The sequence below is a fragment of the Tursiops truncatus genome, chromosome 4, assembly GCF_011762595.2.
Source record: "Tursiops truncatus isolate mTurTru1 chromosome 4, mTurTru1.mat.Y, whole genome shotgun sequence".
In the NCBI taxonomy this organism is placed as follows: domain Eukaryota; kingdom Metazoa; phylum Chordata; class Mammalia; order Artiodactyla; family Delphinidae; genus Tursiops; species Tursiops truncatus.
In genome coordinates, this window is record NC_047037.1 from 62,657,283 (window position 1) to 62,779,178 (window position 121,896).

General features: G+C 42.8%; 2 protein-coding genes across 5 annotated transcripts in view; one reads left to right on the plus strand and one right to left on the minus strand.

Moving 5' to 3' along the window:
* The window catches only part of LOC101329414 (nmrA-like family domain-containing protein 1), a 23,494-nt gene extending 22,325 nt beyond the window's left edge, over window positions 1–1,169 (plus strand). Inside the window, exon 5 of the mRNA XM_073804640.1 lies at window positions 990–1,169. Within this exon, the coding sequence (XP_073660741.1) occupies window positions 990–1,169 (180 nt within the window). The remainder of the gene's footprint in view (window positions 1–989) is intronic.
* A 59,577-nt stretch (window positions 1,170–60,746) lies between these two features.
* ETV5 (ETS variant transcription factor 5) lies at window positions 60,747–117,273 on the minus strand. 4 transcript variants are annotated; one of them, XM_033855605.2, is made up of 13 exons: window positions 117,116–117,273; window positions 113,882–114,000; window positions 113,659–113,746; window positions 113,479–113,526; window positions 113,335–113,385; window positions 89,751–89,880; window positions 88,569–88,856; window positions 77,481–77,740; window positions 75,368–75,427; window positions 71,237–71,305; window positions 70,919–71,088; window positions 66,150–66,251; window positions 60,747–63,236 (listed from the first exon to the last, which is right to left on the minus strand). In XM_033855605.2, exons 2-13 carry the CDS (start codon window positions 113,924–113,926, stop codon window positions 63,015–63,017), a joined length of 1,533 nt encoding a protein of 510 aa, XP_033711496.1. In that variant the 5' UTR covers window positions 113,927–114,000; window positions 117,116–117,273; the 3' UTR covers window positions 60,747–63,014. The 4 variants fall into 4 exon arrangements, with proteins under 4 accessions (XP_033711496.1, XP_073660089.1, XP_073660090.1 ...); XM_073803988.1 differs by lacking the exon at window positions 117,116–117,273 and adding an exon at window positions 116,947–117,106; XM_073803989.1 differs by lacking the exon at window positions 117,116–117,273 and adding an exon at window positions 116,841–116,865.
* Between the last annotated feature and the right edge of the window lie 4,623 nt (window positions 117,274–121,896).

Below are 121,896 nucleotides of genomic sequence, written 5' to 3' on the forward strand. Positions count from 1 at the left end.
GGAATAGCGAGATTAGAGTTTATCTCTGGGGGCTAAAGAGAGATTATACTGGATCCAATAGTTAGAAATGGTCTTAGCAGGAATTCCCTGACTGTCCAGTGGTTAGGGCTCTGCGCTTCCACTGTGGGGGGCATGGGTTCGATCCCTTTGGGGAACTAAGATCCTGCATGCCACGTGGTACAGCCAAAAAAAAAAAAAAGAAATGGTCTTAGCTGATTGATTCAGGCAGCAGAACTATTGCTCTATTTAGTGTCAGAAGGGACTCAAGGGGTGGGTTTTGTGGAGGGTGATAGAAGGTGGGTGTGTGATGGGCAGCATTTGTTGTGTCCGGCCCTGGCCGAGGCTGGGATGGCTGAAGTCGAGATGCTCATTTCCAATCAAGGCAGGGAGTGGTGATGGAAGGGACATGGGTCAGGAGGGAAGGATGGAGAGCCCGGTGCTTTGATGCTGCATGCAGGGCCGGATGGGTAGAAGATCTCAGAGGGCTGCTGAGGGAATCCCAGGAGAAAATGTATATGAAAGCTGGTCGGATGAAGGGGCTACAGATCCATAATACCTTATCCCAAGTGCTTGGGGTCAGAAACAATTCCACTTTCAGAATCTTTCAGCTTTTAGATAGGTTATATCTATGTATATTATGCAACATCAACATCAGGGGCTGGGGCAGGACCCTATAATCAAACACATCAATATCTCTGCAGACAAAGACATGACTATTTCCACTAAATGGGATAATTAAAGACCAAAAATAACTTCCCATAAGTTCAGATCAGGTTTTGCCACCCAATCAGTTCAGAAAAGTCAGTATGTTGCCAAACTGCTTATGAAAAAACTTCCGTGTTTCTTGGGACTTGGCGTTAGGCTAAAGAACTGTGGACCTGTATCATCATGGAAGTGAATAATTTCTTCTCAAACTGTTTTAAATGAGGGCAATGACATTTCCCGTTTTTTCTTTTCTTCTTTTTTTTTTTTTTACTTGTTCTTAAAAGATCACCCTGGAAGCTTACGAGAAGCTAGAATTTCCTGCAGCGAAGGAAATGACCAAGATGTGTCATTTCTATCAAATGAAGCCAGACTGTGATAGCAAGCTCACCCACCGACTGAACCCCAAAGTCAAAAGCTTCAGCCAGTTCATCTCAAAGAACCAGTCAGCCTTGAAGGGCACTTAAGCTGTTCACACAGGCCCCTGAGCAAACAATGTCCTTCCTCCCAGATCCTGGTCCTCTTTATAGCACAACATCTATGTTTACAGAACAGATAGGTTAGAATACAATGGTTTACACCCCCAAAGGCTTCCCTGGCGGGGAACACTGCAGAGCTGATCTGACATAGTAATTTGACCCACATATAACTTTCCAGCTACTTATAAGCATGGTACACCTGTTAGGTTAAATGAGAAGCCCACAGTCTGTCACCTTTTGTAGCTCTCTCCCCAACAGCCCATTGCCTCAGAAGGCTCTGGCCTGAGGAACTTGGAGCTTCTTCCCTAACATGAATCAGTGGGGATGGGGGCACTCAGCTTTCTCCTGCATAAGTGATCCTGAGGCCTGTCTCTGGAACTGCCCTAGGCAACTCCTAGGACTTGTTCAAATGCATTGTCACATTCTCAGTGAAGTTTTAAGTGATTTTAATTTCTTAACATAAAAATCTTTGCAGAGTTTTCTGGGGAACATGGTGTTCAATGAACTGCACGAGTGTTGGAAACTGACATTCAGTTTTGCTTCAAAGTTAGAAGCTCATTTCTGATTCATTCATTAAATCATCATTCAATCACTCATCTTTTCATTCACCTACCCCTCATTTATCCATTTCACAAACTTTCTTTTAGCACCTCTGCTTCTGTGTGTTTTCTTATTGGCGTGGTCCACCCTCCAAAGGCTGCCATGGCTCCTTCTCAGTTTTTGTTCGGCTTTGTGTCACGCCAGGGCAAGAGGGGCTATTGCGCTACTTAGCTACGAGTGAAGCCGAGAGGCTCTGCAGTGGGTAAAGGCCAGGAGCTTGAGGCAGTGTCTGGGGAACAGTAGGGAAGTGGAAAGAGAAGGTGATGGAAGGGCTCCCATAGTATCTTTGTATATCTCTGGCTTAGCATTTTCTACCCCGTACTGTAATTGCCTTGTTTACTTATTTTCCTCTTGGCTGTGAGAGACTTGCCCCCCTCTTTATCCCAGTGCCTGGCACATGATAGGTGATCAATAAATGTTGATTGACTAAATGAGTGAATAAAGTTATTGATCATACCGTTTCAAGAAGAGGGAAATAAACAGGTGCATGGGTTGGAGAGTGGTGAGAACCACCAATTGATACTGAAAGGGCAAGAGGCTGTCCACTTTCGGGAGAGGGGGTGAGTCCCTACTACTCTGGGGCAGGCAGCGGATGGGGCTGGCCGTGGCTGAGCAACGACAGGGTGGCAGAGCCTGTGTGAGAGGACACAGTGGCCTGGGACCTGGCTCAGAGGGGAGGCTCAGCAATGCCAAACATCAGCCTTTTTGTCTCTTAAGGTATCAAGTGGTATTTGTTGAATGAATGATGTTGAGGTAATTGCAGACAAATTTGGTCCTTGAGGGGAAATTACTGTCAGTTTGAGGACCACACTCCTTTCCAAAAGGCACTCTCCTCATCCCCCGACTCTATCTGGCTCAAGCTCTCAACCCTGGGAAACGGGTCTGGATAAATTTCTAAAACGGGAAAAGAAAAACAAAACCCTAAACTAAAAATAGGTGGTTTATTACCCTTCTGGGTGGGCCAGGCAGGAAGAATGGCTGCTGTTTCCTAAATAAACCTCAGCATCCCCTAAATGGGCCTGCCTGTAGGCCTGCGCAATCCCCTGGCCCCCTTGTATGTTCACTGGGTGGCAGGTTGGTTCTTTCAGCCTTTGGGACAAGGCTGGGGTAGCCCTGGGACAGCCCCACTATTGTTCCTGGAAAGCACAAGAAACCCTTCCTGGGTTTAGAAGCAAACTTTAGAACCAGCCGATCTGAAATGAGTGCATTTTAGGGGCCTAGTTTGCATCTCCATCTCACACAACCAATAAGGGGAAAAGAGCTGTTAAAGTTGGTCTAAAACATTTTAACATTTTTAAAGAAAAGACGGGGGACTCCACCACTGCCCTTTCTTTTCTCCCCCTACAATCTCCAGGCCTAGGGAGAGAAAAGCTTCCCTTCCGAGTTGCTCAGGGTAGAGACCTGGGGACCCACAAGAAGCACAGCAGGTGGAAATGGGCTGTGCGCCACAGGGAATGCAATCACCCTCTGTGGTCCAGGGAATGGGTTGGGTGGGGGTGAGGGTGGAGGTGACAGAACAGAAGGGATGCAGAAGGAGGTATCTCTCTCTGATTCTAGAAATGTTCCTAGAAACGTTAGCTATGAAGTCAGAGGATGCTGAATTTGATTCCTGTCTGTGCCACTGACTAGTTGTGTGAATTTGGGCAAGTGTCTTGACTTCTCTGGATTTCAGTTTCCCCATCCTCGCAAGGTGTGCTGGGAGGGCTACAAGAGTAAAAGTGTAAAAAGCACTTTGGACAGTCTTTAGCAGATAAAAAGTACTCAATAAACAGTAGCTATAATTATTATTGAGAATAACTCCTGCCTTCGCCTCCTTCGTATATCACCCTGAGTTCTGAGGTGCTCACAAGATGCTCTGGGTCTCCCCCTGACCTGCCACCCGCCCGTGGCTTCCTGGACGGCAGGTTCATCTCGCCCTCTGCCAGGGGTCTGGTCCCTGCCATCTCCCTTTGCCCACCACTAGATGGCAGGACGAGCCTAGCATCTAGCATGAGAAAGGGTCGCTGCAACCTCATCCACCGGGATTTCTCCAGAGGCCTTTTTTTTTTTTTTTTGAGGCAAGGAATAACAACCTTATTCAGAAAGCCGGCAGACCGAGAAGATGGCAGACTAAAGTCTCCAAAAAACCATCTTTCCAGGGGCCTTCTTTGGGAACAAGTCTCCAGGAGACAGTTATATGGTGCATATTACAGCCCTTCAGCCTTTCTCAGGATCTCTCGGTCACCCTCCACCGTCATTTCAACAAACAAGTGCTGGGCACCTTTCCTGAGCCTGGCATTGTGGGATTAAGGGCCTTCTCTGTGCCTGATGTGGGATTAACAAAAGGAAAGGAAGAGCCAACGTATTATCCAGAGGCTCCAGCGCTGGGACCACAAAGGGTCCCCTCAGGCCGAGGGTGAGTCTTCTATGGAAAGGGGGCCCCAGGTCCCCAGCCCAGGAGCACAGAGCTCTGCTTCGGACTGGTAGCGAGGGGGCGGAGCCTGGGGACAGCGCTCCCGCCCCCGGCTTCTCCACCTGCCTCCTTTCTCCCGCCCAGGGGACACTTCAGACTCTGATGTCCCACCAAACTGCACAAAGAGCAGAGACAATTCCCCAAAAGGAATTCAGGGCCTGCTGGGCCAAACACTGTGCACTCTCCAAGCAGCTGTTCCGCGGCAACCGAGCCAACTCCTGGACTCCTCGCAGAAGTGAACAGGAAGGCAAGAGCATAAACTTTAAAACACCCCAGAATATGAGTTAGAGTATTTCTGAAGGGCTACTCAGCTAACTGTTGCAAGAGGACTAAAAACGTGCACACCCTTTAACTTGGCAGTACTTCTAGGAAGCTATTTTAAGTAAATAAACACAAATATTGATAAAAATAAAATTGCCAGGATTTTATATGGAAGTGTTGCTACTCATGAGAGTAAAAAAATGGAAATAAACTAAATGTTCAGCATTAAAGGAATGGATAACGAAATTACTGAATCGTTTTAAAGTTCCCTTAAATTTTAAATTCTTTAAAACTAGAATTTGTAAGTAATTTTACTGAAAAAAGCTTATTATGTTTCAAGTGAAAAATGTTGGATGTAAAATAACATTGTATCTAGGTTAATTAAAATTGTGTAAAGTACACAAGTACATAGGAAAATATTGAGAGGAAAACCACCAAGATGTTAAAAGTGGTTTTCATTGAATGGTGAGATTTTGGTTGGCTTCTACTTTCTCCTTTTATGTTTCCCCTTTCCTCCAGGTTTCCATAATAAAAATGTTAATTAGATATTGAAATTTTATGTAAAGAAATTACTTTTAAAGTTTAACGAATACCATAGATGATCTTAACTCTTCCTCATGTTTTGGCAACTATAATAATTGTTATTTACTACGTGCCAGCCACTATGATAGGAGCTCTATGTACATACTTTCACTAAATCTTTGTACCAACACTCTAAACAAGATTATCTTCTTATTTGACAGATAAAGGAACATACTTCAGAGGGTTTAGGTAATTTGCCCAAAGTCACACTATTACTAGGTGGCAGAGCCAGGATTTAAATTCAAGTCTGTGTGTCTGCAAAGTCTGTGAGCTTTCCACCATATCAGAACTTTGATCAATGCAATTCTCAACTTATGAAAGGACTGGGTCATCAAATTCATTCAGAGTTCAGTTGTTTGGAATTTGGGACATATTTTTCTCTTAGAAACTCTGTAGAAATGCTAACCTGCAACACTGTGTAAAGATCAATCCTCCAACACTGGTGAAACTACATCTACTCATATGCTGTGAAGCCACAACTTCCAATAAGGTGTTTCTTGCTAACCCTTTCTCCCAGGTGTACACCCGAGAGAATATCGAAACTAATATCAGAGTGAGGACAAGGCAGTACTTGGGGAAGTCATGAAAAGGGTATCTCAAAAGTGGGCTTCCCTGGTGACGCAGTGTTTGAGAGTCCGCCTGCCGATGCAGGGGACACGGGTTCGTGCCCCGGTCCGGGAAGATCCCACGTGCCGCGGAGTGGCTGGGCCTGTGAGCCATGGCCGCTGAGCCTGCGCGTCTGGAGCCTGTGCTCCGCAACGGGAGAGGCCACAACAGTGAGAGGCCCGCGTACCGCAAAAAAAAAAGAAAAAAAAAAAAGTGTATGTGTGCAGGGGATTCCCTGGCAGTCCAGTGGTTAGGACTCTGTGCTTCCACTGCAGGGGCACAGATTTGATCCCCGGTCAGGGAACTATATGATCCTGCATGGCACACGGCGTGTCCAAAAAAAAAACACGGCATGTCCAAAAAAAAAAAAAGTGTATGTGTGCAGAAAGAGAAAGCAGAGTCAAGGTATGACCTGGGGTACAGGCAAAAGCCATGAGGTCTGAATGGCTGACTGTGTGAAGGCATCCAGGATAGGTTTGGTGGGCTTGAGTATGGAAGCCCAGCATGGAAACCTAGGGAGCCCCCAGGAGGTCTTGTGGGCATCAAATCCAAATGTTTCCAAGAGCCAGGCAGGTAAATTTATGAAGCAGCCGGATGTACCACAATACAGGATGGTGGAAACCATGGCAGTGAGAGCCTGCATGACTCAACTACAGGCATTAAGAATAGAATTCAGCAGAAACACAGTGCCACCGAACATCAGTTGCCTCAGCTGTTCCTAACATGATGGTTTTCTGACTTTAGGGTTTAACAGTTGAATCTTCCCATTTTGTGGAAGGAGACGTACCAGGTGAGGCTGTAAGGACAGCAGGTAGAGGGCTTGATCATGAGAGGAAGGGGCAAGAACAAGACTCCGGGGTCCCCTGCTTTGGCAATGGGGAAAATGTCAGGCGAGGGCTGCGGGGGTCAGGGAGCTTCTTGGCAGCAGCTGGTCCTATTTGTGTGTCATTACAAATGAATCATTCCCTTATTGCTTCCAGCAAAAGTTTGGCCGTGGGGGAAGAGAAAGAAGAAAGGAATCAACGTTTGTTGAGAGCCACACTGTTTCATAATCATCATCTCATTTAAGCCTTATTATCTCCCTGAAAAGTTGGTGTACGTGGCAAAGACTTGCTAGATGTTTATCAAACCTGTCTCCTCATCTTCCTGGGCACAAGTGTTCTTTGTAATTCATTGCAGCCATGTGATATAGACTGTGATATAGACACTAGCCCGTGAGTGGAAGTGATGTGGGACATTTCTAGGCCCAGCAGAAAACTCTTCCACTTGCCACTGTCCTACATCATCTCCCTCCTACCTTTGGATTGACATCTACAAGCCTGGTGACCTTGAAAGCCATGTTTAGAAAATGGTGAAGTTGGACAAAGAAAGGACCCAGTCACCTATCTCCCCTCTTGGAGGAGAGCAGCCCACAGATCAAGGAACATCTGTTCTAGGCGCATCAGAAATAAACTTCCATAACGTTAGAGCCAATTAACTCTGTGTGTGTGTTTATCACAGCTGCTAGCATTGCTTTAACCAATATGGCATTTTTAATGCCCGTTTTATAGAGAAGCAAACCTAAGCTCAGAGAAGTAATTTGCCCAAGGTCACACAACTGAAAATGAAAGAAATTGAACCCAGGTTTATCCAGTTCCCAAGCCCAGGCTCTTTTTATAACAACATATTGCTTCCAAGGGAACCAATAAACAGCGTAGTCCTAATTTGTGATTTCATATCTTATTTTAACCAGGCCGCCCACCCCCAAATCTGATGGGTGCCTCCAAAATGAAAGCAAGTGGGATGAAAGAGAGTAATGAATGACTCACCAGAATCTTGTTCTAACATCAAGTTGCAGGCAGGGGAAAGGCACAGGCAGCTCCCAGGTCTTTCTCCCGAGAGCCAGGTGGGGCTGCTGGCAGAGCAGCGTGGGGCCTGACAATTCTGGGGAAGTTTTTCCATTCCCAGTAGCACTCTTGCTTGGTCCCCTTGTTCATTAACATCTGTGTCCCTCCAATTTGGGCCCTGGCTTGAACTCTGTGAACTGCTCAAAGAGGCTCTTGCTACCTCTTTGTTCAAACAGACAATGGTTGCAGTGACAAAGAGGAAAATCAGATGCAGGTGAAAGTTTATTTTTAACATTTCCGAGGCCAAATGGGGATTTAACATGAAAATCAGAGCCCTCACTTCCGCCAGCTCTCTCCCAAAGTGGCTTGGGTGCTTTTGGCTGGCCAGGACTCCAACATGCTTGGATATTTTCCAAGCAAGTGCACCATTGATGAGGTAGACAGTTCAGTCTTTTCTGGGGCCTTCGTTTGGCCAGAAATAGACATTTGTTTGGAGATGGTGTTCAACTTGGGCTGACAGAATGTGATAAGCCTAGGAAGGAAGGCATGCCGCTCTGGCCACCCAAATATGTGAGGTTTCTTTACATTTTAGTCAAGTCAGGCTGAAGCCTGAAAAAATGTGTAATAAAGTGAAAATTCTTGGAAATCCCTAGGTGTAAAGCTCCCTTGGGGACTTCCCTGGTGGCGCAGTGGTTAAGAATCTGCCTGCCAATGCAAGGGACACGGGTTCGAGCCCTGGTCCTGGTCCCACGTGCCGCGGAGCAACTAAGTCCGTGCACCACAACTACTGAGCCTGTGCTCTAGAGCTCACGAGCCACAACTACTGAAGCCCGCGAGCCACAACTACTGAGCCCGCGAGCCACAACTACTGAAGCCTGCACTCCTAGAGCCTGTGCTCCGCAACAAGAGAAGCCACCACAATGAGAAGCCCGCGCACCACAATGAAGAGTAGCCCCCACTCGCCGCAACTAGAGAAAGCCCACGTGCAGCAACAGAGACCCAATGCAGCTATAAATAAATAAATATATTGAAAAAAAAAGTCAGACCTTTGCCCTTCAGTGCCCCTCAAGAATGAGGAGCAGTAGCAAGGAAAGGGGGGATTTTATTGCCAGAGCTTCTCCAGGTCTTTGCTCAAAAAAAAAAAAAGAAAAGCTCTTTTGGGAGTGGGCCCCTAGTTCATCCCTCCTCTGTGGATCCCCTAGAGACCTGCAGATAGCAGAGGCTGGGAGGTTCCTGTGAGAAACATCGAGGACCACCAGGAGTAGGTCTTCAGGGAGCACCTACATGGAGCAAAGTACTTGACTATGTTACCTCCTCATCATATCATCTTGGGAGGTTAGAGTCATTATCAGCTGTGGGGTTTTTTTTTTTTGCGGTACGCGGGCCTTTCGCTGTTGTGGCCTCTCCCGTTGTGGAGCACAGGCTCCGGACGCGCAGGCTCAGCGGCCATGGCTCGCGGGCCCAGCCGCTCCGCGGCATGTGGGATCTTCCCAGACCGGGGCACGAACCTGTGTCCCCTGCATTGGCAGGCGGACTCTCAACCACTGTGACACCAGGGAAGCCCTATTAGCTGTATTTGATCAATGAGGGGACCAGCTCTGTGAGGTAATGAGTCGGCCAGTAGTTACAGAGCACACCCAAGATTATTTGACTCCAGACTCACTCACCTTTGGTCAATTAATCTACAAGGAAGGAGGCAAGAACATACAATGACTGAAAAGACAGTCTCTTCAGCAAGTGGTGTTGGGAAAGCTGGACAGCTATGTGTAAATCAATGAAATTAGAACACACCCTCATACGATCTACAGAAATACACTCAAGATGGTTTAAAGACCGAAATACAAGACATGACACCATAAAACTCCTAGGAGAGAATATAGGTAAAACATTCTCTGACATAAATCTTAGCAATATTTCCTTAGATGGGTCTCCCAAGGCAAAAGAAATAAAAGTAAAAATAAACAAATGGGACCTCCTCAAACTTAAAAGCTTTTGCATGGCAAAGGAAATCATTAATAAAACGAAAAGACAATGTACAGAATGGGAGAAAATATTTGCAAATGATGCAACCAACAAGGGGTTAATATCCAAAATATACAAATAGCTCATACACCTTAATATCAAAAAAAAAAAACAAACCAAACAACCCAATCAAAAAATGGGCAGAAGACCTAAATAGACATTTCTCCAAAGAAGACATACAGATGGCCAAGAGGCACATGAAAAGCTGCTCAACATCACTAATTATTAGAGAAATGCAAATCAAAACTACAATGAGCTATCACCTCACACCAATCAGAATGGCTATCATCAAAAAGTGTACAAATAATAAATGCTGGAGAGGGTGTGGAGGAAAGGGAACCCTCCTACACTACTGGTGGGAATGTAAATTGGTGCAGCCACTGTGGAGAACAGTGTGGAGCTTCCTTAAAAAAATAAAAAAAGAATTAGCATATGATCCAGTAATCCCACTCCTGGGTATATAGCCAGGAAAAATGAAAACACTAATTCAAAAAGATACATGCATCCCCATGTTCATAACAGCACTATTTACCATAGCCAAGACATGAAAACAACCCAAGTGCACATCAACAGCTGATGGGCTTAAGAAGATATGGCATATGTATACAATGGAATATCACTCAGCCATTAAAAAAAGAATGAAATATTTCCATTTGCAGCAACATGGATAGACTTAGAGGATATCACACTAAGTGAAGTAAGTCAGACAGAGAAAGACAAATATTATTTGATATCACTCATGTGGAATCTAAAAAATAATACAAATGGGGCTTCCGTGGTGGCGCAGTGGTTGAGAGTCCGCCTGCCGATGCAGGGGACACGGGTTCGTGCCCCGGTCTGGGAAGATCCCACATGCCGCGGAGCGGCTGGGCCTGTGAGCCATGGCCGCTGAGCCTGCGCGTCCGGAGCCTGTGCTCCGCACCGGGAGAGGCCACAACAGTGAGAGGCCTGCGTACAGCAAAAGAAAAAAAAAAATAATAATAATACAAATGAATCTATACACAAAACAGAAACAGACTCACAGCCATAGGAAAAAAACTTATGGTTACCAAAGGGGAAACGGAGGGAGTGGAGGGATAAATTAGGAGTATGGGATTAACATGTACAAACTACTATGCATAAAATAGGTAAGCGACAAGAATTTATTGTATAGCACAGGGAACTATAATCAATATATTATAATAACCTATAATGGAAAGTAATCTGAAAAAAATTATTATAACTGAATCTCTTTGCCGTACACCTGAAACTAACACAATATTGTAAAACAACTACACTTCAATATAAAAAAGATTATTTGACTCCAAAGTAGATTTTCCCCATTGTCCCATAGTGAGACGAGCATTAGTTTTCTTTTCCCTGATTATCTACCTACCGGGGGAGGCAGAAACATGCAGAAATGGCTCTGTGCTTTCACTCTCTTGAGCCCCAGCAGCTGCAGTTTTCCTGCAGAAGTGAAGAAATGAGAAGTTGTGGGTTCGCAGTAGCCATGACTGTAATAAAATGTTTCAAGAAAACAAAACAAAAATGAAATGGTTGTTCTTTTCGTGCTTCACTTTAAGCTAAGTTGGCTTTCTGATATGAAATGGCCTTCCTTTCTGATGTCATTCTTCCATTGGCAGGTCTTGGGCAAAGTACGGATTGAGGAAGAAAGGAAGAGGGGAGTAAGTGCTCCCCAAGAGCTAAGAGCTGCCTTTCTGTTCTTAGGACACTTGGCGAATGTGCCGTCTTCTTGCTTGTATTTTGTTTATGTTTTCCTTTGTGAAGCAGGGAAAAGGTGGAATGACCACCCAAGGGAAGGGAAGAGCAAGGATGGGCAGTGTGAGGAGGTAGGGTGGAGGTCAGTGTCGGAGCAGGGCCACGGGTTGGCTGAAAGCCAGCTCCATCAGGTGGATGGGGTGCCTGAGGCGAAACTGACAGGCTGGGAACGACATTACATCCAAGCGCCTTATTGCCATCTACCTGTTTCCTCTCTGCTCTAAGCCTCCTCTGACTATCCATCCCGCCTGCCTCCTGGTGCTCTCTCCTTTCCCAGGGAAGAGGCACTCATTGAGGGTTACCAAACGGGTTCTTCCCAAATTCCCATCTCCAGCCAGTCCCTCTCACAATAGTACTGTATTACTCCATTTTCCTCACCAACAACTTTTTCTTTTTTTTTTTTTTTTTGGCTGCCTCGGGTTTTTGTTGCTGCGTGCGGGCTTTCTCTAGTTGCGGCGAGCGGGGGCTACTCTTCATTGTGGTGTGCGGGCTTCTCACTGCGGTGGCTTCTCTTGTTGCAGAGCATGGGCTCTAGGCACGCGGGCTTCAGTAGTTGTGGCGCAGGGGCTTAGCTGCTCCGTGGCATGTGGGATCTTCCCGGACCAGGGCTCGAACCGGCGTCTCCTGCATTGGCAGGTGGATTCTTAACCACTGCACCACCAGGGAAATCCTCACCAGCAACTTTTATGAAGTTCAGCAAGGGCAAAGTCACTGCCAAATCTTCTCTTACAAGCCAGTTTCTCCTTTCTTTCTTCCCATTTCTAAAGGGCCGTTGCCAGTGTCCGGGAGTCCAGGATTGGGGTCAATATTGACCCTTCCTTTCCCATAAACTCCCATAGTCTGTCATTCACAAAGTCCTATCTGTCCTTTTTCCCACTTGCCTCTTGCATTTCTTACTCCCTCTGCCTCTATCCTAAGACAGCATCTTGCATCTGACTCTTGAATCTGCCATTGGCTGGTCTCCCCTAGACTCTTTCCTCTTCAAACTATCATCCCACATTCATTTATTATTCACTCATCAGAAAAGTATTTATTGAGCACCCACTAAGTGCCAGACAATGTATTGGACACAAGATCTACCAGTGAGTAAGACAGGTGTGGTCCCTTTGAGGAGGCAAGTAATTGTCAGGCAATTACAGTGCCTTGGGGTGAGTGTGGTGATGGACAGGTTGCTAGAGAAGTCCTCAGAGGGGTTCCTAGTCCAGATGGGGAAAGGTGTCAGGGAGGCCTGTGCACTCCTGCCAGACTCATCCTCCTAAAACAACACTTTTTACCCTGTTTTAACTACAACTGGCCTCCTATTACTTTTGCTCCTTCAGGAGCATTTTGCATTGGGCTGAATATGTCCCCCCCAAATTCATATGTGGAAACCCTAACCCTCAATGTGATATTATTAGGAGGTGGGGCCTTTGGGAGGTGATTAGGTCATGAGGGTGGAGTCCTCAGGAATGGGATTATTGCCTTTGTAAAAGAGACCTCAGAAAGCTCTCTTGCCCTATTTCTGTTATGTGAGGACGCAACGAGAAGACAGCAGTCTACAACCCAGAAGAGGGCTCTCACCAAAGCCTGACCCTGCTGGCACCCTGATCTCAGACTTCTAGCCTCCGGAACTGTGAGAAATAAATTTCTGTTGTTTATAAGCCATCCAGGCTACAGTACTTTGTTGTAGCAGCCTGAAAAAACAAGGTTCAAACTCTGCACCTTGAGATCCTAAGCCCTCCCTCTTCAGCGCAGCCTTATCCCCAGAACTCTCTGACGGCAGAAGTAGTAACGGTAGCAATCATTAGCACAATAGCAAAACTTCATTATGATTCTGTATGCCTCAGGCCCTCTTCTGAGTGCTTCTCCCGTGTCCACTTTCACAGCGTTTTCCATGAGGGAGGCGCTATTACTATCACCGCTTACAGATAAGGAAACTGAGGCATGGGTGGCCTAAATGGCAGAATCTGGGTTCAAATCCCAGTGGTGTGGCTCCAGGCCTGACACATGACCACACCACCACTGCGTGTCAGTGTAACTCTGTGGATCTTGGACTTTCTACCTCACGCCCTAAATTCTCCCTTGGGGCTTTCCCCCTGGTCCTCTCTCTCCTGGGAATGCCCTTCTCTTTCTTATCAAACCCCTTATCTTTTACAGAGCCTCCCTCTATGGAAAAAGAGCTGAGCCTCTACTCAGTTCTGTGTTCAAGTCCCAGCTCCCAGCTGTGAACCCCCTTCTTCTCCCTGACACTTGGTTCCCTCTTCTCTACAATGGGAATATTACTGTCCTTCTCCCAGGGCCTTTCTGAATATGACGTGAGAACACTGTATGTGAGTGTGCTTTGCAAACTCTAGAATCCTATGCAAATGTAAAGGAACTGACATCATTTTTCCTCGTGTTTCCCAAAGTAAGAATATTTCTATACAGCCTGCACTTCATTATAACAACATTTGCTTTTATATTCCCTTGGGCACATGACTTCATCTTTCTAAACCTCAGCTCTCTCATCTGTGAATGGGCACAATACCATCAGCCTTATTGGACGACTGTGGGGATTAAATGCAATAGTGCTTTAAAAGGATTAGACACACAAGAATGTGCATTGCCTGTCTCCCAAACCTTGACTTTTCTCCAGCTGCTGGGGCTAAATGGTTTTTGTCTCTCACTAGAAGAAGGCCGTCCAAAATCGTGCCTTCTCTCTCCCCCTACTTTTTAATAAATGAAAGGCAGCTGTCTTCTTGGAGCTTCGGATTTAATCAGCATCAACAGTGGAATATTTATTTACCAAAGAAAAATACTTTTCATGCTCCTTTTGACCATGTCGCCCACATGCACCGCCACCAGCTGCCCAAAGCCCGTTCTGAAGCAGCAGAGCGTTTTGCGAGCACAGCAGCGCTCTGTGACCCTCCGAGTGCTTGTTCAGCTGAAATTACTTGTGCCTGGCACAGACCTTCTCTTTTGATTTTGGCAGAACTTCAGGGAGCGAAAAAGCTGGGTTAGTGTTAGGGCTGGGTTTAGAATTTGAGACTCAACAGATATACTGTTAACACTTCTCCTCTTTGCTAACTTTACGAAGTTCGAGAAAAGCTTTCTGGGGAATGACACAAGTTTATTTGCCAAAAGCTGAGATGGGCCAAGGAAGATGTAGTCAGCATTTGGAATCTCCTTGCCTTAGAATCTAACAGCCAAGGAGGGAAGAAGGATGCTGGGAAGCTGGGAGTGGGGGTCTGAGGGGGTAGGTGTGTAGAAAGGATTTGGAAGGATTCAGGATGCTGAACGGGCCTGGCTCCTTGTGATTCCACCCCCATGACATCTCTTAAACCATCCCTTCCTCTCCTTCTCTAGCACAGCCCCTGTCCTCGTCCTCGTCATCCTTACCAACAACAGCGATACCTTCTAATACGCCTCCTTGTCCCTCTTGTTCACTCTAAACACAGCTGCCAGTTTCTAGTCCTCTGCTTAAAAACAGTCAAGACCCCCCAGTGCTTATCAAACAAAAGCCTCACCTTTAGGTGAGTGCTCAAGGCCCCCCTCCTTCCCCCAAGCAGGCCCCAAACCACCCCCTGTCCTCATCTCATCCCTCATCCTCCACGGAGCCTCTACCTACACCAGCCAGGTACATATGTGCTATCCCACCGACTTGCCAGTACCGTACCTTCCAGCCTTCCAGCCTTCCAGCCTTTTGCCTGGGCTGGCGCCTCTGCCTGGATGGCTCTACCCTAGTTCCCACCTTTGCCTGGATTCCCCCCTCAGCCTCCAGGACCCAGTTCAAAGACGCCTCCTTCTGCAAAGCCTTTCTCAGCTCCTCCAGGCAGAGCTGACGTCACCTCACCTCTGCTGTGTACTGCAGACCTGTGTACTGCTCTTGTTCGTGTGTGCCACTAGGTGACCTTGGGACTGGACTAAGCCTTGTTTATGTCTCCCACACCCCCACCTAGTGCCTTGTTCAGCGTATGCTACTTTATTTGAATTTTTGAAAGCTGATGGGACAAACTCCCATGATGCCAGGGAGGAGCCAGAGCAGTAGACTGAGTTTTTGGCTGTGTCAGGCTCACATCGCCAGAACAGTGCTGTTTACTGGGTAAATGCCTTCTCGTTTACCCTGGGTTAGTGCTCACTGAGAATGTGTCTGTCTCTAAGACAGTGTCCCAGCTGGCAGGTACTCCAGCCCAGTTAAGCTCCTGGAACTGATCCCCATTATGTTGCAAACCCTGTGTTGGACTCAGGGCACACGCACATGACTGTGACTCTGTCCCTGCCATGGGGGTCCTCAGGGATAGTGGGGGAGAGACACACACATAATTTCAAGACCAGGCAGAAGCTTGATGGGGCGCTCAGTCAAGCCTTAGAGCATCAGGATAGGCTTCTTAAAGGAGGTGATACCTGGACTGAACATTAAAGAATGTATTGGAGTTAGGCAAAGACTGTGAGTCTAAATAACACAGCCTCAAGCTACCATGAGCATTCAGGACTACAGATTACTGGTAGGGTGGGGAAAGGGGTCAGATGAAGAGAGAGAGAGAGATTGACAGAGAAGATGAAGGCATTTGAGGTGGACTTTGAAAGATGAGAGTTTTGGATGCATAGAGATCTGAATAGGATAGAGGTTGGAGGACAATCTGGGCAGAGGAACAGCATGAGGAAAGGCATGGAACAGTGATGCAACTTGCTTTAAGTGGTCAACTCCAAGAAGGTTATCACTGGAAAAGATGAAAGCTCTAATTCGAAAAGATACATGCACCCCAATGTTCATAGCAGCACTATGAACACTATTGTAATAGCCAAAACATGGAAGCAACCTAAGTGTCCATTGACAGATGAGTGGATAAAGAAGATGTGGTATATATATATATATATATATATATATATATATATATACAATGGAATATTACTCAGCCATAGAAAGAATGAAATAATGCCAACATGGATGGACCTAGAGATTATCATACTAACTGAAGTAAGTCAGACAAAGACAAATATTACATGATATCACTTATATGTGGAATCTAAAAAATAGTACAAATGAACTGATTTACAAAACAGAAACAGTCTCACAGACATAGAGAACAAATTTATGCTTACCAAAGCGGGGGGGAGGGGATAAATTAGGAGTATGAGATTAACAGATGCATGCTACCATATATAAAATAAACAACAAGGATTTACTGTTACAGCACAGGGAACTATATTCAATATCTTACAATGAACGAATTATAAGAAAAGAATTGAAAAAAAAGAATATATGTGTATAAACAAATCACTTTGCTGTGTACCTGAAACTAACACAATACTGTAAATCAATTATACTTTAATGAAAAAAAGAAAAGTGTCACTAGAGTATGGACCATGGGGTCATAGGGAGAGATGGGGCTGAAGAGAGAAAAGGGTCCAGGTCACAGAGGGTCTAAATGGTGAGACTTGTATATTCTGATCATCTCCTGCTAACAGTGGGATCTGCAGAAGTGGGACACAGGGGCCCTGGGGTTCAATCAGCTGTAATACCAACCAGCAAAAGTGCCGCAGGTTCATCACTTCTGTTCTCATCTTCTCAATTACCATATTGGTATGATCAAGGTGACCCATCTCCTAGCAGCAAAGGCAGGAATTAAAGCAACCCAGGGCCCCACAGTGCTAAGATGCTGAGGACAAAGCTTGCTGTTCTGCTCTCTCAAGAATAGTCACCTAAACGTCCCTCCCGGAAAGAAGAGGCTGAGCTCTTCCTTCCAGGCTAGTGTGTTTTTAGAAAGTTAAGTTCTTCGGGTGTTGTGCATTTCAGATGGGTCATGGAGATGTTGGAAATTGAGAGGCCCTTAGCCTCTTGCAAACAGACTGGGAGAGTCTTAGGTCAGAGCCCAAAGGAGAGGGCTGTGAGATTGTTCATTGATATCCAAGAGAGATCAAGCTTGTTCCAATAATTCTCTCTGCTCTTAGCTCCAGGCTCTGCCAGAATGCAGGTCTGTTGGAAAGTGGGAATCCTGACAGGTTCTGGGAAACAACAGGAGTCTGGCTTAAATGGAAGAAACTACCTTTTTTTTAGGTACATGGCAGTCCTGGGGTCCTTGAGCTCAGGTTCAACATTCGGCCCTCATGCAAAATATATAAGCAGCGCCTCTTGCTTAGCTGCAAAATAAACAGCTCTTGTGTAAAGCTCTGCATTTCAGGGTCTACTTTGGGTGGGAGTGGAGCAATGAGATGGGTGAAACTGGCCTCTACTGTTCCAACTGGAGCCTCCAAGTTGACCACGCAGTCATAACCCACACTGTAGCTTCCCTTGTGACTAAAACCTGTGCATCTCTGTCGATGACTCAGGAAGGGTCCTAGCCTTGCATTAGTACCTGCCCAGGGAAGGGAAAAAGGCTCTTCTAGTTACTCTGAGCCTGGGATTCTATTAGAAATGTCTTGTGAAGGCAGCCTCAAGCCCATCCAAGAAACTCTCCTTCAGTACCTGCTGTGTGTCTCGCACTAATACGGCTGCCAGGAACACAACTGCAGATAAGATCCAGTCTCTGCTCTCACACGATCTAATTGCAGCTGGAGGAGTGGGGAAGAGGATTTATCAGTTAGGACACTTTTGTTTGTAAGTGATGAAAATGCTGCTTCCATCTGACTTAAGCAAAGAGAAAGAGTAGGCACAACAGGGGTGAGGGGCTCAGGGTCCAGTTTTTCTCTTTCTGGGTTGACTCCCTTCTCAGACAGCCTTTACCCTTATGGTCGCAAGATGGTTCCTAGCAGCTACTGGGGCTAGCTATCTGGCTCATGTCTAATGGAAAATAGGGGAAAATTTCCTTACCAGGATTCCTAGCAAAAGCCTCATAATGCATCACTGGCTATAAACAGGAAACACGCCCATTTCTCTACCCATTGAAGGTCAGGGAGAAGAGATGGCGTGCTGATGAGCTTCTGTCTAGGTTACATGCTCCATCTTTGAGCCAAAGGTAGGACCCCAGCTAAAGCCATAGGCTTGCAAGTTGGAGAGGGGAATAGGGCTATGGTTACCTAGAGGGTGAATGGAAACTGGTGACAAAAAATGAGATACTCCAAGGTAGACTTAGATAATAGTGATCTGATTGGAATGAACAGCAACCCAAGGCAAATAAAGCAAAAAACAAAAACAAACCTAATAATAAGTGGAAGTCTACTGGGGTAGGGGTCACAGGATCAAAGGAAGAGTTGAACAATAAATTTTCTAGAAGGAGAGCTCCTGGGTTCTGTGGAGATCTTTGTGAATGACTCCATGACATAGCTTGAGGCTGTGCTGGCTGTACTCACTGCTTTTGCCTGTCTAACTTTACATTACATTCTTTAATCTTCTACCCCCATGATTAATCTATGCCAATGATAATATCCAAGTAGTAAGAGCAGAGTGATGGAAAAAACCCAGGTTTTGGTGAAATTGTTCTGTGCCTGGATCAGCCAGTCCTAGAGCCCACCTTATATTAGGTTATATGAGACAATTAATTTTCTTAATTTTGATATTTATTTTGTTCATGGTTTGAGTTCAATGTCTACCACTTTCAGCTAAAAGTGTCCAAATTAGTATAGGCTCAGACAAACACCTTTGGGACTCTGTATTTCATCTGGGTTTCTTTCCAATGCTGGCTATACTCCACTGTAGGAAGGCTCCACACATACATCTAAATGGTTCTATGTTTGAAAAATCATGGTGGAGGGTTCTGATTGGTCTGGCATGAGCAGCTGGTTTGCCCTTTGGACCAATTCTGTTCCCAGGGGCATGATATAGTCTGAAGGGCACAGCTTGTGTGAATTGTCTCTAGTCTTGGATTAATCAGTCTGGGGCAGGGGTTGAGTTAGGAATAGAATAGGCAACGCTCCTGGAGGTGGGGATGCTATTACATCTGCATCTACTCCTACAAGGTTTCTCAAAGTGTGGTCCCCAGACTAGCAGTATGCGCATCCCAGGGAAATTGTCAGAAATGCAAAGTCTTAGACTTCACACAGATCTCCTGAATCAGAAACTCTGGGGGTGAGGCCCAGCAATGACCAGCAGGTGTTTTGATGCACATACAAGTTTGAGAACTACTGGGCCACAATCATACAACGACTAAAACCAAACACCATGGTGGTTCAAAGAAGAAACAATAATGTTTGATCAGAAGATGAGGAAAGCCTTTAGAAAAGAGGAGGTCTTTGAGATGAATCTTGAAGATTGGTTAGATTGGTTGAAATGAATATAAGTTCACAAATCATACTGTAATTACAATAAAGAATTTAAAAAATCCTTCACCCAAACAAATCAACTGTTTGCTTTTACCTATGGTCTTTTTCATTCTTGGTTCATGAGAAAGCATACATATTCTTTTTTTTGTACTAACACAAAAATTTTCTATTTTGCTTTTCTCACTTAGCAGTTTTATTCCTAGTACACTATGGTTTCTATTATATAAACATTTTGACCATTTACAATAGCTTTGAGGAAATGCATTTAAAAAAACTTTAGAAGTCATCCATGGATTCGCCACCCTAACCCAATCATTATGATCATTTTCTTCTAGTATTTTTTCCTGTGGAAATTATTTACATAATTGGGATAAGAGCAGATATATTTTATACATATATACTTTACATTATAGCACAAGCATTCATCTTCATTACTGAACAGTTTCATTATGTACAAGAGGTCAACAAAGAAATTTATCATAACTTATTTAACTAATCTCCTGTTATTAGACATTTTGGTTCTTTCCAGTTTCTGCTGTGGTAAACATCTCTGCGTATGAAGCGCTTTCTCCCACATTTTGAGTTATTTCCTTGGAACAGATTTCCAGAAGTGGACTTACAGGATCACAGGATACAAACTCTTTTATGGTCCTTGATGCATTTTGCCAAATTTCTTTTAAAAGGCTTGTACCAATTTATACGGCCACCAGTAATGTGGAAGAGTGCCAGTTTCCCCACATCCTTGGCAGCTTTGGGCATTTTAATTAAAAAAAATTTTTTTTGCCAGTTTAATAGGGGAAGAACTTTACGTTGTTTTAATTTGCATTTTTTTAAACTTTACCTAACATTACTTAATAAATGTTTCCCATGTTTCTTCAACGTTCTTAATAAGCTCTTTTATGGTCGCAAAGCCTTTTTATGGTTGAGATTTGATTACTGAATATAAGTGTAGGGCATTTCAGTTTAGTGACCACCAGGAGCCATAGCAGAGGGTCAGGAAATCTCCCACACAGGCTGTCAGGAGCTGAACTCATTGTTTTCAACACCCTCCTCCTTCTGGGCTTCCCATCTTAGTGAATAGCACCACCAGCCATCAGGTCATTCAAGCCAAAGCCTGAGTGTCATTTTTGACTTCTCTCTGTGTTACGGAACCAAACTTGGGTCTGCTCGCCTGTGCGCAGTAAAGCCCGTCTACTGACCCCGGGTTGCGGTAAAGGAAAGTGCAGCGTTTATTGCAGGGCACCAAGCAAGGAGTCCAGGGCAGCTAGTGCTCAAAACGCTCAAACTCTCTGATGGGTTTTAGCAAAGCATGTTTAAAGGCAAGATGAGGGAGGGAAGTCCCAGGGTATGTGATCAGCTTGTGCACAATTCTCTGATTGGTAACAGGGCGGTGTCACAGGGGTTAACATTATCAATCCTCAGGTTCCCATAGGCCTGGGAGCTAAGTGTTCATGGTCATCAAGTAGTTTACGTCTTCCTTTTGGTGGGAGTTTTCGCAGCTGTAAAACAACTCAGGAAATGTGTATCAGATACTATTATTTAGGTACTTCAGAGAAGAGCTAAAGAAGACAATCTGGGGAGGGGTCTGCCCTGGGAAGGCCCCATGACGTCCTGCTCAGTTACACCTGCCCTTCATCACCTACATTCAATCAATAACCAAGTCCCTAAATTGCTCTTGAAACCCTACTGCTATTACCTGAGTTCAGGTCATATCAACTCTTCCCGAAACGACCGCAGAAGCCTTCTAATCGGTTTTGTTTCCCTCTAAACCATGCTCCACATTGCAGGCAAAACTATCTTTCTTATACCCAAATATGACTCGAGTGTGTTAGCTTCCCATTACTTTTGTGATGAAATCCCCAGATTCCTTAGTCCATTTTGGAAGCCTGCCATGACCTGAACCCTGCCCTACTCTGTCCCAGGTGGTGCAATCAGAAGGTTGTGTACTTGTCTTTCCCCCTGAGGTGTACAGAGACCATGACTCAGACCTTTGAGGACCATAACCACATTCTCAAAGTGGCTGACTGGGGCTGGGATTAAAAGATGGGGAGCAGTACCTGGTTCACATGAGCAGCCTTACTGACATGCCCTGTATCCGGCAACACTTGCATGGTGATTTACTCTGGAGCTCCTCAAAGTAGCTCCAAGACGTGTCCATGAAATATTTGTTACTGGCTCATGATGGGGTGAGTACAGGAATAGAAAGTAGGCATTTAGAAACTGTTATAGAAATTTGATAGACTGATTTTATGTTTAGCATCTAATAATAAAAAAGTTTGTATTTTGTGAGTCAAAAATTTCTCTTGTCTATTAATTGAATTTTATTGTATTTTAAAATTACTGGTCTACAATGTGCTGAATTGGAAATTTAAAAATAAAAGCCCTTTGACCACAGGTAGTGTGACTCGAATTCTCTTGGAAAAGTTCAGTCTGAAACAATCTTCCCATGAGTTTGTAAATGCGTTTTCTGGAGTAAAGAGATACTTGAATGCCCAGCTGGGAAGAGTGTGTTTCAAAAATTGAAGAAAGTTACAAAGAGAAAGAAATCACAACTTTATATCTTAACTTCATTATTTTCGTAGAGAAACTGGTTAAAATAGAAAGTTCTGGCTTCTACCATCAAGTCAAGATATAACAGTCCTGGATATACTGAACAGGATGGTAACTTGGAACACTTAAGAGGGGGAATTGGTTTCAAGCAATTCCTCATTTTCCTGGTCTGTAAGATGAGGGGGTGGGATGAAAAAAACTTCTCATATTTCTTTCAGCTCTAAGACCATGTGCTTTCACAATTCTATGCTTGACTATTGAGTTTAAAACTTTGCTAATAAAGGTAACTGCTGGTATGTGACAAGAAGGCTTGAAAAAAGAAGCAGATGGGTAATTATTATTCAATCATCATTGTACTTTGTTCAAATTCAACAACTTTTTTAAAAATTTTATTTTTTTAATTTTGCGGTACGCGGGCCTCTCACTGTTGTGGTCTCTCCCGCTGCGGAGCACAGGCTCCGGACGCGCAGGCTCAGCGGCCATGGCTCACGGGCCCAGCCGCTCCGCGGCATGTGGGATCTTCCCGGACCGGGGCACGAACCCGTGTCCCCTGCATCGGCAGGCAGACTCTCAACCACTGCGCCACCAGGGAAGCCCTCAACAACTTTTTAATGGAAGAAACTGCCAAACCATGAATCATTTAACAGAGACCTGGGTTCTCTACCACTAACTAGCTGTGTGACTGAGGACAGGTGGCGTCACTTATTTGTGCCCTCTGCTTTGTAACGAGGAGACTGGACTGTTGCCAGCACCCCTAAAGTGTTAAGCGGCCCCCCAAGGGTACAGGGGAGAAGGGTAGGGAATAAAAGTAACCAAGCAGGTTGGCTCTTTCTTGGGGTTTTCCCCACCCTCAGCCAGAACAGCCCCTGTTTTAGAGATCAGGTCTTTGTGTAAGACTTTGTTAGAAAAAATACTTCACTACTATAAAAAGTTTGGAAAAACAATCAGGCTATACGATTGTTAGTGTCCCTTTCAGCTTTATGTCTACCTAAAAGCATTGTACCATTTTGTGGCCGATGCCTGACTTGCAGTCATAATATCTAAATGGAGGGATTGAAAAATGAAATGCACAGGAGACGGGTAAGCTATGTAAATGAAAGAAGGAGGCTGGGTGTCAGCCCAATAGGGAGCTGTGGGGACTATGGTGCACTAGAAAGTGCCTTGTCTGAAGGGAACCTCAGAAATTCAGCTCCTTCCCATTGTTGCCTGTGGGGATGTGGGCACTTCTCTAGGGCCTATGCACCCAATATGTATTCTGGGACCCGAATGTGACTCATCTGCCTCCAAACTGTGGCTCACCTGAATTTCCTAGACTTTTTTTTATGCTAAAGAGTGGCACACATGAACTATCAGTCTGGTAGGCCTAATCATCTTCCCAATTGCTTGGCACCGTATTTGGCACATGGTAACCAGACTACAGATGTTAGCTATCATTATTATCAACATCATCATTATTACTTAATAATGATGTGGCAGACTTGGATCTGTTAGTAATTGCAATTGAATTCTAACATAATTATACAATTTTGTGCTATTCAAGTTTAATTCCTTTAAAAGCCATATCATAAAACTGGAGCATTTTGGAGAATTACTGACAAGAGGAAAAAGGAAATAAATGATGCCTCTCTATGAACTTGAGTCATGTCCAAGGTCTGTCCTACAGTACTCTGCCAAGCTTGGCCCTTCAGCCTCATCAAGGCTCACAGTGAAGTGTGTTGGCGTCCAGCACTACTGCACACTTAGATGTACGTGCTCTGTGTGCGTCTTAAAGTCAGGCCTATTCCAGTGATGATACAACTACAGTCACACTCAGATAGGTGCCCAGATCGCTGACGTCTTTCTCAGTCGCATGATCACTGTAGCTTTAAAGAAGTTATCATCTCTACAGAAATAGGCCCCTTCCTTACTTTTTATCAGAAGTGTCTTGGCTTGTTTATCAACTTATCTTTCCAGACAAGCTTGCTTGCTCATATGGGACGTAAATGTCTAGAGCCTGATTTCAGATAGCACCGTGAAACCCCGCCCAGGAAATTGGGGTTCTGTCATTTAAAAAAAAAGTTGTAAAACAAAATATAAAAGAAAAAAAATTTAAATGCTCAGTTCCACCAGCCTAACAAAATGATTGTCGTTTCTCTGCCTTCTCTCTCATACACGTGTGTACATTGTTAAGTAGATTAGACAATCATGACTTTATTGAATTTGTTGGTGGCTGGTGAAGGGGTAGGTGGTTACAAAAACGACTAGGATATAGTTTTTACCCTCAAAGGGAAGGAGACAGAGAGGTAAAAAAGAATCTTAAAATGGAATAAAGCAAGCAGGGGATGACAAGAGTGGGAGGTGGCTAAGGAAGAAAGAAGCATAAAAGAGAAGGGCTCATTAACTCTGACTATGGGGTAATCTATCTGAAAGTTTCCTCAACCATTTTGAAACCTGTTTTAGCTAAGGGTTTTTGATGCTGGAGTCTAGCTGGATCTGGAGGCTGGAGTTATATTTATTATTATATACAGTGTTGTGTTTTCCTTTTATTAAATTTTATATCAAGAAGTAAACCATTTCTCATGTTACTACAGAGCCTTTATCATTATTTTGTGTACTCTACTAAAACAGTCCCCTTACATTAGGTATGTATGTTATAACCAGTTTATCCCTAAGGTAAATAACAGTGACAATAATATGTAATAACGCTACAAGTAACAGTGACAAACATCTTTATACATATAGTTTTTTCCTTCATTACAATTATTTTCTTAGGATAAATTCTGTGGAATTGAGAGCCTTGGTTTTAAAAATATAGTTATTATTTTGACTTGTGTCATATTGCCCAACTGTCTTCCAAGAGGTTTGTATACATTTGCATTGCTACTGGATTAAATGAAGTCTCAATCTTTCTGTAGACTTCTAAGAATTGGACTTTATACATTTTTGTTTTAGTTTTTGTGTCTCTGAAGACTAATAAAATAGAGGATCTTTTCAAACTGCTTGTTCATTACTTTTGTTATTATTGTTGTGTTAATTGCCTATTTTTGTCCGTTCCCATTTGTCTAATGTGGTTGAGGTGATGTTCTTATATATATTTTACCCACTTTTATATAGTATAAAAAATAGCCCTTTGATAATCACTTTTACAAACAGCTATACTGGCCAGGTGTTTTCCTTTTTAAATCTTAGTTTAACTGAGTGTGTGCAAAATTCACCCTGAGCTTCTGTGTACTTTCTTTCTATCTCATTCTGGTACCTACCAGGTTGCGCTGCAATTACTGGTTTACATGTCTCTCTCTCCTATTAAACTGCGAGCTCCTTTCTATATGCCCAACACCTTAGATAGAATCTGTTACATAATATTTGCTCAAAATTGCTTGTTGAGGTTTGGAAGAAAAAGAATGTTTGAGTGAAAGAATTGAGGGAATACTCCATAGCCTTTTTGAATTTCTAGAACCAGAGGGAGTCCCGACTTTTCCTCCTTCAGTCAGGAAGGCAGAAGGCAAACCTCTGGCTGACCCTTGGGGAGGCCTATCTGTGGGAGCGTGGGTCTCCCTCTCTCCCCTGGGGCCTCACCCAAGACTCAGGTCCTATGTGGAGAGTCCCTGGGGGTCTGGTTGGGGAGATGATTTCCTTTGGCGCCACTTTCTGGGCAAAAAGTTCCAGTGTTTGGATTTTATTAGCCAATAAAATTAAAGGAAAAATGCTGGGAAAAAAAAATCACAGCGCACTGTTGTTACTCTTGTGAATGAATCACATAACTTGCAGCTCCACTATTAATGTCTAAATGGATTTTCTGTGCTCCAAGCCAAAACATGTTTCATAAAGTTACCCAGAGGTGGATGGTATCCCAGTTAATAAAAACAGTTGTGGGTGAAGGGTGCATGGTCTGACGGAAGGGGAGGTGATTGATGCTAGGTTGCTGGGATTTAACTGTGATTTTATTTATTTTTAAAGAAAAATAAAACATTTTATTAAATAGTTGAACTTCAGTGTTATTACCAAACCCTAACTCAAAACAGGGAATTTATTGAGTGTTTGGAGATACAAATATGCAGATGGAATTTTATGAGGTGTCTTGAATAATTTTCCACATTGTATTATCAACCAGTTTAATCCAATCCTAGTTTGTGTCTAGTCAGGGTAGGGATATTTCTTTTTAATTTACATTTATTTGTCGGAGTAATATCCCTCCCAGAATTCAGGCACAGTCCTAGAAGTTTAGTCGATACTTGAAAACAAAAATAAACAGCTCTACAGATTCTGACAGCTGTAGATACCTTAGCTCAAAGAATTATTTCTGTGATCCTCTCCCTCCACAATATTTTGTGATGATATATTTCAGAGTTTAATTTCTTTAGAGCCTCCATCATAGTCAGCCAGAGAAGAAAAGAAAGAATGCAAGTCACTGTACTGAAAGCTTAAAAAACCCAGGACTTTGATCTGAAAAAGCTAACTTTTCACTCCAAGAAGTCTTCCCCATCCCAACAGATCTCATTAGCGGTGATCGGTGGCTGGTGGCTGGTGGCTGGATATCACCTGAAATTGCAACCACCTCTTCCAACAAGGCTATTTGTAACAACGGCTAGGAAATACGTGGCATGGGTCACAGACTGCTTGGCCAAAGTAGTTAGATCCTATATGTAACAAATATCGTTTTCCTTTTCTCACAAGTGTAGCACAGATACAATGTAGAAAAGTGATAAAATATGAAAAATAAATTTGATGTATATGTGGAAACATACCAAATGTTAACAGTGGGTTACTTCTGGGTCATGGAATTAGGAGTGATTTATTTATTGTTTGCTTGGTTGTATTTTTTTTTGCTGCAATAAGCCTGCACTTTTTAATAGCAGGAAAAAAGGAGCTTCTTTTCCCTTTATTATTTTTTTAATTTTGGAAAATTTTAAACAAATATAAAAATAGCAAGACTAGATTAGTATACCTAGGCCATCACCTAGACTTGTGCACTGGGTTTCAGGCTTGCTTGGGACCCGTGAGCCCCTTTTTCCCTTCCTCTTTCTCCTTTTAGACTGGGAATATCCATCCCATGCCTGACCCACCGTTGTATTTTGGAAGGACATAACTTGTTTTCTGGTTTCACAAGTCCACAGATAGAGAGGAATTTTGTTCCAGGAGGTACCATATTCCAAATCTCACCCATAAGTGATTTAGATGATGAAATTTTTGACTTTTTGAATTGATGATATTTAGATGAGATATTGGACTTAGATGCTGGAATGACTTATAACTTTTGGGGATGTTGGGATCAGGTGAATATATTTTGTACATGGGACAGATGTGAATTTGGAGAGGCCAGAGGGCAGACTATATTGGATTGGCTAACGTCTGCCGAAATTCATGTCTTTCCTAGAACCTCAGAATTTGACCTTATTTGGAAATAGGGTTGTTGCAGATGTAGTTAAGATATAAGTTAAGGGACTTCCCTGGTGGCGCAGTGGTTAAGAATCCTCCTGCCAAGGGAACACTCTTGCACTGTTGGTGAGAATGTAAATTGATACAGCCACTATGGAGAACAGTATGGAGGTTCCTTAAAAAACTACAAATAGAACTACCATACGACCCAGCAATCCCACTACTGGGCATATACCCTGAGAAAACCATAATTCAAAAAGAGTCATGTACCAGAATGTTCATTGCAGCTCTATTTACAATAGCCAGGACATGGAAGCAACCTAAGTGTCCATCAACAGATGAATGGATAAAGAAGATGTGGCACATATATGCAATGGAATATTACTCAGCCATAAAAAGAAATGAAATCGAGTTATTTGTAGTGAGGTGGATGGACCTAGAGTCTGTCATACAGAATGAAGTAAGTCAGAAGGAGAAAAACAAATACCGTATGCTAACACATATATATGGAATCTAAGGGAAAAAAATGTCATGAAGAACATAGGGGTAAGACAGGAATAAAGACACAGACCTACTAGAGAATGGACTTGAGGATATGGGGAGGGGGAAGGGTAAGCTGTGACAAAGTGAGAGAGTGGCATGGACATATATACACTACCAAACGTAAAATAGATAGCTAGTGGGAAGCAGCCGCATAGCACAGGGAGATCAGCTAGGTGATCCCACCTAGAGGGCTGGGATAGGGAGGGTGGGAGGGAGATGCAAGAGAGAGGGGATATGGGGATATATGTATGCATATAGCTGATTCATTTTGTTATAAAGCAGAAAATAACACACCATTGTAAAGCAATTATACTCCAATAAAGATGTTAAAAAAAAAAAAAAAGAATCCGCCTGCCAATGCAGGCGACACGGGTTTGAGCCCTGGTCCGGAAAGATCCCACATGCCACAGAGCAACTAAGCCTGTGAGCCACAACTACTGAGCCTGCGCTCTAGAGCCCGAGTGCCACAACTACTGAAGCCTAGAGTTCACACTCCACAACAAATAGAAGCCACTGCAATGAGAAGCCCGCGCTCCACAACAAAGAGTAGCCCCCGCTCGCTGCAACTAGAGAAAGCCTGCGTGCAGCAACGAAAGACCCAACGCAGCCAAATAAATAAATAAATACATTTATTTAAAAAAAAAAAAAGATGTAAGTTAAGCTAAGCTCATGTAGGAGTAGAGTGGGCCCATAATCCAATATGACTGGTGTCCTTATAAGAGAAGATACAGAGAGAGACACACACAAGGAAAAGGTCATGTGACAAAGGAGGCAGAGATTGGAGGTATGCGTCTAGAAGCCGAAAACCACCAAAGAGGAGACACCAGAGGCAAAGAGAAAAGGCATAGAATGGGTTCTCCCCTCCAGCCTTTAAAGACAGCATGGCCCTGCCCATGCCTTGACTTCACACTTCCAGCATTCAGAACTGTGAGTCAATAAATTTCTGTTGTTTTAAGCTATGCAATTTGTGGTACTTTGTTACAGCAGCTCCAATAAACGAATACAACTTGGATATGTGCTACTGTATTGGTATATTATGCACATTATAAAACATATATAGAAATAGATATTGAAAATGGGTAAAAATGAAAAAAACTAATATTTGAAAACAATTTTATCTTGTTTCCTGCATGCAAAACGTTTGAGAGCAATAAGACTGAATATTTGCTGTTTTAAAATTAACTTGTTTTGGAATATGTTTACATTTTCAGAAAAATTGCAAAGATAGTACAGCGAGCTCTCCAGAGCCCCTCCTGGTGTGGACCGGGTGGGTGGGAGAGCACAGTGCCTCCCAGGTCAACAGGCAGCTTGACACCCCCGAGCACTGACCTTGGAGTAGGAGACCAACGTGAATGTCTAACGCAGCTGCCCACCGTCTTCCTACCTCTGTTTCCTCATCTGAAAACAGGGATGATAATACCTCCCTCATAGAGTCGTTGTGCAGATGAAGTAAATCCTAGCTTATCCGGTGCTAAACGACCCTGGAGAAGACATCTGACTCTTTAAGGCACTGTTTCCTCCTCTGTAAAGTGGGGAGAGTCACACCTTCCCTATAAGTTTTTAAGGGCGTGCGAAGTTGTTTAACTCTAGGCCACCGGGTCTTCCCGTTCTTTATCCCTCAGACATGTTTTCTAGGCTTTTCCTTAAACAGAGTACTTGGTTGCGGTGGCAAAAATGCCAAAAGGCAGATCAAATATCTACATGGTATGTTAGGATGCACCAGGAAAACTTGCTGTGAGACATACAGCTTGTGGCACTAACAGTATTGACATGTGTGCATGTCGGGGCGGGGGCGGGGGTGGGAGAGGGAGAATGGCGCCCCCTTAAGGACCTTCCAGTCTTGATATTCTTCGTACCTACCAAGATAAGCCAAATCCAGGCTTGATGCTTTTATGCTGGGAGTAGTCCTCAGCTCTGTCTGGAAAATTCCAGGAGGAGGCTTCTTCAGTATATATGTCTGAGAAAAGCTGATTTGTTCTAAAACGAGCAAATGCGTGGGCTGGTACGCACCACTGCTCCTCGGCTCCGCCCCACCCCCACTTCTGCCAGCGCCAGTCTTGCTTTCAGCTGAGGAACCTCTGCCACCCCCGCTCCTTTTCCCCCCCGGACTCCCTCAGGGGGAGGGGAGACACTCCCAGGGTCTGGACTTCAGCCCTTTTCTCCTCCTTTTTCCATGACGACTAAGATCACAGAACACTCATTTTAGAGCAGGTTGTTCTTAGATCGTTTAGTCAACGTTTCTCAATCCTGGTTATACTTTGGAGTCTCTTGGTGGAGCTTTTAAAGCATACACACTCCTGGGTCCCACCGTCGGAGATGCTGGGGAGAAGCCAAGGCATTGGCATTAAAAAAAAAAACTCCCCAGGTGATTCTAAAGTCCAGCCAGGATTGAGGACCAGCCCAGGGTTTCAGGCCACCTCTTGCTGAAGGCAGAGGTCTTGTCTCTCTTGTTTACCACTGTATCCCCTAGCAACACAAATATTTGTTGAACGAATGATCAAACTTACTCCTTGGAGCCGTGGGCAGTCCCTTGGATGCTGTGGCCGGTTGGGGAGATGAGGGCCAATTTACTGGGCTCCAGGCCCTCATTTTTATCTGTTAATTTTTAAATATATACTTCCAGGTAGGATATGGAAACTTGTCATTTACTATTAAGTCTGGTTGTTGTAGACAAAAAAAACTGGAAAATTTCTCCTGATGCAGCAAGATGGCCTAAGAACAAGCGTTCTCATGATAGAACTCCAACACATGTTGATTAATAAGTATAATTTAAGTTTAAGAATAATTTAATTACACATTTATGGAATTTAATACAACACTATAGCCATTTTTCCTACTAGACTTTATTTTTTAGAACAGTTTTAGATTTACATGAAAGTTGTTAAGAGAGTACAGAGTTCCCACATACCTTGTACCCAGTTTTCCCCTACTATTAATTTTTTACATGAGTAAGGTATATTTATTATAATTAATGAACCAGTATTGATACATTATCATTAACTAAAGTTCATATTTTATTCAGATTTCCTTATTTTTTACCTAATGTCCTTTTTCTGTTTCAGGATCCCATCCATGACACACTACATTAGTTGTCATGTAGCCTTAACACTCTTCAATGTTGTGATATTTTCTCAAATTTTCCTTCTTTTGAAGGCTTTGACCACTTTTGAGGAGTACGGGTCAGATTTTTATAGGATTCCCCTCTATTGGTATTTGTCTGTTTTTCTCATGGTTAGGTTGGGGTTATGAGTCTGGGGGAGGAAAGCCACAGAGGTAAAGTGTCATTCTCATCACATCATATCAAGGGTATGTACTATCAACATGACTTATCACTGTTAATGTTGACCGAGATCAACTGGCTGAAGTAGTGTTTGTTACATTCCTCCACTGTATGGTTACTCTTTCCATCCCTGCCCTTTTCCTACTGTATTCTTTGGAAAGGAATTGCTATGTGCAGCCCACCCTTAAGGGATGGGTAGTTAGGTAACTTTGCTTGAGGGAGTGTTATCTACATAAATTATTTGGAATTCTTCTACTTGGAAGATTTCTCTCTCTTTTCTTTGTTCTTTCTTTCCTTCCTCCCTTCCTCCCTTTCTTTCTTCCTCTCTCCCTCCCTCCCTCCCTCCCTTCCTTCCTTTCTACTTATTCAATCATTTATTTATATCAATATGGACTCTGGATATATATTTTATACCTTAGGTTATAATCCAACACTTCTTTATTTATTTTTTTTACTCAAATTGTTCCAGCTTTGGCCATTGGGAGCTTTTCCTGTCGGCTCTGATAGATGACCATCTTTTTTTTTAGTACTTCTTTACTCTCTGGCATAACAACATGCTACAGGCTCATCATGCATATTTCCTGCCAGATTGTAGCCATTTAAAGTGTATTTGAATTGTTCTTGTGTACTCCTTAATTTCAGGTTAATGTATATTTTTCTCAGAATAATTAAAAACTTTAAAAAGTATTACAGGGAAAAAAAAATATTACAGGGAGATTGGTTCAAGATTGCGGAGTAGAAGGATGTGTGTTCACTCCCTCTTGTGAGAGCACCGAAATCACAACTAAGTGCTGAACAATCATTGACAGGAAGACACTGGAACTCACCAAAAGTTTTTTTGTCTTTGTCCAAAGACAAAGGAGAAGCTGCAAAGAGACAGTAGGAGGGGCACAATCACAATAAAATCAAATCTCATAACTGCTGGGTGGGTGACTCACAAACTAGAGAAAATTATACCACAGAAGCCCACCCACTGGAGTGAAGGTTCTGAGCCCCACGTCAGACTTCCCAACCTGGGGGGTCTGGCAATGGGAGGAAGAATTCCTAGAGAATCAGACTTTGAAGGCTAGTGAGATTTGATTGCAGGACTTCGACAGGACTGGGGGAAACAGAGACTCCACTATTGGAGGGCACACGCAAAATAGTGTGCATATCGGGACCCAGGGGAAGGAGCAGTGACCCCATAGGAGACTGAACCAGACCTAACTGCTAGTGTTGAAGGATCTCCTGCAGAGGTGGGGGGGTGGCTTTGGCTCACCATGGGGACAAGGACACTGGCAGCAGAGATTCTGGGAAGTACTGCTTGGCGTGAGCCCTCCCAGAGTCTGCCATTAGCCTCACCAAAGAGCTGGGTAGGCTCCAGTGTTGGGTTGCCTCAGGCCAAACAACCAACAGGGAGGGAACCCAGCCCCACCCATTAGGAGACAAGCAGATTAAAGTTTTTACTGAGCTCTGCCCACCAGAGCAACACCCAGCTCTACCCACCACCAGTCCCTCCCATCAGGAAGCTTGCACAAGCCTCTTAGATAACCTCATCCACCAGAGGGCAGACAGCAGAAGCAAGAAGAACTACAGTTCTGCAGCCTGTGGAAGGAAAACCACATTCACAGAACGATAGACAAAATGAAAAGGCAGAGGACTTTGTACCAGATGAAGGAACAAGATTAAACCCCAGAAAAACAACTAAAGGAAGTGGAGATAGGCAACCTTCCAGAAAAATAATTCAGAATAATAACAGTGAAGATGATTCAGGACCTCAGAAAAAGAATGGAGGCAAAGATGGAGAAGATGCAAGAAATGTTTAACAGAGGCCTAGAAGAATTAAGGAACAAACACCTGGAAGAATTAAAGAACAAACAAACAGAGATGAACAATACAATAAATGAAATGAAAAATACACTAGAAGGAATCAATAGCAGAATAACTGAGGGAGAAGAACGGATAAGTGATCTGGAAGACAGAATGGTGGAAATCACTGCCACAGAACAGAATAAAGAAAAAAGAATGAAAAGAAATGAAGACAGCCTAAGAGACCTCTGGGACAACATTAAATGCAACAATATTCGCATTATAGGGGTCCCAGAAGGAAAAGAGAGAGAGAAAGGACCCAAGAAAATATTTGAAGAGATTATAGTCGAAAACTTCCCTAACATGGGAAAGGAAATAGCCACCCAAGTCCAGGAAGCACAGAGAGTCCCAGGCAGGATAAACCCAAGGAGAAACATGCCAAGACACATAGTAATCAAATTGACAAAAATTAAAGACAAAGAAAAATTATTGAAAGCAGCAAGGGAAAAATGACAAAAAACATACAAGGCAACCCCCATAAGGTTAACAGCTGATTTCTCAGCAGAAACTCTACAGTCAGAAGGGAGTGGCATGATATATTTAAAGTGATGAAAGGGAAGAACCTACAACCAAGATGACTCTACCCAGCAAGGATCTCATTCAGATTCGATGGAGAAATCAAAAGCTTTACAGACAAGCAAAAGCTAAGAGAATTCAGCACTACCACACCAGCCCTACAACAAATGCTAAAGGAACTTCTTTAAGTGGGAGACACAAGAGAAGAAAAGGACCTACAAAAAACAAATCCATAACAATTAAGAAAATGCTAATAGGAACATATATATCGATAATTACCTTAAACGTGAATGGATTAAATGCTCCACCCAAAAGACACAGGCTCACTGAATGGATACAAAAACAAGACCCATATATATGCTGTCTACAAGAGACCCACTTCAGACCTAGGGACACATACAGACTGAAAGTGAAGGGATGGAAAAAGATATTACATGCAAATGGAAAGCAAAAGAAAGCTGGAGTAGCAATACTCATATGAGATAAAATAGACTTTAAAATAAAGAATGTTACAAGAGACAAGGAAGGATACTATATAATGATCAAAGGATCAATCCAAGAAGAAGATATAACAATTATAAATATATATGCACCCAACTTAGGAGCACCTCAATACATAAGGCAACTGCTAACATCTATAAAAGAGGAAATTGATGGTAACACAATAATAATGGGGTACTTTAACACCTCACTTACACCAATGGACAGATCATCCAGACAGAAAATTAATAAGGAAACACAAGCTTTAAATGACACAGTAGACCAGATAGATTTTATTGATATTTATAGGACATTCCATCCAAAAACACTTTCTTCTCAAGTGCACATGGAACATTCTCCAGAATAGATCACATCTTGGGTCACAAATGAAGCCTCAGTAAATTTAAGAAAATTGAAATCATATCAAGCATCTTTTCTGACCACAATGTTATGAGATTAGAAATGAATTACAGGGGAAAAAAAGTAAAAAACACAAACACATGGAGGCTAAATAATATGCTACTAAATAACCAAGATATCACTGAAGAAATCAAAAAAAAAACCTTGGGACAAATGACAATGAAAACACGACGACCCAAAATCTATGGGAGGCAGCAAAAACTGTTCTAAGAGGGAAGTTTATAGCAATACAATCCTACCGCAAGAAACAAGAAAAATCTCAAATAAACAATCTAATCTTACACCTAAAGGAACTAGAGAAAGAAGAACAAACAAAACCCAAAGTTAGTAGAAGGAAAGAAATTATAAAATCAGAGCAGAAATAAATGAAATAGAAACAAAGAAAACAATAGCAAAGATGAATAAAGCTAAAAGCTGGTTCTCTGAGAAGGTAAACAAAATTGATCAACCTTTAGCCAGACTCATCAAGAAAAAGAGGGAGAGGACTCAAATCAATAAAGTTAGAAATGAAAAAGGAGAAGTTACAACAGACACTGCAGAAATACAAAGCATCCTAAGAGACTACTAGAAGCAACTCTATGCCAATAAAATGGACAACCTGGAAGAAATGGACAAATTCCTAGAAAGGTATAGCCTTCCAAGACTGAACCAGGAAGAAATAGAAAATATGAACAGACCAATCACAAGTAATGAAATTGAAACTGTGATTAAAAATCTTCCAACAAACAAAAGCCCAGGACCAGATGGTTTCACAGGTGAATTCTATCAAACATTTAGAGAAGAGCTAACACCCATCCTTCTCAAACTCTTCCAAAAAAATCTCAGAGGAAGGAACACTCCCAAACTCATTCTATGAGGCCACCATCACCCTGATACCAAAACCAGACAAAGGTACTACAGAAAAAGAAAATTACAGACAAATATCATTGATGAATATAGATGCAAAAATCCTCAACAAAATACTAGCAAACAGAATCCAACAACACATTAAAAGGATCATACACCATGATCAAATGGGATTTATCCCAGTGATGCAATGATTCTTCAATATACGCAAATCAATCCATGTGATACACCATAGTAACAAATTGAAAAATAAAAACCATATGATCATCTTAATAGGTGCAGAAAAAGCTTTTGACAAAATTCAATGCCCATTTATGGTAAAAACTCTCCAGAAAGTGGGCATAGAGGGAACCTACCTCAACATAATAAAGGCCATATATGACAAACCCACAGCAAACATCCTTCTCAATGGTGAAAAACTGAAAGCATTTCCTCTAAGATCAGGAACAAGATAAGGATGTCCACTCTCACCACTATTATTCAACACAGTTTTGGAAGTCCTAGCCACAGCAATCAGAGAAGAAAAAGAAATAAAAGGAATACAAATAAAAAAAGAAGAAGTAAAGCTGTCACTCTTTGCAGATGACATACTATACATAGACAATCCTAAAGATGCCACCAGAAAACTACTAGAGCTAATCAATGAATCTGGTAAAGTGCAGGATACAAAATTAATGCACCGAAATCTCTTGCATTCCTATACACTAACAACAAAAGATCAGCAAGAGAAATTAAGGAAACAGTCCCATTTACCACTGCAACAGAAAGAATAAAATACCTAAGAATAAACCTACCTAAGGAGGTAAAAGACCTGTACTCAGAAAACTATAAGACACTGATGAAAGAAATCAAAGATGACACAAACAGATGGAGAGATATACCACGTTCTTGGATTGGAAGACTCAATATTGTGAAAATGACCATACTATCCAAAGCAATCTACAGATCCAATGCAATCCTTATCAAATTACCAGTGGCTTTTTTTTTTTTACAGAACTAGAACAAAAAATCATAAAATTTGTATGGAGACACAAAAGACCCCGAATAGCCAAAACAGTCTTGAGGGAAAAAAACAGAGCTGGAGGAATCAGCCTCCCTGACTTCAGACTATACTACAAAGCTACAGTAATCAAGACAATATGGTACTGGCACAAAAACAGAGATATAGATCAATGGAACAGGATAGAAAGCCCAGAGATAAACCCACACACCTATGGTCAACTAATCTATGACAAAGGAGGCAAGGATATACAATGGAGAAAAGACAGCCTCTTCAATAAGTGGTGCTGGGAAAACTGGACAGCTACATGGAAAAGAATGAAATTAGAACACTCCCTAACACCATACACAGAAATAAACTCAAAATGGATTGAAGACCTACATGTAAGACTGGACACTATAAAACTCTTAGAGGAAAACAAAAGAAGAACGCTCTTTGACCTAAATCACAGCAAGATCTTCTTTGGTCCACCTCCTACAGTAATGGAAATAAAAACAAAAATAAACAAATGGGACCTAATGAAACTTAAAAGCTTTTGCACAGCAGGAAACTACAAACAAGCCGAAAAGACAACCCTCGGAATGGGAGAAAATATTTGCAAACGAATCAGTGGACAAAGGATTAATCTCCAAAATATATAAACAGCTCATGCAGCTCAATATCAAAGAAACAAACAACCCAATCCAAAAATGGGCAGAAAACCTAAATAGACATTTCTCCAAAGAAGACATACAGATGGCCAAAAAGCACATGAAAAGCTGCTCACCATCACTAATTATTAGAGAAATGCAAATCAAAACTACGAGGTATCACCTCACACCAGTTAGAATGGGCATCATCAGAAAATCTACAAACAACAAATGCTGGAGAGGATGTGGAGAAAAGGGAACCCTCTTGCACTGTTGGTGGGAATATAAATTGATACAGCCACTATGGAGAACAGTATGGAGGCTCCTTAAAAAACTAAAAATAGAATTACCATGTGATCCAGCAATCCCACTACAGGGCATATACCCAGAGAAAACCATAATTCAAAAAGACACATGCACCCCAATGTTCATTGCAGCACTATTTACAATAGTCAGGTCATGGAAGCAACCTAAATGCCCATCAACAGAATGGATAAAGAACATGTGGTACATACACACAATGGAATATTTCTCAGCCATAAGAAGGAACGAAATTGGGTCATTTGTAGAGACGTGGATGGATCTAGAGACTGTCATATAGAGTGAAGTAAGTCAGAAAGAGAAAAACAAATATCGTATATTAACTCATATATGTGGAACCTAGAAAAATGGTACAAATGAACTGCTTTGCAAGGCAGAAATAGAGACACAGACGTAGAGAACAAACGTATGAACAGCAAGGGGCGAAAGCAGCAGGGCTGGTGGTGGGAGGAATTGGGAGATTGGGATTGACATATATACACTAATATGTATAAAATAGATAAATAATAAGAACCTGCTGTATAAAAAATAAATAACAAAATTCAAAGTTTAAAAAAAGTATTACAGAGGTGTGTGAGGCAGTTACAGATTTTGTGATGTTGGTCAGATTTTAAAATTTGTAACTTGTGATTTCTTTCCTTGGTTGATATAAATATAATTTTTATACCTAATTTGATATTCATAATTTTGCATATTTTTCTTTTTAAACATTCCCCTAATTATAAAAATTTTAGACCCTGGTGAGCCCACGGTGCCCCTTGGCTGCATAAGCAAGCCAAGACACTTAGGAATGAAGTCTAGGTCTTCAACAGTCAGGGTCAAGAAAAAGAATGCCGAAATATGTACATGGGAAAAGCTGGCCATCCCATGGGCCAGGACAGCTGAGCCTTCCCTTAAACAGGTTGCTGACCACAGGCCTTTGTTAAGATAAGATCCCTGCTTTGCCAATAATGTAACTTCAGTTGTTGTATTTGTTATTTTACTAAGCACATGGTACTAGTGATTCATTCAATAAACATTCAGTGACAACACTGCCTATGTGTTAGGCATCTTGCTGGGCATAGCTGGAAATGATAAGTAAGACAAAGTCTTCAACTCCAAGGAACCTACACTGCAGAGAAAGTGATGAGATAGGGAGGTACACGGATGATTACCAATGGAATGCAACAGGAGCTCTGGGGCCATAAAATTCTTCAGGAGAGACTTATTCTTTCTGGAGGGGTCAGGGAAGGCTTCATAGAGAAAGGGATATTTGGATTGGGTCTTGAAATATGAGTAGAAGTATGCCAGGCAGAGAAAGGGTCATTTCTGGTAAGGGAGTAGGGTGGCTGTATTAGTAAGACAGGATTGTGAAAGGGCCTGCCAGGGACATCAGGACATCTAGGGGATTCAATGAGGCCAAAAATGTAATTGTGATTCCTTCAGTATCCTTTCCTAGAGTAACAGTTCCTGTGCCAGATTCATCTTTGTAACTCTAGCACCTTGACAGTTTACAGTGAATAGTAGGTGCTCAAGAACAGTTGTTCAATGAATAAAAGAAAACATGCAACACTTGTTCTAAATTGACTTCTTCAATGAATGTGAATATTTGGCTATAAAGTTGTCCAGTATAGCATCATATATAATAATAAAAATCTCAAAAGAATCTAAATTTCCAGGCAAAGTGGATTGGTTAGACAAAGTGTGGTATATTCATTAATACAATAGAATTCAAAGTAGCTAATAATAACAATAAAGTTATATTTGGTAATATGAAACAGTAGTTATAGTATATTATTGAGGGGGAAGAGGAGATTACAAAACAAAATAAACAACATGAGCCCAGTTTTGTAAATTATGTGTGTGTGTGTGTCTGTGTGTGTGTACACATGCATTCATGAATGTCTATATATGAAAAATTTGGAAGGATTTTTATAAATAAATTACAGATTATTTCAATTGTCTCCTTTTCCCCCCTAATTTCTCTATAATGCATATACATTAAACATGTAAAAAGAAAAATGTTTTTCGAAGACTCACATTTTGGCAAAACATGTTTATTGAAAAAACATAAAATAGTAACTGAAAGAGTTCCTTATTAAAATGCAGATACTGGGCTTCTCTGGTGGCACAGTGGTTGAGAGTCCGCCTGCCGATGCAGGGGATACGGGTTTGTGCCCCGGTCCGGGAAGATCCCACATGCCGCGGAGCGGCTGGGCCCGTGAGCCATGGCCGCTGAGCCTGCGCGTCTGGAGCCTGTGCTCCGCAACGGGAGAGGCCACAACAGTGAGAGGCCCACGTACAGCAAAAAAAAAAAAAAAAAAAAATGCTGATACTTGTGCAGGCACGGGTGTATGCATGTGTATACAGTATAGCCTTATTAATATTTTAAAACCTTGTTGCCTCACATTGAATAGTCTTTTCCTACGCATCGTCTCATTTAATTTTCACTACATGCCTGGGTTAGAGGCCAGGATGGCATTATTGTGGGTGAGAAGGAGTAAGTGTTGGTAACCGATGTTCACAGCCTCAGTCTTACCTCTGTGCACACAGCTGGTAACTGGTTGAGCTGGAACACATCCATAAGCCTCTTGACTCCAGGGGCCAGAGCATTTTTCTTTATTATTCTAGAGATTATCCTGGGAGAGGCAAAAAATAGCCATATTAGTAAACCAGGGCTTTTTCCTGACGTCATAGCCCTTAAAAATCATGCTGTAGAATATTTGATGATATGCAAACATTTCCATAAAAATTCTTAAGTGAAAAAAGCAAATTACAAAAGTATGATTCCATTTTAGTAAAAAACTAAAATGTTTGCATGAACACATGAAAAAACTTGAACTAGGATATATTGTCAAGTGCAAAATGCTAGATGCAGTGCATGTAATATGCTGCCTTTTACAGTAAGAAAGGTGTAAAATAAGAATTTATGCTTGTATTTGTATCTTCATTAAGGAACAACAGAAGGATACACAAACGACCAAAGGTGTTCACCTAAGAGGGTGGGAGTGGGAGAGAAACATGATAGAGGGAGGAGGGGTGGAGACAACACTTCTTAAGGAATATCTTTTTAATACCACTTTGATTTTGAACTATTCAAAAACCTAAAATTTTAAAAATCTAGTAAACATACCAAAATGCGTATTTTTGGGTGGTGGAGAAACATGTAATGTTTATTTTCTTCTCTTGGTACATCTGTATTTTCTCAGTGTTTTTACAAGTGTAAGAAAAGGAGTTATTTTAAAACCATTTCTTCTAAACTTATTAAAGTCTTTGTACCCTTGGTTGAAAAGAGGACTTGAGCGAGATTTCTAAAGGAAATCTTTTTGGGAAAAGGGCATTCTGTAGTATACTGTAAATGTGAATTCTTTTTTCACCTGGAACTCTTTATTACTTTAGTCGGCCAAGATACATTCTGGACCTGGTTTCCATTGTAAGAAAAGCAGTAGTCCCCAGAACTCCTCCTAGAATTGCATTCAAAACATGGCTCCAGCTGAAAGATGAAATGCAGATTTCCCACTGAAGGCCTGTCCTCCCCACCCTCCACCCCTGCATGTTGATTCAGGTAATGCTTTAAAAAAAAATCCCTTACCACTTATTCTCAGGGAAATGCAAGAAGTCTAATCCAAAGATATTCCCTGAGCTGTTAGCATTTTGATTGATTGTGAATTTAATATATTTTTAACTCAATTCAAGCACTTTTCTCTCAGGAGATTGCTCCTCTGTTTCTGGTCTGTGTTGCCTGAGTTGTAGGCAGTGATGTCTGGCTGGGTGTTTGTGGACACATTTTCTGGGCAAGACTATTTGAGAAATACTGACATTTCCCCTAGCTTTCTCCTTAGGCATCGACCCAGTTTGTCTCCGCATCCCTGTTGGGGCTCCAGGCTCTTTCCTGGAAGATAAGAATCTGCTTTCGTCTTCACAGTCTCTCTCAGATTTTTTTCTTTCTCTCTTTCTCCAGACTTGTCTCTATTCCACAGCCTGGGTCTTTGCCCAGCCAGCTTCCGAACCATGCTGTCTTCCTAAGCACAGAGGCCTCTGCTTCAAATTTGGAGGGACCTCAGAGACCTTTTTAGTTTGCAAATCAGGAATTTCCTCTACCACATCTTTGCTGGAGAGTCCTCCAATGTCTCCTTAAACACCCCTAGTGACAGAGCTGACTACCTTTCAAATCAGCTGTGCATCCCTTCGCTGGTGTCAGAAAGCTGTTTTGTAAGGAAGCTGAGAGCAAGCCTGTGGTCCTCTTGTTTGTTCTTTAGTTGATTTCTGATCTGGTCTGAGAGAAGGAGGATGGAGAAGAGAGGTTGTTGCCCAGCCTGACCAAAGGGAGCGGGTCCAAGACTGGCACTTGTCCACAAGGCAATGGGGAGCAGTGGGGAGTGGACCTGAAAAGAGCTCTGAATTTGGCCTCAGGAGACAAGGCTTTGTCCCAGCTCCATCTTTCAATTACTGACCTAGTTATCTCAGGCAAATCATTTGTATTCTGAATCTAGTTTCTCTCATTTATAAAAGTGGAGTTGTAGAAATAATGATGTCAAGAGGTTAATGGGAGGATTGAATGAAATCATGCCGGTGAAAATGCTTTGTACCTAAAAAGAGTTTTACAAACAAGAGCACAGTTACCATCTAAGATGCTAGATGCCTAGCTTAGTGAATCTGTGAACCAGCCCAGCCCAAGGAGGTTACAAAGTGGAGAGTTTTGGGATTTACTCTGCCTATACCTGTGTGTCATTGGCAGAATCAGCTCATGGCCACTGTTGGCCTTCTCTGAGGGGCCAAGCACATGTGATGACAGAATTTGGGCAAGTCAAAGACTGAAGGATGTGAATTTCCATCAGGTATAAAATGCTCATTTTCAAGATGAATGAGAAGGATTGGCGACTTGCCCAGTCACATAGCTCAGTAATGGTGGGCTGGACCTTGATCCCAGAAGTCAGATTCCTAGGCACAGCTCCTGGAAGTTTTCCTGACAGAAGGGCATTTGGTGTTTTGGACAGCGATCTTTTCATTGTTCAGGTCTTCCTGGCCACTGTAGCAAGTTTAACATCTGTTCCCCATCCATTAAATGGCAGTAGCATCCCCTTGTCTTATGACAATCAAAAAGGCTCCTACACATCTGCTATGGCTTCAAGGGGACAGTACCTCCCCTGGTTGACAACTTCAGTGATAGGTCCTATAAAACATTGAATTGGGGGTTAGAAAATGATGTTTGACATTAACTAACTCTGTAATCTAAAGAACTTCATGTCTCCAAGCCTTAGTTTCCTCATCTAAGAAATGAGGGAGTAGGCCTAGAGGCCCTCTGGAGTCTCCTGCATGCCTCTGTGCTCCCGGCCTCCCCTTAGCCTGCCTGCACCTGAAATGCCTCCATCAGTGAGCCTTGGTGGTTAGGTCTTAACAGCATGAGTGATTTGTGTTTGTATTTATATAAACCGTTCTGCATTCTACATGTATTCTACACGTATGGAATGTGTATTATTTTCACAGTCACAGTCATTTCCTCATTCTCTCTATTCTCTTTCATTTTTTCTTTCTCACCCTCTTGCTCTCTTTCCCCCATTCTTCATGCTGTCCCCTCCACCGACATCTTCCCATTGGTATTTAAGTATGCTCAAGTTTCTGTCATTCAAAAAACCAAAAAAAAAAAAAAAAAAACCCCAACCTTTGACCAACTTCTCTCTCTTTCCTCATCACAATCAAAGCTGTTTAAGAATTACAAAAATAGTACAAAGAATTCCCACATACTCTTCACCCAGATTTCCCAAATGTTTGCATTTTATATTTGCTTCCTCGCTCTAATTTAATATAAATGCATACACATGTTTATATTTATAAATATTTTATTTTTCCCTTTCTTTCATTATGTCTTTGATTTCTTCTTATTTCCACTATTTTGCCAATGTGTTTTCTAACACATGGATTTATTCTTATATATATGTTCTTGAACTGTTGCACATAGGATGCTCCTTTACCCTTAAATACTTAATTTTCTATAAATATAAGTACAATTATCAAAATAAGAAAATTAATATTAACATATTATTTAATCTGCAGACCTTATTCAGATTTACCCACTGTCCCAATAATGTCCTTTATAGCAAAGGAAAATTCTGGATCATGCTTTGCATTCATCTGTCATGCTTCTTTAGAAGTTTTTTTGTTTTTTTGTTTTTTTGTTTAAATCGAACAGTTCCTCAGTTTTTTCTTTGTGTTTCATGACACTGACATTTTAAAAACTGTAGTGGCCAGGGGTTTTTGTTTGTTTGTTTGTTTTTGGTTTGTTTGTTTTTGTAGAAAATCCCTCAGTTTAAGTTTGTCTGACATTTCCTTATGATTTGAATAAGGTTATACTTCTCTGGGAGGAATACCACAAAAGTGATGCTGTGTTTTCTCAGTGCATCAGACCAAGAGGCACAGGATGTTGATTTGTCCTATTATCGGTGATATCAATGTTCATCACTTGGTGGTGTTAACAGGCTTTTCCACTATAAAGTTTCTACTTTTTCCATTGTAATTAGTAAGTATCTTTGGGGAGATACCCTGAGACTTTGCAAATATCCTGTTAGCCCTCAAACTTTTCACATACTAATTTTAGCACCCACTGATGATTCTTAGCTTGAATTAATTATATTACCATAATGGTTGCCAAATGATGATTTTCTAATTCCTTCATTCTTTCTACATTTATCAGTGATTTAAATGAATGCTCTTTTACTTTTGTCAAATACCTTTTCAGTGTCTATCATATTATTTTTCCTCTTAGGTCTATTAATATAAATTATACTGATAGATTTGCTAGTATTGAACCATCCATGCGTTCACAGAGTAAAACTCACATAGGCTTTATTATTATTTTTTAAATCAATTAATTAATTTTTGGCTGCATTGGGTCTTCGTTGCTGCACGTGGGCTCTCTCTAGCTGTGGCAAGCGGGGGCTACTCTTCATTGCGGTGCGCAGGCTTCTCATTGTGGTGGCTTCTCTTGTTGTGGAGCACAGGCTCTAGACACATGGGCTTCAGTAGTTGCGGTATGTGAGCTCAGCAGTTGTGGCACACAGGCTCTAGAGCACAGGCTCAGTAGTTGTGGTGCACAGGCTTAGCTGCTCTGTGGCGGCATGTGGGATCTTCCCGGACCAGGGCTCGAACCCGTGTCCCCTGCATTGGCAGGCGGATTCTTAACCACTGTGCCACCAGGGAAGTCCCATGCTCTATTATTTTTTAAAACTGCTGCTGGGGGCTTCCCTGGTGGCACAGTGGTTGAGAATCTGCCTGCCAATGCAGGGGACACTGGTTCAAGCCCTGTCTGGGAAGATCCCACATGCTGCGGAGCAAATGAACCCGTGAGCCACAACTATTGAGCCTGCACGTCTGGAGCCTGTGCTCCGCAACAAAAGAATCCACGACAGTGAGAGGCCTGCGCACCGTGATGAAGAGTGGCTGCAACTAGAGAAAGCCCTCGCACAGAAACAAAGACCCAACACAGCCAAAAATAATAAATAAATTAATTAAAAATTAAAAAAAAAAACTGCTGCTGGGTCTATTTGTTAATATTTTATTTATGATTTTTGCACCCATATTTATAAATTAGATTTATTTATATCTTTTGTGTATTCAGTTTGTTATTTATGTGTATCGATATTATATTCTTATTACGAAAAACATTTACAAGGTTTCTTTTTTTTTTTCCTAAGCTGTGGAACAGTTTAAATAACATTGGCATTATCAACTCGAACGGCTGGTAAAAATTCCCTGTGAAATTCTGTGAGTGTGCTGCTTTTTGAGGGAGTAGCTCTCTGATAAATTTCTCACCTCCTTTTCTGGAAATTGGTCTATTTTTATCTTATATCTGTTCTGGGGTTGATTTTAGAGAATTGTATTCTCCTAGAAATGTATTCATTTCATTCAGATTTCTAAAGTTATCTGCATAGAATTAACAAATTTGTTTCATGATTTTTAAATTTTCTCTAATGCTTGGTTGATTTCTCCCTTGCCATTTCTTATTTTGTGAAGTTTCACTTTCTCATTGTATCAGTTTTGTTGTTGTTATTGTTGTTTTTCTGCTGTAACAAATTACCACAAACATAGTGGCTTATTATCTTATATTTCAGTAGGTCAGAAGTCCAACTTGGGCGTCATCAGGCTAAAAATCAGGATGTCCACAGGGCTGTGTTCCTTTCTGGAGGCTCTAGGAGAGAAGCAGATTCTTTGCCTTTTCCAGTTTCTAGCGGCTGCCTGCATTCCTTGGCTTACGGTCTCCTCTTTCCATCTTCAAGCCAGTAATGGCAGGACAAAGTCTCACATGTCGCTCTGACCCATCACCCATTGTTATCTCTCTCTCTGGCCTCAACCAGGAAAGGTTCTCTGAGTTTAAGGACTCATGGGTTAGGTTGAATCCACCTGGATAACGCAGGAAACTCCCCCCATCCTCATGTCCTTCACCCCAATCACATCTGCAAAGTTCCTTTTGCCATGGAAGGTAACATATTCACAGGTTCTAGGGATTAGAGTGTGGACATCTTCGGGAGGTCATTCTATGTGCCATACACTTTTTTTTCTTGATAAGATCGGTTAAATTTTAAGCTACTTTATTATTTTTTTCTTTTATTCATTTCATCTTGATTTATTCTTATTTCTACTATTTTCAGTTTCCTAACACATTGGTTTATTCTTTTTCTTTCTACTTTTCTATTCTTTATTTTGTTGTTCTTTTTATAATTTTGGAGTCATATGCTTAAACTAATTTCTCTTCTATCTTCTCTATCAGTACAAATAAAGGTATGGAATCTCCTCTGCACATTGTTTTAACTCTAAGGTTCTGATATGTTGTTTTCATTATTATTGTTTCTAGATAGATTACACACTTAGTTGTTATTCTCCCTTAAGCCTAAGAAATGTTTAAGACAGAATTTTAACATTCTTTTTATTTTCTGAAGGTGGAAGTGTCTTTTTATTTTCTGACTTTCTTATTGTTACTGGTTTTATTATACATTGATCTGAGAGTGCTTTCTTACAGCCTAACACTTAGTTGAGTTTTGTGAATGTTTCATGGGCCCTTGCGGGGGCTGGAGAAAGTATTCTTTTCTTTCAGGGTACAGAGTTGAAATTTTATCTATCAGACTTCCTTACTAATAATTATGTATATATATGATCTTATCTATCATTGTTTATCCACTTGACCTGTCATCACTGAGAGAGGTAAATTTTCCTACTAATGTGTTTGTGTCTATTTCTTCTTGTATCTTTTATAATTTATGGTATGTAATGGTTGTTATATTACTTGGTGTATAGATTTTCATAACTATTGTATCTTCATTGTGGATCTTTCTTATCTCATTCAGTATGATATTTTTGATGTACAAAAGCTTTTAAGGTTTTACGTGGTCAAATTTTATCAATATTATCCACTATGGTTTCTGTGTTTTGGGTCATGCTTAAATAGGCTATCTTTACTCTCAGCTTTTAAAATTATTTAGTCATGCTTTCTTCCAGTAGTTTTGTGGTTTTGTTTTTTACATAAAAATTTTAAAAAATCATCTGGAATTTATTTTGATGTAAAGAGTAAGTAGGTGCCTCCCTTCACTCCCCAACCTTAGTCTTTTCAGATGGCTTATCAGATGTCTAAGCATCCTTACGGAATAATCAGTTTATAGGAAACATCTGTTTTACCTGCCTCCTGCCCAGAGTCCTTTGACTCTTCTTTTAATAACAGGCCCTCGATTTTCCTCGGGGAACCACCTTTCAGTCCATACGATTTGTTTGGAACTGACGCTAGCTCCTGCTCCAGAGTTGGGTATATAAATCAACCTTGGTATTATTTCCCTGGCCATGGTTATTGGTTCAGGGCTGGGGCATGACCCAAGCTAAGACGATCAGGGTCAAGATGACTCAGCACTAAGACTCTTATTGGTATTATTTCAGAAGAGATAGTCTTTTACCGTTGGACTTGAAGCTGTAAAAGTGTAAGCCTGGGCTTTCAGGGACTACCACCATGTGTAGCCCAAGAATGAAACTAACCCAATGAAAAGCAGAGTGTGTGTGATGGAGACTAGGTACTGATGAAATTGTCTGAGCCTCTGGATCCTACTGTGTCTTACCCCTGGACTTGTCAGTGATCTGAGCCAATTTACACATATACAGCTGGAGTTTTCACTTGCTAACAGAAGACCCTCTAAATGAAAAAAAAATCCGCTAACTTGAAATAATGTTTTTTATCATATATAAAATTCTGATATGAGCATATCCCTCTAATCTGTTCCATTGACCTATTTATCTGTTCTAAGTTTCATAAATTAGAGGAAATTTGTTTTCAGATAACTGTTGTTTAGTTAGCTCAATGTTTAAAAACATTTTGAATTTGAATGTTGCTGTGAGTGTTGGCTGGTAACTGTTTTTGGCTACCCCCTTCTTCAGAGAATCATTCTTGACCAAATAGGAGGCCTCCCACCATGGAGGCTATGCCCCCTGTCCACCCCAGATGCTGCTAATGACTGACTGGTGGGCGTGGCATAAAAAAAGGCCAATTCTCTTTTCTCAAAGTGAGACTGTGTTCTAGAGCATTCTTGCTTAGCTTTCTCCCTTGCCCTTTCCTACTGCCTTTACTCCTCCTCTCCTGAGAATACTTCCCAATAAGTCACTTGTGCAGAATCCCAATCTCAGGCTCTACTTCTGGGGGACCTGACCTAAGAAAGAGGGAATTCTTTTCAGCTATCGTCAACACTCGTTCCTATTCTCAACACTCACTAACTGGAAGGAGTAGCCTCTGTAACAACTGAAGCAATGCAGATTAAGGATGCTAATTTTTAAAAATGTATCTGCAAAGTTTTCTGGATCTACTCATCTTTCAAGGCATACCAGAAAATCAACATTGGACAATGGCCAATGGGTATATTTATTTATTCAGGCAAGATTTTCAGAGGATGATAAAACAATTAGGTGAAATTTAGTTGAGGAACGGGCTGCTTATTAATTATGAGTAGGGAAAAAGTACTTTTTGGCATCTCTGAGTTAACCAAGTGACTGAACTCAGCATCAGTTACATCAGGGCAAATTGACATCACGTGCCTCTTGAGGTGATGTGCTAGGAAGCACACAATAACACATTAAGTAGCAGTCCTGTCAAAAATGTTTAACCTGAACTCAATCATGAGAAATCATCAAATTCAGCTTGTGAGACTTTCTGCTGGACAATAGGCTCAGAGAATGTCCTTTCACTCAAGAGCTTGCACTTTTCACTGAAAAGTACATACATAGGTAGGAGGATAGATGAACTTAAATATTCACATGTGTTCATTATATGATTCTTACAGCTTTTCATACACTTGAAATAAAAAAACAAATTTGCAAAGGAAATAAAGTACCTTTCATATAAGCACACAAAAATGTATTCTATATAAAAATCTCACGTGCTTGCAGATTTGGTGTGCATCATTCGATTAAATAGTTAAAACCCATTTTGTCAAATCATATTGCGAAATGTGCATTACGATTATAGTCAATACTCATTTTATTTCAGCTTATAATAAGATTTTCCAGCTCCTATTAACAAAAAGTAAAATTATATGCTAGCTGCCAGACTAGTTAGTTTTGCAACATATATACCTTTCTTTTTAATTAAATACATGGGAAGTTTAATCATAATGTCTAATGAAATAAATGGAGCTATTTTGGCTTTTTAATGCATTATTTTATTGCATTATCCCCAAAAGCTTTCCACTGGAGTGGAATATTTTTTGGCTTTTTAATGCATTATTTTATTGCATTATCCCCAAAAGCTTTCCACTAGAATATTCCACAATATTCACACGAACACACATTTACTGAAGTGTGAAGTACACATTACTTGCCTTCAGTAATAGTCATCCCGTTAATAATAACTGATAACTTTAGCCACATATCACACTGGGTAATTAGAAGATAATGAATACTACCATTATCATCTTGTTTTGATAACTCCAATATGATTAATTATATTCGCTCTGCATCAGTTTGATTTTGACCTGACTGCTTTTAGTAATCTTTCTTACATTATGTGCTACAAAATATATTATTCCAAGCTTTCATATTGTTTCTTAAAATTTTTCCTAACACATTTATTTGATTTGAAAAATGACATCAGACTCTGACAAAAAGTAGTACATAGTCAGGTTTGGCTGATAGGTTTGAACATGAGGCCCAGCTTTGCCAGAGGTGCCCTAGTAAACATTTTTCAGAATGTTTAGTACTGAATGATCTAAATGGAACCTCTGAAGTTTTGATAAAAGAGGTAAAGCATGCGATAAAACAAAAGCATTTAAACTAAAAATATTGAGTAATATGGCAGAGTATGAAGTGGCACCCATGATCCCTGTTTCCTAGGATTCCTGCCTGTGTGTCATCCTCCCCCCGCCCTCCCTTGAGTGGGTGTGGGACCTTGGGATTGCTTCTGACCAAGAGAATACAGCAAAGATGATGGGACTGAGTGATTGTGTTAATGTGATTATGTTAGATGAGGTTGTAGCACCAGTTTTGTTAGGAGAGACTCTTTTCCTTGTGTTGAAGAAGCAAGTGGCCATGCTGGGAAGACCCGTGTGGCAAGGAGCTGAGGGCGGCCCCTAGCTGGCAGACAGCAAAGAACTAAATGCTGCCAACAACCACGTGAATTTAGAAGTGGATCCTGTCCCCGTTGTGCCTCAGATGAGACTGCTGTCCCAGCTGACACCTTGACTGCAGCCGTGGGAGACCCTGAAGTAGAAGAGCCAGTTAAGTCATGCCTGGACTCCTGACCCGCAGAAATTGGGAGAAAATAAATGTGTGCTGTTTTAAGCCACTGTGTTTGTAGTAACAGTGTTGTGCCCTAACAGATACCTAAAACAAATGGCAAAGATATGTTGAAATCCACATTTCAATATTTAAACTTTTGGAAACTACCAGTTTCCTATAAGTACTATAAGTACAAGTCCAGGTGAAAGAATTACAGACATAATGGGCAGCAGTGATTCTCAAACTTGAGCATGCATCAGAAACACCTGGAGGTCTTGCTGGTAAAACACAGACCACTGGTCCCACGCCCAGAGTTTCTGTTTCAGCAGGCCTGGGCGGGGGGAGGCCTGAAACTTTGCATTTCTAACAAGTTGCCAGATGATGCTAATGCGGCTTGTCTGAAATCCACACTTTGAAAACCACTGATGTAGACGCATTTGGTAGCTAAGTCTTGGTAAGACTTTTTTGGTATACTCATCAGAAATTGAGAAAATGATTAGATTCTAGTAACTGGTAACTTTTACTTTTGTAAGTTAAATTGTTGTCAATAGACCTAAGGAGCTGTTAGTTGATAGATCATTTAAAATAATTTCTGATGAAAGATCAGTATGTGATCAGTATGTGAATTTTGGCATATAACTTGGAAAGACTTCCAAGAATGGAATGGCATTTCTATTAAAAAACACATACACACAACTCCTTCCAACTCCTTCCATTCCTAAGTACTTGTTTAAATGAACAAGGTATATTGGTTGGGGTAGGTTAAACTGCTGTTACAAATGGACTCAAACATGGTTCAAACATCACCCATGTTATTTCTTAATTGGCAGGCGTTCTGCATGTGGTGAATCAGAGACCCTGGCTTCTCCAACTGGAGGAGAGCATGGAGGAAGTACACATGCTTTCTTAATAGCCCTAGCCCAGAAATAGCACACGTTATTGTCCCTCAGTGAGAACAAAGTGACATGACCACTGTAACTATCTGGGTCCAGTCAGAAGAGAAACCATGAAGTAATCTGAATAGGAAGATTGGAATAACAAGAGATTGGCAGTTCAGAAGTAAAGAAATAGCAGATAAAGAACAGATACTACTCACAGAGCTGAGATAGGGTGCCCATGGAAGCGTCCCTCCTTCTCCACCCTCAGGGCTGAGTCACCCTTGTTGGAGAGGTGTATTTGAGGGCCCTCAAAATCACACTCAGGTTCAATGATTTGTGAGAAGGACTCAAAGAACTCAGAAAACCTGTTGTACTCAGGGTTATGGTTTATGAGAGTGAAAGTATATAGATTAAAATCAGCAAGGAAAAAGGCACTAGGGCAGAGTCCAGGGGAGACCCGATACAAGCTTCCACTTGTCCTCTCCCAGTGGAGTCATATGGACAGCATTTAATTCTCCCAGCAACGATGTGTGAAAACATTTATAAAGTACTGCCAATGAGGGAACCTCACCTGAGCCTTGTTGTCCAAGGCTTACTGCCCACATGTGTGGCCTTACTTAGTCTCCAGCCCTTCCAGAGGTCAGTTGATACTGTGAGGTCCAAGGCCTCCCCTCACTCTCCACATAAATCACATCGTTAGCATAGACTGCCAGCATGGCCCAAGGTCCTAGTTAAATGACGTTACCCTTCTCAAGCAGAATATTCCAAGGACTTAGAGGTTAATTCCCAGGAGCCAGGCAAAGGCCAAGCTTTTTTTTGGAATGTGCAGGGTTTGGACAATGTAAAACTGCAGTAGACGTCATGGCTGTGGCTCATTGAAAGGCAGAGGAATGTCTGGCTGGTGGAACTTGATGGAAATCCACCCTTTTGGATGCCAGAGAAAGGTGCTCAAGGCACTTTGCTACAAAACTGCCTGGGAGGGTATGATGCCAGGGGAGCTGTTCATTGCTGGGTGCTGCTGGCTACTGTGCACTGAAGGAGCCCTCACAGGCACTGGAGAAGCTATGAGCATGGCAGGGGGCAGAGGCACTCTGCTACCAAATCATCCAAGATAAGTGGTGCCAGAGAAAACTGCTGGAAGCTGACTGCTGTGCGCTGCAGTAGCTGGACACTGGAGAAGCTGTGGTCACATCAGCAGTCTGCACACAGGATCTAGGAAGTAAACCCTCTTCTTTAATGTGATACCAGTGCCCTCTACTGACAAAGCTTCAGTGCCATCTAGCAAAGGAAAGATGTTTAAAGGGCCCAGATCCATGTCACAGAGCAAACAAAAAGGACGAATTTGAGCTGAAAGGCAATAAATTGACAACCGGCACCGCCAACTACAAGGGATGCTGGGGAAGGTAGTCCAGCCAGATATCTGGCTGCAATCTTATTACCAAGAGAGAAGAAGAAAAATGACTTTGGTGGGCAGCTAGCACTCTGTCACATGATATTTCTTAGCACTTACTTGAAATTAAAAATCAGGAATAGAATTGATGCTAAACCCTATCTCATTCTTGCAATGAACAAATGGAAAAAACAACACTCCCATTCTGATGAGATCATTGAGAGATTTATTTCTGATAAATTTTTACTTTTTCTGTTTCATAATTATACATCAGATTTGGCTATATATTTATGTTGTCTTGATCAATTATGAACTAATAGTTATAATAATCACTCAATACAGAATAATATTTAACTTGTAAAGCCTTATCATCAAAGGAAATTATTTAAAATAATTTGTTGTGTACAAGTATGATAAGTAAGATATAAAAGCAGGATAAAGACTTCCAAGCATAAAAATATATTGGGATAAAATTTGGGGGGTGGGAACACATGGAAATATGGATTCAAGAATAAAAAGGAATGACAAAATTCTGTTAAGGAAGAGATTCTGTATTTTGGTGATAGTTAATGGTGATAATTTAGTGATGGTGGTAATTTCATTGCTGGTGTATATAGAATCCGTTGTTAAATTGGAATAATTATAGTTTAAAATGTCATAATTTGCAATATATTGGAAATTATATACTTTTCAACTTTTAACAATGTGATGAAAAATATTAAATGTTAACTTAAAATAGTGCTAAAGGGTGCCTTGTTTTTCAAAATTCTTTTAGAGGGTATGTAAGCAAAAAATGTGAAAACTACTGATCTAATTCATCCACCTTGGTACATGGTATGTAACAGGTGCTCAATAAATAACATTTGAATAAAGAAAGATAAGACAGGAATGGTAGATAGATGTGTAAATGTAAATAATGCCCAGTGTAGACAGAGGTTGTAAGAACCAGGTAGTCCCCTACTGATACAGGTACAAATTAATACAATCTTTTTGGTGGGTCTTTTGCAGTTTATATAAATAATCTTAAAATGTGCCTACACTTTGCCCAAACAATCTATCTTCTAGGAATTTATCCTGAAAGTCATATATGAATAAAGATGCATATTACTGTATTTACTTGTTCAATAGATATTTTACAATCATCTACTCTGTGTTGGAGAGAAAGCAGTAGCAAAATAGATATGGTCCTGCCTTCATGGAATTTATAGTCTATTGGGGAAAACAATCAACTAATCTTTCAAATAACTGAATAATTCAGAATTATGAGACGTGCTATGAAAAAAAGATAGTGAGTGCTGAAAGAGTATACAATGGCAGAAAAGAACATATCTAGGAAGGTCAGGCAATTAAAATTATTCACTTAGGACTTCCCTGGTGGCACAGTGGTTAAGAATCTGCCTGCCAATGAAGGGGACACAGGTTCGAGCCCTGGTCCAGGAAGATCCCACCTGTCGCAGAGCAACTAAGCCCGTGCACCATGACTACTGAGCCTGCACTTTAGAGTCCACAAACCACAACTACTGAGCCCACCTGCCACAACTACTGAAGTCCGTGCACCGCAAGGAAGAGTGCGGAGGCTCGCCACAACTAGAGAAAGCCTGCGTGCAGCAAGGAAGACCCAATGCAACCAAAAATAAAAAATAGTAAATTAATTTTAAAAAATTATTCACTTATTTGCTGGATTAGTAGATTGTCTTCTCCTGCGGAGACCTCGGAATTGGGATTAAAGTATGTGTGGAGGTTGAGCTGGTTGGAGGTTAGGGATGGACTTGGAGGCAGTGTAACATTTCAGGTCCAGGGAACAGTTTGTCTCAGGGTGGGAGCAACGTACAGTTGAGACACCAGAAGAAGGCTAGGGGCACTGGAACAAATAAGGGAGAGAATTGTGCAGGGTGAAACTGAAGAGATAGGCAAGGACTTGCCTTGTAAGGCCAAGTTAAGGATTTTGGTTTTATCCCAAGAAATGACTATATGTATTTTTTGGAGGAATAACTAATGTAAAATAAAATGCCTACCCAACCCTTGCTACCACTTTCTGATCTTTATCACCATAGTTCATTCTTCTTTTTATTGATGAGTAGTGTTCTGTTCTATGGTTACCACACCTTGTTTATCTGATCTCCTGTTGATGGACATCTGGGTTGTTTTGGTGGCTAGTGTGAATAAAGCTTATATAAATGTTCTTGCAGAGGTCTTTTTGTGAACACATGTTTATCTCTCTCATGCATAAATACTTAAAATTGAAATTGCTGGATCATAGAGTATATGTATGTACTTTGATAAGAAATTGCCAGACACTGGAGCACTGCCACACTGTGTCACGCCATGTGGCTTTCGAGGAGCCACTAAAACTTTCTGTACCTAGACCTCCCCATCTGTAGAATGGGGTCAATACCACCTACCTCACAGGGCTGTTGTGAAGACTTAGAAGAACAATGTCAAATGGTTTTAATACTTTGGCGAGGGAGACGGCATAGATGAAACCACTACTTCATGAGTTACACAAAAATGGACATTTGGTTCACTGTACCAGATACCGGAAATGTGTGTTCAGAAAAGCATTTTAAAAACTCAAAATATTTCTTATTTCTAGAAAAAAGAGAAATTGTCAAACAGTTTTCCAGAGTGGTTGTACTGTTTTATAGTCCCACAAGCATTGCATCCTTGCCAACATTTGGTGTTGTTAGTCTTTTTAAATTTTAGGTGTTCCGGTGGGTATCATTAAAGTCTCAAGAAGGGGAATGACTTCGGCTTAAAAAAGAATCACTCTGACTACAATGTGGAGAAGGGGTGGGAGTGGGATAAGAGTGGACGTGGTGAGACCTGTTAGGTGGTGATTGCAACAGCCCAGGTGAGAGGCGATGGCGAATTGGTTATGGCAGTGATGACGGAGATGGGTCTGAGAAATATTTAGATGGTAAAATTAATAGGAGTTGGCTGCTAATTAGAAGCACTAGGAAAAGCCCAAATTGTTATCTTTTGTTTATTTGATTTTGGGGGACGAAGATCACTTGGTTTGGTTTTGGATATATATTTGTGGTGCCTTAATCTCCAGTAAAGGGGACTGCTTAAATATGTCATATTACATACGTACTTTGGGATAGCATGCAGGCAGGTATTGTAGGAGAATATTTCATGATATGGAAAGATGTTCAAAATATATTGTTAAAAAATAAATTTCAAAACTACGTACAATATATAGTATAACCACATTTTCCATTTGAATAACAGTACAGAGAAAAGACATCTGAAATGAAGTAAAGTGTTAACTGTGATCTCCATGTTGAGTTTTCAGAGTAGTTTTAAATTTGGGCTATGTCTTTTTCTGTTTTTCTACAAAGAACATATGCTAATTGTGTAATATGAAAAAAAGTTATTTAAAAAACACTTAACATTTCAAAAAAAGAAATTTAAGAGCACAAAACAAGAAGAGAATCTCATAGGGATGGGAAAGGTGTTGGTAACAGCATCCTCACCTCTTCTTTATCCTCAAATGGCTCACCCTATACCTTCTGGGCGGGATACCTGGCCGGGATTCCTAAGCCTCTCTCAGATTTTGAGAATCTGAGAATGGAAGGGCTTAGTGAGGGAGACTGGGCTGAACTCAAACCCAGGATTTTGGAATCCATGGAGCTTTCTCCGATCCCTGTCCCCAGCTGAGAGTAAACGCAAACCTCCTTTGGATTCCAGTAGTATCAATCAGTTCTATCTATTATCTCTCTCACTCCATGGAAATGGCTTGTGCGAGTTACTCGTGACCTCCACTGTTGCCAACTCAGTGCCCATCCTCACCCTACTTGACACATCAGAAGCACCTGTTGATCCGTCTCCTGGAAATATCCTCCTGGTTACCCCTACTTCACCAGACACTCTTTTGCAGTCTCCTCTGTTCTTCATCTCCCCAACCTCTTAATCTTGGAGCATCTCAGGGCTTTCTTTTTTCTCCCTAGACCTATTCCCTTAGTGATCTCATCCAGTCTCAGCTTTAAATACTCTCTTACATACTGATGACTCCTAATTTCTCTCTCCAGCCTGGATCTCTCCCCTAAACTCCAGACTTGTATATCCAAGTCGACATTACCATTTGGATTTCTAACAGGCATCTCAAAGTTATTTTGTCTAAAACACAGTGCCTCTTCTTCCCCTACTCCCACCCTCCATTTGTCTTCCTCAGGCTTTTCTATCTCAGTAAATGGCAACCTCACGCTTCCCTGTACTCAGGCCAAAAACCTTGGTGTCGGAACTGACTCCTTTCTTCCTCTCACTCTACAATCCAAAACCTATTGGCTCTACCTAAAAATGTATCCAGAATATGACCTCCTCATGCCCTGGTCCAGACCACCATCTCGCCCCACCTGGATTACTGCAATAGCCTACTCCTTGGTCTTGCTTCCTTCCTTACTCCCCTGCAATTGATTTCAACTCAGCAGCCAGTGATCCTTTAAAATATAAATCAGATTATGTCACTTCTCTGCTCAAGACCTCTAACAGCTAAACACTGACAGAGTAAATGCCAGAGTCCTTAAAAAACCTACAGGGCCCTAGATGATACGTCCCCAGTTACTTTTCTGACCTTCTCTCTTACTGTGCCCTGTCTCACTCCCTCTGACCCATTGTCACAGGCCTTGCTATTCCATAAATAGTCCAAGCATGTTCAAAGTCTCACGGCCTTGCTCTTCCCTCTGGCTACATGTTTTTCCTTCAGATAACCATCTGGCTACTTCTGTATTTATTGTCAAGTCTTTGCTCAACTGTGAGGTCTTCCCTGACCTTCCTATTTAAAATTGCAACTCCCATCCCCATCACTCAGCATATCACTTCCCTGCTTAATTTTTCTCCATGGTACTTAACATCATCTAATGAATACTATCATTTATTTGTTTCATTTGTTTTTTTGCTCCCTTCCCCAGATGTAAGATCCTCAGCAAAGATTTATATCTATTTTTTCCCCTCCACTGATCCTAGAGCAGTACCTGGCATAGAACAGGCACTATTCATTGGGTGAGTAATACTCAGTATGCTATAACTTGTATTCTAGTTTCATGCAGACAAATGTTTCTCCCACTAGCCTGTGAGCTAAGGGGAGGGTGGGTTTCACTGCGAGGTCCCTCTCCCCACCCCCTGCGGAAACGTCTATCATGGTGTCTCACAAACAACAGATGTTTGATATATGTTTGTTAATGGAATGATGGAAGCAAAGAATCACCCACCTTAAGTATGGAGACAAAGAAGCCAGGTCACGCAGGAGAGCCCTGCTAGTGTTAAAGGTGGGCGTAGCGAACACCATGATGTCTACTCCAGGTCTCCTGCCAGCAGTGCCCAGCACACTGATACCTGCTCTTCTTTTCTTCCTGGTAGGAAGTACATTGGAGTGTTAGCCTCCCTGGGGTTGATCCTCAACCAGTAGGGGAACGAATTGGTAGATAAATGCCCCAGCCTCCTTGGCCTCTGGTCAGTGTGGTCAGATTAAGACAATGCCAGTAGTGTTGAAGTAGGAGCTGGAGAGTAGAGCATTTAAACATTTACAAGGTCAAGAACAGGCATTTATTTGAAAATGCCATCCTAAACCTCTATTTTCAGTATCCAGCAGTGTCTGGCATCTAGTAGGTGCTCTGTGGATGCTTAGGGAATCAACAAACATGCCTTTAATGGTGGGACTGAGCAATCTTCGGAGCTTGCTCAAAGGTGAGAATGACGTTAACTGTTAAATCTGCCTACACACTCATACACACACACACGCGCGCATGCACACACACACACACACACACACACCCCCTTTGAATTTCCAAGGAACTCCTTTCTCCTTTACTTCCTAAGAGATTTGGGAAGTAACAATTCATCAGTGCCCTCACTGATGTAGGAGGTTAGGCCAGGATGGCCCTCTGAGATCATCTAGTCAAATCCAATCAATCCCTGAACTGGGGCCAGAGCCCCAATGTTCCACCTCCCAGTGTCCAGTCCTCTTTCCACAGTAGCCACTGAGAACATTCCAAAAAAGTAATTTGGGAGGCTAACAGCCGTGAATATTTTCAGATTCAATTTCAGCAAAGTGTTACCATTTAAGAAAGTCTGCCAAAAAGATAATGCAGATGAAAATGTACTGTGTAAACTGTGAAGTGCTATCCAAACGTTAGCTATCTGAGGTCCACTGCCAAGGTCAACAAGGCCTGGGTGTAGAGCCAGCTCTTAAATTGGAGGAGCTAAGTAAAGGCTGGTCATTCAAGGGGCCCCTTCCGAATGGGACACTGGTGTCTTTGCTGGGATCAGAAGGACACAGTGGCTTGTCTGTGTGCCTCTTTCACCCCCATCCCGCTAAGTACAATACACTTGTGCTGAATAAGATCAATGCTTACATTGTATATGCGATAAAACTGATGATTTTCCAGCTTCTTTTCCTTTTGCTTGTGTTTTAGAAGCCACACACTAAGCCCCAGCCACCTGTACCACCGGGCAACGGACTGTCTCTCCAAGGTTTCCAACTGTCTGGGTACGTGAGTGTTTTTCTCCCACATTAGTTTACATTTGTCCCAGCTGCACTACAATTTAGATTCTGCACATACTCTGGCTCTCAAAACCGCATTCTTTTGCCCTCACACTACTTCTTTGTCATCTAACAACTGAAAAAGCATTGTTTCCTTGACTTGGCTCGAGAAAGGGGACCTCGATGAAGAGTAAACTTCACATTTTCTGGGCTTTCTTATCCTAGTGCCCAACAGGAGAAGGGAGGCCCAGTGTTTGGTGACCTCCTGCATTAGGTTAACGATCTGGATATGGGCCCAGGGGGATAATGAGCCCATGAATAATAGGGAGCTGATTGTCCAAGTCTTATCATGGTGAAGCTGAGTGGCAGAGCTTGCTTTGTCCTGGCTCCCTTGCCTTCTCCCCAAGCATCTCTTAATCTGTCGAAGCCAATGGGTTTATGTGGCAGACATTCATTCCTCACAAGCTTCGATTCAAGCGGCTGTGCACCAATTCAGGCTCAGATGTTTCTACACTTAGGGCTTGTAAAACAGTGAAAGAAATATAGCAGATAAATTCACAGAAAGCCTTCTGTTATAGGCTTGAAAAAAAGATCTACTCATTTCTCTACTGTAACAGGAGTCTTGAAAAGCCCAAATTAAGGTGCAGAAAAAGGGTGAAATGAGAACACTAAAAGGCCTAATACTGCAGAGAGCCCGGCAAACTTTTCCCAAGTGATATATATATTCCCGAAATCATGAGTTAAATTCATTTCACCTGCATTCGCTAATCAACGTTGTTTTTAAGACCTGCCATGTCCTCCAAGGAGCACGTGGCCTAAACAATGTTTGCCTGAGATATTCTCGGGAACTTGGAGTCAGCTGTGTGTATCTAGTTGGAGCTGGGCTGGTTAAGACTGGACAGGAGCACGGACCCTCCAACTGGGCATGCGCGGTGTCCGCTGGGTGACCTTTCGACACAGAGGGCTGAAAACTCCACCCTCAGGATGTGCAGAGGCCTATAATATACTATTGCAGAACCTCGATTCCCACACCTTTTTCCAATCACCTTTCCCCGTGCTCCCCACGCCTCAGTCGGCCCTGACGCTTGATTCCTAAACCTATAAATACTGCCGCCCCTTGCCTTGTAGGAGGTAGTTTTCAGACTTGATTTCTTGTTTCCTGTCTTCGCTGCTTTCCTATTAAGCCCTCTTTCTGCTGCAAACCTCGGTGTCTCAGCATTTTGGCTTGCTGAGCGATAGAATGAACCTGGTTCGGTAACATGGTTCAAACTCGGAAGAAAGGTTTTTACTGCTCTATGGCTGGAATAAACAAACAGCCATAAGCCTTCCTAAGTTGTTTTTGAGGGAACTATTAGTAAAATTTCTACTCCTTAAGGTTAAACCTTTTGGGGGGGGAAACTAGGGAATGGGTGGCCTTAACTTCTGTCTGGTTTTCTAGGAATCCATCTAAGGGGCTGAGCTGGATGTATCTTGGAACTCAAAGTCCTAGCCTAGTTAGTGATCTTTTCATGCAACCCAGGGCCCAAGCATGAGCTATGCTTTAAAAAAAAGTAGACTAAGGGCTTCCCTGGTGGTGCAGTGGTTGAGAGTCTGCCTGCCGATGCAGGGGACACAGGTTCGTGCCCTGGTCCGGGAAGATACCACTTGCCTCGGAGCGGCTGGGCCCGTGAGCCGTGGCCGCTGAGCCTGCGCGTCCGGAGCCTGTGCTCCACAACGGGAGAGGCCACAACAGTGAGAGGCCCGCGTACCCAAAAAAAAAAAAAAGTTGACTGAAAGTTGGCAAGTAGGTGGGTTCAAGGAGAGGGGGTGGTGTCTGCTCACCATTGGCTGCGAAACCCGCTCTGCTTTCTACTCTCCTACTCTCTTGGGTCAAATGTTTGGTCAGAGCTTAAGAGATGAGGCGATGGGGTAGTTGTACACAAACTATCAACTTCCACAGTCCTAAGGCTAAACAGCTGAGAGGGGGAAAGAAAGACGCCAGGTAGCTTCTGCTTGCTTCAAGATTAGACCACTGAGGGCAAGAAAGAGACGGGTTTCAGGCACTTGGTAAACTGAAAGCAAACTTCTTTATTGTACACAGTACAGAATATAACGCAGCTTGGCAGGATGCAAACGGCCCTGCGCAGGGGAAAGTATTTCAAATCAACTGGCAGGTTAAAGCCTTTCTGCACTGTAGACTTTCCACACTCTGGAAAGAAGCAAAAACAAGAACAAAGAAACAAAACCATCAGGGAGGTGCATGAATCCGATGGGAAAGCGACGGTGATGCTGCCATCCTGTGTCCCGAGACAGCACAGGCCACGTGGCTACAGCAGGGGAGAGGAGCTCAGGCTACAGAGGATTCTTTTCAGTACTTGCTAAGACAGCATAAATCCATCAAAAAAAAAAAAAACCCAACAAAACCCAAACCCGGATAAGTAAAGAAAGGAAAAAACAAATCCTATACAGCATTTACAACAAATTAACCTCTAGCCAGCTGGGGATAAAATATGCATCTATGTATAGACTATGTGTAGGTTAGAAAGCTATAAATACCAGCTTGGAAAGTCCTTTGATTAGAATACAATGCTAATTAAGGCCCAAGCTCCAGGTTCAATACCTTTGTGGGCTAATTAGCTTCCAAGAGAGGAAAATCTTGTCTTTCCATAGCTATAAAATGCACCCCTTATCTCTGTGACCCTCTTCACAAATGTGCTCCTGGTCACCAGGGGGACTGTTTGAGACTACAGAGCGGGTCCATCAATAGAAAAACAACTCAAAGCGCTGTCCTTCGCATATGAAGAGTAGCATAGTCATTCTTTGTGTGCTAGGTGTCAGGGGAAGCACAGAATCCTATCAGCAGGCAGCAAGGTGCTACCACTTTCTAATTCTTTTTCCACTACTTTGAGCTTAACTTTCATATAGCTTTAGCTGGGTTATTTAAAACTTTCCCAATATAATACAGCAATCAGAGAAAACCTTTTTTAAAGTGGCAGGAAACTAAGATGCTAGTACTGCTTTACCTGTCAGTGTCGCACAGAAGTCTCAAACCCTATTGAATCATATGCAGGGTTTAAAGTCCAAAAATTAAAGAAAAAGGAAAACAAAACAAGCTGAAATGGAAATTGTCATCAGTCATGCCCAGGGAAGAATCCCTACCTAGGGTTTTCACCAGGTGACCAGGTTTCAAATGGACATGACATGTATTATGTACATATGCTTTCCAGAGAGGGCATGTGAGGGAACATGGGGGACTATACACATAGAATCTAAACGGTGTGTCCAGGCTGCCCTGCACACCTCAAAAATGTACAACTCAGGTGCAAATGTTCCATCAGGCTGTCTGGTGCAGAAAGCACAAAGCAGGCAATAAAAGAGGGCTTGTACTCGGCTAAGGGGACGCCCCCCAGCAAAGCCCCTTTCAAGCTGCAGCGTCTTCATAAGTTGGCACTGCCCTGTTTAAAGGGCGCAGTGCAGTTACCAAAAGGTTTGTTTTTTTTTTGCTTTAAATACCAAAACTACAAAAATCAGTTTATAAACTGTTTTTCCAAAACAACCACCAAAACAAAACAATCCCCCGAATCAAAGCAAAACAAAATACTGTCAAAAGTGTTAATCACCCTTCTCCTAAAATTAAAGCCATCCACACACACAGCCATGTGACTGGGAAGAGAAAGGGGGCCTGCTCTACTTGGTGACCACATGGCCAGAAGGTTCCCAAGGGTAGCAATGGTTTATTATTTGAGAACCATGGAGTGGGTAACAGCTGTTCATCCTTTTTCCCCTTCTTTCCAGACCAAGAGGAAACATTTCAGATTAAGCTGGAAGAGCTCTCTGAGTTTTAAGATATATTTGTAACCCTTCATGGTTTGAGCCTCCCCAACTTTGCCTACCTCCTCTTCTATGGGTTTGTGACATCTTTTCCAATAAATTGTGCAAATCAGAGCCCTTCTACGTAAAGGCATTTAGTAGTCCATGATCAATGCAGATTGTCACACACTCTGTCCTGGTTTGTGGGTACTAACCTGAACAAGGTATTGCTTTGCATATATTGTCCATGGGAAGGAGGCTCCATTTCAATTGCTTTCCCAGAAACCTTGTCAGGTTCAGAGCTGAGGCACCAGCCTTTTGGTGGTTTTCTGCCCCTCCCTGTTCCCACTCCCCCGCCAAGGTATCTGTCTTTAAGGGTGCCGATCCAGAGACAGCTTGGGTTCTCCAGATAATACTCAAAGGGCAAGCTTTGGGAACAGCCAGAAACACAAACAAAACCACTGCCCTCGTTTGCCTGAATGGGAACTGCTAGCTCTAGGGTTTGGCCGCTCAGCCGCTCGGAAACTTAGTAAGCAAAGCCTTCGGCATAGGGGAGGCTGCTGCAGCGGTCCACATCCAGGAGGTAAGCAGGGTTGTCTTCAAAGTGGGTCAGTGGCAGGGTGTCCTCCTCGCTGAGGTGGCACTCAGACTCCGCTTTCAGGAACGGACGTTGGTTGTCGGGGAAGGCCATGGAGAAAAGGGCATCGGGGTCGCAGACAAACTTGTAGACGTATCGTTCCCCAGCCACCTGAAGAGAGAAAACACACCTTATGAGGCCCAGCTGGAACAGGGCATGGGCCGGGGCCAGGGCACCAAGGGAAGAATGAGATATTTGTAAGTCACCAAGCTCTCAGGGAGCCAGGGACCAAGAGGCTCACTGGTAGCTGATTATCCAAATCATTCAGATTTATTTTGATAAACTGTGGGAACCTGTTACCTGCCAAGTGTTTTGCTGACACCACAGCTTAGCAGTTGAAAAGAATATCTGAATTTCAAACTCATGTTAGGTTCTTTTAAAAGAAAATCCTCACTGTGTTATACTCACAGCCTAGAAAACAATGGTTATGCTGAGGTTGGTGCCTGATATTACAAGAAGATATAAGGATTGAAAGATGCAGGAGTCAGACCATGTGTTCAGTTCCCTCCAAAGTTTACAGTCTTCCCAGGACAGCTTTGCTCTGAAGGGCTAGGAATTCAGAGAGCTGTGTGGGAATTTTAAGTTTGTTCCAAAACCAAACAGAACTGTGTTTTGGCTTACCTGCAGTTTTACATTACTCATTCCATGGTTCTGCTACACTGAAGGAACTGATGACTACCTTTATATGAATTTTATGCATTATAATATTACAAGAACCAAATGGTCTTGATTAAGGGTGGCAGATGTATACAATCAATCATCCCTCTTTGGGTTGTTAAATCTCTCCTTCCCCAGCCCGAGAGTCAGCTCATGTATGTGGAAGAGGGAAGTAGGAGGACATAGTGGCAATGATACCGGCTCATAAGCCAGGAGTGGATGGCTCCCAGCCTTGGCTCAGTCGCTAACAAGTCTCAACCTCTCAACCTCAATCTTACCTTTCAAAAACCGAGGGTATGGGACGACTGCTTTTCTAAGTCCCTCCCCAGACGGGCATGCTACCACTCCTCTTTCATTTAGTTCTCATTTACTCATGGGTCATGTAATAAATATAACAATGATCTCTTACACTGGATAGCACATTACTATTTCTAGAATGTTTTCACATATATTACCCTTTGAGATTAGATTAGGGTCTATTATCTACATTTTTACTGGAAACAGGCTTTGGAAGGTTGACTTTCCTTAAAGCATAAATGCAGTGCTGGATCTGAGCCCCCCAAGTCTCATTCCTGTGCCTTCCTGTACTTTTTGCCTGTTTTATTCTCAGAAAATTCTCTCCTACTTCCTTAGAAAACGTAGGAACAAGTTCATAGGGAAAACTCGTTGCCATTAGTTCAAGTTAACTGTGTCTTGATTACATTCCCTCAGACTGGATCTGGAGTTGGGAACAGCAAAGGAGTAATGGCCCTCCTTCCTGAGTTTAGGATTCTACCCGATAATGTTAAAACTAAAAGGGGAGAGAGTGTGTGTGAAGTTTGAGGGGGAAAAGGCAGTGACTGATAATGGGTTCAGAGTTTCTTTTTAAGGTGATAAAATGTTCTAAAACTGATTGTGGTGACGGCTGCACTACTCTGTGCACATATTAAAACCCCACTGAATTTAACCCTTTTAAAAAAGGGGGGAAGTTGGGTGTACTCTAGATACATCCTAGAGTATCTATTCACTCTGTGACAAGCACTGAAGTCAAACCCTCATTCCTGCCCCAAAGGAGCTGATACTCCTGTAGCAGATACTGACAAGCCGGGGAGTAACTTACAATACAGACAGTAGGGGAAGTGATGGAGATGAGCCCAGGTGCTCTCAGAAGCAGAAGAGGGACCATGTAACTCAGCCTGAGAACTTCAGATTCTTGGAGTAAAGAGGTGATTTACTGAGAAAACAAGTAGGGGCTGGCCAGGCAATGAAGGCGTTAGGAGTGTTCTTAAGTAGGACGGTAGTTTAATAGGTAGTTTTTCATTTTATAGTATGCTTGATAACTTACATGAATGTGATATGTATTGTTCGGTAAACAAATATATTAAGAGAAAGATGGCTATGCTAGTGAAAGCAGCCAAGTACAAGTGAGGAAATGAGGGTTTAATGGTGCCTTGAGCCTGTATGAAGCATTAAAAAGTCTGGATCTTATCCAGAAGACCATCCATGAAAAGCTGTTTTAATAATTTTTAAGGAGATGAGAGGAATATGGGGTCATATTACCACCTGCCTCTGAGAAAGATAAGCCTGGCTTCAGCGTAGACAAGTTCTCAGCAGCAATGACCACATACTTCTGAGTGCATCTTGGCATCTATCATGTAGACTGCTTAAATGTGTAAATGCTAGAATCTGGGCAACAGTACAGTATAAAATCTGATGGCTAAGAAAAACCAATCAAAGATTTTCCATTCTCATCTTCTGCCTATCCACAGGATTTTAAGATTGTGGCTCTTCACCACCTATCGCAATAAGGATTTTGCATTGGCTTCCTCAAAATGACACTTCATCCTTTTTTCTGCTACCTGCTACCAGGTGATTCTGCCATTTTGCAAACCTTGGGTTTTTAACTTGAGTTCCAATTTCTAAGGTTCTAAAAGAGAAATAAGATTTTTTTTTACTGCCCTAACACTTTTGGGAGTATTAAACCAACATAGTTGGAGGTCTCGGTGTTTCAACTAAAGACTTCGCCTAAGCTCTCATGGGAGGGGAGACCTTCAAGTAGATTCCCTCACTTGCTCCTTTATGGATATAATAGTTGGCCTAAATGTCTGGATGTTTTTGTAAGTAGAGACAGTTTAAAGCAGAGGAGCCTAATTTTCCTACAGTGTCTTCCATACACAACCTTTGGCTTTCACGTACCCAACAGCATTAAAGGTGCTCCTTATTATCTTATTTAACTTAAGTTTTTCCAAGATGTTTTTCCTATCACAGAATTACTTACGAGGCTAACATGTCCTCCCAGTCATCACATACAGTTTTATTTCAGAAGCCCTTGACATTTTCTTTGAGAGTGGTCCTAGAGTGGTCTAAGCGTCTCTAGTAATCGCTCACCTTCTGCATGATGCCCTTTTCATAGTAATAGCGTAGAGATCGGCTGAGCTTGTCGTAGTTCATGGCTGGCCGGTTCTTCTGAATGCCCCAACGCCGAGCGACCTGAAGAGACAGGAAAGCAATGGAAACTCATTCCCTGGGCTTAGTGGTTTTCTCCCAATCCCAGGAGAGCCAGTTCTAGAATCTGACTGCTTTGGTCAGTGACCCATTTCTCTGACCTGGAAGGAAAAGCACTGAATTCCCTCAAGACCAAACATTTAGCAAAGGTGATGATTCAGTCAAATGCTAAGAGGTGAGACCTAGAGGTGGAAAAATCCTAGCACTTTAAGATTGCAGAGGGCTCGGCTAGCGTCCCAGAGGAAGCAGGCTCTCTACTGTTTCTCCACATATGAATTATCGACCAATACCCATAGACCATTAGCATGTTGCCATTAAGTGCTATGGTTTCTGTAGCAGTCAATAAGGAATAATTAGAATGGTCATTCCTGAAACATTAGAAACACACTGGTGAGTTGCTAATGGGCCAGCAGAGCAAAAGTTCAATTCTAATAAGATTGGAGAGGGGCTGGTAGATGTTTACTTATAGCAGCTCATGGAGTAAAGGGGAATCGGATCATTTCAGCCTGCTGCCATCCAATCCCCTGCTCCCAGCAGACTTGCAGAATGGACACTAAAACATGTAGCACCATTATCCACTTAATGAAAAATTAACAGGGCTTCCCAAACAGTTCTGAAGTGCATTATATCCAACTTGGTCCACCTCTGAGGTGCAGTGATGGGGAGGGTGTAAATGGAGGTTTGGGCAAAGAGACCTTATAGCAAGAAAACTTCCTAGTGGAGTTCAGCAGGACAGCCAAGCAATTTCTGTTCTCAAGTATCTCAACATCCCAAATCCTACTTATCAGGATGACTGTCGAGGTAAGAGAAGAATAACCTTGGAAACATGAGGTCTTTAAATGTATGCAAACCAGGGATCATGTTTTGAACATTTTGGGTCAGTTTTAGAAACTTAAAAAACCAAAATAACTACATTCCTTTTTATTAAAAAAAAAAAAAGATGACAAACATGGAATGAGAAGTAGGGAGCCTGCAAGTGGAAAAGGTGGATCATAAAACCACATTTCACTTGAAGTATTCTTTAAAAGTATTTGGGGCAGAATGAAAACAACATCTTCTGAATTCAGGATTCTAAGATGACCTTTAATAAATACCAAAAATAATCTGGTAAGTAGGGAAGAATGCATCTGTCCTAATTATATTACAGTAATTCAATAGCCACGATTCCACTCTGCCTTGCAAGACACTGTGTGAAAGTTAAATTTCCATTCGTTTGCTTTGCGCCCCACGGCACACACGATTATCCCTGGCTCTCCCCCTTTCTCCACATTGCACCCGTTCAACTCTTTGAAATGGCCCAAAAGACAAAATGAACCAAAAATACATCCCCTCGTTAAAGAAGACAAACATTTTATTTTACTATTATTATTTTTGGCTGCACCAAGCAGCATGCAGGATCTTAGTTCCCCGACCAGGGATCAAATGGTGTCCCCTGCAGTGGAAGCGTGGAGTCTTAACTACTGGACCGCCAGGGAAGTCCCGAGAAGATAAAACCAATTTTTAATCAATTTCTATTTTTAACCAGTTTTTAACCAATTTCAATTTTTAACCAACTTCTTTTTTTAACCAATTTCTATTTTTAAACCAACAGAAATAGGGGTAAGAAAGAACCTGTTAAGTCAATACGTGTCCTTTTACCTGTTCAGAAGAAATGACACCATGAAACTGTACTTGAACTGCTGTCAGACACAAGTGATGCAGGGACCCTTAAAAGAAGCCCAGCCTCATCATTTTACTATAGTCAGTGGTGGAAAACAATTCGTGAATATTTTTCAACTTCAGCCGTGACCTCTCTTTGCTGTCGCGTGCATATGCAGTAGCTTGCTGGAGAGAGGTTTTATATATGCACAGACTTCAAAGCAGCTCTGGTAGCCATAGTTACTGACTCATCCTCTTGGGCCAGGGCCCTCTGATTCAGTAGCCCTCACCAGGGCTGCTCCTTCTGCAGTAATCATGATGCAGCACAACTGCAGAGCAGCTGGGAATTAGGGCTGTCCCATTTCTGGGGGGAGGGGAGCAGGCAATAGCTTGCTACCAGCTCCTCCTTTCTTTCGTCTTTCACATTCGTTACTTTGATAGCATGCATCTTGAGGACGGAGGCCGAAGGAGTTTTAAAAACAAACAAACAAGAAAACCTCACGTCTCTTCCTCCCTTTTTAAGAGAGAGCAGCCGCAGCGCAGGGAGCGGCTCTTTCTAGCAGCCCGTCCTTTTAAACCTCCCCACGGCATCAGTTATCCGCCACATGTTCAACAAACAACCCTACCCCCCAAAATATTCATTAATGCAGATTCACAGTTAAAATGGCTCCAGATTAAAGCCGAGTCAGTCATAATTGAGAGGGTGCTAAGCTGGATGACAATCAAAAGACATTTGATTAGGAGGCCTGCCAAAAGCAGTTCCAAAACCACAATTTCCATGCACAGTGTAATGGATATTATGGATAATTACCCAGAGTGCACTACTCAGCCACACAGCTGCCTACAATTACGGCCCAAACAGCTTCCTCCTCCGCTTCACCCTTCAAGCTTCCCCCATGACAACTTCTTACAGCTTTTTCGAGGAGTTGGTATCTTCCTGACAGTAACAAGAGTAGGGCCCTCCGAGTTATACAAGGATTAGAGAGCGAAAAAATTCAAATGCTGCATGTCCCGAGGCCAGAGTGCACACGTGGAACAGAGCTGATCCTGGGTTAAGAGAATGGAATATTCGGAGTTCATGGAATGCTCGGGGATTTCAAGGTGCGGCGGAAAGAAGTACTTCCTGAAGAAACAAAGCTGTCCAACCAGCTGAGGGAGGCTCCAGGCCACCACAGGCCTCCCCTGCGACTTGGCTGCTTGGCATTTCTGTGAGCATTCTGGCTTAGTATTAGCTTCGTTATTAAGAAAGCCGGGGCCCTTGGCCATCTGTTCATCATTTTCTTTACCACTGGTAGGAGAGCAGCAGATTCAATAACAGCTTTACAAAGGGTCATAACCAGGTTTACCTGCAGCTATACAGCCTGTGCTTAGGCCAGAGGCAGTGGCAATAAAGTAATAAAAGCTCCTGTCTGCAATGAGATAAATCAATAAGGGCTGCCCACATGACAGACTGACTTTCGAAAAGCCTTAGTGAGTCTGGGCGACATGCTTTCCTCAAGCCTCACATAAACCAGGCCACGTTATGAGGAAAAGAATGCAGGGCGGATGCTCTCCAGTGTGGCTGGAAGCCACAAACACAGCTCCACTTCTAAACACGACTTAGCCAAAAAGACACCCTTAGGAAAACACGGCAGTACCAAACTCTGGCTTTGAAGGTAGACTGACTCTTAACAGAAACCGTTTACAATATGAGGTGTTGACATATTTCTATTTTTTTGTGAATGATGCAAGATCGGGAACACCATACATGTATCTTCTCTAACTGCCTTTAATGAAGCCTGCCTTCCTCTCCTCTCAGTCAGGATTCTCCTTAAGTCTCCAATCCACACATTCTCCTTTGCTCATCTTAACTTTCAGGCTCCTTTCTTCTTCCAAATCTCCTGCTGTTAACCCCCATACCCACCTGTCCCCCTGGTGTGCTAAAGTGAGCCCTGGAATTGATGGAAAAACATCTACAACTGCAGTCCCTGTTCAAACTCCTTCCGAGAGCATTGGTCCCATTCCAATCACACCCAACCCAAAGATACATTTTGCTCTGCTGGTTTAATATGTAACACCTAAGTATATGCTACCAAAAGAAGCATATGTCGTATTTTCAGGGAAGTTATTTCTTTTCTATTTATAATCTCTCTAGATTCTAAATCAAATAGAAATCAAATCAACCCCTTTGGGAATTCCCTGGCGGTCCAGGGGTTAGGATTCCGAGCTCTCACTGCTGAGGGAACTACGATCCCGTAAGCCGTGTGGCGTGGCCATAAAACCAAAACAAACAAACATAAAACAACCCCTTTTGAAATATGCCAAACTCAGAGCCTGATTTAATTTACTTTGCAATATTCAGGAAAGGAGGAGTTCCATGATGTTCTCCCCTTTTGAAGAAATGGCATTGGTTCTGTCCATTGGCCTTTCTGTCAAGAGTCTGGGCAAACAGACAGTAACAATGTTTCTTCTTTCTATTAACAAAATAATGAAAGTTTGTGTCCTCTCTCAACCACTGTGATATTACATTTAAAAAAAAAAATCTAACTTCCTAAGATTGACCCATCTCTGATAATTTTATTTCTCTAGGTTAGAGCCATTTGAAATACACAGTGGGGTAGTTGCAACCTATAATATATTACCAATATGTCTTAAAATCTGTTCATGTAACCTCTGGTATAGGCTATGACATATGAGGGTTGACACCAAAACAAGTTGGTATCACTGAAAGAACACTTGAAAAAGACTTTCCAACAGAGAGAGCAGACCCTATTAGAATGTAAGTCTTCATGGCCTCCCTCCCCAGAGTTTGCAGAAGTGTTACTAATACATTTTATATATTCTGCAGTGGAGAACTCTGCCTGTCTGTGAATTGTAAGTTGTCCTATTCGTAGAAAAGGCACTGCCAAGCCCATTGGCCAGGCTAGAATCTGAACGAGAAGGAAGAGCGTATTTAACACCGTAAAAAGGCTCAATGGAGAACAGGAACAAACATCAACAAATCAAATCACCTGACCCCAGCTTCCAGCGCTTACCTCCTCCGGTTCTATCAGCTTGAACTCCATGCCTCGGCCTGTCCAGGCAATGAAGTGGGCATTGGCTGGGTCGTCAAGAAGGGTAACCAGGAACTGCCACAGCTGAAGGGAACCTCGCCTCTGGTAAGGAGGCCCCTCCCGATACATGGTGGGCTCTTGTTTGACTTTGCCTGTTTGAGACAAAGACACATATGTGGTACTTTAGTCTCAAGTTTCTCAGCTGATTTGGGCAAACACTAATTTAGCATCAAGACTGATGAACATACTCTGACATCTTGAACCTTCCAGCTTCCCAACAAACTGGATGTGGCTACTTACCTTCCAGTCTCTCAGGAACAACACAGGTGTCGTCAAAGTACAACCGGGGATCCTTCTCATATGAAAAACCTGAAGAAGAATTTAGAAAGAACATGTTGCTTAACAAATAGTGTTCTCTGAAAACTCTGGATTTAAGGACTAAAATAGGATTCTACCATTTCAGGTCCTCAGCCTGATGAACTGCTCTATGCCAGACTGAATTTTGGAGGGAACTTCAACTTCACCAGGACTTAGGTGTTCTGTTCTGATGCAATCACCTGCGCTTCAGTCAGAGGAGCATCAGTTCCTGCTATCAGAGCTGAGACTGCAGGGAGGCACTGAGTCACCTGTACGTTCCTTTGCATCTTGCTTACAAGGTCTGCATGGATCAGTGTGTCCGTGACTAAGCCTTTGTATCTGAAAAGACATCTCATCTATTTCAGTTGGCCTTACCGGGTGGATTTGGTTGATCTATACGTGGTCTAGCCGTTTTCCTTTTAGCAAATATTAATTTCAACCTTTCTTACTGCTTGTCTAGGCTGCCCACACACCTCACTCAGTCATGAAAAAGCTTGGAGGGTAGAGAACAATGCCAAATGAGTAAAGGCTTGGGCCTGTGGAGGACTGTGACAAGCAATAATTTCAAAAAGTTGGAGGTATTATCACCTCCAGACACTGTGGAAGGAATCTGAAGAGACTTTCTGTCAATAAAACTTATTCACTGTATAGACAAGAAAACAAAGGGGAACTGACTGGTCCAACAACACATGTAAGTGGAAATGAAAGGAAGGCAGGGCAAAAAGTGGAAGGTGTCAAGAAGAAGGATGGCCTGGCATCCTAAACCCACCAACCCTTCATATGCATTCAACGCTGACCACCAGGTCGCCAGGCACCCTGACAAGGCCAGCGGCTCAAGCCAAAGCCAGTTAGTAGACAGGCGTGATGGGACCACACCCTTGGCTGCGGTCCAGCCTGTTCCAGGGGGCGAGTGCTCCAGCGTACTCTCCTCTACCCGCACGCTTCTCAAGAGGAAGCAGCAGGAGCTCCTGTCTGCTCAGTGGTACTCCCTGTGCTTGGTTCTCTGATCAGTTCGTCTGGTGTGCGGTCCAGGCGTATGAGTATCAGGTACGTGGTAGGGGGAGGGCAGAGGAGGTTGCTCTGCAGTGAAGGGCTAGCATTAGATTTTGAGAGGGATTTGCTCTGACTTAAAATCCCTGGGTAAAGGTGCCAAGAAAGAATCTGTTCTTTTTCTTCACAATCAGCCCGGGTGAAGTTCTCCTTGGCAGGATCAGCACAATTTTAAAGAGGCCTGGGGTTGGGAAAACACTGCCCCACCTGGAGGAAACAGACTGTTTTAAGGTTCTGTATTATTCATTTTTGTTTCCTCAGCCCCAAGCATTATTTCTCTGCTTAACTACAAAGGAAGTATATTTTATTTAGTATTTAATCCAATAAATATTTATGCCAGGCACCGTGCTAGAAGGGGGTAGATAGAAGAATACAGACTCCGTGCTTGCTCTCGTGGAGCTTGCGTCCCAACTGGTGGGGACAGACAACAAAGTAGGGAAAAAAGAGACATGGTGTACTGTGGAAAGTGTGGGCCCTGGAGCCAGACTGATAGACCTAGGTTAACTGTGTGACCTTGAACAAGTTAATTAATTGCTCTCAAGTTAATTTCCTCATCTGAAGACTGGGGAAGATAATAATTCCCACCTTATAGGCTTGTGAGAATTTAATGAGTTGATACATATTCTGTTCCATTGACCGATTTATCTTTACAATAGAGAGCTAAGAATAGCTCCTGGTACATAAATGTGCAATACATGATAATTATAAGAAATTAAGACAGTAAGTACTTGTACATTGTGATAAGTGCTATTAAAAGATTAACTGGATAATGTGAGAGCTTTTTCTTATATTCTGTCATGGATTCTAAATTCCTTTAGTAAAAGGACATATCCTGAATATCTTAGCCTCCTTATAGCACCTGGTACGTAAGTGCTCAATAAATATTTGAATAAATATGAGGGAATCTATAGTTTCCATTAAAAGCTTTAAGAATGCAATACTAACTTTTAAGTTAGGGATTCAGGGACTCCTATAATTTATTTTCCAAGTTGGTACTAGGAAACTGACTTATGACAAACTATTATACTTTATATTAACAAGAATTACATAATCCATCATGCTTCATGCTTTTTGCCTTGGCTACCAGGAAGCTATGTATTTCCTGACTTTCCACATGGATTTTGCTATTCCAGTGATGTTTTAACAGCCTTATTATAAAGTCATTATAAATAAACTACAAAGTTTACACACCTGTCAAAATTGCCATTTTATTTTTAGAGCTTTTCTTCCTCTAAGGTAAAGAAAATACATTCACAGTTCACAGTATATAGGGAAAAAATGTAAATCCAGATTAAATTCTAGGTTTGGTTTTTCAAACTAATCAGATGAAGCCCTGCCCATGAGTATCGTTTTGGTGTACTTTGTGGTTTCTAGTCATTGCCACATGTGGTTCTCTAAAACATCTGGAAGATGCTGTTGGTTTAAGTGAAATTTAAGTCAGTTGAATTTGCACAGCAGTTACATCAGTTGTGGCCACAACCATCTAATCACTCAAATAAAGGTGGCAGGAAGGAAGAACCTGTTTGAGGGACAAAGTGGAAATGAAAGATTCAAAACAGTATGCAAAGATTCCAGGTGAACGCTAAGGCAGGATGGCTGTCTTAGTAATCACAGATGCCAATCAGAAACACTTGTCTCACTATTTCACGGGCATCTGTGGTCAAGCCCGTATAAGGAGGAGAGAAAAACCATGTCAGGGTAATTGAGAGCAATTAAGAATGCAGATCTCTTTGAAACTAATTTCTTCAATGTGTATGGGGTCAGGGAAGAAGTGGGGGAAAAACACAAGCTCGCAGATATTCTGTGTGTAGTAAGCAGCCCGATGCCTTACTAAAAATATTTCCTTTAAGAGCATGCTCCTTTCTAAATGTTGTAATCATGCAAAGTGTTTTCCTCCCTCTCTTCCCTCACTCCCTTCTAGTTCGCCTGCTGCAGACATCAACTGCTGCTATAGAAACATTCGGGAACCTGGAAGAGAGCCCCACACAGCTGTGCCGATCACGGCCAGAGGTCCAGTAGACTGCCCTTCCTTCCCAGGGCTGGACACTCGGAATATCCCCGGGTGCCCGTGGCAGCCACACTGGGTCTCCCCTCTAACCAAGTCAGTGGGAGGCAGCCACCCATAGAGACCACTCTTGTGAACCAATCACTCACAATAACCAGCCAATGCTTCACAGTGCTATCTTACTGGCTCTTTCAACCTTTCTCTAAAACTCTAGAACAGTGGTTGTCACCCTGGGACACATGAGAATCACCCAGGAAGCTTTACAAACTACTAACGCCCGAGTCCTACCTGAGAATTTCTGATTTAATTGCTCTGGGTGAAGCCTGGACACCAGAAGTTTTAACAGTTCCCCAGGGGATTCTAATGTGCAGCCAAAGCTGAGCCTCATGACTCTGCAGTCCTAGTTCTCAGGTCAGTGTGCGTCACAATTGCCGGGAGGGCTTGTTGGAACACAGTGCTGGGCCCCTCCCCTGGAGACTCTGATTCAGCAGGTGGGCCCTGAGAATCTGCTTTTCTAACAAGTCCCAGGTGAAGCTGACTGATGCTGCAGGTTTGGGGAATCACACTGCTCTAGGTATTTATGGAGAGCTGTATAGGACAGAAAACAGGACATACTTCTGGGGAACGTGTTCTAAGAAAGAAATCCTTCCCTGTTTCAGCATTCAGAAGAGAACTCTTGAAGGTACCATCTCAAGTCGTGACATAGTTCCTAAGTGCCAGTTTAGGTGATAGTGTTATCTACAGCTATGTATACATAACCTCCTTGTATGGGAGGGTGGAAACCAGACGGTTCGTGTTTTCCTCTTAAAAGTTACGGTCATTACTATGGAAAAGGATGGCAGCCCTCAAAGGTCAAGAGCATGCCTCAAACCCTGTGTGCGAGATAGCTGGGGATCACGATAAGTGAACTCTCGTGTTCACAAGCTAAGGAAGGTTTAAACTACGATCTCACATCTTAGCCCGAAACTGTGCAACTTTAAGCTTCCTTGAATATTATTATTTTTTAAAGAGCTACTTACCTTCATGGCTACTGGAGAAGTAGCCCCCTCTCATGTAGGACGACTGGCAGTTAGGCACTTCTGAAAGAGAAACAGACACACACACTCCTGTCAGTCTCTGCAGCTGAATCAGCACATCGGTCCAACTGCAGCACTGCAGGAAAGCCCCTAAACTTTCTCCTGCTCCAAGGTCATGTCTTTTTGGCCTTGTCTTGGAAAAGGGGTACCACTCTAGTAAGCAGCATGGGAAACACTATGTCCCACCATCTGAATGGAGGACTCGACTCACAATCAAGAGAACTGGGAGGAAAAAATACTCTCATAACTTGCTCATTTTAGAAACTAGTTAACGTCAAACCTCGTGAGAGAGTTAATGACAGAAGAAGAAAATGGCTTTCAAAAGGCCAACGTGGCCTTCTGCCTGTCCTGACTCAGGGGCTTTGGGGTTTGGAGGGGCAGGAAGGTCACTTTAGAGCTCTCCCAGTTTGCTCTCCTTTACTGCTGATGGTCATATCCATTTCTGCTCCAAGAAGTGAGGGTATTTTTAGGTCAAAGAGATGAGGGGATGGGAAGTGATGAAGCTAGGACAAGAATGGGCAGGAGTGAGGAACTGCAGCTTGGCAAGCACATTTCTCCCACGTTATTACTGTTAGAATGGAACCCATGCTGAAGCGATCTCTTCTTCAGACACCATGTTATCAAGGTGTCCATCGAGACAAAAGACAATGAGCTGAGCTGTGCCCATGTGGGATGAGGCTTCACCCTGGGAACACCTCTCAGATCAAAGCATTGTAGATACGGTAACATCTGCTGGGTGTCTTGCTTTAAGGGAGTGGGATGGGGTGAAAGACTCATAGGACCGATTAAAATGTCAGTCCCAAAGGGAAAATGCTGCTGGTCATGCCTGCTCCTGAGAAAAATACATCAGAGCCTTCAGGAGGAATGCGAGTGGACATTTTATAAGCTATCGATACCTATACTTGGTAATTTTTCCATCATAAAGCAACAGATGTCTCCCTTCTGCCTACCTCTCCAGCCTTTCCCATAACCAATTTCTGCCTGAATTGAGCAATCTATGTATTATCTCAGAAGGCCGAGAGAAAATCCTATATCCTATTCCATTTGCAAAAGCCACTGAGTACATACTGCCCCACCCCCTCCCCAGGATCTTCAAGGAAAGCACGCACAGGAAAGGTTGATAACTGACCCACCACCCTCAAATTCCTTTAGCACCAACTGCAAAAAGAAAAGGAGCAAAAAAGTGTCATTTTTAAAATAAGGGTAAATGAAGAAGAGGAAAGAGTTTCTAAATGTGCCAGCTGCAAAATTCCCACTCTCCTTTCCCATAATGATCTCATTTAATAAGCCTGGCCTACAAGATATGCAGTCAGTGAAGGAGTGTTCGGGTGAGGGTGGAGAGGACTCCCAAGGCCAGCTTAAACTTCTTTACGTTTAAGTTTCTAGATAAGAGGTAACCCAAAAGCAAACCATACGTGTGCTAACATGTTATACCTCTCCCTGTGTACACTGGCAACAGCTGGAGGACACAGGAATTTTCCCAGATGAAAGTACTGCAACAGAGCAGCGACCCCTATGAAGCAACTAACAGGACAAACTTTTCCATGGCGTACCCAGCACCCTACACAGCCATGACAGACCAGGCGATTTCTCAGAACACCACTCATTTCAACGATAGAAAGAATCCCATCCTACATGTGGACTCTCTTATATTTGTATTGGGAGTTTAATGGGTCACTGTATTCAAAAAGAAAGCCACAAAACTAGAGGCAGGCCTAAAATGCAGAAATAATATCCCCCGTGTCCAGTGACTCGAAAGATGACCGGTCTTAAGAAAGGACATCACCAAGACTGGATGGCGGCAATCTTCAGGCTTGGACTCAGACGTACTGTGCACCACTTCTGAATGCCTACTGCTCTTCCTACCATTTGCATGGCTTTTCTGTTTTGTTTTGTATTCAGTTATGCATAGACATGTTTGCTTTACTAGCTCCTAAGTTCTTTGAGGGCAAATTTTAAAAAACTACTCCCCAAAGCCCTGCACATAGAAGAGACAGTAACAACCTGACAGATGAATGAGAGACTGAAGAAAGGAACGGCATGATTTTATGCTTACCTGAATCAACGCAGTAATCCCGGGGCTCCTGCTTGATTCCCATTGGTGACTGGAATCCATGTGCTGGGGGGCCCGGCATGCCTGGGACCCCATGTTCATAGAGTGGGTCATGGTATTCTTGTTTGAATCCCTGAGGGGGTGGGGGGGGTGCAGGGACGATAGGTTCTGACATTTGCCGGTGGTAATTGGGGCGATTATCTCCAGGAACTCCTGACTGAGGAGGGAAGGGGTGGCAGGGTTCAGACAGTTGTCTCTGAAATCTGCAAAAAGAAAGTAGTAGTTACATTGTTAAGTAAGAACAAGATGAATACCTACCGTGATATAGCACTGAGGATTAGAAGTCCAGATTAATGGAATTATTTGCAAAGTACTTATTAATGCTTATTTCTGGACATCTTACCCTCTTCCCAAAATTATATCACACATTTCAAACCTCCTGAGTCAGGGACTGGCCAAAAAAATAAATAAATAAAACAATGAATGACATGGGAGCATCTTATTTTCCATGAATTTTTATTTCATGCACAGTCTATGTGTATAGTTGGGCCAGATTACGTATCTGAATATATAAAACCAATTATTTGCAAATATCACTAACATGTTATGTTTGTTCACTGGTTCATTCATTTTCTAACCTGTAGACAGAATTAATTTTTAAAGACAGAGGAGTATTTAACCAGAAGTTAAACAGTTAGAAAACATAGTTAAAAAAAAAAGCCTATATGTAATAGCAATCAAAGCCATAAAATCCCTAGGAAAAATCAGGAAATGTGTAGGCTATACAAGAATAAAATCTTAAAACTATTTTCTAAGCAACGATCTAATGAAAGAAAATATTTAGAACCTGGAAGGTGTTCACTCACTGAAAATTATTCTGTAAAAGCAATTCCTTCCTAACCAACTTGACAAAATGATTCTAAACTTTAAAAGATTAAGAAAGAATGATCTATTAGACTGACAAATATTATAAAGCCACAATAACAGGAATACAAAGAATGAAAGATAGGCATGTCAAAGGAATCCAACGAGAAGTCACAAACTGTCAAGCATATTCCAGAATATGCTACTTGTTAAGGTTAGCATTTCAAATAAGAGGGGAAAAAGATCCCTGTTTTATACCACATGCCAAAATTTTTATATAAAGATTTCAATGTGAAACCACGATAGTAAATATATGTGAAAACATATCTTGGAGTGAGGAAAAATCTGTCAATACATCATACCAACAGCAGATATCATGAAGATAAATATGGATATATCTCCTTGTATAAATTTCTGTAAGTCAATAAACACAAGAAACCTAAAGAAAAATGATAAACTGGGGGGAAAAATCTATAATGGTCAGAAAATACCAGAAACAAGGCCCCAAATTAAACAAACTGAGGAAAAATCTCTAACAGATACAGTAATGTTAATACTGTTGATATAAAGGGCTTTTAAAAAATCAATAAAAGATGGACACGCCAACAGGAAAAATGGGTAAAGAACATAAACGGGGAAATCACTAAAGGGATGTAAATGGTCATAGACCAAAAGTTTCACTTCATTAGTAATCAAAAAAGTAAGTTTTAAAAGTCAACAATGTAACCCTTAATATTAAGGTCTTACTCTCTACTTTTAGTTTGATCCTATTAATAGTTTTAATCAAATAATTTGAATTTGATCAGAATCAATCTGTGACAACAGGTGGCCAATAGATTTCTAGAACATCAAGACTTAAAATCTTAAACTGAAGAGATTTGTGTGCAGATAAAACACTGTTTAGATCAGGGTATAGCATGGCTCACTCTGTGAGTCTTTACTATCTTACTAAAAGCAGCACCACAAGACCATTTTATAACATGAAGATCACCAAACTATTTTATATATATCTATCCTTTTCTCCCAGACACCAAAAGCATCAGAATCTGCCTGGCCAATTATTTAAACGAGTTTTATGAACTCTGTAAGTTTCAGTGGGCACTGAATGCATTACAGTGGATTGTCACCAGGAGCGCAATTTTCAAGGTTGCTGTTATTTAAGGAAACCCTTCTGTGGTCTTTGAAGTGTAAATTTGAAACTTGGGTTTAGGCTTGACATTTAGAATACAGGCACCAGAAGCATGCTGCACCTGATTTTTTTTTTAACGCAAATTCTGAAGAAGTGGGCAGAAAAGAAAGTGAAGATACTCTTTAGGGCTTTTTAAAATAAAGTACCCAAAGTTTATGCTAGCAGGAACAGTAACGAGGGCACCCACTTTCCATGTTCTCTCCCTTCCCCGCTTTGCAACCTTCCTAGCACCTTCCAAAGTAACGTCCACAAATCACTTCCTTGATGGCTCTGAGACGGCACCAAACTGCTCAGTTCTGTAACCGGAGCCTGTGCAGCTGGCAGGCCCAATCACTGCACTTCCGCTCAGCGCTCATCTTCTCACTTTCCAGAATGAAACTCTAGAGTTGGCCTGCTATGGTCCCCTCAGGAAAAGGTACTTCCAGGTGGGCACCAGCCAGCAACCCTCATCCCCTCCCCCCAGCATAACTTTAAGGATGCATGAAGCTTACAGGCCTGGGATCTGCAGAACAGATTCTATAACTGGGATTGTTTTGTCCTAGTTTGTTTTGAGGGAGCGGGAGTGGCAAAGGGGAGCTTAAGGGTAGGTCACAAAACCAACATATTTGGAAGAAAGATTCTCTCAGAGCTTGCTGCCGATAATGGCTTTTATTTGCAGAGATTAGTAAAGTAATTCAGTTCTTGTCCTCAAATACATTCTGTGAACTTTACTCACTGACCTTCATTTGAACCCCCTTCCCCTTTCTGCAATCCTTCTGAAGTATCTAAGAATGTGTTGTATACATAGCACAGCTATGACAGAGATGCCTCTTGTTTACTGAGGCAGGCAATCATTTTCAATGGAGGGGTGGCTTGGCTCCTAACAGACCTCTTTCTTCCTCCTGATAACCACTCCCCCCTTCCACCACCCCCTCACCCCGTGATCCCAACAGATTTCAGACCATAGTGAGCTCACAGTTGGTGAGCAAAAGGAGACTTCTGACTACTGAGCAAGCCTAAATTCAATAGGTTACAGATTAAGGCTTTTTTCAGTGCCAGTTTATTTAAAGAATCAGTTATTTATTTATTTGTCAGATTTATATAGCGCCTTTCCTCCCAAGAGCTCACCCACGCTACCAACATTTGGTTTACATTATGAAAACCGTTAGATGCTTTTTCTGCATTTCCTTTTCGGTTTCTGCTGCCAACACATAGAGTAAACACAATCCTTAGAGAAAAAAGGAGAAGAGTGTGGATTCAACGAAGGCTACACAGTGGCTGGCTATGGGTGCCAGGTGAAGTAGAGTGACAGTTCAGAGGCTAGCCGAGAGATGATACAGAAAATTGGCTAAGAAACCACCAGCACGTACTTAATATTTCCGTTAAAGCTAAGAGAAGATAGAAAATAGAGAAGCAGCATAGCTGGGTAAGAGGCTCTGACTGCGAAGTCAGAACACATTGGGTTGAAATCCAATCTCTACGCCTTACTAGCTGTGTGACCTTGGGTTAGTTATGTAAATGCTCTGAGCCTCAGTTTGCTCATCAGGAAAATAAGGACAGTCGGGTTACTTGTCCCAAAGATCTGTCGTAAAGATTACATAAGATACTGTGTGAGACAGGGCCCAGCACGCTGCCGAGTTCTTGATCTTATGTTACCTTCAAACGTCACCATCAACTCCCCATGCCACCTTGACCCCCACAGTAAGCTAAATTCAGAAGGTATGCAAATGTAAGGGAAGATCTTAAGGAACTGGGAGAAGACTTTCCTCCACACAAAATAAGAGTCTCCTAGCTGCCTACTCACTCTCCTGTCTCAGAAAGAGAATGCTGACTTTTATTCCGGGTGGTAACGTACCACCTAACTTCACATAATATTGATTTTCCTGACATATACCAAGAGCCAGGTACTGCTGCAAAACAAAACCCACACATTGTCCCTAAAAAGCCCACCAAAGAACTCTGACACAGCTCTCAGGACTCTGTGAGGCCTGTTGGCACTGCTTAAACTCAAACTGGCCTAAACTCAAATTGGCCTATCTAAACTATGGTAAAACATAAAGAGATGACGAACAAAATATGTCCTTTAAAGGCCTAGATATTTGTCTGATTTCTCAAGATCTAACATGGAAGAAAAAAGGTGATGTAAATACAAGATGTTACCAGGAGATTAGATGGTGAAAGTATTAGTTTTACGTGTACAACATTAGTAAGTCTAATGATGAAAAGATTTAGGGATACAGGGAGGTTTACATTTTTAAAACTTAATATTAAACAGTGACCCAACTAAAATTTACGTTGTAGTATCTACATCATTTAAGGAAGATTCCTTTAGGATAGTTTTCTTTATGGAACAATAAAAGTGATTTTTTTTTTTTTTCTTTTGCGATATGTGGGCCTCTCACCGTTGTGGCCTCTCCTGTTGCGGAGCACAGGCTCTGGACGCGCAGGCTCAGCGGCCGTGGCTCACGGGCCCAGCCACTCCGCGGCATGTGGGATCTTCCCGGACTGGGGCACGAACCCATGTCCCCTGCATCGGCAGGCGGACTCTCAACCACTACGCCACCAGGGAAGCCCCATAAAAGTGATTTTTGAAATAAAATTGTCATGGAAACATTTATTGAGTACTTTCCCTGTGCCAATGTGACTTCATCTAATTCACCCAATGATCTAGTATTCTCCCATTTTCAGATGAAGAAACCAAAGCTTAGAAAAGTTAAATGCCTGCCTGAGGTCACACAGATAGGAGAGACGTTAAGTGAGAGAGCAGTGTATTCCAAAATTCTTAGATAGGAAGTAGCAGAGCTGGGATTCAATCTTAGGCTGTTAGTCTGTTCAACTCCAGAGCCATTGGCCTATACTATTTGTACAATTGTTTCTATAATTGTTTTAAAATACCCTCTTTCTGACATTTAAATAACAGTCATGTAGTCCAGGCAGCTAGAAAACTCCCATATGTTTGGAAATCAAGAAATATATATTTTAAGAACTCCAGGATTGAAGAAATAATAGAAAACACTTGGAACTGAATTTTTTAAATGCCACAAATCAGACCCTGTGGGATACAGCTAAAGCAGGACTTGGGAAGGGAGATCAAATAATTGATTGTCCCAACCATGATATTTTGAGGAGTGAAAAGGGAAGCTATTAGCAATTACTTTCATAAACCATAAGTGACCCAGGAAAAACTGAATGTATGGTCACCCCAGCCTTAGGAGAACCTTTATTTGGTTATATGGTTATAGTATAAAGAAAGCTAAAAAAATTAATGAGCAAATCATCCAACCAAAGAAGTTGGAAAAAACAGAATAAGCAAAGAAAATAGAGTAAAACATTTTAGTAGGAGCACAAATCAATGAAATAGAAAACATCCAATAGAAAGAATGAGCAAAGCCAGAGTTGATTTGTTGAAAAGATGAGTGATATAATCTGCTAAGACTAAGAAGGTCTAGATAAATAGCATCAAAAATGAAAAATGGATAAACAGATGCTATAGAGGTTGTTAAAAGAACATTACGAACAGCTTTATGCCAATTAATTTTAAAACTCGTAAAACGGAAAAATTCCTAGAGAAATAATTTATTAAATTCACTCAATGAAATAGGAATCCCCAGAGCAAGACCATAAAAGGTGAAGACACTGAAGCAACCAGTAATTAAAAAATCTTCCCACAAAGAAAACATCAGGCCCAAATGATTTTACTGGTAAATTCTTCCAAAAATTCAAGGAATGAAAACCCCCAAATTCACACGAGCTATTCTGGAATATGTAGAAAGGAGAATACCCTCTACTCATTTGGTGAGTATAACCTCAATGCTAAAACCCAACAAGGACAATGTAAGAAAGAGAAAGTATACATTATTCTCAATCATAAATACAAATGCAGAAGTCCTAAATATATACTGGAAAACCTAGCCCAGCAATGTATAAATGATAATACATAACAAATAATTTTGCCTTATCACAAGTATATGAGGTTGGCTTCACATAACTCAATGTAATTCATAACATTGAAAAATTAAAGGAGAAAATTTGTTTGATCCTCTCAATAGAGGCAGAAGAAGTGTTTGATAAGACTCAGTATGTAGTCATATTAAAAAATGTCAGTACAGGGGCTTCCCTGGTGGCGCAGTGGTTGAGAGTCCGCCTGCTGATGCAGGGGACACGGGTTCGTGCCCCGGTCTGGGAAGATCCCACATGCCGCGGAGTGGCTGGGCCCGTGAGCCACGGCCGCTGAGCCTGCGTGTCCGGAGCCTGTGCTCCGCAACAGGAGAGGCCACAACAGTGAGATGCCCGCGTACAGCCAAAAAAAAAAAAAAAAAAAAAAAAAAAAACACTCAAGAAAACAGGATTTGAAAGATGTTTCCCTAGCATTAAAAAAAAAGGGCTTCCCTGGTGGTGCAGTGTTTGAGAGTCCACCTGCCGATGGAGGGGACACGGGTTCGTGCCCCGGTCCGGGAAGGTCCCACATGCCACGGAGCGGCTGGGCCCGTGAGCCATGGCCGCTGAGCCTGCGCGTCCGGAGCCTGTGCTCCGCAACGGGAGAGGCCACAACGGTGAGAGGCCAAGTCAGTACACTAGGGAAAGAAGGAAATTTCCTTTAGCTTGATAAAAGGTAAAAAAGAAAAAACAAAACCAAGAGCAACCCCCCACCCCCAAAAAAATCCTATAGTAAACATGGGGAAATGTAGACAATAAGCCCTTTTAAGATTCAGAACCAAAAAAATCACCCCATACTGGAACCATTAGAAGTACATTATTCAGTCCGTCAAAGAAGGTTCCATTAAGCATCTATGAAACTCAGTTTTGGATCCTGAAGTGAATTTGCGCTGCCACACATAACACGCTGTTAACAGGAGTGCGTGGAGAGGCATGCGTCAGCCAGGCTACAAGTGTGACTCACTGTCAAGTTCTTCCCTCTCTAAAAACTACGAAATATGAAGGACAAAAATGAACAGCAATTTATTAGGGATGGACTTTAAGAGAGGAAGTGGAAGCAAGAGAAAAACTTGCATATATTACATCTCTTAATCTAGCATCTTTAGGGAATAGTTTTCTATTAAATCACAATTCTAGAAAATGTAGGCTCATCCTTTAAGCTCTGAAGTTCCGATCATAACCACTGAGGGAACCTTCTCAACCAGGCCACTCACTCCTTTAGATTGTGTGGCACACAACAGACCCTTTCTTGATGACTCTGGGGACTCGGTTCTGACTATCGATTTCAGTGTGATAGCCTATTGCGATACTGATGCCCTTAGGAAGCATCAAGAAGCAAAGGATTTTTCCACCATCAGGGGTATCTCCTTAAATTTTGTCTTGCTCCTTGATGCCACGTAAGTGCGACAGCAGCGTATTCCAAAATTCTTAGATGATGCTTTTCTTAGTGGAGCCTCTTCAGTTGAATTGTGGGGACTCAACTTGAGATGGAATGACAAATGGAACAGTAAAGATGAAAACATATCTGGCCAGGACTATGGGCATAACATAGGAATATTTTCTAAGTTCCTCCACCCAGCACATGTGAACCTCGTAAACAGCACAGTGAAAACTCCTGTGAGAGTGGAAAAGCTGCATGAGAAGCACTTCTCCTTTTCAAGGAGCAGCTGCTCTTTAAGGATAAATGGAACATGTCTGAACATGCCAAATTACATGTTTGTTTTTTTTTCTCCTCCTTGAGGGGAGGAAATAACGAACATAAATCACGGCTTTCCAACACAGTATTTATCTTCTAAAAACGAATTTTGAGTTGTAAAGAATTATATACTAAGATTATACAAAACATTAAGAATGTACTCTTGATTGGATTATATTTTACTTGTTTAAAGTATAATCTTAGCAAACAATCGCTATCAATAAACATTGAAGACAAGATACTGAGCTAAATGTGGTCTAAAGAAAGGAGTCTAAGTCATGATTTTTAAACCTGAAAGAGTTTGCTCTATTCAACTGAAGAAATAAGGCACCCTGTGAGCAAAACAGAAAAATATAGGTGTTACAATGTGGGCTTAGATAAGTGATGTGGGAATTAAGTAGGATTTTGTAGTTTAAGAGATGGATAAAGTTCTGGTAGTTTAGGAGATAAAGTGATGGATAAAATTCAAGGTCGAAATGGATTTCTCAAGGTCCCTTACTCAGCTTTCAGTAGATTGTTAGCAACCTCCCTCCTGCAAGCATAACCAAAATGGTGTACTTATATGTTAATGTTTTGGCTTCCAAATGTAGGACCCTGTATTTGGCTATGTGACCTTTAGGAAGTCCTTTAGATGCTCTGAGGTCTGATTTTTTTTCCTTATCTGTAAAATGGGATTTTTGTTTTTTTTTTTAGCTCTGCCTTGGTTACAGAGCTGTTAAAAAAAAAAAACAGCTCAAATAAGACTATATTTCCTTCTATCCTGCAAAATATCACATTTTTGTTATGGGGTTAGTTTTGAAGCAATATTCCCTCTAATTTAAATTAAAAGTCAGCAAAGAACAAGCTACAGTTACAAACTAATCTGCCCCACTTTCAGGCAGGCATAAGTTATTGAATATGTAATTATTAAGCTTGTAATCATACATGACTACAACTCCTATTACTTTTACAAAATCAGACTAGGGATTTTAGTTTGTCTCATTTTCTGCACGGTATCCAGTATCTACAAGCAAAATCAATTGTCATGTTTTTGATGTATTCTGCATCACACAGATATCAAATCTCATTAATAACAGACAAGGGCAATAAGAAAAAAATTCAGAGTATTGGGTACTTGCTGCTTAAAAAGAAAAAAAGATGGGTTGGAGTAGGCGTCAGGGTAGAAGAGAGGGTGGCACCATGATGTCCCAAAGTGTGACAATAATATTTCCAGGTCCTGCCCCAGAACCACAACTCCATCTCTAGGGTAGAGCAAGAAATCTGCATTATTAATAGCCCCCCATGGGGACTCCTGTACCCTCAGCTTGGAGACTATAGTGGTCTGGGGGTAGAAGCCTAAGCACCCAGTCTTGCTTGTATTTCACCTCTCCAGGCGCCTGCCCTTCACCCCAATTCTCTCAAGGATCTCTATCACTCCCGTATGTGAGGTCTTTTTATTTCAGACCCACCATCCCTAAAGGCAGAGGGTAAGGTGAAGTGAGTGCAAGGTGGACAAGCAGATTTCAGGGAGGAATCACCCCCCAAAAGAAATACCTACTTTCTGGCTCCTGCCTTCGGACACCTGAGGACAGACACTCAAATCTCAGGGATCAAATGTCCTCCTTTTGGGAGGAGGCAAACCTACTTCATCACTGAGACTAAGGCTCCCTGCCTGCCAGGGCTGCAAGGGGTGAATAACCACAGCAGAACTAGGGGATTTCTCCCCCAGTTTAGTTAGCTATTGACACCATCTATTTACACAGGCCCCTGGATAAGAAACAGAGATTGGGAGGAAACAGGAATAAAACAGACTCAACACGAAGTAATTTTCCTTTCTATATGGTGTAATAAAGATAAAGTTTGCTAATTATTTCAAATACCAAACATATACCCCACCCCAACCCTCCTCTTCAATTAATAATCCCTGCAGAAAATCAGAAAGATACTGTTTAAAAACATAAGACCAGAAATATTATTGAAATAAAACTGGCATCCAGGCTCGAGTTCACAAGCTTGCAGGCCTAAGGGTGATTCTGCCCACAGAGAGGTTTTGTTTAGTCTGCAAAGTGTTACTGCTGTTTTAAATTTGAGTTAGTTGCCAGCTTAAAACAAAACAAAACAAAACAAAAAAACCTCAAACAAACCTAGAATTTCTACATAAAAATCCAAATTTCCAAATTTTGAAAAACTATAAGACTATTAATACAAGGCAAGAACTAGCAAAAGCTTCGTGGTAGCTGCCTCCTTCAGATGAGCTCCCTGTGGAAACCAAGGCCCACCACTGAGCCAGCCCCCAGTCAACACTCTCCCCTCAGGCCCCGTATATCACTGGCGTTTGTGGCCCCCTGGCTTCAGCAGGTGAATAAACACTAACCAGACAAGTTATATAGTTCTTTATGGTGACTTTCACAGCAAAGGGGGAAGGGAATTGGAACCAGACAAGAGTGCTTACTTTTCTGCATTTCATCTAGAAATAAAGAAAGTGACCTCCAATTAAATACCGGCAGGCATCTGGGTTGGACCAGGCCGGGGGAAGGAACACTCATACGTCCTTCCTCTCCTGTCCTCCTCCCCCACACCCACCTATGCAGAGCAAGAAAGACAGAAAGGACAAACAATGGTCACCACCTGGCAGCCCTTGGTAACCACAGACAACTACCCGCTACGTTATCTCCTCATCCCAGAGGGACTTGAAATAAAAAAAAGACAGGTCCGCAGAATATCCTGTATAAAGGAAGGTGACAAGCATCCAAAGTTCTAGAGTACTGCAGGTAATGGACTTTGAAGGCTGGGACCTAAGAGGTTAAGTTTGGTGTTTGCAGAGTAGATTCCTTTTACATCTTAGTTTTTCTGAGAATGAATGACTTCGGACAAGTTATTCCTGATGCCTCTATTTCCTTATTCAGAATGTAGAACTACCTGGAGTGAAGTCACGATCTCTATCTCAAAAGTGAAAAACTATAAATAAGGTCCTTGGGTAATCCCCTACTGTAAAAATGTGTTAAAAATCAAATGAGTAATAATACCTCCTATAACTCAGCAATATTCCCTAATATGTAAGTAAAATGGTAATAAAATATTTATGGGTAGCATAAACCAAAGTGCAATTCTAGCAGGCAGCATCCAATGAGGAGCCATGGTCAACGGACTGTGCATCCTGAGCAGGCCCCTCTTCCCCTGCCTCGCGATGGGGAGAGTACCAGCTACCTCTCCCCTACCTACTTCACAAGGATGCTGTAATGTCTATAACCCATGTGCAGTACCTCAGGTACAGGGTGATATATAAACAGGTCCCATTCATATTATTAGTAGTCTAACATCACAAGATGCCTCAATGGAATGAGATCTTCATAGGTACCTGGTAAATATGACTAACTGCTTCCCCGCTCCCTGGGAGGTAAAGGGGAGGGGGAAGGAGGCAGTAAAGGAAGCCCAGATATGCACCCACCTCTGTTCTGATGGATACTGGTTTTCAGGCATCATCTTTGGCATCTGCAGGGGCTGATGTGGCGGCCGGGGGACCGCAAAGGTTTGCTGCTGTGGTCCAGGTTCTGGAAGTGAATGAGGGCTGGGGGTGGGGCCCACACCTGGTACTGGGCCAGCCGCAGGGGCATGTGCCGAGGTGGGCAGAGTTGCCTGAGGTGGGGGAAATAGGGAATTCTGATGGGTAGGCGACAGGGGGGTGGTAGGAGGGGTTAATGGCTTGAACCCAGAGGGAGGCTTCCTATCATAGGCACTGTAAACAGAAAAAGAGAAGGAACCATTTAGCTGCAATGAAGCCATTAGCATGGTCACCAGGTCCAGCTTGCAGCCCACGGTTGCCAGGAAATGACAGCATTAACATAGTTAAATTGCTGGCAGCCCGAGGGAATATTTGTACCTCTGCAAAGTGACAAACACACTGCGTCACAGGGACTTGTTTAACACTTCTAGTGATTCTTCTCAAAGATAATTTTAGCCTCTGCTTCCGGTTTCCTTTTTCCCCTTTTCTAAAAGAACTCTCCATGTATGCGTGGGCAGGGGTGGATAGATGAGGGGAGAAAGTATGCCTTGGGAGGAGTTTTCTGGCCCCCTCTCCAAGAATTCCAGGGTTCCCAGGAATTAGAATCTTTATTGAAGATAAATTTCTGCTGTAACATCACTTAACAACTCTTCTCCTCCCCCTTTCAGGCAGGCCTGTGTTTATCTTCCAGAGCAAAGAATGATTTAAAATTAAAGCTTCATTCCTGGGGCCTGGATATTCTTAAGTAAAGGGCACAAGCATGGGGACTTTTTCATATATTCTGATTTGAAGATTACTTCTTTGGTGCTTAAAGTTCACATTAACATATGATAGACATGAAGAAGCATATATTCCCTCCCTCGAAGCCACAGATCAAATATCCCAGCATTCAAGGTTCTTTCCCTTAGGAGGGCTCGGTACCCCATGAACTCAGTCCCCCCCGGAGAGCCGATTTAACAGTTTTGCATTTTACGTGCAGACAAAGCCGCATTTGGACTGGCTACACCTAGAGGATCATTACACTGCAACGAAAGATGGGGTGCGCTACACTGAGCATCTGCTGAGTAATACTGTAAGCAATCAGCGTGCCGGCCACTTCCTGGCCAGCCTTCCTCTGGCTCCACTTACCAATAGTTGTAGAGGCACTTTTCTCCATAATTAGCACCGAGAGCCTGTTCATGGCTACAGGACGACAGCTCAGAGGAGGGGCTGTGCAGCTCCCGTTTGATCTTGGTTGGAGGTGGGGCATGAAGCACCACTAAAATCAGAAGAGGGATGAGGGAGGAACAGAGGACAGCTGATTAACAGGGAGCACAATGCTTCCTTCTGCAAACCCTATACTAGCTGATTGTTCTTGGAACTCGTGTCAAATCACATGCCAGAGAAAGCCCAACCCTTAACACAGAGCCTACCATCTAAAACCAATGAAACGTTCTTTAAAGTCAGAAATCATCATCTGACACTTTACATTAGCCAAGTCTGTTTTCACCAAACTTCTTTGGTGTTGGGTCTGCTTCCTAGCAGCTCTGAGGCCCTTAAAGAACCTGTAGGTGATGGTTCTTCAAGAAAAATGCAGGTGTGATAGAACACCAAGGATTGCAGATAAGAACAATTTTGTTTCTGAAAAGGACAAAACACCACCAAAAAGATACTGGTAGACATTACACGTTAGCTTATCAAAGGCTTAAAATTCCTGTGGCAAAATACAGAGGCATATATACAAATTAAATATATGACTGTAAAAAAAACACATGATTTTTCCAAGTCCTTCCTCAAGCAACTAAATATTAGCTCTGGGTAAGAAATACGCAACTTTAGGGGCATTTCAAAATTTTTAAAAGCAAAGGAATACAACGATGGACCAAACCACAACCGAGGAGAGGTTAACTGCATTCTTCTCCAGGAGGAGGCCTGGAGACCTCTGTGCTCGTGTCGGCTCCATGCGTCTCCTAGTACCCGGCCACGAAGGGCAGGCTCTCATAACCAATCCTTTCACAGATGGTGCCAATTACTTTTCCTAAATTGATAGCATACAGAGCTGTTGCTTTATGTTTAGAAGCCGACTGCACATTCCATACGTGATTCTGAGAGGGCAGAGGAGTAAGAGTTTTTCAAACCAAGGTGACTTACATGCAGTGGCAAAACCCAACCAGTTTTGTCTTTTCTGCCGTATCTACGAGCTAACTCATTTTAGACAGGGCGTTTTACCCAAAGTAGAAGGGCAAACTCTAAAGATGCTGCATCGTAAGGGTTGTCTTCTAGCTACGGGCTAGCATTGCTACTCTCTGTCCAGCATCTGGGAAGGAGAGGGAGGGGAACGAGTTAAGCTTTCCTGCCAGCTGTTCTCCACTGGATCCAAATTCTCATTAAATAGCTAACAGAGCTTAGTGCTCTGGTGACCCACTAAAGTTTTCCGTTCCATTCAATCTTTACTTCTAAAGCCATCTTCCAGGAGATTGGTTTTCTTAGTGATTCTATTAGGGGGAATTAGCTAAAGGATCATCCCTTTCCTGTCTGGTAAGACTGAACAATCTTCCCACCAACTGGTTTCTCAGGTGCCTCCTCCAACCCCTGAATTCTGGACTCAGAAGTGAACAAATGAGACTGAGGACTAGATCACAGATGACAAGTTTATAAAGCAAAGTCCTGCCAGGGACTGACTGGCAAGGGCAGGTTTTCATTATTCCTTTCCTACATAATGCCAACTGCTTTTCCCGAACATGCAAAGTAAGCTCAGAACTGGCAGATTATATTTAGAAGTCATTAGAGTCTCTCTTGTGATTTTTTGATGGTGACATCATGGCAGCCAACCCTCAATTGCTATCAAATGTTTTCAGACATTCAGACACAGAAAATGGCTAAGCTTGTTGTTGTCAGAATGTTGTTAGTAAACGAGAAGGGAGAATCGACGACTTGACACAGAAAACCATTTCTCCAACGCAGTGGATGCTCTGGAGGTTCACGGCACTGCCCCTGTGTCATCGCTTCTCCTCTTACCAGTCTTCTGCCATAAAAGTTTTGGCAAGGTAATGAGGGAAGGTGATGATGCCCCAGTGTAAACAGAAGTTACATGTCCTGGAAAGTACTTTTCTGACTTTATCTAAAGAAAATCATTTATAATCACTGTTTTACCGAAGTTTGGAGAGTAAACAAGTTATGGCATGATTCAATTTTCTCACTTCAGGTTTTAGAAATGTTTTGACATTTTCACAATATTGTTATAAAAGTTACCAGCTCTGCTGACAGGACTAACACCAGAGGTAAACCAAAGCTTCCCAGAAAGCAAACTTTCATAATGTCTTCAGGAATAGTATATACCCATTTGGAAAGAGAATCTAAGCTTTTGGCTAACTGGATGTCCTGAGTCCCTCAAACCTACACAGTATCTTAGTTTTGGCTTTTGATTGTATGGTATCTTCCACCACACCAAACTGTCCTATACCTGGAATCTTATGTTCTCTAACCAAAGGAGGAGCTCAAGAAATAGCTGATGAGTGCTACGGTCTGAATGTTTGTGACCCCCAAGATTCATATGTTGAAATCCTAATGCCCTATGTGATATTAGGGGGAGGGGCTTTGGGGAGGTGATTAGGTCACAAGGACACAGCTATCTGAGGACACAAGTCTGTGACCTGGAGGGGAGCCCTCACCCAACCATGCTGGCATCATGATCTCAAACTTCCAGCCTCCAGAACAGTGAGAAATAAATTTCTGTTGTTTGTTAGCTCCCCAGTCTGTGGTACTATAGCAGCCTGAATCAACTACAATAATAAGTGATTGAATGGGTTATATTTCCAATTAATTCTTAACCTTGAAGGCAGAGACCACACTTACCCTTCAAGGCTAGACACGATGTTAGTCATAAATATTCTTTCCCTCAGGAATCAACCATTCGAAGGAGGGAGAGGAGAGTGGTACAGAGCAGGAGCGAGAATTGGAAGTTTCACAGATCACTGACAGGAAAGCCAGTAGGGGCCCTGTGAGGGGTTACGACGAAGGCTTGGTCTCCAAAGGGACTGCTGGGCCAGAGGATGTATGAAGGTGCCTGATGGTGGTATGCACTAGTCAGAGCTAGTCATGTATTTTAAGCAGGAACTTAGAAGTCCAAGGAATGCTCCTTGCTTTCAGCCTGTTCCCTCTTTGTAAAATGAGATATGTGATGCTGCCTTCAGAAATAAAGAAAATGGCATAGCTCCTTGCAGGTGGTGCTATGATGTTGCGTAATTATACACTGTGCTTTCAAAAACAGAGTATTTACCTTCGCATGGGCAACTTACTAAAGGATGACAGAGACTGAGGACTATAAAGCACGGCAATGAATTGCAATTAAAAGAGGAGCATAGACCTTCCCTGGTGGCGCAGTGGTTGAGAGTCCGCCTGCCGATGCAGGGGACACGGGTTCGTGCCCCGGTCCGGGAAGATCCCACATGCCGTGGAGCGGCTGGGCCCGTGGGCCATGGCCGCTGAGCCTGCGCATCCGGAGCCTGTGCTCCGCAACGGGAGAGGCCACAACAGTGAGAGGCCCGCATACCGCAAAAAAACACAAAAAAATACACACACACAAAAAAACAAAAACAAAGAGGAGCATGAACTCCTTAGGAAGTTTGAAAAGAGATGCTACTTGACTATTTGAGTTCATAAACATTTTCTACAGTTAGAAAATTTAAGTTTAAGCTCAGTCATAGAAGATGGGCCCATAAAGCCAACACTGCCCTGAGAACAATTCCTGGCAAACGTGGGCCGCCTTCCTTGTTGTAAAAATTTCTTTCGTTCATTCATCCAATCATTCATTCATTGAACATCTTCCATGGGTCAGGCATCCTGAAGGTGTTGGGGATATGACAGTAAACAAAACAGACAGGGCAGTCAGTCCTTCCTTCAGGGCATGCATAATTTAGTGAGAGGTCTGACTTTCAGCATCTTCCCACAGGTGTAATTAGAGTTGGACTGGGGCCTCACAATCCACTTAATTCAGGCCCTTACATTTATAGATAAGGACCCTGAGGCCCAGAGGAGTTGAAGGAATTGCTCAAGGTCTTGGAGCTTCTGATATTGGAGGGGAAAGGAGGCAAGAGCCCCCCACTGTCATTTCAGTGATCTACCACATTGACAGCAATGGGAGATACTGCACTCACCCACTTTGTACATCAAAAATAGAGGACATAGACTTTGTTTTCAATGAAAACAACAAAAATACCACATTACATCTGGTTGAGAGAAAGTGCTCTGGAACAAAGGAACAATGGATAAGAACTAACACCTCTGGAAAAGAACCAGGTAGACCAAGAGAGAGGCAGCCAGACAGATCCCTTATCATTGGCTTTGGCCAGTTTGTTTATATACATTATTTTATTCAATCTTCCCAACCCAGTGAGAAAGCTACTTTCACTGTCTCCATTTTAGAGATGAGAAGATCAAGAATCAAAAGGTAAGTAATCCGCCACAGTCTCATAGCTGTAAGTGATTAGGATACTGTCCCAAACAGTTGTTAGTCATTCCATCACATTGCTTCCCAGAGGGAAACTGAGAGAAAAAGATTACATCAAAAAGGGATTAAAAGAAATACAGAAAGAGGTCGAGAAAGAAGACAACACCAGAGAAGAAGATGAAGGAATACTATTCGCCAATTATCAGGGTCTGTGTCCTCATGTTTACTCTGCACTCGCCAGCTGGAGGCACACCTGATACACCTGAATCCACTCAAGGGCTTACACCTTCCCCATCTCTAGGCCACCAAAATACCCAGGATCCCTGCCTCACTCCTACTGGCAACTGACATCTCTTGACTCCGGTGGCCTCTACTTCTTACAGTCCTTGCCTCCCAACCTAGTATTCCATCTAGAAGATCTCATTCTCCCTTCTATATCCTGCTGATCAAAATCTTCTCATTCAGATAGCTGCAGGCACTTTGGAAAGCCTGGCATCTTCTACAGCCAGTCACTGATCAGCCAGATGCCACACTGTTGCCATGGATACCATCTCGCACCCCAAATGCCCCACCCCTCCTGAAACTGCTTCTTGACATTCCCTCTTAATGCCACCTCTGAGGCAAGAACACTTTGAGTGAGCTGTCTGGACCCCTATTTGACTATAAGAACTTTGTTAAGGATCCATGCACAAATATATGAGAGTCTCTGCTTGTCAGGGGTAGGAAAGACAAGGTGGCTGGCTGACAAGATCTAAGTCCATATCTGTGGGCATGCATTACAAAGTACAATATGTTGCTTTGTAGACCATCATAATACCACCTAAAATTTAGATACGATGTTCACAGATCAACCAACTTAACTTCACAGTTGCTTTTCTTACCAGGGAACTCCTTGGAATATTTTTCTATCTGACACAGTGATCAAAAATCAAGCCTGATCCTAGCCAGTGCAGTAAGTTAAGAAAAATGAATAAAAGGCAAAAAGATTAGAAAGAAAAATATAACTCTCATTATTCACAGCTGGCCTGGTTGGGTACACAGAAAATGTTAAAGAATCCACAAAGTATAATAATCAATAAGCTAATTTACCAAGATCATTGGTTATAAGGCCAATACATAAAAAGAACGATTTATATACACAGTAACTAAAACAATGTGACATTCAAAAAATACATTTACAACAGCAACAGATAACATCAAATACCTAGGAACACACCTAATAAAAGACATGCAAGATATCTAAACTGAAAACTATAAAACCCTGAGGAAAATCAAAGAACTCTCAATAAATGAAGAATATATTATGTTCATAGGTTGGAAGGTTGATACTGTAAAGATATCAGTTCTTCCCAAATTTATGTATAGGCTCAATGTAATCTCAAACAAAATTTCAATACTACACAGAAATAAGAATGAAGAAATTACAATCACACTTAACAACACGGGCTCATAAATAAAAGCCAGACACTACAAAAAAAGCCAGACACTACATGAGCCCGTTTACAATAACATTCAAAAGGAAACAAAATTACTCTACAGTGTTTAAAGTCCGGATGGAGGTTACTCCTGGGTCTGGGGGTGGTGCCTGTTCAGGGAGCACATGGAGTCTCCTTGTATTTTGATAAGTTCTAGGTCTTGATCTAAAGGCTTATACAGTATGAAAATTTATCAAGCTGTACTCTTATGATTGCTATGTGTTATTTCAATTTGTTCCTATTTTAAAAAAAAAACACAGCCCTGTCCTGGTCAAATAGCATCACTGAGTTAATACTAAGATTTCTCAAACTTTAGAAAATCTTCCTTCTGTGATGGTGTAGAAGCAGTCTTTCAAAGACATAACCCAACTGTTTCAAAATAGAAAAAAAATATAGACAAACTAGTCCATTCAAGAGAAATAATAATTCCCTCTGCTGACAAAATCTGTTTCCTGCCCACAAGTACAGGCCTGTGGATTCTGTCCAAGGCAGCTACCCCATGCCAGTGCTGGCAGTGAACTTCACTATTACAGCACAGAGGATCAAAACAAAGGAAAACACTTTTGTTGAATGTTATGATGCACGACAGTTTGAGTCAAAAGGAATTTTTTTCAGAAAGACAAAAACCACCTTGTCTAATAATAAGCCTTTCCTTTGGTGTTTCGTGATCATCAAAATTTCAATTCGCCACAGCCTTTGTTGTGAATACATACAGCATTTATGTAGTCGCTGAGTGTTAAAGAAATTGCCAATCAGTTATACTGCGGTCTGCGCGGGAGAGAGACTAAGACCATCCTACTTCTCCTGCATCACACACAGGCTCTGCCTGCTTTCTGTTGGGTGCCGCCGTTCTGATTTTGTTTTGGGGTTTTCCTCTCCACCTTCTTCAGTTTCATTACTTGCATCTGGAACAGACTCATCTTTCCCAAATCAGCTGTGCAGGCATGACCTCAGGATAGGACCTTATTTGGTCACGATTGACAGGCACGATCTTCTTACCATACATGGAAGGTTGACCAGAACACCAACACCTGCCTCCAAATGGCATGTCCATGAGGCTATGTCCCACGTGCCAGCCCGTGTCTCCAGAGCCTCTCACAGCACTCGTGAACAAATGTGGTGTGGATGTACACAGTCATGGCTGAGAGACTTCTCAGGATTCCAGAGCCATAATCCTAAAGGGAAGGTCCATTCCTAAGCTTACTACTCCCTGTGCCACCAGCTTTGGGTCACTGTTCCTGTCTTAGGCCACTACCATCCTGCTTCATTTCCCTCCATAGTATGGAATACATACTGTTTAGTTCAAGAATGATGGTGGTGGGGTTTCCCTGGTGGCGCAGTGGTTGAGAGTCGCCTGCCGATGCAGGGGACGCAGGTTCATGCCCCGGTCCGGGAAGATCCCACGTGCCGCGGAGTGGCTGGGCCCGTGAGCCATGGCCACTGAGCCTGCGCATCTGGAGCCTGTGCTCCGCAACGGGAGAGGCCACGGCAGTGAGAGGCCCGCGTACCGCAAAAAAAAAAAAAAAAAAGAATGATGGTGGGGGGAAGCCCGAGACACCTGCCTGTACTGCTCTTTGACTGTGGCTGTCAGTAGAACTCAAGGAAAGAGGGCAGAGGGACATATGAACTTAAAACTGACACTGGCAAAACAGAAATGCAAAAGCCGTCTGGAAGGAGCAGGTGTGGCCTCTTCTCCCCTGATGACTCTTAACTTGTCAGGGTACCCAGTTGGCAAACACCAGAGGGCTTTAAGTCACCAGGTGCAGTGTCCCTTGAGTTCTGTGCACAACAAAACCAAAAGGCTTACTTTCCAACATACTGCTACCTTTCCTTAGTGCTGGCCTGTTTTGGACAAATTCTGAGACAAAGCATAGATAGCTAGTGAGTAAGAAAAAAGGGGTAGGCAGGCTGAGGCTTACTTTAAGTTCTACCATACTACTAAAAGGGGTCAGAAATATGTCTTTATTTTAGGCCTGAGTAGATGAGAAATTCATTTCAAGCATAAAATATATTCCTAATCTCAATATTCTTTGCAATTGCTATAGCAAATGACAAGGACAGGAGATAATACCCTGTTCTGGGAACCAAAGAGGTTTAAGGGAGATGAGATAAGTGGACGGGTTCTGGCACATAAAAAAAGTATCTGGAAAAGGAGATGCCTTTTAGATTTCTAAACCAAATAAGAGACATGCTCAAACCCGTTTGAATGGATGGTTAACATTGATTCTGCCTGGAGACAGTTTCCAAAAATAAAAATTTGAAATGTTATCAAATTTAGTTAAGGGGCACAAGTACTAAAAGCAGAATTGGTGGAGATATGGGGGACTGTGCCATTTTCTTTAATATCTGATACAGCTAACCTTTGTAAACATAAATTCAAAAATTGAATACAGCAAAAAATCATCCATAAATAGTAAAATCAACTATTTAGTAAGCTTTGCTAAAAAATTGTAATGAATCCCTCAAAAGCCCTCTCCTTTTGAGGGATTCATTTACTTAGTTATATGCATGTTTAGTTCTCTCCAGGAACTAAACATGCATGTAACTAAGTAAACATGCACAGTCTCTCTCCATCTGACTCACTCTGTTCTTTTACCAGTGTTTAGAGGTCAACATTATAACATGGATATGAGAGGTGAGTAAACCCAAAACATAGGGAATTTCCAGGCCTAAGGTCAGCATTTCTGTATGTTGTTTGCATTTCTACATATCCTTTAAAAATGTACCCTAAAAAAGTCAACAACTACAAAACAACTGGCCAGGACCCTTCAAAAGAAGTCAGTTTTTATTTTTTTAATCTGTATTGGAGTATAATTGCTTCACAGTACTGTGTTAGTTTCTGTTGAACAACAAAGCGAATCAGGCATAGGCATACACGTCCCCATATCCCCTTCCTCTTGAGCCTCCCCTCCCATCCTCCCTATCCTACCTGCCTCTAGGTCATCGCAAAGCACGGAGCAGATCTCCCTGTGCTATGCTGCTGCTTCCCACCAGCCAACTATTTTACATTTAGTAGTGTATATATGTCGATGCTACTCTCACTTCGCCCCAGCTTTGCTCTCCCACCCCATGTCCTCAAGTCCATTTTCTATGTCTACCTCTTTATTCCTGCCCTGCAACTAGGTTCATCAGTACCGTTTTTGTTTTTTTTTTCAGTACGCGGGCCTCTCACTGTTGTGGCCTCTCCCATAGCGGAGCACAGGCTTCGGACGCGCAGGCTCAGTGGCCGTGGCTCACGGGCCTAGCCACTCCGTGGCATGTGGGCTCTTCCCGGACCGGGGCACGAACCCGTGTCCCCTGCATCGGCAGGTGGACTCTCAACCACTGCGCCACCAGGGAAGCCCGGTACCGTTTTTTTTTTTTTTCTTAGATTCCATATATATGCGTTAGCATACGGTATTTGTTTTTCTCTTTCTGACTTACTTCACTCTGTATAACAGACTCTAGGTCCATCCACCTCATTACAAATAACTCAATTTCATTTCTTAAAAAAGGTCAGTGTTATTGGGGGGAGGCGGCAAGGTAGGCAGATTGTTATAGATTGAAGATAAAAGAGGCATAACAATAAACATAATGTATGATTCTTAATCAAATCCTATATCAATAACAATGTCAATATCAGTTATAAAAGACAGCTGGGGAATATTACTGAATAAGTTAGTTTTCTTGACTATGTAGAAGAATGTCCTTCGGAGATGCACGCTAAAGTATCTGGGGGTGAAATGTCGTAATGCCTGCAACTTACTTTCCAATAACTTGGAAAAAAAAAAATCTATACACAGAGAAATGAAGTAAATGTAGCAATATGTTTTAAAAATAAATCGATAAAACAGCTATTATATCTCATCTCCTCCAAGATACTTGGAGAAAAAAATTATCTTATGGTTGACTAACAGGTCAGTAGACGTGCTAAGAACTTCAAAACCATGCATTTACACACGACGGAAGTCACCCCTGGCCCATTACCAAACTGGAAGGAGACTGCCCTGTTTATACCGTACCTTTACCATGTTTGGATAATACAGCCCTGGGAATCTAAAATTACACAAGGACAAATGTTGTCATACTCTTAACATCTAAGCCAGTGATTCTCAAATATGTTTTTGGCCCTGGCCCACTTAGAAAGCAGAAGGGAACACCCAAGAGAGGGCAAAATGAAAACTGCCCCTGCTATCACCATGACTACTGCCCAGTGCCACCTCTACTATGGCCTGGGTAAAAAGACAGCAATTACACAAGTACAAAATATTAACAAAAGTAAAATTGATCAGTAGTTCCATATACATATTAATACACATATAACAGGAACTAAAACGTAAGCTCAACTCAAGATCACAAAGCATTTTTGGAAAAAAAAAATGGAGAATGTCCACTCCTTGTGTATAGGCACAACACATTCAGAACGCTACCGGAACAGACGAACAACTCATTAGATTTCATCCCGAGTCCTCAGAAGGGCACAATGCAGCCATCAGCAAGCTGTGAAGGCTGGCAGAATTAAAAGGAATTAAAGTTCTCTTTCTCGAGGTTCTCCTTCATTCTTCCCTCCGAGTAGCTGGTTTGGCTCCTTCTGCCCATAAAGCCTGAGCAGGGCCAGGGCCAGGAGAGGAAGCTTGAAATGGGTTGCCTGGACTTCTGGTGCCCTGAGCCTTGGGGAAAAAGGCACAAGAGTTTCTGGGAGCTACAACTGGTCCAACCTAGCTTATTAGGCTAAGAGATCAGAAAGGAGTGTGGAGCTGGAGACCTAAATTGTGTTCAAGTCTGTTGGCTTGGAGAATCCCCTGTGCATTTACGTTTTGGGAATCAAGAATGGCAGCAGGACTCTGGTACGGAAACAGGCTTTCCACATAACTCATGGGAAATATGATGAACATCTGGTACAGCCAACATCTGGGTGAGCATACCACATGCAGGGGCTGAGATTTCAGGGCAGGTTCATTCTGAATCTCAAATGGCAAGAATAGCTGCCATTTGTCCTGGGCAAAGTCCTACGTGGAGAAAGCAAGGCTTCTGTTCTGGGATAGAATCTGGTATCAGTAGGTATAGGGAAAGATCTCTTCACAATTGTCACAGTGACAGTATTCAAGATTTTATTTATTTAAAGTAACTTCTGTTTTCATCACACTAATAAATTCACATAGTTTAAGAAATCAAATAGAACTACAAGGTTTATGATGATGAGTAACAGGGATAGTATTCAGGGTTTTAGATTGGAGATTAATCATGGTGGTGGGGGGATATGTTGATTTTTCCAGCTTATTCTTTCCTTACTTGTCCTGTTTCTCAGTAAGGACCAAAGGACTGACTATCACCCTGGTGATATATTTCAGGGCCCCAGGACGTAAGATCAACCAGGAAGTAGCAGAATTCATCAATTAACAATTAAAGAAGTCTTCCCTATATGGATGGCCAATATCATCTTCCGTACAATAAATAACGTAGGAGCCAAATTAGGAACTGATAAAACTAGTTCCTGGAACATCTGGCTCCAGGAATCAGATTTCTCCCAAGCAGTGGGAAAAACCTACAGTCAGCAGAAGAGAGGCTTCAGGAATTGGTGTGTGGACAAAAAAACCCACTCTGTTTTTCATGATTTAGAGCTAGAAACTTGGGGTAACATAATCAGCTCAAGAAAAAAGCCTTTGAACTCATCATGACATGGACTATGGGAAAAGACCGTCAGATCCAACAAATAGGGTTATAATTACATTGGTATTGGAACAGGACCAGCCCAAGAGCGAGATTCAAATCTTGATGACCCTGCATGAAGATGGCTGGGTAATACCAGAGTGAAATAATAACCTACAAAACTAGAGCCAGGTCTTGCTACAGTGGGAAAAGAGGCGAGGGAAGAAAACACCTTTCTTACTCATAACAGTAAATGAGGTTATATCAAGTATTTGGAATTCTACAGCTAGAAACTTTGGGGGATGCAAGCCCAGAAATATTTTTTGGCGAGTTCCTATAAAAAATGATAGGCACTTACTTGAAAGATGGTGTGGATTGGGAGACTGGGAGTGACATGTACACACTGCTATATTTAAAATGGATAACCAATAAGGACCTACTATATAGCACAGGGAACTCTGCTCAATACTCTGTAACAGCCTAAATGGGAAAAGAATTTGAAAAAGAATAGATGCATGTATATGTACAACTGAATCACTCTGCTGTATACCTGAAACTAATACAACACTGTTAATCAACTATGCTCCAATATAAAATAAAAAATTTTTAAAAAGGTGGTATGGAGACTGTCTCCAGAGAGACCCCTCTCAATGCACAAATCGAGTGGCAGACAAACAGGGTTAGCAGGGACATGAGAAGATCACTTCAGGATTCTGAAAATGGAAACCAAGAGGTCCTGAATACAAGAGTTTAGAAATTAAAGGGAGGAAAAGGAGCTTAAAAAAAAACTGGCCCAACTTTGAAAAGGTATAAATAGCATTAGTAGAGAGTGGTATCTGAAACTTCTGAGAGGTCACCTGCAAAGGCAGTGGAATTTCTCCCAGGAGACAGGAATTAGAGTTATTGATAGAATGTCTCCCACCTGGGTTGTAAATTAGACAACAGAATTGATACCATGAAGAAGTTAAAACCATGAGGCCATGCTCTGTAGGCCTCTCTTCCATTTTGTTTACCTAGGATGACCCTAAATCTCTGTTATGGACTCGAGCTGACAAGAGCAACATGGGTCTAGGTTGTGCCCCAGATCAAGTATTGGGCTTGTAGAATGCTGCTTTCTCAGGGGGGAAAGGCTGGCTGTATGTGAGATTGGTGCTTCGATGACAAGAAGCTGCAGTGTTCACACTGGCTCTGGAAAGTGAAATGTTGCTAAATTTTGTTTGGATGGGCCTGGTGTTATGGTATTTTATGCTCTTACTGCTCCCTGGAATGTGGAATATATGACACAAGATAGATTCAACAATGGAGAAATCCAGCTCCGAAGAAGCCAAAGCTCCAGCTTAAGGGGCCCCGAGGTTGTAGCTTCCTTTAGACCCCCAAACAAAGCCCTTCCGGCTCGGGTAGAAGCAGGAAGAGAGGAAAATGGTGGTTTTACCCTTAAAAAGGGATTTAAATTTCTCTGTGGAAAAGAGGGACTGACTGGACAAAGGGGTTATACTTTATAGGAAAGGGCTTTATTGGGGGCATTCTTACACTGCTGGGGTCTTATATGAACTAGAATGTTCATATTATCTAGTAACTTCATAGAATGGGGAGGGGAGGTGGGTGATTTGGAGGTTTGCTTCTGCTAGGCCCAGCTCCATGGTCTCATCCCACAAAAAGTTTCCTCCCTCCCCTGCCCCCTCTTCCACTGCCTCTTCCAGCAATGGCAGCCACTGGTGGCACAACCAGGACACGGTATCTCAAAATCAAATCACCAGCTGAAATACTATTGGGCAGAAGATGAAAAACTAAATTTTGCCATGGAAGTCAGTTTGTCAGGTCACTGTATAATGTACACTTGCAACCCAAAAGGTAGAACAGTACCACCCAGGCTGACCACTCAAAATGTGGGCAGCACTCTAGCCTCCAGGGAGTGCTCCAGGCTTCCCCTACCTCTTTACTCTGCCTCCGGAGAGGAGAAAACGTGACCCGAGACAAGTGTGATGCCCAGGTCCTAAAGCGCAGACAGAGCGAGGATAGCTTTGGCTAGGAAGAGAAGTGGTCCTCAAGGCCATCTATTTGCCTCTTCTGCAACAAGGGGCTGGAAAGGCTGGGCAGGTGCTGGGAAGAGGTCAGGGTAATGGGCCTACACACAGGGAGGGCTTAGGGGCCAAAGAGTCCTCAAGGGGGACCTATGGCCCAGTGGCAAGTTTGCCAGGGTAAAGAGGTTGGCTGGTCATGTCCTTGGTCATCAACTAGGAAGAGCAGTTGCTAAATGGAATTTATAGGACATTGGCCTTATCCTTTCTTCACCTCTACCAGTACTAACAATAATGACAGGCGATTTTTTTAAGGGCCTCTATTCTAAGTCTGGCTAAAATAGAAGGAAAAAGATTCTTTGTATTAATGCTTTCTTTCTCCTCCCAAAAGAAGTGGTCATGTAAGAGGAACCCACCTTGGCTGAATGTACTAAATCGGGAATGTCCTGACTCAGAGGGGAACTGCAGGTCAGAAAGAGGGCCTATCACGGAACAGCTGCCTCTCATTGAAACTGCATCTTTCAAACAGTCATTTCTAAATAGAAAACTGGTTTCTCAAATAAGGAAGATAATTTAAGGCCAATGGTAGTAGAGAGGTTTTGGGGTTGTTTTTTTTCTGACCCAGATGAACTAGTTTCAGATTTACTTCAAGTTCACACTCTCTCCACACTTTAGTATTATTCTTGAAACAGCTTGGATTTGTGCAGTTCATTTTCTTTCAGGGACTCATTCATCCTAACAATTTAGGATTGTTATTTTAGAATTCCAAAAATGGAAACCCAGAGGCCTTGAATATAAGAGTTAGAAATGAAAGGGAGAAAAAGGAGCTTAGAAAAGATCTGGCCCAACTCTGACTGAGGTAGGGCTTGTGTATTATAATACGGGGCTCTGCCATGAAAATATTTTATACAGAACGAATATTTCTAATTGCATCAGTGTCACATCCCAAAACTCTAGGCCACAGAGAAACTAATATGATAGACAACTTATTTGCTTAACTTTTACCATTGAGAGAGAGGCCTAAATAGAGCCCTGTTCTCCCAACTCGGGTTCGGTTAGAGGTGAAAGGCTGGCTCCCCCACTGTGGGCTTTCCGTCAGCCACAGCAAATTCTACCACGAAGGGCTGCTCACAGCGGAACACACCATCAGGAAAGGGGGAAACAGCGCATTCCTCCTGAATGGAAAAAAATGCAAGACCGAACCTTACACCCCTTCTATAATTTATTCCCAGTTTATTTGATTTTCATCTAAACTGGCATTAAAGCATCAACAATATTTGAAGTGGGATTTAATCACGATGGAAAATTTTACCTTCAAGTTTAAAGTTCATCTTAAAAGTCTGACGGGAGAAAACTCAAACCCTAGAGAAATAGGCTTCTCGTAGGAGAGAACCATTCCCTTCTATTTATAACCCCAACACTCCTAAGAGCAGAAACGCACCAAGTGTGTCAAGGGTACCTAAACTGTGACTTGTCCCCTCACACATACAGTTTTACTGGGGAACAGCATTAGCCACACAAAGTCTAGATGCAGCCTGGGAAGACCTGGCTAGTGTGTGTGTTTAAGAGAGGAATCAGAAAATGAGAAATAGCGCTAGCTAGTATTTTTCTATCTATCACTAAGGTCATCCCAGGGGCTTTCAGAACTCATGTTACAAACTTACTTCCCTGCAGGCTGGAGGCTGGCGTTGGGGCCTGCTGAGCAACAGGGCGGGGAGGGAACAGAACAGAGAGCCGTGGTGTGCAAAACACACTCCCCAAGTGTCGGCTGCGCACAGAGCACCATGCTACTGCTCAGGCAGACGTGAAGAAACACATGACAGGGGTTCTCTGCTTTTGGACACACTTAGAGCCTAAGAGAAACTGTTTGCTTCTTGTTTCGACAGGAATGGAAATTGGAAAGCAGGGACCTTGTTTAATATGTCAAAATACAGAATACATTAAAGCCCTACGCTGCTGTTTTCTCTTTATTCCCCAAGAAATAAGATCCCAGGCTGGTGGGGAAGGAAAGGAAAGAGAACGAAGCTGAGGAGAAGCAGAAATGTTCTGACTCTGCTGAGGTACCCTCAGCACAGTGACATTATCCCTACTGAATTATTCTCTATTAAAATTCAGATTAGGAAACTTGGGGTAGGACTTCCAGGATCTGATCTTTACTGTGGGCAGCCAAGTAAAAGAGACATCCCCCCTCTTCTATTCTACCTTTTCTATGGGAAAAGTATAAAAGACCCTCGTTAAGTGCCCTTTCAGGCAATTACAAAGCATTTCCAGGCACTCAGCTGAGAAGTGTTTATGTAAGCTAAGTCCTCCTCAGCCCCTCTGGAGAAGCACAAGTACCAGCATCCTCTTACACAGCCCATATCTAGGGTTACCTCCTGAGAGGTTTCAAACTCTCTCACAAAAGGACAATCTGCCCAGGCCTGTTCTTTTTTTAATAGGGAAGAGAAGACACCCTTGCAAGACCAATTTACAGCAAGGGAAACATTACAGGAAAAAAAAAATCCTTACATCAAAAGCACAAATGCAAACAGCCTTGTTAGGTAGTGAGGAGAAGAACTCTTAATTTAAAACCCTGAGGAAATGGCACCGGATCATTACTATTAAGTTTTGTTTTTTTAACGGATTGTCCTTTTTATGCTTATCATACAGCCCTGGTCTAGCCCACACAGCCCTTTGAGGTGGGGGAGGAGCGGGGGTATGTCTGTGAGCTGTTAGCCAAGAGGCTGGAAGATGTTTCGGGTGGGCGATACTGAGGCAAGTGTACCCCTAGAACCTGGCCAAGTTTGGGGGTGAGGAGGCCACTCTGGTGTTGGGGTTCCTCATAGGCTGGGTTCTTTCTGGTACTTCCTGGGATGTTGAGGAGAAAAGGCATTTGATGAGTACCCCATGGGAGGGTTGCTGCCATAGTGAGGCTCCCCCATAGCTGAGGAAGGGTCATTTTAAAATGACAGATATCTGACCACAGTGGGAAATTAAACGGGAGAGAGAAAGCCAAGGAGTCGAGAAATTACAGCTAGGTCCCTCCCATGTTAAAATCTTAAGTAGAAGTGCTATAGCAGAAAAACACCCGTTCTTCAGGCCTGGAGTAAAGACTGGAGTAGAAGAGCAGGCAGGACTCTTCAGTGGGGAGATAAAGCCACAGCCCCACGGGAACCAAGAGATAAAAGGGTAATATCCTCAGATCAAGCCTCAACACCTCTCTCTCCAGGGAAGCTAAACCACCCTCTCCTATTATCACTCCCTTTAGACAGCTACAGTCTAAAATGGGAGACAAAGAAAGGGGGGTGGCGGGCCCATGGGTCAGTAGCAGCCCTTTGCCTAAGCCCAGGCCCCCAGTCTGGCAGTTGGAGGGTTAAAGTCAGCACTTAAAAGAAAACTCAAACCCCATTAAGCCCAGGCTTGGAGAACAGGGAGCAACAGGGAAGCCAAAGGAAACTAATTTTGGAGGTTCTCCAAACTGCCAATCACCAGCATATTTCTAACAGTCCCAGTGTTGTTTGAGTTGGTTGTTTTTCCACAGCCTGCACAATGGGGTCTGGTTATTCATTGAAAAAGTCTGCAAGGGAGCCCGGCCCTCCATTCACAACCAATTTGGAATGCTCCATTCAGGCCGGGGTGGGGGTGGGGGGGACTCAGCCGCTCAGCTCGCTGGGGCCGACGGAGCAGAGACCAGCTGTCGCCGCAGGGACGCTTGCTCGCCCAGCGCGCTGTGTTTATGTAAGAAATTCAGACCCTGCAGGCGTGCTCTGCACTCCCTAAGATTCAGATGGCCAAGACGCTGGCTGAAATCCGCAGGGGTGTGCAAGTCAGCTCCAAGTGAGGTCGGCAAGTGCCCTCCGGCAAAAGAAATCTGTCTTGTGCGGCCCACTTCAGACTCTGTAGCTACCAGCTGAGAGAAACAGACTTCAGCGGTATTTCTCCTGCCCTCAGGGACGAACTGGTTTGCATTAGAGGACAGCTCCCTATGGAAGCCAGCCTTTCCAGACTCCTTGCTTTTCCATTCATTGCCAATAGCTGTATCGGGAGCCACCTGGCTTCCTCCCCAAGGGAGTGGGTCTCTGGAGACACTCACTACTAGATTCTGGCTGCAGAGGGGGAGGGGTCGAGCTACCTATTATGAACAGTTTCACAGTTCCTTTTCCTGGCTTTGCATCCGGCCTGAAAAGTTTATAATACCCACCGGGCATGCTCAGGAGACATCAAAAGAGAAGGGCAGGAGATCTGGGGGCGGGGGTGGGAGTGAAATCTACTCCAAGGACAACGCAAAGTACAAGGCTAAAAACTGGTTGGGTTTCTATTCTTCTCAGGCCTTCAATATCACCCTAAGGGAGATCTTATGAAGTCAGTGTGACAACTAGACTTTATTTCGAGGAAGAATATACTACTTTAGGAAAGATAAATTTTAGCACATGGGTTTTCCTTCTTTTTCAAAACATATTGGACTATTTTCAAATGTCTTATGTGGACTTCTTCTCACTGCCTGCCCCCATTCCCACAGCCAGTGAACTCAGATAGTGACACCAGAAGCACTTCTCTGCATCTTTCTAACTACAGACTCTCCATTCAATGCCTGGAGTGCTCTGCAGATCGGACTCAAACTCCTGGCCTTTTAACAGCTAGACCTTATCCTGCTCCCTGGAATCTTCACCCTTGGCTGCAACTTTCCTCTAGATGTTTCTGTTAGGCAGGGGAGCCTCCTTCATGAGGCGGCTCTAACATCTGAGTTGCTAACATCTGTCATTTACCTGCCAAGCCCAAAGGTGTTCTTACCTTGTGATCACACACACACACACACACACACACACCCTGTGCGGGCATCCACCCACTGACACACTCGGGGCTTAGTGTCTTGTCTCTCCTTTATTTTAAGCTGAGCCTCTTAGAGGGATGGGACAATGATAGAAACTGACGACCAAAGCCTCTGTTAAATGAGCTTGATGAGTTCACAAAATGAATTTTTAAAAAAGAAACCTAATCCGGTACTGGCATCAACATGCCTGGCACTTGTCCAAGAGCTGGGAGCTGCAACATGACAAGACTCTGAGCTCCCTGGATTCCAAGTGGAGAAGCACTGTGTGCCAGGGCACAGATGGGGCCCAAGCTGCCTCAAGGGCAGCCATGTGCCCGAGAGGGGGCTGTCAGCCTCTGGGCCCGGATGTGCTTTACCACCATGAAAACTGCAGAAACACGTGGAGGGAAGAGTCTCTGGGTAGAGAATTACACACCCCACCAGGTAATATTTTTTTCTAGGATTGAAATTAAAACAATGATACTACTAGATGGTTGAAATGGCAGACAGTACAAATCCTCAGCTTCACCAGTCTACCCATGTCTTCATCTTATAAAGCCGAAGAACGCTGAAAAACAGGGGATAGACTAATTTCTTGACTGATGCCGGGATTTTGTTACCTCTGGAATCTACAAAAGTGATCTGCCCGGCAGACGCAGATTAATTCCCCATTCCAAGTCTTTTGCGCCAAACACAAATGACTGGAAAGGATACTGGGTTTTATTAGAGGACTGAGAGCTGAGAGACATAGAAGAGGAAGAGAAAAAAAATCTATTGTTTTTAATAAGCCTAACTGAATTAAAGTCAGATGAAAAGAGATTTCGTGTAAACATATGGCTCTGTTTGATAAGTGGGAACACTAGGTCTTGGGTCCTTACGAGTCCAGCATCTTAGGGATCTTGGAGGCTATCAAAACAGGAAGGATTTCAAATCATTTAGTCCCTTCTCAGTGGTAAGGTGGTGAGTGGGATAGATAACAAAGACTTTGAAAAGTTTGTAAAACTTGGAGTCAAATAACCTCCAGTTTTCATCCTCTTGCTTTAGCACGCTTGTTTCTTCTCCCTACCTTCAGAGCTACCGGCTCTGGATAAGGATAAAATGATAGTCTTGATTCCCTCAAGCCTCTTATTTTTAAAGTGCCTACTGTTTTCTCTCCTACCTTTTATAACAAAAAGACTTTAGGATGCTCCTTTCATGTAGAAATGGCCCAAGGACACAGAGCAAGTAAATGTACAGTTTTGCTACATCATGTCTGGGGCCAAAATCATGTGCCCTCTCCCAAAGGAAGGCACTCCCTCTACCATATCAACCTCCTATGCAGTAAACAAACAAACAAACAAACAAGCAAAAACAGATGAATAATATCGTATAGAAACAGGATTAAGATCAATGTATTTTAGGCTCAAGGGCTGCCATAACAGTTAATCCTATTTCCCCAGTCATCTATTGCAATGTATTTATGAAATGTCGATTTTTATCAGTTAATTAGCCAGTCCTTAGGAAATTACCCTTACTTCCTCCAGTAGGTCCATTCTTTTTGAAGCACAGATCTAAAAAGAACACTTCCAGGGGAAAATAAGGTCATTCAGATTTTAAAACAATTCTTCAAATTATATTTGGTGCAGAGACCATCTTTTAAAATAAGATTTTACCACACCTTCTCCCCAGCATAAAATAGTTCAGTTATTCAAAATGCCGACAGATAAAACAGTCACAATTCAAACAAATGAGATTTTTAAAAATCAGAACTGAAATCTGCATTAAAAAAAAAAACGCATTTATATATGCTAAAATCTAGTAATTACCCTAAGGTGCCCAAACAGTCAGCTCAGAAAAATGAATGTCGACTACCCACCCCTACCCCAAATCTAAGCACTCCGAGTTCCATTCTTATCCATGGTTTTGATTTGCAGCTAATTCTGTGAAAACGTGTAGTAAAAATGTGTAGTACACATCTATCTACTGACCCAGATTGTGTGGTTTGGTAGTTCTGTGTGTTAAGGCACAGGTAGCTACACACACATTCATAATATACAGGACATATATTCATAGTTTTATCTGTATACACACTAATGTCTTCTAGGAAACATGTCTGTTTCACAATTTTTCTGTTTTATAATTTCTCTTTCTTCCAAATCCTACATGAAAAAACTCAAAGCACCAAGATATTGAATTGGTTTCTTGGGATTGTAGAATGAAGAGAACTGTGGGTTATTAGACTGGGCAGCCAGCACTCTCCCAGGCCTTCTTGAGGGCCAGCTCCAGGTATCTGAAATAATGAGGGAGAGCCCTGAGCAGCCCTGGGCGTTGACAGTGCTCCCTGGCTCTGCAGCTTTGTGAGAGCTTCTTCAAGGATATGATTTTATACATTTTCCCCCCTCATTTCACTTAACCCCTCCCACTTGCCCCCCATCACTAGTCAGTCTCCCCAGCTCTCTGGACCTTGTCATAAGTAAAATGAAAGGGTTAGGCAAGACCGTCTCTACAAGGGACCTCTAGCTCAAACAATCTGGGATCTTCAGGATTATTCATCAGGATCAAGGGACAATGGATGGCACTGGCAGAACCCCTATGTCTATAGGTTAAACCTTCTATTCCCTCGAATGTGACCTTTAGGAGTTTCCAGGTGGGGGATACTTTACTAATGTCTGAATTTGTGACATAAGGGGAAATCTATACAACCAGAAGTAGGCTGGGCATTTCTATAAGACTTATAAGAACAGTGGTTTCATTTATTTAAATCACACTTATAGATGGATGCCTATGGATAGGAACCCAAATCTAGAAAATTTACAAAATATAATCTCTTTAGAAGTTGAGCTTACAGTGGTGTTTATCAAAAAAAGGTAAGCCATAATCTTCAAACCTGACGTTCTAAAATAAAACGTTGCCCACATTACTTGGTATTTCTTTTTCTCTCTCTCTCACACACAAAAACTCTCACACATACAAGATGGAAAATTAAATCATCAGCAACAGGAAAGGTAGACTACTACTTGTGGCAGGCCACAGAATATTTGAAGACACAAACATTTCTGCTACCCTAGGGAAGAGGTTTGCTTTACCTAGCAAGTGTGAGTTTGGTTTATAGTTCATTGATCGGGTGATTCAAACCAGTTCATAAGATTTCATTAAATTTAAATGAGCTTCCCCCCCTCCCCTGGAACAATCATGGGCTCTTCCAGAAGGTGACTGGAGTGGAAGCTGATCCTCAGCAGGAGGTTGTGAGATGCACTCAGAGTCTGCCCAGCCCTGGGCTCTGCCAGCTCCCAGGAGTCCACACTGCCTGTCTCAACTGCAGTCAAAGCAGTTACACATGTAACAGCAAGGATAAATGGCTCAAGGATACACCTCCCCACATTTGTGTTCCTGCCTAACCTCTATTTGAATCTATCCTTCTTGAAGCTCCACCTCCAGAAATAAGAGTCAGAGAGGGGGAAAGAATTATTAAGAGACTTTTTGAGGCTACTCAACCATCTGCTTTATCCTTAAAAGACAGAAAAGCTCAACCTTAAGAAGTTAAAGCAAAAAGCAAACAAAGTAAGAAACACATCACACTTGGTAAAGCAGAAACATCTCCCAAAGCAGCTCCATTTTAGGTATGGCACTTTAATTAAAGAAGGTAGCACATTCTATTTGCTGAGCAGGAATTACTTCTAAGGAGCCAAAACACATTGATTGATTCCTTCACTTTAGCTTCTTCCTGCAGATAAATATCTCTCCAAATATAAATCCTGTTTGCTGACATCTTTCTCTAAAGAATATACCTTTGATTCAGCACATGAAATCAACCTGAATGCAGTCATCTCACCTTCCTTTTTTAACTCTTTTGGGTTACAGAGAAACAAGTGTCATAAAAGCATTACCTCTGCCAAGAAAGCCACCTCCCAGACTGCAGTTTATGCTGCTCTGAGCAAGAACCGGAAAGGCTGGGCCAAATTGTCAGCACGGAGCAAAGCAGGATTACAAATCCTGTCTTTTATCTTGCAAACACACACACACACACACACACACACACACACACAAAATTTAGGTTATCTTTATTTAGCTTTTTAGTGGCAAGCTTCCCAATCACTTGAAAGCAATCAGAGGGCAATAATTAACACGCATTTACTCTCCTATAGAAAACATTCACAGCAAGCTGTGACAAAGCTAAGGTAACCATGCATCTGTGGGTTACAGTTTGTTCCCTTTCAAAGTTTCCCAGCACTGTACCTTGAATACGAGGCCTATCATTAAAGATTAGCTGGTACCTCTGGTCTTTCATTTATTGATTTAGAACACCCAACTTTTACTTACACCAAAAGATATGCTCTCTCCCAGTGGCATTTTACACACCACACACACACACACACACACACACACACACACACACACACACACGAGATAAAACAAAGCTGGGAAGAATGTGTTGGTGCAAAATGAGAAATCGATTCCTTGCCTGGCTCAGGTGCTTGCTATTATAAACTATGACTAAGACATGAATTTCTCTATGATGCAACTCTCAAGAGAGGCAGCATTTTTCTCCAGGCCTCTCTTAAACCTGCTCATTCGCCAGTAACTAATGCTCTCTAGAGCTGCCCTGTGCTGCTCAAATTTCATCAGCCAGCTTTGTCCTTGATAGCTCTTCCTGGACCATAAAATCTCCCAGACCTGTTGAGGACAGCCCCAAAAGATCAGTGTAATGCGAACTGTGCCTGTGCCAGCACGGAGAGCCGCCTTTTGAGCTCCCACTGCATTTGTTATCTCAGTGATATGAGCACTTAAAGACCATTTTAAGAAAGTTTTTACTCTTCTCTGAATGATAAAGTCCTGACAACTACATGAAAAATAAGTGCAAATCAGGTCACTCTGTGACCACCTTTTGTCAACTTTGAACTAGAAACAAAATTGACAACATGTTTGGTGAAGCAACAATTAACTGGAATCTTCCATTAACTATTTTCTGCACCTTTAAAAGAAAAAAAAAGTCAGGCTCATGATTTGCATCAAGGATTTAATTTATAAAACAAACCCCAAAAGACCACTGTAAAAGGATGACTGATTTATGGATGTTCGGTCCAACAACTTATATATTTCAATTAATTTATCATTTGGATCTTGAAGCCTTGCAAAATTCTTAGGCAAAAAGACATTTTAAGATAAAATCATGTTCAGTAAATCTCACCTGCAATACAGTAAAAGCACTTTAGAAATAATTTCCATAAGGAATGAAACAAATTCGGAGGGGGATTAACTTTGAATTATTAAAAGAAACCAAACACATTCCACTGTCCAAATATGCTGGCTACAACTGGAAAGAGTATTCTAGACTTGGATGATCCAAGACCAAACAATTTCAGAACACATGTGCCACCACCAGAAAGGTACTTACAGTTATCAGACTGAAAATCTGGGACAAACTGTTCGTCATCAGGAACTTGTGCTGGAAAAGAGATTTTTATTTTAGACCTTTAAGTTTTATTAAAAAGCACAATAAAATGTTTTATGTGGAAAATAGGACAGCCAAGAAACTTGCCTTCAGCTAACCAAGCCTCTTGAAGTTGACTGAGATCCTGAAACAACTCTGGAATTGAAAACAGAAGACACCAGAATGAGGAGAATTCTTCTGCTAGGGAGAAGAGGGAAGAGCTGGCTGCATGCAGCTTTTGCAGGGAGCCATGTGAACAAGCCACAACAGAGGGGAAAGCTTCACTACCTTCAGAATCATGAGCCAGATCTGTGTCCAAAAACTTCCTCTTTCTGTCAATCACAGGCCGCCCTCTACTCTCCTCTGACCGAGATTTCTGAAAGAGGCCAACAGACAGTGAAGACTCAAGTGTAATAAAGGGGTCCAAAGGGGGTTGTGCCATAAACCAATAAGGAGAAGACTCATGTTCGAAGAGGGAAGACAAAACAAACCAAAAGCCACATAAACTTACCCCTGGGACCATAAAAGGGACTTGTTGATCATAAAAACCATCCATGGTGCTTCCAATGTCTCTAATGTCACTTTGGAAGGTCTCAGCATTGAGTAATTTCTGGGGGGAAAGGGGTCCTCCTGTAATACGAATTTGGGAGATTTTAACGGAGAGGGGGGAAGAAAGAGAAATGAAGTAATTTTATATTGCTTGTCCTTTTAGGGCCTGTGCAAAATCACTACCTTTCTCTGAGGTAATTAAAGCCCACTTCAAGGTGTAAGCTTTACAGACTAACGCTGGGCTTGATTAAGGGCATCAAAGATTCATGGTGTACTTAGTGCCAAATCCATTCACCTAGTCAGTCTTTTAATCTTTTTCTCTCTTTTTATTTAATCATTAAAATTATAGGTTTACTACTACCTGTCCCCTACCAAAAAAAAAAAAGACCGTATTTTCATTAAAAAGGGCGATTTCAAGATTCTTTCCATAAGAATATTCCCCAGGGCGTTTGTAGTGTTAGGGTTTTTTTTTTTTTTAGACATAATTTAATTTTTGACAGTACAGTGACAGGAAGGAGAAAAACTGGGTTTAAGCATTCCAAATTATTTGCAATTAAGAATCTGACATATATACTGTTTCTAAAAGTATTTTGTAGGTCAGTGGTAAAACACTAAAAATAGTTCCAGGAATACAACGATCAGTGGTATACCTAACTTCACACACAGCTTTTTATTAAAACTTAAACCTTCTGTCCAAACAGCTGGAGTGTCTGTAAATGTCACCGACTCCGTGGCAACTTACAGAGATGTCTGTGATATCTCCAACTTCTTAAAGAATAAAGTAGCTATGAAAAGTAATGCATAAAGTTAACTAAATTCCACTGCACATATTTTAAATGCATCTCTACCACAGATCTTTAAAAAGCATTAAAAGCAAAAGATCCATGGAAAGAAAAATGAGTTTATTATAATGAAATCATTTTTTCTCAAATATGACCAAAAAATAAAATTAAACTTGTTTCAGCACTGTCAAGTGTTGGGGCTGGGAAGGGAGGCTGGGGGTCAGAATGGAGAGGAGGAACTTTTTCTGATTTGAGAGGCATAAACTAACAATTTTAGGAAAGTGCCATTTTCCCGAACACTGTTTTATTCTTCAAACAAAAACGCAGTTAAGTCAACAAAATGGGGGAAACATTCATTTCACTCATCCCAGCTCTAAGCAATGCGAAACACTTCAGGATAAATCTTTTCTTTAACTTGTATACAAATTTTAGATAGGGAACTTTTTCTCAGTGGGCAATTCCATCCAATTTGTTTTGCACACTGTGTGAAACATATCCAATTTTTGTAAGTTAGCAGGATACGAGGAAACCCTTCACGGCCAGCCTCCTCTCATCACTTTGGTCCAAGTAATAAGATATTTTCCAAGTCAAAGAGAAAGAGGGAGAGGGACAAAACTGCACACTTCATAACTTCCTAGAAAAACACTTCGGCTAGCCTGCCTGCGTGCCTTCCAAACAGCGCTAAAACGTTCAGAATAAAGCTTCTTTCCCAAATGTCACCAAACGGTAAACAAAATCTGAGGCGCATCAGCAGTGAGCCGAGGGGCAAGAAAATGAGTTCTCCGCAGCCTTCAAAAATCTGTCAGATAAAATAAATCGTGGCCTTAGAAATTCTGTAAATGTCTATTGGGAGACGGGGACAACGGGTAGGAGATCGGAGAGGGAGATATTTTCAGAGTCTCACGATGAAATACGTTGCAAAAATACTTCACCATGAAGAGCAAAAATACCTTTAAAAAAATTAAATGAAAGAAAGGAGCGAACCCAAAAGAGGGATCAAGGATCTTTAACGCAGCTCTCACAGTTCAAGGGCTAGAAAAATCGTGTTCAAAGTGTAATTTTTTTTAAAGCCTGAAGGGAAGGCTCGAGTTCATCCAGGAGTTTAAACCACTTCCTTTGTGCCCCCCCCCCTTCCCGGGGCCCCCAGGAAAAACTTTAACACAGCGCAGCGGCGCGATCGAGGCCCCTCCCCCGCGGCGCGCAGCGGGCCCGGTTTTATGAATGAGAGAGAGCCGCGGCCGCCACATCAGGTAAAGGCTGTAACTGGATCCCTCTCACTGGGCCCCATTCACAAAACAAGACACACTTCCACCCAATTCCCAGCCTTCTCCATTCAAGAAAACTCCTTCAGATGCGCCCCCGCCCCCACTCCCAAAGCTCGCCCAGCCTCCGACGCAGGCCCCTCACCCCAGCGTCCTAGGAAGAAAGCTCAATGCTTCATTCACAAAAAGGGAAAGAAAAAAAAGCCGCAGGGAGCGTCGAGCCAACGAAAGAAACCCACTTCATTCATAAAGTCACCCACATTCATAAAAACGAGCTGCGGCGCCAGGCGCTACCAACCGCCTCCAATCGGTCCCCCCCCAAAAAAAACACCCTTCCAAACATCTCTCTTTGGCACCCCTCCACAATCAGGATTTCGGCTCCCCCAGAGGTCCCCTCCCCTCTGAAAATGCGGTCAGATCCCAAATCCAGCGCGAGGCTCCAGCATCTCTCCATCCCCCGCCCTCCGCACCCATTTTTTTTCTTTTCCACCATCCCCAGGCCGCGGTTCTGATGCTCTCCTATTTCTCGAGAATCGCCATGCAGCCTGACGCCCTCAGTCTGCTGGGGGTGGGAGTGGGGGGATTGGGTGTCCGCTTTCCACATCCTGAAACTTGCAAGGCCTTCATAAGTTCCTGGCCGACCCCCAACCCCGGAGGCTGCACATGCCTATGTCACTTAACCCCTCCAGGTGCTGGGGTGGGGGTGCATCACTCTCAAACATTCCCCCTACGCTGCTTCAGCCCCCTCCTCCCCCCTGCAAAGATCTGCCGAGTGCCTCTTCTCGCGAGCCTCCAAGTCCCCTCGGGGCTCTCAGGTCTCCAGAGACTAAAGCCCGCAACTCCCCGCCCCTCCATCTCCACCCGGGAGCCTCCGCACCTCGCGCTCCCGCTCGCCTCCCCCGCGACGTGCGGAAACCCGCTCTCCGCTAGCTCCGGAACCGTTAGCCGCCCCCGCCCGACGCCTCGCAGGAACCGAACCGGACCTGGCCGCGGGAGGAGGGGGTGGTCAGCCTCGGGAGGGAAGGGGACCCAACCCCAATGGAAAGTGCACCCAGACTCTGAGGATTCTGAATCAGCCAGTGAACTCTCGCCGGCTGGGCCCTTCCTGGACACCTCCTCCTAAGCCCCCTTGTCTCCTCGACGCCCCCTCACCTGAGGCAGCGGCTCTCCTCCCCTTGCAGCGGCCCCGGGGCGCAGGCGCGCTCACGCACGCGCGCACCGGGCCTGGGCGCCTAGGCTAATGGCTGGGCCGAACCGCTACGGGGACGTTGAACCGCTCCGCGCACCAGCCGCTGGACTCTGCGCCGCAGCTGCCAACCAGGCTGGAGCGCTGGCCCGGCCCCCAGCGGCCTGCCGCTCCGCCCTCTGCTATTGGCCCGCGGCTATAGCCCAGTAGCATTCCCATTGGCCCGAGGCCGCTCCAGCGGCTGTCCATCACCTCTTGTTTACCCTGTCTGCGGGCAAATCCAGCCAAGCCGCCCCATCAACTCCGGTTCCCATTGGTCAACAGCGCGTCCTTCCCCACCTCTCAGGGGTCTGTTTTACATAATTTATGCACCGGGGGCCATTGGCCAATCAGCACAGGCTTGTTTATATAATGAATGTAAGGACGTTTTTCATTCATAAAAAACGCGACCTGAGGGGGAAGCTTAGCTGAGTCAGTGAAGAACTTAAAGGGGCCGAGGGCCTCGAGGAGCCGCAGTTCCTTCCTTCCCTGCAGCTCTCCCAACTTTTTACCGAGGCTTGGCTCTTTTCCCTTCCCCATTCACCCCTACTTCTCTCCCCGCCCCCCCGCCCCAGCAACACCACTGCCAGGACTGGGCCGCTGGGCGCCAGTCGTTTGCAGCTGCAGCACCAAGCGAATTTATCATTTTAGAATTCGGGCGACAGGAATCCGTCATTCCACCCGGAGAGAAACTCGCTGACCGACCTGGGCGTTCGGCCCATAGAAACACAGAAAACGGAAACCAAGAGCTCTAATCTTAGTTACCTTTAAGAGAGGCCTTAATTTCCTTTAACTAGGTTTCCAGTGGGGGAAGAATTAGCAGCATCTCCCTTTAAAATCTGAGCTCTCAAACAGATTTTAGTTACTATTTTATACTGGCCGGCCAAGGCCCAACCAAATCCCGTTTTCTCCCCACGTCTAATTGCGGTTTATAACCGCCAGAGTGGGTTTTGGATCCGAGATGAGGGAGGGTCGGCGCTCAAAGAAATCCTCTCCGAGGACTGCACCAACCAGTCCGCAGACCTAGAAATAGAAACATAAAGCCCTCCGAAACGGGCTTGCAGAGTTAGATCGCCTGCCTCCCTCCCGGGGCTGCTGTTTTGCATTTAAGTGTTGAATGCAAGATGGTGTGTTTGCGAATTAGATCCCGTGCAGCTGGGAACGACGAGAAGCTACTCCGCTTGCCAAACGACCGGGCACTAACTGCAATTGCTGAGATTCTTAACAGGGTGTTCCAGGAAACAAATAAGCAGTCCTCTCCCCTCTCCGCCCCCTCTGCCCCCTCCTGCAAGGCCGTGGGGCAGCTCTGTGCTCTCCCCCGGGATGCTGGGCCTTGTGAGGGAGCTCTTCTGTTCTCGTTCTGTTCGTGTGCCCTGCCGTTCACCCCCGTGTGCCGGCGGTGGGGAAGAAAGACGCCAAGTATCAGGGGAGTGCGCCTAGAAAAGGGAGCCCCAGGCAACTCTGGGGCTGCCTCACACCGCCACCATGGGGAATGCAGTGTGGCTTTCTGGGAAAAAAAATTTAAGTAAAAATTTGCCCACTTTCTTTTCTGCTTCCACTTATGGGTTCTTGGTCTGTCGTTTATAGCCAAGAAATGTTGGAATTCACCAAAGGAAACCGGGAGTTTGGAGGCCCAGTGCTGACCACGCATGAGACTTTGCAAGAGAGTGGGGTGGGCATGAGCGGGTGGGTGGGAAAGCGCTCTGAACTTTTAACAAGCAGTTCCATGATATTTAATTTCCTAGGAGAGCAATTTGCTACCTACCCCAGCTCCAGTGGAGTTTTCCCTTAGTGCCTCTCCAGGTAGTGCCATTTCTGTTTGGCGGCTAGAGTACAGCCCTAGCCCAGTTGTGCTCCCAGTGTGTTGCTGAGGGCTGTCTCCCTGGCTAGACTCAGGGCCCAGATTAGCTCCCCAGTCCTCCTCCTCCTCCCCAGCTTGTCTGCCCCCATCCTGCCCCACCTCATCCCATCTCATCCTGCTCTCTGATCTAGTTTCTCCAGAAGAGGTTTTGAATTCCTCTTCGCTTCAATCTGTCTTCAGGCCTCAGCCTGGCAGGCCTGCAGCCCATGGGGCCACAGAAACCCTGGTGCATCACCACACTGGCTATAGGGAAACAGTGCAGGATGCTTCACAGCGACTTCCTCCATGGGGTTGAACTTGAGGCCTGGAGTGTGACTTGGATGACCTTTGCCTTGAGCCAAGGCTCTCCATCCCACCTTGGGAAGAAAAGCTGATATTTCTGGATTAAGTAGTAATAAATAGCAGCTTAGTTGGGGGGAGGGGAGGAGTTGAGGGAGGGGTTTTTATGAGAAGATTGTCACAGACACCAGATCATAGAGGGATTTACATCAGAGTAAAGCTCTTGCCAATTAATTATTTAGCCATTCGGTAAACATTTATTTTGTGCTCAATACTCGGCCAAACCCTGTGCTCAGCAAAAAAGTTACAGAGATGAGTAAGATCCAGTCTTTGTCCTGGAGGAGCCCACCATCTATTGTACCATTTCAACGGCTGAAGTTTACTTAATGTATAACCTGTTCATGCCAGGTACAATTCTCTACAGATTATCTCATCTAGTCCTCATAAGAATAGAACTGAAGTGGTCTCTACTGTTAATATCTGCACTTTATAGACAAGAAACAGAGGCACAGAGAGATTAAGTAACTTGCCAATAGTTGCACAGCTTGTAGGTTTCTGAACCTGGATAAGCACTAAGGCAGGCAGGCTCCAGAGCCCATAAGTGGCCGACTTAGCAAGTGCCTTTGTTGCTCAGGAAACCACCAGGAAATATCATTTGAACCCCAAATGGTAGAGGGCAGAACTGGTTGAAGTCACAGGGAGGCAGATTTTTAGCTCAGTATCGTGTTCGGAAGAACTTTGGAATGTTTGGAGTGGCCCCAAAAGGAATACTGCTGCTGGTAATGAGCCTCCTGTCACAAGAGGCATTTGTGCAGAAAGATTTAGTGCAGAGATACTACTGCACTGGGTGGCGTAGATGAACTCAGAGGATTGCTCCAGCTCTGAGAATATGACTCGTTTGGACAGGGGTTCAGGCCCTGGGCCCAGGCACCTTGCCTCTGCTGTGAAATGTGAGGGTGTAACTCATGATGAACTACCTTGCCAGACTGATGCCTGGGCCCAGAGTTTGTTCCTTACTGTTAAGTGTTTATGATGTTTTTTTTTTTCTACACCTCTTCCTTCTTTTCTTCTGCTTCTCCTTCTTAGTGACTTACCTCCCCCGCTCCCGTCCCCATCCCACTCCCCGTCTTCTGGAATTATCTTTGCCTTTAAAAAGAGTTAAGGGTCGGTATTTAGAAGTTCTTTGTTTAGTACACGGAGTCTTTCCTCCTAAGAACATTACTTACATTGGAGGATTTGTCCAGCCTCTGTTCTGATGTACCATTCCCTCTCCTTCAGGAGAGAAACGGGACTGGAAAAGATAACAAAAAGAGAGACCAGCCCTCTGGAACATTCATCTCGTGTCAATCTAGCCTTTGTTCTCTGGCAACAGCAAAACTCAATCACAGTAGGATAACTAGCCCCTTGTTCTCCGATTTGCAATGTGTTTTCAGCGGAATAACACAGAAGGATAGAAAAACAAGTCCCTTGCCCCCAACCTGAAAGCTTCTGTTTCCCTTTAGAGGACTGCTTTTAAAGTCGTCCCCTAAAACCCCAAAAGCGAGTTAAAGTATAACACAGGTAACCCTGCCTTGAGCTATCACCAAGATGGCAGTGGGAAATGTGGCAGCATGGTGATCTTGGTCTCTCTCACAGTGGGACAGTGCCTCCCCTTCCTCTGATCGAAATGCTGCAGGGAGTGTGGCCCTGTCTGGAGGTGAGGGTGTGGGCTACATGACCCTGGCGGGGGTGGTCCTTTCCCATTCTTGTATAATACAGGGGAAGGGACCCGAGGACTGCGTCAAAAAGGTGCAGCAGCGTTTTTCTTGTCTTCAAGGGATAAAGGATTCTATCTGGTTGGCACACCTTCCTTTGTAAAATTCAGATATAAATACCCGAAAAACTGAGGCAAGAAAAGAAAATCTTTTCGATTCAACGTCTCTTTAAACGAATAGTTCCATATTGTCTTCAGGGTTCTTTGTAGTCAGGGAATAATAATAGCTGACATTTACTGAGTGCTTAATATGAGCCAGACGCTTTTCCAAACACTTCACATGTATTAGCACGTTTAGTCCCAACAACAGCCCTCTGAGGGAGGTACTATTATTATCACCTACACTTTTCACAGATGAGGAAGGTTAGGTGCAGGGAGGTTATATAAATCGCTACATGGCTAGCACACAGTCAGAGGGAGACTGTACCCCCGGGACCCCCTCCAGAGTCCTGCCAGTAACCACTCTGCTGGGCTGTCTCAGCTCCAGAGAAGGTGTGTGTGCTTAGTGACAGTAGCTGACACCAAAAAATCATGTTACCGCACCAGGCCATTTAGGGGCTTTGCCTGTACTAACCCCCTTGATTCTCCTAACAACCCTGTGATGTAGATACCATTATTATCCCTATTTCATGCATGATGAAACTGAGGCACAGAGAAGTTAAGTAACTTGCTGAAGATATCATAGCCAGTAAGAGTTGGAGTCAGGAGCCCATCGCAGATCTTGTACAGAGTCCTTGCTCCGAAACACTTTACTATGAGGTCTCAGCTCCAGCCATCTTCCAACTCTGTCGGTTTCCCTCATCTTGCCTTTGGGG

Bases quoted from the DNA above. Each gene is read 5' to 3' on its own strand.
- ETV5 (XM_033855605.2), bottom strand. From the start codon at position 113,926: ATGGATGGTTTTTATGATCAACAAGTCCCTTTTATGGTCCCAGGG. The intron at 77,741-88,568 runs GTGGGTGCATAT...TTCTTTTTGCAG, and splicing joins CAGTATCCATCAGAACAGAG to ATTTCAGAGACAACTGTCTG. The intron at 71,089-71,236 runs GTAAGTAGCCAC...TGTCTCAAACAG, and splicing joins TGTTCCTGAGAGACTGGAAG to GCAAAGTCAAACAAGAGCCC.